Here is a 144,179-nt window from a genome sequence, read left to right on the forward strand (position 1 = left end):
ATGTGAAATATCAATAGGTTCTGGTCTTCAAATGAATAACTAAAAATGAAATTAGAATAAACCCAAACCAAATCCATTGCCTTCGAGTCAATTCTGACTCATAGCCACCCTACAGGACAGGGTAGAACTGCCCCACAGGGTTTCCAAGGAGCACCTGGTGGATTTGAACTGCCGACCTTTTGGTTAGCAGCTGTAGCACTTAACCATTATGCCACCAGGATTTCCAGAATTAGAGGGCTTTATCTCCTGCCCTCTCGGATCTTGTCTATTTGCCTATTCATACCATGTCTCTCTCACTCATAATATGTGAAGGGACAGAGAATGAGCATACAATAATGAATACCGTCTTTTTTTTTTTTTAACATTTCATCACTGTGCCAAGCAAATTACATGCATTATTCAGGCTCCACAACACCATAGATTTTATCCCCATTATACACGTGCGGAAACTAAACCTCAGTGAAGTTAAGAAACTTGCCAACATCTCTGCTAATAAATGGTGGATTCAGGATTCAATCTAGATATGTCTGATTCTTAAACTTATTGTTAACCAGTTGCACCTTTAAAATACTGAATTTCTCAGGCATTAACCAGGAAACTTTGAGGGTAAGCTGAGCCGTTCCCTTAGACTATTGATAAGTCAGAAGGCTGGATTAAAATATGGCTTAGTGGTTTGTTCAAGTGTCTATAGTCCCTTCTGATTCACAGTGTTCTTTGGCCGGAAGTGGACATGCACAGGGCTTTGTGGCTTCCAGAGAAGATGAGAGAGGTGGGCACCCCAAGGAAGCAGGCCGACTGTGGCCCTGGGAAGCATGCTGCCAAGTGAACACTAGGAGGTATTTCACCACTATTTACTTTGGTCACTGGAAGGGTCCAATAGTCTTGTTAGAAAGAAGACAGGTTACAGGTGGTCTTTCCCAGCTCCTCAGTATGCCTTTAGAAGGTCCGCTGTTCCTTTCTTTCTAATATTTCCCAGCACTTGGGAAGAATGCCTCCTCTCTGCCTTGACCACAAATTCACCTAATTAGAGAAACTGTTATGAAGGCCAAACTGGTGTATTAGGGGCCATCAAGTAGGCTCCGACTAACAGTGACCCTGCGTACAAACAAAACACTGCTCAGTCCAGCACCATCCCCACAGTCATTGCTATGTGTGACTCTACTGCTGCAGCCACTGTGTTATTTCATCTCGTTGACAGTCTTCCTCTTTGTCACTGACCCTGTACCAAGCACGATGTCCTTTTCCAGCGACTGATCCTTCCTGACAATTTGTCCAAAGTATGTTGGATAAAGTCTCACCATCCACTTTTTTTTTTTTGGTACTGTAGATGAAGGTTTACAGAACAAACTAGTTTCTCATCAAACAAGTTAGTACACACATGGTGGTATGACATTGGTTAACAACCCCATGATATGTCAACACTCTCCCTTCTCAACCCTGGCTTCCCTATTACCAGCTGTCCTCTTCTCTCCTGGCTTCCAGTCCCTCCCCCGGTGCAGGTGTGCTCCTTTAGTCTTGTTTCGTTCCATAGGCCTGTTCAATCTTTGGCTGAAGGGTGAACCTCAGGAGTGACCTCATTGCTGAGCTGAAAGGGTGTCCAGGGGCCATACTCTCAGGATTTCTCCAGTCTCTGTCAGGCCAAGAAGTCTTCACTATCCTCACTTCTAAGAAGCGTTCTGGCTGTACTTCTTCCAAGACAGATTTGTTCTAAAGAGGTGCTAAAGCTACAGAACAATGAAGATTACTGGAAGGCCTGTAGCCATTCCCTTGGGACCTAAAAGGGGGTACAAACAGAAAGGTGTGGCAGGGTGTCCATTCATCTTGTAAAATTTCTTTCATCCCAGGAGGAGCGCACTGGAGTGTCTCCTAGGCTCTTCCACTGGTTACCGGGAGTCTCAGTGTCCTGACCACTAAAATAGGGGAAGTACCACCTGCCTCATGGCTGCAGACAGAAAGCGCTCAGTCCATCAGGCAAACACTTAAGATGTCATTTCCCCCTCTCCCATGCTCTGGTGAACGTGCTGTGTGATGCTCAGCAACTTTCTTAACTTCCCTGTGCTTCCATTTCTCCCTTCAGATGAAGGGCCAAAATCAAGAACATTTTCGCAAATGAAAAGAGTCATCCACATACAAGGAACCACAAAAGGCTGTTCCTGGGTCCTGAGCCCAGGCCTGGCACGTATACAAAGAGCAAGTGAATAGAGCAGGAGGTTGCTCTCATCCTTTTCTAGCACACAGGTGTTTGAAACAATTTCCCTAGGCTTCCTGAGTTCTCCCAGCCCCCTCAATTGACCCTCCCTGGGTTCAAACTTCAGAATATCATCGACCTCTCTACTGCTGCGAGAGGCATGCACTCCCTCAGGAATGACGTTAGGCTCCCCAGGACATTCATTAGTTGGGGTTACAAGGGGGCCACAGGGCACGGGAATGGTAATTTCCTACATGGGACCCCAGTGACCCAGAGTGAGCTAGCTCAGCTGGTCTGAGCATGTGGCTAATGAGGGAAGGGTCATGGTTTCACTCCTGTGTGGGCCAATTAGCGTCATGTGGAAAAGCCACTCCTGGGGCATCAGGCAGCAGCTTTACATATGTGTGCCCCTAGTCACCAGGATGGCTCAGCGGAGCCACCATCACTATCATAAACCCAACCCAGCACCTACATCTGCTTCCTTATTATTACATAGCCCATTGCTCCCACAGCTTCAGGCATCCGTAGGCCCCGTCACGATTCTTCCCTTATCCTGAGCAGACCACTGCATACTTATTTATTCAATAGTTTTTTTAACTGACTCTCTCTTTTTTTTTTTTGGTACATGACTTTCTATTTGGTTTCCCAATGGTGAATTTACCCAAAGCAGTATTACCAGGTCAAGTCTTCTTTTTTATTGTGGTATCCATGTGACAAAACGTCTGACACCTCATCAATCTTCACACGTATAGTTTAGTGACATTAATTACGCTCATCATGTTGTTCAACGATAGCCCTGAACAGAACTTGACTGTCCCCTAAGCATTGCTGATTCACTGTTTAACTTACATTTAAAAGGAAACCATACATGACTACCATCAAGGGAAAACTGGGAAATTTGCCCTCCATTGAAAATACACATTAAAATAAACATACCACTATTGAAACTGAAAAGTGTGTCTTCATACCATCTGCAAACACCTCATGGGCCACAAGTAATCAGTGGACCATGTGTTAATAAGTGCTATATGTATATAATCTCTGCGTTATATAATATACGTACTTCTATAGTAAAATGTCAGCAAAAACAATATTATAAAACAATTGCTACAGTGGGAAGAGTTGGGGTCAGTGACTGGAGGGTTTCACATTTAGAGCAATGAAATTTATTAGTCTTGCAGGAATTTCAATACCAAAGGTCTTTCTAATAGCCATAAATTGTGTAGTTATAAAACCTAAACCCTGAACAAACCCAGGGTTTAATTTACATCTAAAAAAAAAAAAAAATTTTTTTTTTTTTTTTTTGGCTCTAGAGTTGCGGCACCACCATTAGCACGGCGCTTCTCTCACATCCTCGTCATTATCACCATCCTATGATAAACAAAGCCCCAAAGTGCAAAGCAGGTGTGTCCGCTGCTCAGCAGCTTTGTTTCCCTCATGAGGCAGTTCACCCTAATCTCCTTGGTTGGCCAGTTCCTTATGGAGATCAAGATACAACCAATAGTGGTGCTGACAATAAAAATGTATTCCCTAATTAATTGAGCGTGTTACATCCAATTCAGTGGTGAAAATGTGCACTAGAGGACAAATACACATGAAAAGACACACACACACACACACACACACAGGCCTCTCACGGTTGAGAGACAGCCCGGCCACTGCCATTATTGAGGTTCCCAATACACTAAAAAATGAAGAAATGTACTTTGACCTAAAGCACGGTTTAAGAAAAGATGAAAAAGAAAATGAAACGTCAAAGCAGAGTATTGTATAAAAAGCTGTGGAATATCTTAAAAATTCCAGCTGAATCAATGGACAGCTTTCAATCCTCTCCATGTATCTCTGGGTATGTAGCCTCATTTGGAGGTACAGCCACAAGTCTGGATGTGAGGTGCTTCATGAATGTGAGTCCAAAGGGTCCTCCCTGGCCCCATGCCCAGAGACGAGCCCTGCCCAGGAGCAATGGCTTACATATGGATATGGCTTCCTTCAGATACCCCATAAGCATGGGTGTAACGTTTTAGCGATTGGAAACACAAAGTTATCTGGGGTGTAGAAAGGTCAGAAGGTGAACAGCTTTCACTTTCCTCCTTGAGTCTCCCTTACCTAGGGATTCTCGTTGCAACCACTCCTGTTATTTCAGTGCTGCTTGGGTTTTCCCACTTTTATGGCTTTGTCATCATCCTTGGAAGCCACTACTTGGTAGCAGCCAGGCCATTTTATAAGTGCCGGAAGACTTACTTAGATCAGAAAGTCAAAATATTAAGAAGCGAGAAAGCAGTTATAGCTTTTCTTTCACTGCATGTAGACCTGATTCTCCTTGAACCACGATAACTACTTCCAATGACTGCACACACAGACACACAGACACACACACACACACACACACACAAGGTAAAGAGCGGTTAAAAGCCTTCGTGATGTTAACATCTACAAAGTTCTTATTGCACAATACTTGCCAAAATAGTAAGATTGTGTAATTGGAGAGTTTTGTGTATGTATTTATACAAAATAATATTTAATTAAAATATAAGAATATTGATTCCATTTGTACAGCTTTGTTCTAAGGCTGATGCACAGTTGTGATCTTTCCCTCTGAGTGCAGAAAGTGATCAGTTAATTTGGTAGTCTGGGTGAGCAATCTGGGTCTGGCGGTAAGGCCTCTTCTCTGCTGTTGCCAGGTCTAATTACGCCTAAGCTTAGCTCTCACCTGTCCTCCTCCCTTACCCTCCCACCCCCCACCCCCGGCCCCAGAGGTAATGTGAGCACATCTTTTGTTCCAGGAAAAGTATTTCAGCAGCAGCTGCCCTCCCCTGTGATGACTGTCATTTGTTTGATTTAGAACTGTTTTCACTTACTTTAAAAAAAATGTATGTGTGTGTGTGTGTATATATATAGACAGATAAATAGATATAGTTATGCATCGTGTAACATCCATGATACGTTCTGTGAAATAGGACTTTATGTGATTTGGTTGTTGTGCAAATGCTATATTATTTGCTGGGGCAAATAACCTCCCTCTGCAATTTACCGTACCATTATACACCCGGCAGCTTTGTATACAGGAGGCATGAGATACACGTGTTGCATGTGGGAAGCTGATGTGTTCACTGTCTGGTCATATCCTCTATGTCAGTTCCCAATTGGGATTTCTGAACTCTATTATAACCTTACGGGATCAGGAACATATACGCGGGCCAACGTTGCCCTAAAGGAAGTTACGTGGCACTTGACTCTGTGTGTATGTGTGTATACACATACATGTATGTATGTATGTATATATAACAAAACCAGTTGTCATCAAGTTGACTCCAACTCATGAAGACCCCATGTGTGCAGAGGGGGACTGCTCCATAGAGCTTCCAATGGCTGTAACCTTTCAGAAGTAGGTTGCCAGGCCTTTCTCCTAAGGCACCTCTGGGTGGATTCAAAACACCAAGCACTTAACCATTTGGCCCACCTTGTTGTGTGCCACAGGGTTGATTCTGACTCATAGTGACCCTACCTGACAGAGTAGAACTACCCCATACAGTTTCCTAGGCTACTGTAATTTTTACTGGAGATCGCCAGGTCTTTTCTCTCACAGAGTGGCTGGTGGTTCAAACCGCCAACCTTTCAGTTAGCAGCTGAGTGCTTAACCATTGCACCACCAAGGCTCCTTTGTCCCACCTAGGGACATACACACACACTCACACACACACATAGACATACACATTTATATTTTAATGTATTTTAATAGGAAGACCAAAGTTATGAATTAAGCCATGAGTGATATAGAGATTGCAACTCCAAAAAGGTTAAGAGAAACTGTTCCAAACCTTCACATGCCAGAGGGACAGCCCAGAAGGATTCTGAATGTTTCCTTCCAGCTCAGTCCTCAGATCTAACCCTCACTGATTATTCTTCATATTCAGACTCTCTGACACCGAATGAGTATACAAAACTCAGCACTTACTCTTCATTTTGAAAAATACTAGGCAAGGACCTAGCAGACCTATCTCAGGTCACAGAGAATCTTACCAGAAAGTAACATACTTGGGGACACAACCTACACAGAACTGCCCAAATGGTAAACCATAGCATCCTGAGTTATGTAATTCATGCCTAGGCTCTTGGGAACAGCTGGAAACTCTGGGCCAGACACCTTCAGCCACAAGCATCAACAGCTTCATCAGAGTCCCTCAAGGGTGGCTGAATGGAGCAAGGCCCATGGTCCTATGGACATCGAATATCCAGATGTTTAAGCCCCATGTTGATGAGCTGGGTGCAGCAGCTATGAAGTTGCTTCGCATCTAGAAGCCAGTGGTAGTGTATGCCACTGCCCGCTGTGGGCAACGGTACAGGGTAGCTACTGTTCCAGGTGCCCAAGATGCCAGGACTAAGACAGGGCCAGAGACATAGAGCCATTTTTCTTAGCCTCGAGACAGCCCTCACTCAGCCCATTTCCTAGAGTTCCTTCTTTTCTTCCTTAGAACCTCCTTAAAGAGAAACAGCCACCGGCTAGCCAGAATCGGCTGAAACAGGTCCTGGCCTCCTGGCATTCCAGATGACCTTTAGCTCGATAAATGCTTAATGCATGGTAAATTTTCCGCCCCTGGATGGAGAGCTGACGTGCTAATGAACAAAAATGACTAAGTTTCTCCTGCATTAGGAATTGAACTAGGGCCTTAGAAAATGTTTACTCCTTCTACAATGCTTTGCACCTGCGCGCGTGCCATTTTGTATTCCGAAACTGATCCTGCCTATATAAACCAGCCTCAACAAGCTGCCTGCAAGGCAGTCTTGGATGGCATGCAGCCTTATCTGTGCCCTTGCTTGGCCAACAAAAAAAGCGGCCTTTCATTCTCCCCAACTCAGTCTCTGTCTTTTTGGCCCTGGACGGAGTTGTGCCAAGCAGAACCTGGAGTTCCTGGCAACAGGACCAGCTACATAATTTGCAAGGCCCAGTGCAAAATGAAAATGCAGGGCCCCTTGTCCAAAAATTATTAAGAATTTCAAAACGGTGGCAGGAGAGCACTAAACCAAGCACGGGGCCCTGTGCAACTGCAGAGCAGGATGAAGGGGGAAGGGGTGAGGAAGGGACAGGAGAAGGTACTGGCAGGCACAGCACTAAACCTGTCTTCATACACCTTGGACTCTTTTCTCTGTTTATGACTCACATCACCTTTTAGCTGGCTTTGCTCAGTAACTAGCATGAGTGGTCTTCAGATTAAAGCACTATAATTATTTTGAAATACTTTATGTGAGAAATTTCTATTAGACTTGAAATCCATTCACAAAATCTAAAGGAATTTCAACATTGCAATTTTCAACGAAAGAGAAGGAAGAACTATTAGAGTCTTTAAATATGACTCAAATGTTGTTTTGGAATGGTCTCCAAAAATGTTTTAATATTTTATGTCACTTATAGTACGAACAGCTCTGGTGGCAAAGTGGTTAAGAGCTCAGGCTGCTAACCAAAATGTCAGCAGTTTGAATCCACCAGGTGCTCCCTGGAAACCCTATGGGGCAGTTCTACTCTGTCCTATAGGGTTGCTGTGAGTCAAAATTGAATCAATGGCACACAACAACAGTGTGAACAAAATTCATCGTTAGTGATGACTATCAAGAATTTGAAGAGATTGTCATTAAAAAATCTTGATCAGATTTTAAAAAGTCTTCATGAGAATTTGCTATTTCAAGCATAAAATCTGATATCAAAAAAAGTTTATAAAATCACATGCAAATTTCTCATTAAAAATTGAAAGGATTATTTTTTGGAGATTTTATACTAATTCAGTATTTAACATCTTCCCTAAATTTTGAATTTTATTTTCTTATATAATACAAAGGAGTAATGGAGGTTTTCACCGAGCCCCATATGTTGTTGTGTGCCGCCAAGTCAATTTTGTAATCTTCACACAAGTAGATTGCCAGGTCTTCTCTCCCACAGAGCCTCTTGGTAGGTTTGAACTGCTGACCTTTCCGTTAGCAGCCGAGCTTTTAACCACTATGCCACCAGGGCTCCTTAAGCCCCATAGAGATGCCCCCAATTCCCTCCAGTTTACTTCAGTGTGTACCTTAAAATAGTATCATTTTCTATGTGTACTATGGTGTGAAAAAACATGGAAGCAGTGATCTAGCCAGCAATTTTCTCAGGGATTCTGAGGATTACGAGGCAACTGCTCTGTTTTCTCCCTTTGGTGGTGGAAAAGGCTGTTGGGGTTTTTGACTTGGGAAATCAAGCCACGACTGAAACAATTCAACCATGGTGACAATAAATGGTACTTCATAGAACTGTTGAAATGATAACATGAGATACTACATATACTGTGCTCACAACAATGCCTGGCACATTGGAAACACTCAGTGAAGGCCAGTTACTATTACTTGGCTCCTTGGATGGCTAAGTTGGCAAATTCTGTTGATTCTGAATGCACAACGCCTTACCCTGTTCTTGCTCTTACTTTCCATTTCTCCTGTTCCACCATCATTTGGCATCTTATCACTGCTCTCCTGGACAATTACCTATTTTTGCTTTAGGCTGCAAAGAATAGACTACCTAACTAAAACTTACTATTTCATACATTAGGACATCCAAAGCCAGCAAGTTCCAGAATTGGTTCAGAGACTCAACAATATCAGGGTTCAGATTTACAGAGCGCGCTTAGCGTGTTAAATTTTTTTTTTTTAATGCTTTCCTCATGACTCAACATAGCTGCTATGGCTCCAAGCATCACCTCCACTCATGATGACATTCAAAGGCATGAAGGAAAGGCACATTCTCCTTGTGTATTTCTTTCTATCAGGGAAGAAAATCCTTCCAAAAAGCCACTTAGAATTCTTCTGAACATGTCCACCTTAAACCACATCACAGGTGAAGGGGAATGGGATTACTGTAATTGGTTTAGACTTTTCACCATTGATCCCCGGGTCTAGGCCTATAGTCCCTGAGCATAGTACAAGTCCTATACCCAAACCGCCAGAAAGGAGCAAGGGCTGTTGGGTAAACAACAAATAGTTTCTGCCAGTCCTTCCTACACACCACTGCCAGATTAATCAAGCATTTCCTGTTTGCACAAGAGTCTTCCCCAGCCTACTGGATAAAGTCCCAGTCCTTTCACCAGGAATTAAGTGTTGGGTCCCTAATTTACCACATGAGGTTAGATTTCCCCACCTAAATCCTCTTGGAACGTCCTATACACTTCCTTCACAACCCTTTACCACCTCTTTGTAATCATACATGAACGTGGAGAACTATGTAACTAGTTCTCCCACCCCCTCCAGAACGCATAAACTCCTTCAGGACCCTGTCTGTCTTGCTCACCATTACACCCAACACCTAGCACAGTACTTGGACGCAGTAGGTCTTCATAGAGATTTGTTAAATGGATGAGTGTATGTACCTGTCAGAGGGAGCAAGCAGCGATTCCAAAACTTAGATATTTAATTTGGCAAAAGCAGGTTTCTGTGTACCTATCAAAAGAGATTGAAAGAATTCGGCGCCTCAACATCACCACCATTTTGTTAAAGGACAGACTAATTGTCAAGCTCCGCGCGCACGTGGGACCGTTAGTAATTCCGTGGCCTTGCAAATTAAAACAGTGATGTACGATTTATAGCTTTAATAACATTCTGAAGGCTCTTAAATTTTAATCACTTGCAACATCCTTTTTAATATTCAATTACTTTATTAACTAATTAGGTCACTTGCTGAAAAAGCACATAAGGCTGGTGCTATTTTAATATCAGCTGAGCCTCACAAAATACCTTTGAAATGGTGTAAATGGTTTATTTATTTTAAACAGGTCATTAAGATGCTACAATTAATAAAGCAATTATGAAAAAAAAGGCCCGATTGTGATAGATGCGCAAGTACAATAGCAGCGTCCGATGGATTAGTCGTTTGTATATACATACATCAAGGGGCAAAACTTAAATGAAAACCCGCTGTAAAAAGTGCTTTCTTGAATAATTAATTTGTGCCATGACTGATAACCCTCTCACGGCAAACCTAACTTGAGGCTTGTTCATTATGCAAACCTGTAATGCGTCCTTTCGTTTCATCTAATGACACTCGGGATAGAAAATCCACTGCGAGCTACACTTGGTGTTCCTTGATGACTTACAACGGCCTTAATTTGTAGACAGAGCCGGGCACTTTACTACTTACCGGCGCGTACGAGTGAGGCAGCCTCCCAGAGGAGACTCAGAAGGCAACACAGAAAGGGTCAGCAGCATCCCTGCTGATTGATTTCTCAGCACCGCGTTACGGTCTTCAAAGCGAACAACGTGAACAAAGAGAACGGTGGCCATTCGGGTGGGGATTTTCCACGCCGTACTCTCAGCGGAGGCCGTGGACCGAGCACTCGCTCTGCAGTGCTCTGCCCACACACGGGGACGCTGGGCGAGGCCTGGGGTGGGGAGGGGCGCGGCTTTCAGGCCTCAGAGAAGAGTTTTATTTCTGGGATCAGAGTAAGATCTGAGGGAACGATTCCTTTTGCTGGGCTGGGAAAGAACACTGTCAAATCCTAGAGGCCAGGTAATTTTTCTGGCTACCGATAACATAAAATTATCATGTTCTGAGTGCTTATTGCTATTAGCTGCCATGAAGGCCAGCCTTCAACGCATGGTGACCCCGTGCACAACAGAACCAAACTCTGCCGGGTCCTGCGCCATCCCGACGATCAGCTCCAGATCGGATCATTTGTGCGCCTTAGGATTTTCATTATCTGGGTTTCAAAGTAGATTGCCAGGCCTTTCTTCCTAGCCTGTCTTAGTCTGGAAGCTCCACGGAAACCTGTTCAGCATCATAGCAACATGGAAACCTCCACCGACAGACAGGTGGTGGCTGCTGCTCCTGAGGGGCATCGGCTGGGAATTGAACCCAGGTTTCTCCATGGAAGGCGAGGATACTATCAATGAACCACCAATCCCCATGCCCCCAGCCTCATTTAGTGCTTATTGTATACTTAACTGAGCCCTGGTGGTGCAATGGCTAAGAGCTACGGCTGCTAACCAAAAGTTCAGCAGTTTGAATCCACCAGCTGATCCTTGGAAACCCTATGAAGCAGGCAGTCATGAAAGAGTTATTAACCATCTCATAATAGTTGTTTTTTTTTCAGAAAACTCTACTCTTGCTATATTTTTGTAACAACTCAAGCACTTCGCCATGATCGGTGGAATCCCCAGATTTCTTCTCTTCTCCTGACAGAAGGCTGAGGCACGGGCACACTAACTCTGAATCTTCCGGGTATAGGACCTTCCTGGTGTGGTAGTAGCCAGCCGTTGCCATTTTTTAGGGCTGTGTGCAGTATTTTTAGAACCACTCACAAAAATTACACAGACTGCACACATATCACAAGACTGAAGACCCTCCCCTCATTGTTCATACATATGTATGTGACTTCCTATAAAAGGAGTAAATCTGCCCTGGTGAAGGGAGCTGGCAGCCTTTGCTCACGGGACCCTGCCTGTCTCCCAGTTTGCAAACTGAATAAGTCTTTCTGTTCTTCCAACCCTGCATCTAGCTGACTTCAATTCGCTGGTCTGCTTGACAAGAACCCTATTAACTGATGGCTTCACCTATGGGGCAGTTTTACTCTGTCCTATAGGGTCACTGTTGGAAACCCTGGTGGCATAGTGGTTAAGTGCTACAGCTGCTAACCAAAAGGTCGGCAGTTCAAATTCACCAGGTACTCCTTGGAAACTCTATGGGGCAGTTCTACTCTGTCCTATAGGGTCACTATGAGTCAGAATCGACTCCACAGCAGTGGGTTTGGTTTTTTTGGTTTATAGGGTCACTATGAATTGGAATCGACTTGATGGCAATGAGTTTGGTTTGATTTGGTATACTTGATAGACATTGTGTTGGCTGTCTGTATGGTCTCTGAAAATCATTACAAATATTCGAATCTACCAAATAACTCACTTTCAGGTTCCTTCCAGTTTCAAATTCTGTAATTTTACCTGCTCTTACTTTTTTTCTAGGTCTTATATAGTCAGTCCAGTGGCAACTAGGAAAAAAAGCCTGGCGATCTGCTTCCGTAAAGATTACAGCCATGCAGACCCCAAATTCTCATAAAAAGACCAGACTTAATGGTCTGACCAAGACTAGAAGAGTCCCGGCGGTCATGGTCCCCAAACCTTCTGTTGGCCCAGGACAGGAACCATTCCTGAAGCCAACTCATCAGACGTGGACTGGACTGGACAATGGGTTGGAGAGAGATGCTTATGAGGACTGAGCTACTTGTATCAGGTGGACACTTGAGACTGTGTTGGCATCTCCTGTCTGGAGGGGAGATGGTAGGGTAGAGAGGGTTAGAAACTGGCAAAATGGTCACGAAAGGAGAGACTGGAAGGAGGGAGTGGGCTGACTCATTAGGGGAAGAGTAAATGGGAGTATCTAGTAAGGTGTATGTAAGTTTATATGTGAGAAACTGACTTGATTTGTAAACTTTCACTTAAAGCACAATAAAAAATTATTAAAAAAAGAAAAGATTACAGCCAAGATTACTGAGCTCTATGGAGTGACCCCTTGTGTTACAGAGTAGAACTGAGCCCTACTCTGTAACACATGGGGTCATTATGAGTGTGAATTGACTCAATGGCAATGGGCTTGCTTTTAGCTTTATATAGTTCAGGGTATTTGTTAGTTAACACTTATTTACTGAGTATCTTCTAGGACCAGGCACTATTTCAGGCACTGGGCGAATAAGACAGACAAGTTCCCTGTTCCCCGGGTGTTTATATTTTGTTGGAGGAGACAGACAATCCACAAGGAATCGAAACGTAAACAAGAACTTTCGAGAATACCAAGTGCCATGAAAAACATAAAATAGGACATAAAGCAAGGTCACTGGGGAGGCTCTTTGTGATTGAGTCATCAGGGAAGATCTGAGAAGGTGACATTCGCAAATGGACAGGAGAATCTTACACAACTTACAGTTGGCTCTTCCTATTGTTTCTGGTTTGTGTGCTTTTCAATTTAGCCTATTGCCGTTGAGTCGATTTCAACTCCAGCAACCCCATAGGTCAAAGCAGAACTGTCCCATAGGATTTCCGAGACTGTAACCTTTACAGAAGCAGACTGACACATCTCTCTCTCCTGCGGAGTGGTTGGTGAGTTTGAACCACCAAGCTTTTAGTTAGCAGCCAAGCTCTTAACCACTGTGCCACCAGGGCTCCTTCTTTTCAGGTTAGGGGAGGTAGATGGGAAGGCAGCTAAGGGAGAGAGACAAGGAGGCCAGGGTGGAGGAAGAGTGGTGGTAAAAGAAAGACTGAAGGAAAAGGTAGATGGCATTATTATGTTGCCATCACTACATTTCTTATTGTTACCGAACCCTAGAAGATGAGTCCTTGTCCGGTGTCCTCAGACTTGCCAATTATCTGGATACTAGTCTTTGAGAAAGTAACTGTATTGCAGTGCCCAGAACAAGGAGCCAGGAGGAAGTTCCTCAGATCTGACACCCTGAGCTACACGGAAGCAGGACTTATATGTTTTGGGTAACAAGATGGCTGCCACGCAGATATACTGGGTAGGGAAAATTCTAGAAGGCAGCCAGGAAACAGGAAGCGATGTGGTTCTTGTCAGACCTCTTGCTTCAGAATAGGGTCCTGGTGATAATTTTTCCTTCTAATTTGTTCCTTCTGTTGCTGCGTCCTCCGTTAAGGTCAATTAGCAGCCACAGCTGGCCCTTCTGTGCGTGCCCAGTGGGTCAAACCTGGCTTGGGCTAGTTTAAGGACTACTGGAAATTTACTGGTGTTCATAGGGTCAGGTTACATTATTATTTTAAAAGTGTAGGCTGGAACTTTTTTACAACCAGAGTACAATACAAACTTGTGTATTTTGTTGTTAGTATGTGCTCTGGTCGGTGGAAAACTTCAGGGAGCTGTTTCTCATTTCATACTTCTTCCTGCCACTGTCATGCTTTGCAAGTGGATACAGCTATGTTTTATGTGTTTCCAATCTGTTTTAGCACCTTTGTGATGTGTTGATGGAGCTTGAAAATATTCATAACTTTCTACCTTGTCCCATGGGTGCTAAGTTCTTTGGGAAGAGCAGCCTAGCCCAAACAATAAATTGGATATGAGTGCCGCTCAAATACTTGGAAAAAATATCATTTCATCCGGGTTCCGGAGGGAAAACCTCAAAAAGCGTTCCCCTAATCTCTGCTAATTGTGAACTAAGCAGCAACCAGGAAAGTGTGCCCCCTCCCTTCCTGGGCCCCTTATCTGGTGGGCTCCTGGGACTTTGTTTATACTCATGGGAACCAATACACCGTATACCCAAGTCCCAAAACAAAATTATCTCTCAGAGGCGCTCTCAGAACATTTTTTTCAAATTACACAAGAAAAGGTTAAAAAAAAAAAAAAAAAGACTCCCATATTAATAAAAAACTACTTTGGCAAATGACATTCCATCAGATTCAAATGAATAGCTCCTCTTTCCCTCATTGCCAACCCGAAATGAATCCTAATCATGAATGTAAGTGACGGGCTGCTAGTGAGACTCCAGTATTAACAGAGAGAAGAGCTTTAAGTGTTGCGGTGAACTTGGGCAAGAAAAAGTGAGGTCTGTAAATATTTTGGAGTCTTGTGCCGTAGTGGTTAAGTACTATGCCTGCTAACCCTAAGGTCGGCAGTTCAAATCCACCAGGTGCTCCTTGGAAACTCTTCAGGGGGCAGTTCTACTCTCTCCTATTGAGTAGCTATGAATCGGAATCAACTCAACAGCAACAGGTTTACTTTGGCTGCTAACCGAAAGGTCGGAGGTTTGAGCTCACCCAGACCCACCTTGGAAAGGGCGTGGTAATGTACTTCTGAAAAATCAGTGTTGGAAACTCTAGAGGCACAGTTCTGCTCTGACATACATGGGGTCACCATGAGTCAAAGCTGATCTGATGACAACTTGCTCGGTTTTTGTTTTCGTTTTTAAATCTTTAATATTCTTGAAAGAGGCTAGTAGTTCCTTTCAAAGCCTTCTGAAAAGTTTCTGTTTCTCATTCTTTTGGCTTTTTTTAAGTACCATAACAGTTAAAAATAAACTATTCCTCATCAAGTTTTTGTTTCATTTAATCACTAGCATTGTAATATTCTTATAATCTGTAAAATTTCATCACAAATGCCTATTTCTGCTACATTGAGCATTAAATAGGTCTTGTCTAAGAAAATTAACTACCATAAACCATTTTTATAGAAAAATAAATTCTGACTACTAAGCAAATTTTGGGACACACTCCACTAGTGGTCTGGGTCTTCTTTCCTTTTTAAAATTTGGAACTGGATCAAGACAGTCAGGTTAAAAGATCCCCAAAGAACTGTGAACCTCAGCCTGTGCTCTTTCAGATAGGAGGGTGACCCCTTTGACACACGTCTTTTACTTCAACGGTGGAATCCTCCTGGCCCTTGCTTCCCTCACTCAGTCCCCTCAGGTGTAGTGGATGAGAGAGCTCGAGAGTGCCCAGGGCAGACAGCCCTCACGTCCACCCAGGACTGCTGTCCTGCATTTTATCAATTCCTTTCTCACACCTGGTAGTAACCAAACCTTTTGGATTGAACATCCTATCAGTAAAAAAGTTTTTAGTGTATGTCATGGGTTGAGTTGTGTCCCCCCAAAGTATCTGTCAACTTAACTGGGCCATGAGTCCCAGTATTGTGTGATTGTCCACCACTGAATGTGATTTCCCTATGTGTTGTAAATCCTATCACTGTGATGAAATGCAGTGGATTAGTGGCAGTTATACTGATGAGATATACAAGATTAGGTTGTGTCTTAAGCCAGTCTCTTTCGAGATATAAAAGAGAGAAGTGAGCAGGGAGGCATGGGGACCTTATACCACCAAGAAAGCAACGGGAGCAGAGCGTGTCCTTTAGACCTGAGGTTCCTGCACTGAGATGCTTCCAGACCAAGGGAAGACTGATGACAAGGCCCTTCCTCCAGAGCTGACAGAGAGAGAAAGCCTTCCCCTGGAGCCAGCACCCTGAATTTGGACTTGCAGCCTACTAGACTGTGAGAGAATAAGCTTCTCTTTGTTAAAGCCATCCACTTGTGGTGTTTCTGTTACAGCAGCACTAGATGACTAAGACAGTGTACCAGCGCAAAATGTGTATATTTTATAAAATAGATGCCCGTACCACTGTCGATCTGTATGTTATTTATTGTTGCTAGTTGTTGTCGAGTCAGCCCCTACTCCTAGTGATCTTATGTATCATGGAAAGAAACCTTGCTCAGCCTGTGCCATCTTCGTGACCTTTGGCATGTTTGAATTCATTGCAGCTATCGTGCAGTGCATTTCAACCCAGGGGCTCATCTTCCAGCACTATACTGTATAATATTCTGTTGTGATCCAAAGGGTTTTCAATTTTTGGAAGTAGATCACCAGGCCTTTCTTCCTAGTCTGTGTTAGTCTGGAAGCTCTGCTCAAACCTGTCCACCATGAGTGACCCTGCTGATATTTGAAATACCAGTGGCACAGCTTCCAGGGTTGTAATAACACACAAGCTACCACAGTATGAGAAACTGACACAGCAGGGTGGTGGATATTATTAGTAAGACCAAAGACCCATTGCCATGGAGCCAATTCCAATTCATAGCAACTCTTCAGGGCAGAGTATGACAGCTCCATGGGGTTTCCAAGGCTGAAATCTTTAAAGAAGCAGACTGCCACATATTTCTCCCACGGAGCAGTTGGTGGGTTCGAACTGCCAACCTTTCAGTTAACAGCTAAGCACTTAACCATTGCTCCATCAGAACTCCTCATTATTAGTAGCGCGTAATTTTTTTCTATATTTTAGAGAAAATAAATACAAATAGACATTCCATTTTTGTCATGCACCAGCGAATCATCTGGTGTGACAGTGAGACAGCGTTAATTTTGCTGGTGGAACAAAAGAGCTGTTAAAAGATTACCATCTAGAAGTTGGGTAATCAAGAACCACACCCTGTTGACATGAGATAAGGTTGAAACAACCCGTGAATTATCATCTCCTTCTTATTTTCTAGTCCCTTCCCCCTTTACTATGGGGCCGTTCTACTCTGTCCTATAGGGTTGCTATGAGCTGGAATCGACTAGATGGCAGTGGGTGTTGGTTCCCCCTTTACAGGCTTCTGCATGTGCAGAAGAACAAAGTGTGACCTCTGTTTAACCTTCCTTAGCCCTCCGAAGATGGTGATGTAGTGCCAAAGTTCAGTGTGCTTGCACTATATCCGATAATAAGTGATGCCAAGGGCTGCCAAGAGGACTCCATCTTGAATATCGGTGGGTTCCATCTTGGATTCCAGATGCCCATGCAACCTAATTAACAGGCACCGCCCTTCTGAGAAGTACCAGCCCCTTGAAAGAAGCCCACTAAATATTCATCACTCTATTGTCTCCACCGAACCCATGTAAGCCCTAGCCTTGCTTCCCTTTTCAAGTCACTCTTTTGGAGAGGCTTAGATCCCTGCTGACTGCTTTTGCTTGACTCAAGCAAAATAAAGCTTGCTGAAGATAAAGTTTGTTTTTTGCATGTATTCTTACTCAGGCAAAGACAAGGACCCTTTGAGTCTGATTAGCGATTGGTAACACTAGGGCTTGTAGGAACCTACCTTTGAAGATCACTTGCTAGGAACAATTGAGGTAACCTGACCTAAATATGGTTTCTCACAGAAATCTGCTCCATGGCTAATGGGGAACAGATCTACTCTTAAGAGCACGCTGGGTATCTCTTGCATAAGAATATGGACAGAAGAAATGTTCAACAGAACAGCCTGGCCTGAGCCTCTCCTTTGACCTTCCCTGAAGCTTCTCCTGTGAACACAGGTCCAAGTCATTTCATACGCCAGCACTTCCCCAAATTAACCCTTCACATCACATCGCTATGTTTGCCATGTCAGAGTGCTGCTAGTATTGTTGTGTTAAAAATATTTTTCTTTAAATATCTCATGTTTACTTAATACATTTCAAAAGGAAGCTTTAATCACATCATAAACGGAATGCCAGTATCACTTGCCATGGATAGAAAGTGGTAAAAAATTTGTTTGTAATTATTAAATTTAAAAATAGTCATTTGTATGCTCCTCCAAAGCCCCAAACACACCAGAACTAGACGCAAACAAACAAAAAATACTAAAGCTCCACACTTTGGGGTATATTGCCTAAAGCTATTTAAAAACTAACAGTGTCTTTGCCAGATCTTCCTGCCATGGCATAATAGATTGAATTGTGTCCCCCAAAAATATGTGTCAACTTGGTTAGGCCATGTGTAGTTGCCCTCCATTTTGTGATTTTCCTATGTGTTATAAATCATAATCTCTGCCTGTGGTTAAAAGGATTACTCAGGTCATCTCCGTGATCCAAAAGGGAGTTTCCCTGGGTGCGGCCTGCACCACCATTTATCTCAGGAGGTTCAAAGGAAGCAAGCAGAGAGTTGGGGACCTCATGCCACCAAGAAAGCAGCACCAGCAGCACCGGGTCCCTGCACCTGAGAATCTCCTCAAGCAGGGGAAGATTGAGGACAAGGACCTTCCTCCAGAGCCGACAGAGAGAAAGCCTTCCCCTGGAGCCAATGCCATGAATTTGGACTTGTAACTACTAGACTGTGAAAAAAAAAAATTCTCTTTATTAAAGCCATCCACTTGTGATACTTCTGTTATGGCAGCACTAGATGACTAAGACAAATGGGTTTTGCTGGCTTCTATGTAGCAGATTAAGGGGCCCTGGTGGCAAAGAAGGAACCCCTGGTGGCACAGAGGTTAAGTGCTCACTGCTAACTGAAAGGTCTGCGGCCAGAACCCCCTAGCCATTCCACAGGAGAAAGATGTGGCAGTCTGCTTCCATAAAGATTACAGCCTTGGAAACCCTATGGGGCAGCTCTTCTCTGTCCTGTAAGGTTGCTGGGAGTCAGAATCGACTTGACAGGAATGGGTTTGGGTTTGGTTATTATTTTATTTTATTTTTTTGGTCGTGCAGAGGTTAAGCACTTGGGTGGCAACCGAAAGGTTAGTGGTTCAAACCCAGCAGCCCTCCTCAGGAGAAAGATATGGTAGTCTGCTTCCATAAGGATCACTGCCTTAGAAACCCTATGGGGCAGTTCAGCTCTGTCCTATAGGGTTACTATGAGTTGGAATCGACTTGATGGCACCTAACAGCACAACCTCATGTAGCAGATTACATCCTCAGCTCCTTTGCATGCTTTTCTTTTCCATTCCAGAGGCTGGAAATTTTACCAGGCACAGCACCCTCTGCCAGGATCCCAGGTTCTTTGCCAGGATTCCAGCTCTGGCCTCACTCTGCCGTCCACTGGCAGGCTAGGTGATGAAGGGCCCCAGTTCTCTCAATCACACCCTCATCTGTAAGAGTCTGAATTATTGAGAAGTTGAGGTATTACTCTCAGCCCTGTCAAATGTTGATGGTTCTCTTTCATTTCAGTAACATCAATGCTGTTTTGTGTTAAGAAAAAATTATCTCATTAGGTGTTTGTGGTGCTAAATATTTGAGAATTTACTTTTATATCATCTGGAAATATTTAGTCCAAGTTTTTCTTTGAGCTCTATCACCAAAACTATAGGACCTCAATTTTACCTTCTGGAAAATGAGGCTAACATACTGCCACATGCAGTCACCACAGTACCACAAACTGACAGACAGGTGGTAGGCCTGGCAATAGATAACAACAAAAGTTAACATAACATTATTATTACTATTATTGTTGTTGTAGTTTGTTCATCCAGAGAAAGAACTATCAGTGATTAGTGTCTTACCTTTACAGTTATCATTAATGTAACTGCCTGAGCTGGGGTAGGGGTGGGGGAGATCAATTCCTCTGGGGCTGCCCAGTCTTCATAGAGAAGAATGAGTATTTCAGCTGGCAGAACCTGAGTCCGGGTGAAGACCCGAGGGTCCTGGGGCAGTGTTGAGGGAGAGGAGAAGACACTGTGTGTGCCAGGAGTAGAGGAATAGGGGTTGGCACCTGTGAGTGGAAACAGGAGATTAAAAGTCTGGAAAGGTAGCCTGGGGTTAGAGGGACTTGATTAACTGGACTTCATTCAGACGGGAATGGGGAACCATGGATAGTTTTTGCGCAGGGGAGAGATGAACAAGACATATGATATGAAGGAGGGGCTGGAAATATGAAAATCAGGGGGTTTTTACAAAACTTTTTGTGAGAATTCTGAGCTCAAACTAGAGTGGTGGCAGAGAGAATAGAAAATATTAGTTGATTAAGGGCCATAATTATCCTGTATATTTTCTGAGTTGTTGTTAGATGCCGTTAAGTCGGTTCCAACTCACAGCAACCCTATGTAGCGCAGCGTGAAGCACTGCCGAATCCTGTGCCATCCTCACAGTCACTGCTGCGGTTGAGCCCACTGTAGCAGCCACTGTGTCAGTCCGTCGCGTTGGGGTTCTTCCTCTTTTTTTGCTGACCCTCTACCTTACCAAGCAGGATGTCTTTCTCCAGGAACTGGATCTTGTATACATTATTGTTCTTTTCCACTACAGAGAGTTACATGTTTCTATTTTTTCAAAAAAGTTTTGACCTGTTTCTTACCATTCAGTGAACTTAAAAATTCTTTTCAAGTATAAAATGTGGAATTCTGAAGATACAATTAGCAGAAATTTAATAATGAGTTAACAAACCGTAGCATTGATGGTCAAATACATAAAATGCAACTGTTACGGGAAGCTCATGGAAAAATTCTCAACTGACACCTGCCATGGTAAGATTTTTTCCTCCTCATGGGAAGAAATAGATAGGATGACCTGTTTGAGTCTTAATTTTAAAGTATTTTCTCAATTCTAATCCAAACCCACTGCTGTTGAGTTGATTCTGACTCAGCAGCCCTATAAGACAGAGTTGAACTGCCGATAGTGTTTCCAAGGAGCGGCTGGTGGATTTGTACTGCTGACCCTTTGGTTAGCAACCAAGCTCTTAACCACTGTACCACCAGGGCTCCAATTCTAATCCAGTCAGTGGCATTTTACAATTATTGGCATCCAGTGAGATGCAGTTGCCATTGCCTGTCTGTGTACAAACTTGGTCACGGCCATCCCTATTGCTGTCATGTTGGTTGAATTATACACAACTACAGTGGTGCTGCAATTTAGTTGAATTTTTACAGTGGTGCTGCAATTTAGTTGAATTGTCATTTAAACTATATTTGAAGTTACACTGTGAATCGGTAATTAAAATGAAAATTTACTGCATATACAGAGAACCACAAAAACAGAACAGAAATAAATTTGATGAAGTGAATATTTGTCTTTGAAGAAATGAAAACAGGAACACAATTCCTTGTTTTCCTGTAAAGTGCCACGCGAGTGATATACAGGGACTCAGAAAGTATCTTGTAGATGAAGCTGTTACCTACCTTCTTACTGAGATATTTGCAAAAGTGTTAGCAATTACATGCAAAACAAGGGAGTGCAAACATCAAATTTGGCCAGAGGGCGTCTGCAGTATGGGAGGAATTCCAGGAGCCGATGAGGACGCACACTTTTAAGAAATGCTTCATCATCAACCCTTTTGGTGACACAGAGTATAAAATTGTACTGAAAAAACACAGACATTGATGACATAGAATTGAAAAAGGTTTTCAGAAGTGAACTGTGGAGGTTTAGATATTCCTTAACCTATTGATTTCACTTATATTTTCCTTTCTGTATTTTATCGAGAGTGATATATAATAAAATATATATATATATATTCCTACATGGGTCTAAAAGGGCTCTTTCAATAAGTACAGCATAAAAATTCTAAGGGCTTAGAAAGCACTGCATCTGTTTAAATGACAGCATTTTTTTTTTTCCTTAGTTAATGGTACATAAAAAAAAATGGTGCGTCCCAAAATTGATGGCATTTTTGATTCGATAAAATTCAGTAGTTCTTAAGCAAGGAAAACCAAGTTGATAAATATCTTTCTAAGATAACCAGTTGCCATTGAGTCAGTTCTGACTCATGGCAACCCCATGTGTGTCAGGGTAGAACTGTGCACCATAGGATTTTCAATGGCCAGTTTTTCAGAAGTAGATCACCAGGCTTTTCTTCAGAGATGCCTCTGGGCAGACTCAAACCGCCATCCTTTCAGTTAGCAGCCAAGTATGTTAACCATTTACAACCTCCCAAGAGATAGGCTTCCTGTTTTTGGCCCACCAGAGAGAACATACAATGTCTACCTGTCTAAAAACTTTTGCTTAGGAACCTTCCTTGCTATATGGATTTTTCTGAAGAGTTGGAGGAGCCTGCTCTCCCCAAAAGCGGTATCAGGACTAAACATCATCCTGGGCCCACGAATGCCATGATGAGATAAGAGTAACAGGGATCAGTCCAACCCATCCCCTTGGGTCAAGTTCACTGAGGCAAGAGCTGGGCCTCTCCTCTGTTGTGCCTCCCAAGCCTGAGGGAGGTAGGCAGCTGTCAGGTCCAGGACTGTTGAGACAATTGAAGAGACTTTTCTTCTGACAGAGGGCAGAGAGCATTGTCAATGTTTAACAGGGAGCAGAGTGAGAGTGAAATCTTTGGGCCAGCTGCCTCATCTTGTCCTATAATTTTCATCTCATTATAATAAAAGAATTAAAGAACTGCGTTGCCCAAAGGGTGGAAGCATCTCTATCTTTGGCAGACTCTGCCACAGCCACACTTTTGTGAAGGCCATACGGTTTACTAGCCTACAAAACTCTGTACCCCAGTCTCACTCCTCATCTTTGCTTGGGTCAGCCTCATCCTCGACCTTCTTAGTTCACAGGATGAAGATGAAATAAATGAGCTTAATAAGCCTGTTGATATACAGTCTTACATGGCCATGCTCATCCTGATGTCTGGAACCATTAGCTCAGCGTCAGGGCTCTAAGGACAGAGCTAACAAGCCCAGAGTTCTACCTTTGATCCTGCTAATTTCTTTTCCCCCAATTCCAAAGTTTATTACAAAGTTACAATTATCAAGACTGTGTTGCACTGGCATAAGATTAGACATACTAATCAATGGCATACAACTGAGAGTTCAGAAACAAACTTTATCATTAATTGGTATTCAACAAGGTTATCAAGATATTTCAATGAGGAAACAGACATCATTTTAAAAAAGATATTTCAATGAGGAAAGAATAGTCTATGAAAAATATGCATATATATAATATTTTTACTTCATTCTAAATAGCCACAGCTACTTACCAATGGGATGGCTGTCCCTGTTGGGCACAGAACAACTTCACAAACTTTGGAATCAGATTGGACACTGATACCCCATTTTCTATTCTACATTGATTTTCCAATGGTACTTACTTTTTAAAAAGATAATTTCTCTTATTATTTTAGTTGTTGAAAATATACACCAGAAAACATGCACCAGTTCAACAATTGCTACATGGACAATTCAGGGACATTGAATATATTCTTCCAGTTGTGCAACCATTTTCACTCCCCTTTTCCAAATAGTTCCTTCCCATTAATATAGACTCACTGCCTCCTAAACGTGCTATCTAACCTTTCTAGTTGCTGTTGTCAATTTGATTCTGTGTAGGTAGTTCTTTAAAAGAGCACAATGCTCAAGGTGGACATTTTTTACTAGTTAGGCTAAACTATTGGGTTTAAATAAGACTTCAGGGGATATTTTGGGTTTAAGGTTAAAAGATTATCTCAGGGCAATAGTTTTGGGGGTTAATCCAGCCTCCAGAAAGTATGGAGTCCATGAGAATTTGAGCTTCTGTTTTTCATTTTATCCTTTTTTGATCAGGGTTGTTCTATACAATCTCTGATCAAAACAATCAGTAATAGTAGCTGGGTACCAACCAGTTCTTCTGGTCTGACAGTAAAGGAGGTATTAGCCATGCATTGCATATCCTCCTCCTATTCCTGGCTCTCTTTCCTCTGTCGCTCCAGGCAGAGACCTATTGTTTTACCTTGGATAGCTGCTTACAAGCTTTTAAGACCCCAGACGCTACGCAACAAAACTAAGAGGTGGAATCCAAAGCACAAACACGTTATTAGGCCAGTTAACTGGGATGTTCCATGAAGCCATGACCATATACCTCCATACTAAGAAACCAAATTCCGTGAGATGTTTGGTTGTATATAAACTGACTCAGAAGCTACTCTTTTTTTCTGTTGTTGTTGTAAATATATATTATACAACTTTTGCCAATTCAGCTTTTTACAGTAGTGTAACTGTCCTGGATTGAATTGTGACCCCCCAAATTATTTGTGAACGTGGGTAGGTCATGATTCCCAGTATTCCATGATAGTCTACCATTTGTCATCTGATGTGATTTCTCTCTGTATTGTAAATCCTATCACGATGATGTTAATGAGATGGATTAACAGCAGTTACATTGATGAGATCTATAAGATTAGACAGTATCTTACCAATCTCTTTTGAGATATAAAAGAGATAAGTGAGCAGAGGACAGGGGGACCTCATACCACCAAGAACGCAGCACCGGGAGCCAGGGCGTTTCCTTTGGACCTGAGGTTCCTGCATTGAGATACTCCCATGCCAAGGGAAGACTGATGACAAGGATCTTCCTCCAGAGCTGACAGACAAAGAAAGCCTTCCCCTGGAGCCAGTGCCCTGAATTCGGACTTCTAGCCTACTGGACTGTGAGAGAATAAACTTCTCTTTGTTAAAGTCATCCACTTGTGGTATTTCTGTTACAGCAGCACTAGATGACCAAGACAACAACTTTTTGAAATCAATTTCATTAATCAGTGCGCAACCATTAACCTTAATGTGAATTTTCCATCTCATAAACAGAAACTGAGTACTCCACAAGCAATAACTTCCCTCTTTCCACCTCCCTCCTGCCACTGGTAGCCACTAATAAACTTTGGTCTCTATACATTTGCCTGTTCTTATCATTTTATATAAGTGTATTTGTCCTTTTGTGATTGGCTTATTCCACTCAGTATAATGTCTTCAATATCCATCCATAGGGAAAGAGGCCCTGGATAAGTAAAGCATTACTGAAAAAGAATAAAGTAGGAGGCCTCACTCTACCTCATTTTAGAAACTATTATACCTCCACAGTAGTCAAAATAGCCTGGCACTTGTACAACAACAGATATATAGATCAATGGAATAGAATTGAGAATCTAGACATAAATCCATCCACATATGAGCAGCTGATATTTGACAAAGCCCCAAAGTCAGTTAAATGGGGAAAAGACAGTCTTTTTAACAAATGGTGCTGGCATAACTGGATATCCATCTGCAAAAAAATGAAACAAGACCAATACCTCACGCCATGGACGAAAACTAACTCAAAATAGATCAAAGACCTAAATATAAAATCTAAAATGATAAAGATCATGGAGGAAAAAATAGGGACAAAGCTAGGAGCCCTAATACATGGCATAAACAGTATACAAAACATTACTAACAATGCAGAGGAGAAACTAGACAACTGGGAGCTCCTAAAAATCAAACGCCTATGCTCAACCAAAGAATTTACCAAAAAAGTATAAATATTACCTACAGGCTGAGAAAAAGTTTTTAGGTATGACATTTCCGATCAACATCTGATCTCTAAAAATCTACATGATACTGGAAAAACTCAACTACAAAAGACAAATAACCCAATTAAAAAATGGGCAAAGGATATGAACAGACACTTCACTAAAGAAGACATTCAGGTAGCTAACAGATACATGAGGAAATGCTCAGGATCATTAGCCATTAGAGAAATCCAAATCAAACCTACAATGAGATTTCATCTCACTCCAACAATGCTGGCATTAATCCAAAACACACAAAATAATAAATTTTGGAGAGGTTGTGGAGAGACTGGAACTCTTATACACCGCTGGTGGGAATGTAAAATGGTACAACCACTTTGAAAATCGATTTGGCACTTCCTTAAAAAACTAGAAATAGAATTACCATACAATCTAGCAATACCACTCCTTGGAATATATCCTAGAGAAACAAGAGCCTTTACACGAACAGATATATGCACACCCATGTTCATTGCAGCACTGTTTACAATAGCAAAAAGATGGAAGCAACCAAGGTACCCATCAACGGATGAATGGATAAATAAATTATGGTATATTCACACAAAGGAATACTACACATCAACAAAGAACAACGATGAATCCGTGGAACATCTCATAACATGGAGGAATCTGGAAGGCATTATGCTGAGTGAAATTAGTCAGTTGCAAAAGGACAAATATTGTATGAGACCACTATTATAAGAACTCGAGCAATAGTTTAAACACAGAAGAAAATATTCTTTGATGGCTATGAGGGTGGGGAGGGAGGAAGGGAGAGGGGTATTCACTAATTACATAGTAGACAAGAACTATTTTAGGTGAAGGCAAGGACAACACACGTACAGGGGAGGTCAGCACAACCAAGACCAAAAGCAAAGCAGTTTCCTGAATATAACCAAACGCTTTGAAGGGCAGAGTAGCAGGGGTGGAGGTCTGGAGACCATGGTTTCAGGGGACATCTAGGTCAATTGGCATAACAAAATCTATTAAGAAAACATTCTGCGTCCCACTTTGGTGAGTGGTGTCTGGGATATTAATGCTAGCAAGCGGCCATCCAAGATGCATCAATTGGTCTCAACCCACCTGGAGCAAAGGGGAATGAAGAACACCAAAGACACAAGGTAATTATGAGCCCAAGAGCAGAAAGGGCCACATAAACCAGAGACTACATCAGCCTGAGACCAGAAGAACTAGATGGTGCCTGGCTATAACCAAAGACTGCCCTGACAGGGAACATAACAGAGAACCCCTGAAGTAGCAGGAGAGCAGTGGGATGCAGACCTCAAATTCTCATAAAAAGACCAGACTTAATGGTCTGACTGAGACTAGAAGGGCCCCTGTGGTCATCGTCTCCAGACCTTCTGTTAGCCCAAGAGGGGAACCATTTGCAAAGCCAACTCTTCAGACAGGGATTGGACTGGACTATGGGATAGAAAATGATATTGGTGAAGAGTGAGTTTTTTGGATCAAGTAGACACATGAGACTATGTGGGCAGCTCCTGTCTGGCAGGGAGATGAGAGGGCAGAGGGGGCCAGAAGCTGGCAGAATGGACACGAAAATAGAGAGTGGAGGGAAGGAGTGTGCTGTCTCATTAGGGGGAGAGCAATTAGGAGTATATAACAAGGTGTATATAAATTTTTGTATGAGAGACTGACTGGATTTGCAAACTTTCACTTAAAGCACAATAAAAGTTAAAAAAAAAAAAAGATCCATCCATGTAGTAGCATGTATCAGACAGGACTTTCTGTGTGAATGTATTTATGTACAACATCTTGTTCATTCATTAGTTGATGGGCATTTAGTTTTTTTCCACCTTTTGGCTATATTGAATAGTGCTGCAATGCACATTGGTATACATATGTTTGTGTCACTGCTTTCAAGCCCCTTGGGTATATTCCTAGCAGTGAAATTGCTGGGTCATATGATAGTTCTATTTTTAGTGTTTTGAAAAACTGCCACAATGTATTATACAATGGCTGTAAAATTTTGCATTCCTATTAGCAATGGGTAAGGGTTCCAATTTCCCTACGTTCTCATCAACATTTGTTATTTTCCATTTTGTTAAATCTTAGCCATCCTAGTGGGAGAAATAGTATCTCATTTTTTTTTAATTGTGTTTAGATGAAGGTTTACAGAGCAAGTTAGATTCTTAATAAACAATTAATACACATATTGTTTTGTGACATTGGTTGGCAACACCAGCACATGTCAACACTCTCCCTTCTTGACCTTGGGTTCCCCATTACCAGCTTTCCTGTCTCCTCTTGCCTTTTCGTCCTTGCCACTGGGTTGGTGTGCCCATTTAGTCTCGTTTTGTTTTGTCAGCCTATCTAATCTTTGGCTGAAGGGTGAACCTCAGGAGTGGCTTTAGTACTGAGTTAAAAGCGTGTCTGGGGGTCATCCTCTTAAGGTTTCTCCAGTCTCTGTCAGGCCAGTAAGTCTGGTCTTTCTTTCTGAGTTAGAATTTTGTTCTACATTTATCCCCAGCTCTGTCCGAGAACCTCTAATTCGATCCCTGTCAGAGCAGTCAGTGGTGGTAGCCGGGCACCATCTAGTTGTGCTAGACTCAGTCTGGTGCAGGCTGTGGTAGTTGTGGTCCATTAGTCCTTTGGACTAATCTTCCCCTTGAGTCTTTGGTTTTCTTCATTTTCCCTTGCTACAGGCGGGTTGTGATCCTACTAATTTCTTCATGGAGTGAGTCCCTGGGTGCTGGAAATGGTTAACAGGCTCGGCTGCTAACTGAAAGGTTAGTGGTTTGAGTCCACCCAGAGGCACCTTGCAAGAAAGTCCTGGAGATCTACTTCTGAAAAATCAACCACTGAAAACCCTATGGAGCACAGTTCTACTCTGACATACATGAGAATTGACTCAATGGCATTTGGGTTTTGTTTTTAATTTTAAAATTTTTCTTAATGTCATCCATTCATATCACAAGTTCTGTTAACCTTAGTCAGAGAAAAATGCCATGGTCCCAGATTATAATCCCAACCTAAACCAACCCTATTGCCCACCTCAAATGTTTTTGGAATGTGATGAAGTTAAAAAAAAAAAAGAATTAAAGCATCAAGGAAGTTGTCTTGCAAATATGTCACATGGCTGGATAACTGCATTGTTCTTTACAGCCTGAGTGTAACCTGTGCATTTGTGTATTTGCAAGTAGCTAAGCTGAACAGGTGTACAAAATACCTCACAATTTTATATGAAATTTTTTTTCCTAAGAAAGAACATTTAGCTTTTCATCATACTTGTATTGAAAATGACACAAGTTCTAGTGTCTAACACCAGAATTTCTTCAAATAAATGTCTCCCCACCCACCTAGGCTTAATGGAATATTATTGCATACCCAAATATATGATTTCTTACTAGATTGTTGTGTGAAATATTAGCATTTTTCCATAAACAATACAACATGTCCTTCCCTGCAAAACCACTACCTTCTGTCACTGAACCAATCCATCATTTTAAGTTTTGGCATTCAGCTTTCCATCTGAAATATGAGCATATTAGGTGGGGTGGTGGTAGCGGTAGTCATTTTTATATAGTTTTGGAAGGAAATAGATCTTATATCCCCACAACATGGTAATAACCTCTGTGAAGGAATTCAGGGTGAGGTTTTCTTTTATTTAACAAAGGAGTCGTTCACACAACCAAGAGCTGACATGTTTTCAAGTATGTATTCCATGCTCTGGGCTCTTTCAAAGACCAATGTAATTCTCAGTTTGTCATAAAACACCATATTTGTAACAAATTGCTTTCCTTTTGGGGGAAGTGGGCCTTCATTTCCATTTTTTATTTACTCCCATTTATTTTCCAGTCACAAAGTGAGAGAAAATTATCAAAATAAAAACAATAAAGTTTAAGGTCTCATTGAGCTCTCCCCTTGAAAAGACTAAGGAGGAAAAAGTGGAATCTCTTCAAGGGGCCTGTGTCAAGGTAAGGAGAAAAGAAATCCAAAATGAGCCAAATGAGATACAGAAGATAGTTGGGAGAACGCCTTAATTTCCTTGTCTTCCTCCTTGCCCTTAATATTCCCCACAAACATTGTTGCCAGTCCTTGATTGAGGACAGAGTGGTGGGTACATGTTGGATTGTGAGAGTGTAGACTCTTTCAGATAGGTCCAATCTCCCCGGACCTCAGGTATAATCTCAGATGAGACTTCTATGACTATGTCCCTCAAGGCGCCTCAACCAACAAGCTGTGGGGGGAAAAAAAACAATTCTGACTCATAGCTACCCTATAGCACAGAGTAGAACTGCCCCAAAGGGTTTCCAAGGAGTGGCTGGGGGACTTGAACTGCTGACACTTTGGTTAGCAGCCAAACACTTAACCCCTGAGCCACCAGGGCTCCATAAGCTGGGGAAGTGTGTTCTAGTCACACTACTGTTAAGTGAGTGCACCGCTTACTTGAGAGGCCCATTGAGAATGGTCTGGGCACCTGAATTCTGGGCTGCACAGGGAGCCAGGGGTGCCCTCTGAAAAAAAAATCATGTTCCCAAGTTACCCATAGATACACAGAGGTTTCATTCTAGGAATTTTCCAAGTCACTGGGAGTCCATCTTGCATCAATTTCATTGTGATATTCCCAACTTTTCCCATCTGTGGATGAGTCCTTTATTTTTAAAGAGCCTTGGCAAACACGCAGCTTAGTGGAACAAAATGGGAGACATTTTTGAAACACAGATGTTGTAAGCCTCACATCAGACATGCAGGAGAACGAAGCTGTACATCAGAATCGTGGCCACCAGTTTGGGAAGAGTGTTAGCAGAAGTGAACAGATACAAAGACACGAGTCGCTAACAGTTGATCGTTAACCTCCCAAACTCGATTCAATGTGACAGTGACACTTCACAGCACATTGCATCCAATCTCATTTGAAGCTGACAGAGATTGTTTCTGCTTTACATCTATTGGTTTATTAATGGTCTACAGCCTCTTAAGCAGATGCATATTCATTAGGTAGCCAGCTGTTAGGAGGTTCCCAGATGTCGAATGTAACTCTGTCTTGGAACATATTTTTTTTTTTCCTTATCATGAACAAAGTAATTGAGGCCTTATTAAAGAACCAGTTAATTACTAAAATGATACCTTATGGCATCCTTTTTATCATTCAAGCCTGAGAACTCTTGGGACATCTAAAAAATTTGGTGATGAGACAGTATTTAAGAGCCAATTCTTATATATTTACATATACAGACTGATCCTGGATGTGTAGTTACACACATTTCCACACTTCCATGTTGGAAGAATTAAAAGTATGTGAAAAGTTCTTAACAGGCGATAAATTTTTCAGCTGCAATATCCTTTTCTTGGTGCATCCAGGAATTGGGTCCAAAGAACAACACTGATAAAGTTAGTAAATTAATTAAAATTAAAGGTATAGTACTTTAACAGTATCTCTTTTATCTCATCTTATCACTTCCCTGTAAAAGATGGCTGGAAAAATGGTTCTTTGTGTAACATGCCTCAAACCTCATTCTGTATTTTCCATTAATGATGGTTTTTCTTCCCCCCCGTCAAAAGTAAGGAGGTTCAACTATTGGCAATGAAAGTAGGGTTTCAAAATGCCAGCTATTTCTCAAGGTCCTGTTAAAATCCTATTCTGAAGATGTCAATTCAAATATTCTCTTAAGAACACCTAAAGTCTAGAAATTCCATTTCTACATTTATTTGGTGGCCTGACATCTCAATCTCAAATGCAAGAATCACAGCAGCAAATAAAAAGTTGCCAAGAGCACACAGCCTTCAGAAAACATTGCAGGTTTCTGAAACTGGATTCCTTAACCAAGTGATCCAAAGCCATCCATCATTAGCCCGAGGATGACTCTTAATGTACCTTTTGATTCTTTGAGGAGTCTGCTCCCAAGCTGCTGGGTTTTTCTGCTTTGGAGATTTGGCAAATGTCTTATGCTGTTATATCACCATTTCTACAAAATAAACGAAAGGTTTACCCTTCAGAAGAGGTAAGTTTTTATTTGCTCTGTGGCTCATCTCCTGCTGGTGACCTTTAGAAAATGCAAATAGATTAGATTAAACGTTTCAGGGCTTACTTAAAACACATAGCAGTTAACAACCACTTCCTAGCTGTCTGCTGTGTGCACAGCGTCATGTGCTATCTGGGGACAATGAAGTCAGAGATCAGGGATATGTAAGAAAAAGGTGACAATTTCTCTCTATGGCACGTACCATCTTTAAGGTAAAAGGTCTGAAAGGTTAGAGCAGGCATGAGGGATAGTGGAATGAAACTGGATTTGGTTTCCAAAGACCTGTCCTAGGGGAACTGGCTTTGCAGACTCCCTTGCTCTCTCTCAGCCTCATCTTCCTCATCGGTAACAAGCCATTAATAATTGCCTTACTTCCTTAGATTAGAGCTATTGTGAGGATCAGGGAGGAAAACAAGTATGAATTCATTCTGTAAACAGTAATAGGCAAATGCATGTTACTATTTGAAAATCTCAACTTGCATTTATAAATGGCCCCTTAAAAAAAAGAAACTAAATCCATTGTCATCAAGTTGATTACGACTCACGGTGACTGTATGGGACAGAGTAGAAATGGCCCCTTAGATTAAAAAAAAAAAAAATCCCTATCTTTCAGATATAATTAACTATTAATGTATTTCGAGTTCAACAGGAATTATCAAACTATTGCCACACTGTTTTTCTCTTAAGTTTCTTAAAGTCCAAGTAAAGCAAGCCCTATGACAACCATGGCAATGAAAGCAGATGAGGCCTTCAGAATATGCCATCCCTGGTACTGGTAGTTCTCTCTGAAGAACTTTTGAGGAGTGAAGTAATTACTTATCAAAAATACAAAAAAAAAAAACACCCCCAAACCAAACCTGTTGCCATTGATTCCAACTCGTGGCGACACCATGTGTTACAGAGCAGAACTGCTCCATAGGGCTTTCTTGGCTGTAATCTTTACGCGGATTCCTGGTGGTGCAGTGGTTAAGAGCTTGGCTGCTAACCAAAAGATTGGCTGTTGGAATCCACCAGCTACTCCTTGGAAATCCTATGGGGCAGTTCTACTCTGTCCTACAGGGTCACTATGAGTCTGAATCGACTCAGCGGCAATGGGTTTGGTTTGAATCTTCACAGAAGCAGGTCACCAGACATTTCTTTTAAAATGGTGCCAGTAGGTGGGTTTGGACTGCCAACCTTTAGGTTAGTGGTCTAGTGCAAGCCATTTTCACAATACCCTAAACATCAGTTATTTCCATGTCCTTGACTATCTCTCCAATTCCACTTCTTTTCCATTGATCTCCAGCCACATCGATCAAACCTCCAACAATTTCGAAAACATCCTAAGTGTTCTCCACTTGGAGTCTCCACACGAGAATTTCTCTATGGCTGAATGATTCGTACTCTCCCTTAGCGTGGCTGGCTCCTTCTCATCATTCTTTAGATCTCTGCTTAAAAGTTCCTTTCTCAGAAGACTTTCTGGGGTCACCATATCCAAATGAGAACTTATATTCTTTATTGCAGCACCTCGATTTATCTCCTTCCTAACACACATGCACAGCCTTCCACGTGGTGACCTCATGGGTTTAAGTTCCTGTTGCAATCACCGAAGCATGTAATACAAGGTAAAGCACATAATACAAGGTACTGCAGGCAGCGGACACATAGTTAATGTGAATAAACACACTGAAGAAACTCTGGGTAGTGACTCTGGTTTTGTGACACCTTACCGTATTGCAATCTCATTTCCCAGATGGGAAGATTTGGGCTTTCTCTTGAGAATTGCCACGACTATTTTGGTATTGTTTTAATTTTTGATGCTTGGTAAGTAAAAAAAAATTATGAATATTGGAATCCAGTCTACCTGTATTTTAACAATAGTTTAATAAACATAGATTATAAATTACCAGACACCAAGGAGCACATCTTCAATGTTTCATAACAAAAATTAATTTCGTGCCTACTATATATGCTCTAGTTCCCAAAACGAAGCTCTTCTGAAATGAGAAGTAATTCTGCCTGGGATTTCCGTCCTCTTTCCACGGTAAAAACTCTGCCAAATGTACTTACTGAAGACAGACCCTGATGATCAGTTACTGGAAATGAGCTGACTTTTCATTCCAGGGACTCTGCATAACTTTTTCAAAGCTACTTTTGGCTATTTCGCTTCTTACTCTCCGGTTCTGCTTTTATAGTTAGAAGGAGGGAACTGTTTCATAGGTTATGAGACTTAAACAAGTCAATGTACAGAAGATGCCCAGCACAGAGCTTGGTACTACCATTCCCAGGAAATGGATGGAAACTACCAAATTATTCTCCAATCCCAGGGATCGAATTTAAATTTATCTAGGATTTTATAAGGAGCACTATGGCTGTGATGGAGCTCCTGCGTGACATAAATCATTAAATGCTCTATCTACTACTGGCGGAAAGGTTGGCCATTGGAACCCACCCAGGGTGCCTTGGGAGAGAGACCTGGCGATGTGCTTCCCAAAGGTCACAGCCTTGAAAACCTTAGGGAGTGCCATTCTACTCTGTAACACATGGAGTTGCCCCAAGTTGGCATTGACTGTATGGCAACTAACAACATAAATATGATGCACTATTTCTACAGCCATATCCTTCTGTGAAATTTTCACCACAGAACTCAAAGTATACAAAATGGCCAGGCTCCACTGCAATCAAGTCAGAGGCCTTCAAGCTTGGCCCATTTTACTCTCTCCTCTCAAAGGTTTACAACTCCCCCAAGTACTCAAGACTCAGTCTATCAGTCAAGTAAATATGCACTGTGTATCAGACATAACCTGGAAAACTAAGCAAAAACTATGGCATCATCTACTTTTTTGATATTATCCAGAGAGCAGTTTCACGTGACAGGTGTTTTGTCTATGCCTGAAGTGAAAGGCAAAACAAAATTCTTTGTTCCTCAAGCAGATCACCTCATAACTCAAGTAAGGGAAGCAAATGGATCCATGAGACACTAGGAAATAATCTTATCTGATAATTCCCTACCACAGCAGTTTGCAAAGTGTGATCTGAGGATCACTGGGGAGCCCCAAGAGCCTTTGTGGGACTTGCAAGATTCTCCCCTTTCCAACGATGTGCCACCGAGGCCGCATATTGTTCCATATACTTCCATCAAAACAATGTATCACAGCAGGCTGAATCCAGAGGCAGATAAGAAAATCCAACTGTATTCTATTAAGCCAGGTACTAAAGAGATTTGCAAAAAATGTAAAAAAAAAAACCAAAAATTGCTATTTTGGAAAATAGATTTTTTAAATAAAATTATAATTAACACGTGATGGGTTTGTTGTAAACCCTGGTGGCGTACTGGTTAGGGGCTACAGCTGCTTACCAAAAGGTCAGCGGTTCAAATCCACCAGGCACTTCTTGGAAATTCTATGGGGCAGTTCTACTCTGCCCTATCGGGTTGCTATGAATTCGAATTGACTTGATGGCAATGGTTTTTTCTTGCGAGGCGGCCGGCGGAGGGGGGGTTGTTATTTCAAAATTATTATCCTTGAAGTTCCTCAGTTTTTATCTCTAACAGTAAATATCCATAGATATAACGCACATAAACAAAAGCCTTTTGAGGTCCTCACTAATTTTTAAAGATGTAAAGGGGTCCTGAGGACAACCTGCTCCATGTGCCAACTCTGAACATGCTTATCTCATTACAAAATAGAAAAAAAGTATAGGCTTTTCATAGTCCATGACTTATTTTATAGGGTAACAAATGAAATCCATTTTGCCCATCCGGACTTTCAAATCCCTCCCAAATCCCTGGAAGCTGAGCATCTGACCTGGCCACCTGCTGATTCCCTCTCCCTGGGGTAAGCAAGCCCAGTCTAAAGGGGTGCCAGAAGCTACTCATTTTGTCTGTGAGAGAACAATTAGCAAAGCTGCCACTACTAAAGAAGGAAGACACACAAAATTAGGATCACAGTGAGTTAATAGTAAGGGGAAAAAAAAAATCCCCTTTCATGACTATTTTTTTCAAACTTTATATTTGATTGTTTATCTGGGTATTAGACAAGTAGCAAGATCTTAGTCAACCAAAATTCCAAGAAGTCAGTCAACAGGAAAGGTAAGCTTTCTGCTGCTTCAAAAAGCTGTGAATTAATGAGGGTTGTTTGTGTGCCAAGCCCTGTAGAGAGAGCTCACTTTAACAGTTGTCTCCGTCACATCCGCATTTATGTAGTTAAGTAGAAGTGAGTCAATACATTCACAAAACTCGCTCATTTACCACTTTTTTTTTTTAAAGGCAGAGTTAAATTCAGGCGGATAGTAAAATCCTCAATTAGAAACCGATTTACAACCTTGTCTCACACAAGCACAAACGTGCCAGTGCTGGTGGCTCTCATCATTTAATTATTCCAACGATACTGCAAGACTTTATTATGTTCATTTTAGAAAAAATGTCTGAGAGCCTAGAGAGGTCAGGTAAATTGATCAAGTTCACCCAGATAGTGAGTGAATGGTGGAAATGGAATCAGATCTGCCTGTTTCCCAGCCCATGCTCTTTCCACAATGTAATGCTGTTTCCTAGGACAGTTGAATCACAAAGTTGGTTTATTTTAGAACTCATTAACATATAGTATGCTCTGTGTTTACTACAAACTTATTTCCTATTATCTAGCTAGAAAACCACATCGTAACTGATATTCATAATAAGACAATGTAAAGTCCGGAATCAAAGGATTTAGGTTTAACTTACCTGCCAAGGAAGGAAAGATAGTGTTTCATAAATATTTAAGATATAAAGTACTAACCCTTCCTTCCAAATACAAGTCAACTTATTAATGACTATCCTAAGAAAAAAAAAAAAACCCCAAAAACCCAGTGCCGTCGATTTCAACTCATAGCGACCCTATAGGACAGGATAAAAAAAAAAGGTAGAACTGCCCAAAGAGTTTCCAAGGAGCGCCTGGCAGATTCGAACTGGCGACCCTTTGGTTAGCAGCCATAGGGTCGCCAGTTCGAATCCGCGACCCTATGGCTGCTAACCACTACACCACCACGGTTTCCAAAAAGCCATTGCCGGCAAGTCAATTCTGACTCATAAACCAACAGCATTACGGGTATCATTCAGGATTTTGAACTAAACAGGAAATATCCAACCAAAGTACCACAGAGTAACACCGTGTGCATTCATGGTTGAAGATGCTAGAGAAAGCAATCCAGAGGGGAATCAATGAGTCTGGGGTGGCTGTGTAGACTCTCTCACCATACGTAAACTGCTAGTACAGTCACTATTTCCCTTCCAAAATATCAGGCCAATGTGAGAAACAGATAACAAGCAGAGGAGCTCTGGGTGAAAAAGCAAAGGTTATAGGATGGGCTGAAGAGAGCCCAATCAATTACCAAAGAAACGGGAACGCTTTCTTGCCAACTCCAAATGTTTTCAGGATATTTGTGCCTTTCTTCTAAGAATCACTAACCCTTTCAGTGACAGGTCATTAAACTGGACGAACCCTTGGTGTGGCAATTCTTGTTTTTCTCTTTTACGGGCTCAGAAACAAACAATATCAATAAGAGAGCAAACTGTATGTTGAGGTTCAATAAAAACTGAGATGGGTCTCCCCTTGATTCCTCAGAGACACTAGCTAGGGAAGGCATGATACGGAAAACATTTTAGAAATGTATTTAAAAAAATTTTTTTTAAGCACAAAGGTACAGGAAAAAAAAAAAATTTTCACCTCCTCTAACAACCATACAGATTAGAAAAGGTGAGGATATACTTCTCAATTTAAAGAAAAAAAACAAAAAAAAATTCATTTAAAATTATGGGTTTTAAATACCAGGGAAGATATTGTATGCTGCCACCAGAGCTTGGCTTGATTGCTCTGAAGTAACAACACTTGAAAGCTTCTATTCTTTGAAACTAATTTAAACACATTGAATTGTTGAAAGATTAAAAACCGCAGTCAGCTAATTACACACTCTCTCATCACTTATTCAGCAAATGAATCACTTTTCATTACCACTTAGCTGAAGTACATGAATTTCTGCCTAATTAGAAATGTTGTAGATGGAACATTAGCAAGAATGGAGCAGGTCAAGATATCTTTGCTGCTTCATTTTTAATTCCTAACAGTAGAGTCGGATAGGAAAGAATAGAGGAGCCATTAAATTATTTTAAATTATTTATAAAAATTACTTTGCCCAAATTATAATTATTTTTTCCCCAAACGGTCTCAAATGTCTAACAGAATGAACAAAAAAGCAGTTCAACATCGATTTTAATGAACATTTTAATGTTATGAATAACAGAACATTATGAATACATGGAAACAAAGTTTTATCAATAAAAAAAATTTTCAACATAAAGCGGGGAGGTAATAATCCCATACCTATATTATAGTGTTTATTTTAAAAAATATCCCCAGCTTAAAGGTGAAACAGTTAATTTTGCATTCCAAACTCTAGAATCATGATTTTCATATGAGCATAATGCAGGGTTACAGCAGAAAAAAAAATAATAATTTTATTTTTAATTAAATCAATAAAATCTTTGACTGCTACAGGTCTCCTTTAGTAACTCCTCTCTATCGGAAGCATAGCTTGCTAACACGCCATACTATACACACTCAAAACCAAAACACAATGAATACTGTATAAAATTTAAAAACCAATATTGTTGAGCTCTAACATTTATATTTAACTTAAGTTTTTAATGGATTTTGATCCTTTCAATTTTTTCCAAAAAGACCCCCAAAAATATAAATAAATAATTTTCTTTTGTGACTTGCCGACTGTTAAGAGGTGGCTACAGGGATGAACACAGAAGGAAGCCTTGCCAAGTTAACTACTACAAACTGTAAATAATGACTGCTAAACACAAACAAAAACACTGGAGGTTTTTTTTGTTTTTTAAAGGAAACCATACAGCAGTCCTGAAGAGAGTATTTTCCCTAGTTCTGCAGAGAAGAATCATAGCAGAAGATGCGGGGAAAGCCCCATAGCTATCACCAATTGCTCAAGGAGGCTGTGTTAGAGTAAAAATTTGGGGAGTGTAACAGCAGTGTTGCTGGAACATTAGCAAAAGTATATACATTCCAGTTACTTCTGATTTAGCCATAATCACATATGTACGCTTTTTCTTTTTGGACAAAAATATATATATTTTATAAAAAACTGATCATCCAACTTTAATGATTTCATATATGGACTCAAGAGTGGTAGTAAAAGGAACAGACCCAATTACGACAAGGGGATTCAGGGACAGAAAAATCAAGCTCCTCGGGAAAAGTAAAGTACAAAATTAGAGATTCAAACACATTTTTTCAGTCCTATTCCAATCTTCCCACAAATTATGTTGTTAAAACAGGCTCTTCAATTTGTAAAGGCTTCCCATGGTCTCATTACACCACTTGTAGTCTTTCCTCACTGGGAAACAATGATTCTGCCCGCTTCAGCTGAAGTGCCCTGGACTGTCCATCTGAAAGACTAGATAGATGCTTCACTTTTATAAAACGGCTTTTTTGGTTCTTTATGTAGGCTTACTTTAATTAATTGATAAAAGAAAGGGGAGTTGATTAGCATTTTTCATCCAAACATCACCTATCTGCACAGCTAAAAATTCTTCATTCAATCTGCTGCTTTACAATCTCTTATTTGTTAAAGTTGGTGAAGTTTGCAAAGGCATCTTGCTTGGGCTGCACAGTTCCGGAAGTCATGGCTACGTTGGGCACGCCCATTCCCATTGTGCCTGACAGGCCCAGCCCAGGCGATGACATCCCTACGTTCATGTTCATGCCCATCAGGCTCTGGTTCATCATCGGAGGATTTCCAAGAGGGGCCATTCCCATGCTGCCAGTCATCATGTTGGGCATGCTCACAGGCATGGGTCCCCCCATCAAAGGGTTAGCTTGGGGCCGGACAGGAAGCATGTTCGATTGAGAACTGAGGTTCACGGCTCCAAAACTTTGGGTCATCACATTCATAGGCTGTTGCATATCTACCAGAAGAGAAGAGACAACAGAGCCTTACCATACTGCAGAAAAAAGTAACATAACCTTCCTGACCATCAATAGCTTCTGGCCCCAATAAAATGCCTTTATAGTGATTTTGTAAGAGAAATCAATTAATTTCCACTGATTACTTTTGAGAAATATTCAGTGGCGGTTGGCCCTGGAGGAAACCCTGGTGGAGTAGTGGTTAAGAGCTACAGCTGCTAACCAAAAGGTCAGCAATTTGAATCCACCAGGCACTCCTGCGAAACTCTATGGCGCAGTTCTACTCTGTCCTACAGGGTTGCTATGAGTCGGAATCAACTCAACAGCAATGGGTTTGTTTTTTTTTGGGGGGGGGGGTGCTGGGGGAAGATGTAGACACGATAAGAAAAAAAAAATTAGAATCAGAAGTACAAAGATTTATACAAAATCATGGAGTTATTTATAACAGCAAAAATCTGCAAACAATTTAAACAACCAACAACAGAGGGATTATATACTGATCTGATGGAATACTATGAAGACCTAAAACTCATTTTTTTCCCCTAAGAATATTCAATACAGGAAAAATGCTCAGAATATTGAATGAGACCTGCAAGAAACAAAATAATATAGACAGAATGATCCCAAGTATTAAAAATATGCTAAGAAGAAATGGGAAAAAGTATGTATTAATGGTGATTATCCTGGATTGTGGAATTGAGATCATTTCTGTTTGTCATATTTACCTATATTTAAAAGAAATTCTACAACAAACAGCTATTTTACATTAGTAATCGGGTTCCCAAACTCACAATACAATAAATGCTATTACGCCAAGAGCAGACAACAGTCATTTAATCTCCCAGAAGACATACCAACAGAGTATTATGTGAAAAGATCTTAAGTGACCACAGTTGACCTCACTACAGTTTATGTTAAGCATTTTTTTCTTCATGACTGGAATCAGTCCTGGTGTCAGGGCAAAGGATTACAAGTACACACAGAAATGAGATGTCACATGATAACTTACTCTGTTGTTGAATCATTGTATTGAGCGATGGCTGCTGGGGTTTGGAAGGCTGCATACCAGGTAGTAAGTTGTCTAGGCTGATGTTTACACTGGGGTCAGACCAAGTAGAGGGCATGGTTTTGCTGACTGATTTCTGGACCATATCTGTATTCTGATTATAGAGAGGATTAGGCTTCTGCAGCACTGTGCTAACATTTTGCAAAGGCTGGAAAATAGAAAAATGCTCTAAAAATTAAGCCTCTGTTCATATTATTGGTCAATGAACATTATCAAAAGGCAATTTAATAGGAATTCCAAATATATAATAGACTTTGCAATGAACTTCTGAACCCCAAAAGAACCACAAATGTTCCATGTTAATGTCACCAATACTCCGAATAACTAGCTTCCCGATGAGGTTCCTATTAAGTCCAAACCACGCTGGCAGGGGGAGGGACCCCAACATACCTATACTACCAATTATCCTCCCATCACCCATGTCAAGAAGCCACCACCCCTGGCAAATGTTATCCTTTGTTAGTAAATGTAACATGCTTTGTACCTCTGTATAATTTGGGTCATAATCATAACCCAAACATTGCAAAGGTACAAAGAATGCCCAGGGCAACTACCAACTTCAGGTTAGTACAGCTTTAAGGAAAAAAACAAGCGGGAATTTATTCTTACAAACGGAATTCAGGATTTCTCATGTTCTAAAAAAGGCAAAACCATCAAATAACAAATTATATCTTACATATCCTGATTGACATTACCCTGGCCTATGTACACATCTACTGCCTAAAGGGAGCAAAGCTAGCAGACCTTGATGTATACAGACCAATTCAGTCAGAAGAAGAAATTCAGGAGAAAGAAGCAGAAGGGCCTGGGGATAACTGAAAAGGACAGAAAAAGGGAAAATAGGAAGAATTGAAAATGTACCAATGCAAAGAATTACAACACAGTTGCATTTAGGACTGCAAAGAAAGTGGACTGTCTTGCTTAGGTCACATGAAAGAAACTCAAAGAATAAACTGTCTTGTTCATAGCGCAAAGTTCAATTTAATGTTATTGGTGTGGGGAACATGTCTTTTTTCTTAATGTTGGTCTAAATAGTCACCTTTCTGCTTCTTTCTTCTCTTCCTCCATCCTAACACCCAAAAGAGAAGAATCTATGCATTAAAATTAGTAATTAGCATCATACTCAATAGCTTGAGTCAAAAAGTAGCAAATTCCTGATACAATTCAGACATATATATTCCAATACTGCACTTGTCTGAATCTAAGCTACTATCAGCCTATGTAGATTTAACTATAAAAAACTGAATTAAAAACCTTCCATTTTAGTTGTTTTCCTTTACGAAAAAGGCAGAGCTGCAAGAGTAGCCTACGTAACATTTACATAACGTACAGCAGGCCCATAATACGGAAGAACATTCGCCACTGTAGAGAGTGATTTTCTACACTAACGATGATTGTCTACAACAAGCAAGTGAGGCTTCTTTAAGGACATGACCAGAGATTTTACTGAGTGAATGCTTGCCACAGGTGAAGCAGTGCCACCTCTGTGCAAGACACCATGCTTAGGTTTGCAGGGACTAGGATGGGTTGAGAAGGCCTTGCCCTCTAGTACCCAAATGACTGTACTAGGGGAAAGAATAAGGTAAACGGAATGTGAAAAATTGCTATCTATAGAAACAGCTTGCTTATTTTTCTGTTTAACGCAAACCTACCATTAGGTTAGTTAGAGTATCTCAAAGATCGTGAATCACAATTCCACGGGAGGTGGGCAGCTTACCTGTGATCTTGACATGGGCAAACCAAGCCCTACAGCATTAGTGCTCATCATAGAGAAATTCATACTCTGGGAAGATGTCATGGTTGCCTGGGATGAGCCCATAAGATCAAACAGGTCTGAAGAATTTGAGGCAGCGGGAGGTGGGCCTAAAGCTGGCTGTGAGCCACTGAAGAGTTCTACAGCTGGCTGGGAGGCACTGCCGAAGAGCTCGCCACTGGAAGCCACGGGGCCTGACGGGGCTTGGTTGAAGGCACTCCAGTCACCAAAGTCTCCATTCCCACTTGTTGCTGTTCCTGAGGAGGAAAAAGCCAAAAGGTAAGAGACTTTCTGAAGTGCACAGAATAAATATAACAATCTATGAGCTGAAACAAATTAGAGTTGATCTGTGTTCATCCAGATTAACATCTGCAGGTACCATCTCCATCTGGACATTATTCTTTCTCATGAATATTCCACGACTGTTCACAAGGTGGCAAAGAAAAAAAAACTCCCACACATAAAGTAAAATCCATCTCTTGGCAGGTCTGTAGGTGACACTCAGAAGTTATAGTCAAAACTTCCCTTTAACCAAATTTCCATATAAAATATGGTTACAGCTAAACAATTACGGTCCAGCCTACGACTCAGAAAAGCATGAAGGAAACAGCAGGATGGTTAAATTTTTGCTGGGAGCTCTGGAATTCTTGTACAAGGAGTCAGTAAAATCAGAGAACGCTCTGAACTCCTTTATTTCATTCATTATTTGGAAAGATTCAAAGAGAAATCAAATTATGATTTATACGTCTTCAAGTAATAAAAACCAAATTTCCTAAAATTAAATTTATAAAAAACAAAAACAAAAGAACCCAGAAAAGCATGGAAGGAAAAAAGCTAATAAAATTAAGAGTAGGCTTAGTAAGTTTCTGTAAGAACTCTTCACTCCTTTGGCCATGTTTCCATTGACAGCAGAGTGCTATGGCCAAGATATAACCTTACTACATTGCTTGCTTCAACTGGGACTGTTCAATCCATTCATTTAAATAAAAACAGGTATTGTTTAAAGAGAGGAACTCATAAATTTATAAACATACATATATATACATAACAAAATCAAACAAAACCCCATCACTACACTTCAAAGTGTAATTATAACACATTTAAGGTTGAATATTTTTTTTATACGTACTAACATAAAAATTGGTAATAGTTTTATTAACATAGTGGTTAAGGCATGGATTTTGTACCTTATTAGGTATGTGACCCTGGGCAAGTTACTTAACCACTCTGTCTCGTTTAAAAAAACAAAAACAAAAAACCCAGGTTATGAGGATTAAACAACAGATAGTAGGTGCCATTTAAGGTTTGCCGTTGCTACTTGGACTAGTTGTGAGAGTAGCGGTGAGAGCTCAGGCGCTACACGCCCCTGTGGGCACGCCCGGCGGAGTGTGAATCCCGCTGCCGTGGATGCTGCCTACACATGATATGAACTATTCGTAACACAGTGACTATAAAGAGATACATTTCAAAATTTTAACTAGGCCATACATGAATCTAAGTAAATAAACCTTTTTTTAAGAAAGAGACAAAGATGAATATGAATTAATGGAAGTGAAAAAGCAAAGATAAAAGAGCTACACACAAACTGTCATTTGAAAGAGAATTCTATGTATTTTCAAGTTAATTAACACCATCTCTTTGCACTCCATGTTCACTTACAATTTGGAAATACATTTTATCTAGTCTAAAAGGTAACCAACCACTGCAATACTATGTCTCATTATGCTAAATTTCAAAAGAGAATAAAATGTCTTTAAAACTATATTTTTTATTACCATATTAAAATGTAAGCACCCTCAAAAGAGAAAATAATTCATTTAGAAATCCCAAACTCTACCAACAATTTAATACAAGAACTGGGCTAATACTCATTACCTGAGGGTTTTACTAAAACATGCCTGATCTTCTTTACAAGACAGACTGCGTTAAGAGCTTTTCAATTAATTGTATATACTAAACCATTTAAACTCAATTTAAGTAAGGCTGCTGCATAAAGGTAAACCTAAGCTGATTTTCTGTTTGCTTGAGCTACAAAACAAGGTCTGAATGGAAGCTGGGGCAAAATGTTGCCCCATCTGAAAACTTTACCTGAGATGACTAATAATGGGTAAGTGAGACTTCTAGTGGGACATATATTGTTCAGAAATGACTGAGCATTGTTGCAATAGTTTCAGCCCCTTGTGTAATGGTGATCAGGTTATATTAACCACATGCACACAGATGAAGACATGTATCACTGAGGCAACATTAACGTATCTGAAATATGTGCATAGCAGGAAACTTTATATACATCAAAACTGAGAATTGCACAAGGAGGCTGTAAAATTAGGGCAATGTTTACTTTCACTCTGATTTACCTAAAGCAAGGCACTGACCCTTAGAAAGTACAATCACACTTCCAAAATGAAACAATTACTCAAAATTTCTGGGACATATTTAGAACTTACCCAAGTAGGCTACAAAATAAAAATCGTGAAAATACGCAACTTTTCTTTCTAACTCCTCAGCAATAGAATAGATAAGAGTAACTCAGTTAAATTGTATCGCTCTACCCTGTTTCATGTTTAAAATTTTTATATTTTTTTTATATCATCTCTCAAACTTCAGACTAGATTTTACAAAAAAACAAAACAAAACCCACAACACCCTCACAACCTAAAAAAAAAAAAAAAGACATACATACTTCTATAGGCATTATTTTATCCTTATAAAAAACCATGACAGGTAGCATTTTTCAATTTTAGAAAGTCAGAGGCTCGCACACTTTCCCAAAGTTAAACAGCTACCATAGATATGACAGAGATAAGATAAAAATATTAATTAAAAAAAGGAAAAAAAGACAACGCCTACATTTCAATTGTTAAATGTTTAAGCCCTATGTTCTGCTTGGATGTTGGTATTTCCTTATTTCTTTGCCTGAGGTTCAACTACTATTTTAGGATGTCAAAAGGAAGTTATTTTTCACAGAAATACTGTTAAGACATCTAAATTACAAACGAGCGAATTTTAGTAAGATATTCTACGCAATCCCAGTGTCCCAGAGTTGCAGCCATGAAAATCATATAAATTAAACTGTAATATTCTTGCTACTACGCTTTGATTATTTATACTTATTCATACCTGCTTCCCCCTTCTCAAAAAAAAAGCCAGCCATGGAAGAGTCACTTATGAATAAGTGTAATTGTCTCTAGGTATACCTCAGTAGTTTGCAAACAGATTAATTCCTGATGCAAATTTAAGAAATCAGCCCAATAAAATACTTTGTGAACAAATTCTTTAGGAATTATAAATACTATAAGGAGAAAAAAAGAAGCTGATTTAGGGGAAGAGAATCGTTTTGTTTAATAGTTTGATAGCCTTTTCACCTGCCCCTAGATTTCTGGCCAATCGAATTGTATCATACCTTGGGAAGGCAAACTGCCTGATGCAGCAGCTGAGCCAAAGTCAGCAAATCCTCCGAATAAATCAGCTGATCCTCCTAGAAATTGGGTATGAGGAAAATGTTAAGCTTTTGGAACCACACAACAACTGATAACAATTTCAGGAAGCCATTTTAGCACCCCTAAGTAAAAGACCCAATATTAGAGCCCCAGACCGAACATAAAAGCTGGTTTGCTGAGCTAGTTTTCAGGTTACCATGCCCCCCTTTTAAGCCACCACAAACTCTTGTGTTCCTTAGTCTTATTTCCAGTGAGAAAAATGACCTTGAATCTCTGGTTAAGGTTATTCCTTACTTGTATTTCATGAACATAAGGCAGGCGTACAGTTTATACTGCCAATTATGCTGTTATCAAAGTTGAGGTTCACACTGAATAAACTTAAAAATTCATGATTTCATACCGATATTAAAAAAAAAGTTTTTTAATTGAGAGTTGAGAAGAAAAGAGAAGAATGCCAACTAGTAAATTTAGAAGGAGTGATAAAATTTGAAAATCACCATTTTAAAAGAATCTTCAAAGGATATGAAAACCTGGGTAAAGCATTATTGGGGAATAAAATATTCACATAACCTCAAAATACCACCTGCAGATTACTAACTAATTACAAAGGGATAAAGCTACTTTTACAATGCAGAGATCTGACGGCTACCACCTTAAAAAAGCGATCACACTTAATACCAGTAAAAATCAGACAAAAATAGTATCACAAATGCGCCTTCTAATGTCAGGGACGAAAAAGGACGATACTACCCATGTAGAAATTCCTTCCAAAGACATTAACTCTGAATCTAACAAAGAATTAATCACACAAATATAAACTAAGGGACACTGCGCCAAAAAAACTCCCAGGACTCTACAGAAAATACCACTAGGATAAAAGATTTAAAAAAGGGCAGGGACTGACTGCTCCAGATTAAAGGAGCCTAAGGAGGCAGGACAAGTAAAAGAAGCGTGAGAACCCCGACTGGACCTTGGATTTTTAAAAAATGCTATGTTGAAATGACATAATTGAGACAATGCACGAAATTTGAATTTGGACTGTATACCAGACAATAATATTGTTTTACTGTTAATTTTCCCAAGAGTGATAATTATATATGAAAATGTTCTAAAAAGACATACGCTGAAAAATTTCAGGAGCAAACTGCCGTGATGTTTGCAACTTCCTCTCAAACGGTACAGACTAAGCAAATAACATACAAACACACACACACTAAAGAGAGACAAAATGGGGCACATTTTCTGTAAGTTTGAAATAAAAAGTTGAGAGGGAACTTGAATTGTTATATACAAAAATCAGTTTTACCAGGTATATGGAGAAGAAGCAATGCAATGATTTTGGTGGACTACTTTTTTCTATTGCTGACTCCATGAATGAGTAGAAACCTGTCTATTTTTAGTGCATGGAGGAAGAACAGCATTTTGCTACTCCTAGGCTGGCATTTTCAGAAAGGTGAGATCCAAATCATAAGTATGCGAATCAGTGTGTATGGCTAACATCATATCTTCATACAATTCTTATTTGTAAACAAAACTACTTTATAAAAATATTTATTTTTATGCAAAATTTGGCCAATAACATTATTTCACATTTCCGTACTCAGCTTCTCTTCAATTCAGCTATCAACTAAATGGCTGAAGGACCTAAAAACATAGTTTTCCTTATTTTTGTTTGTCCTCAAAGATTTCACCTCTTCAGAGTCACAATCTTAGAAGTCTAGAGCAGCAGTTCAATTATGGTGCTTTTAGTGTTACGTGAACATTATAGAGGTTACATCACAGCTGCTTAGCCTGCAGTGCTTAGATAGTAGCCAGGTGGGACCGAAACATCTGGGCTGCACTCAAACACCACCAGGGAAAACTCCCAACATCTGGTGTCATTTCTGAATTGTCTTATCACTGCAAGACATTCTGCCCCATCTGCTACACTCAACTGGGTTAATTAAACTAGAACCATCTCCCCTTCTTAATAAATGGCCAGCAGTAATAAAAGGAACAAACCAGTTTCTGATACATGTGTACTTGTATTTCTTACTGCACATTTACTGTATTCAACTATGAGCAGATATGACAAATTCTTCATTCCTTCATTTCATTACAAATGCAGATGTTTACATACATCATTCACTAGTGAACTTAGACCACCAAGGCCAAGATCCTCCATTTCCACCAACGCTACAGCTCATACACCTCTTTTTTTTTAATTCATCCAAAGGATAATATCACGGTGTTTTGCTTATCTTTTCCTTAAAGGTACATACAGATGAGCTATATTCTTAAACTATATAGATAAGCACAGATGTTAATAAAAACTATCAGGGAAACAAATGTTGAGAACAGTTGCTGCTTAATATTCCTGTTCGTATTCTGTAGTGTCAAGTTAAAAATACTGATTCAAGTATACTGTTGGGTAACAGAATGATAGCTAACCATTTATTATAACACTAAGGTGTTTGAAATCAAACATTATTTTAATGTGCATCATCCATGCTGTGAATAAACATCAGTATGTCATTTATTATGCCAAACAAAGGATTTTCAAATTTTATCCAGCCTGGGCTACAAAGAAAATTCATGTTGAGGGTAAAAGCACTGAATATTATAGATACAATTTCAAACTAGGTGAAACAGTTAATTTTTGCCTTATCCTGAATTTAACATTTCAGATAATTACCTACTTTGGTTATTCTGCTCCACCTTCTACCACCTAAACTAAAATTATACTATGTTTGTAATTTTTACTGCAAATAATTTAATTTAGGAAAAGTTTCTTTCTCCTGGGAGGAAGGACTATAGGTATGATGTTACTCATACCAGTGCCTTAAATATAACAGGAATGTTCTATACTTAAGCATTTCTCCAGATAACTGCTATCTAATGGAATTTAAATAGGAGTCTACCAAAAACTGCTGCATGTGAAAGACTGCTAAATTTTACAACACGAGCTAGTCTTCAAAAATCCCACATGAGCGCTGTCATTATAAATGAACCATTTCCATCTGTCTTTTCAGGGCAGCAAGGAGGTTATTTACAATCACCAGCTGGGAACATGTATTTTCCAAAACTATACCATGAACAGGAAAAATTCAGCTACACTAGACAATGCTTAAGTTACAAAATGGAATTTTTCTTCAACAAAGAATTTGATCTGGGTTACATTAAGAGAAATAAACTTTTGCATAAAAAGTTCTAATACAAAACTAAAAGGAATGAAAAAATCTGAAAAACGTATTTGCAAATACATATATGACAAACAGTTAATATTTATAATATACAAAGAGTTTTAAAAAATTATTAAGAAGGATATCTCCAATAGAAAAAAATGGAAAAAGGACATAGACAAATCAAAAGAAATACAAATAGCTCATAAAAATACAAAAAATGTACAAACTCAATTAGTAAGCAAATAAATGTAAAAAATAATAAAATACTATTTTCTCTTTACCAACTGGAAAATTTTGAAAGCAGCTATTTTGCTACTTTATAACTGGGAAAAATTGGGGCGGGGGTGAAGCACACACAAAACAAAACCTTAGTGTCCCCAAAATAAGGGACTGGTTAAATAAATTACAGTATGTCCATACAATGTAAGATTATAAAGCAAGGAAAATTTTTGTAAAAATACCAACTATCATACAAAGAAATGGTTATGAGATCTCAGGTGAAAAGCATTTACCACCACCCCCCCCCCCCGCCAAAAAAATCTTATCTGAAAGATTGGTCATGCAATAAATGCTTAAATAAATGTATTGACTCAATGTACAGAAAAATGTTTTTAAAAAATAGTACTGCCAAAGTCATTAATAGTTAACTTTACGACCAACAGCATTATCTCAAATTTTCATACTCAGTTTCTCTTCAACTATCAACTAAATGGCTGAAGGACCTACAAACATAGTTTTCCTTATTTTTGTTTGTCCTTAAAGATTTCGCCTCATCAGAGTCACAACCTTAGAAGTCTAGAACAGCAATTCAATCATTTGAATCATTCGTTTTCTACCAAATTTCTAAAATGAGCATGCATTACTTTGAATAATCCGTGAAAATGATAATCTGTTAAAAATTTTTTAGTTTTAGTAAACTTGCTTTTAAACTAGAGACAACCCCCCCCCCAATCCTAGGAGTTGATGCTGAGGATGTGACAAGGTGCGCATATTCAGGTAAATACCCTCACCTAGCTGTTTCTGAGCGCAAGGCAACAGCTTCAGATCTAAATGGAAGAAAATTCTGGCTTTTACAGACTTGAAATCGTCTTAAAATTCTTTTTAACTAAAAGAAAAAACAGAAATTCAAAACAGACTTAGGTCACGTAAGGTATTTCTGTTTGTACTGACTATGGTATATTCTCTCTTAAATATCACCTACTGCATTAGATATATTTTGTGTAATGGCATCTTAATCAACACCCAAATTCCTTAACTGCACAGGGACAAAGGAGATAAACTTGGGCTTCTTCTTAAAGAGAGGAAACATACTAAAAAGGAATCTGAATGAGTTTTGGCACTATTTCTAACTGGCTCATCCTAATAGTTTAAATTATTATTCATGTCTTAAAATGTTTACTTAGAAATATACTGTACATAAAAGCCACCAAAACATCGCTTGAACATAGATTTAAAAAGCACATTACCACAGTGGGACATTTACCATGACAGTCTCAAGTGAACCTTGACAGTCAGGTTTCACATGCATATTTTTAAACTTGGTAAAATATTCTACAATAATTTCACCACATATACTTTTGAAGACGCTAAGAAGGATGTAATAACATACACTAAAAGAAAAAAATTCCGAGCATTTTCTCAGAGGAGATATTTATCTGGCGTGTGGTACAGATGCTGTATCTGCTTAGCTTTACAGTTCATGCCCATATTACTTGCATGATGGTACTGTTATAAATATAGGCACATCTGGTAAATGGCACCCAAATGACATACCGACTGGCAATGTTAACATGGCAGTAGCTTCTTACAGTTTCTCATGTGTAGGTGCTAGAGATTTAGTATCCAATTTCCTTTCACTGCTGAATTCAATTTAAAATATATTATTAAAATAGAGATTCAATGTAACTAAATTTATGTATTGAAGGGGGGGTTCTGAGCAAAGTGGGTTTAACATACTGTTTCAAACAGGAGATAATACTTAAAAATGATTCTGATGTCAACCCACATTGCTTTTTAAAAAATATTACGATGAAATAAACTTTAAGGTAAGAAACCTTCCAGATTTCATTCAGACTTTGTCTCACTCTATTAATAGTAATTGCTACTTCTATTTAATTAGTGAATCTACTGTTTGCACTGGAGAAGGCAAACCACTCAAAGGTTTCTTGCCAAGCAAAGAAAGCATGTTGGTATTTAATAATTTTCTCTGTTCAAAGCAATCTTGTTATCACCAAGGAAAAAAGTTATAACCACTCATCTGACCTTCCTAGTTAATTCTTCTGATTGCTCCATTAAAACTTCCCACAGATGCATAAAAGGGGCTTTTTAATATTTTATGCCAAGAAGTCCAAAATAGTTCATATTCTGTGACACTATGTCTGTATTATATGACTACATGCTAACTACCAGGTAATACTACAGTTCAAATCTTAAACATACAAAAAGACAGCACATAAACGGTTAAATGACTAATGTAGTTGTTTGCAATCCGAGGCATGTCAGTCCAACGAAGTGTAAAGAATAATTTCAGGAATAATTATAATTATAGGAAAAAAGAAAAGGAAATTGAATCTCAGAAAGTAGGTCAAACCAGATGCCCTATGAGGCCCCCTCCCAGTCCAAGAACTTAGCTGGCAAGAAGGAGGAGAAAATAATAGGGTACTTTATATTGATTACATGTACTTAACTAGCAATGCAAAGTAATTTCTATCACAGACTTCCACTTAAATGCTAATGTAGAAGTTTAAAAAGAACGTAGCACTGAAAAAATATTACACACAACTAAGAATAATAAAAATATTTGCACATTAGTTATATCCCTAACTTGCTATGTTTTAATGTGAAACAAATTTTAAACAGGTCGGGGGAGACTGTCTTTAAATAGAAGCTTTATTTCTTGAGCTGTTTTGACTAGCAGCACAGTAGTCTTTCATGCTCTATAATCATTAAATAAAATGCTTAAATATCAATTTTCTTGATCATAATGTATCAGGAATTACTCAGATAAAATCTAGCAAACTGAACAAATCAACCCCCACTGATGAGAAAATCTTGGTGAACTGCTCCTCTGCTACCGCCCTGAGAAAATATGTCAGGTGGGTAGTTACACACTTCCAGAGAAGGCACCTTCCTGCCAAAGCACTCTTCATATTCTTAACTAGGTAACTATTTGTGACTCTTTGATTAATGATTACTTCCTCCACCTGACCCTTGCATGAGGGCAAGAACAGTGTTTTAATAAACTAAGCATTATACCCCAAGCACCAAGACAACTGTCTGGTTCAATAACTATTTGTTGAAAAAAGGAAAAAAACATTAAATGAACTCTAGGTATGTTTAATGTTGAGAACCAGATTAAGATTTAGGGAACGAGAGCAAAATGGGCCAAGCAGTATATTTTGCTTATGAAGAAAACAAAGAACCCCAAATACTCAGGAGTTTTAATTTACAGTAGTAGTACGCTTCATGTTTCTCCAAGTTAATTTAACAAAATTAAAAATGGGAACTATAACCCTCCAAAATCTTTGATCATGGAAAATTTCAGAAAGTATACTGTACTTTGAAATACCATTTACTACTGACAGGAAGCACTATATCAGATATGTTAAGTCATTAAATTGTAAATATTATAGTGATTTGAGAATACTATTATTACTGGCCAATATTTATTAACTACCACAGATAAGGTTTATTAACTACCACAGATAAGGTTTTGCTAGGTCTTAAGGTCAGAAAAACAGGGTATATTTATTTTAAGAGATAGTTGGGGGAAACGGACGCATGTATCAAAAGATACACAGTTAAGAACGTGATAGATAGTTTTAATGAGTGGTAAAGACCATAGGTGCGAAAGAAATTAGGAAGAGGGAAAGATTATTGAATTATCAAACATTTAAGCATCCTTCTCCCTTATTTTAGGCAAATTAACAATTTTTCCAAAGAATGCTCAAGACTCACTACCTTTACATTAAAAATATATCCAGTGCAAATAAATATTAATTTTCTTTTTTATTTGAAAAAAAATTTTTTTGATTCTGAAACCCAGGTTACTAAAAAGGAATAAGCTAATATGGAAGCTTACCTGTTGATTGGCTGGCACCATCAAACAGATCAACAAGGTCACCAGATGACTTGCTGCTAGGCACTGAAGTCTGAAAACAAAACACAGAACTAAAAAGCTTAGAAAAGAATGATTTTTTTTCTAAAAGCTTTCAACAGGAAAAAAACTAACATTTTAATCATCTCATCCATCTCTAATTCTTAACTTAGACACAAATACTTGTTAATTATCTTAATAAGGCTAGATTCAGTTTTCAGGAAATAGCAATGACCCTGAATCCTTATAGAGAAGCAGTATTATTTAAGTAATTGTATTTCCAGCACTGTAAAAGTTCTATTGTCCACACCCCTCTTTTTCCTAATTAATTTACTTTCTTACTACATTTCACTCTGGAAAACATACATTTCAGATTCTACTCAAATCTTAATACTATGTGTATCAGAATCATTTGTGAGACATTAAAAAATACATATGCCTCAATACGCCTCAATACCATCACAAATACTGAATCGTAATTGTCCAGGGTGGGCCCTTGGCCTGTATAGTCTTACAAAGCTCTACTGATAATTCCAATACATCACCAGGGTTGAAATCCACCAGATCAGAGGGCAAGATTCTATCCAGCTCTAAAATTCTCTTAACTTTAGCAACACTTATTGTTTGTACACTACACACATTAGCAGGATTTTATGTGGCATGGATACCTTGATTTCTAACCATTTCATACTTAGCTTCCGAACTAACTTGCAAGGCTTGCTTGGAGTTGTAACACTATTTCTGTCTTCTCCATAGCACTAAGCACACCCTGATGCATATGCCATGTATGTTCAATATAGACATACTAAATCAGAACTGAGTTGCTAGACAGTAGGGAGGCACTGTAAGTTCCTAAGCAGATTAACTGGATCTTTGAAGTTTAAAATACTATATTGTGGTTCAAAATGACCTTGGGATGGAAAGGGATCAGAAACAGTTGGTTCCTAACTTTTCTAGAACTTCAGCCTTCTAGACTTTCAAAAAAAATATAACAAAAAAGCTTATATTACAAATATAAAATATTTACGGTAGAATGCCCTATACTTGGTAAGTAGTAAAAGGTGATATTTAAAATTCTTCAAGATATGAGATGAAAGTGTCAATTTATTGTAAAAATAAAAAGGATTACACAGACTTGATGATTTTCTTCCTGTAATCTTAAATGAGTTTCCAATATAGCAACCATCATGTATTTGGTTTTATTAGTATGACTACCTACCACATCCTAACAGCCATCAGTAAGCTGGCTGTATTCACAGCAGAGGAAACTTAAGACCTCAGGGAAATGACAGAGCCCTTTCCCCCTTTAACTACAACCACAGTTGAGTTATAATTTTGAGGTTTTCATGAAAACTAAATGGAGCACAGCATATACACTGGTCTAGGAGATATGTGGCAAAAGCTGGTAGAGTACTTGTCCTTGTAACTAAGTAGGCCTAGCTTTATTTCTAAAGTCATCTACAATTTGCAAAATACATAAAAAGAAATCTCCTCCAGCTTTTAGCTACTTCTGATGATGTGAAGATAAAGTTGGATCAACACTAGTGGGGAAAAGCGACAAAAATGACAAAGGGGCAAATTCCTCTCTTTGGCAGATTTCTATTCAAAAGGCTAGCCTGTGGCCAGTTACCCAGTAGGTGGATTTCATTTCCATAGTAAATAAAAAACCAATTACAAAGGTATAAGAGGCAGCGCTTCTGTACTGAGCAGTAGTGATCACCAGGCAAAACAGCCTCCCTTAGCAGGCATCACTGCTATGTAAAATAAGATCATTTCTCCTCTTTTGTCATTTTTAAAAACTTCCAAATATCCCCGTGTTTTCCTTAGTGAATCAAGCTGTGCTTAATAACCAGTGGCGGTATCTAGAAGGAAGAGATGCCCTACATTCTGATTCACAACCTTTCCCAAATGAACCAAGAATGTCATTTCTACTTTCACAGAAAGTGCACAGAAAATCATTCAGCAATTGGACAGATCTCCTTCCCCAAAGAGGTTTCTTATTATTAATGACTCTGAGTAATACAAGCCAGATGATTTATAATTAATATGACTGCCCAGCACCGCATGAGCCTACTAATGCAGTAATTCTAAAAGTAGTTTAGAAGAATAAAGCCGTGTATGATGTGTAAACTCACGCCATTCCCACCTTAACTGAGGGCTGAGGTGTATGGGTTGAAGCATTCTGGTCTGGACCTGCTTTGTCCCCGGTGTAATGTGCTGCTGCTCCCAGATCAATGGTTTTGGAAGGATTTGCTGTGCGCTTGTGTCTGGTTGTGGTGGTCTCTGTTGCCTGTGTGATATGGATATGCTTTGTCGTCACAGTCTCCTCTTCATCTTTGAATTCACCTTTGGGGGATCTGCCTCTTCTTGCTTTCTTTTCCTCATCACTGTCGCTAAAAGATATTAAAAAATGAAGCAAAATAATAAGACTTGGGATTATCTTAAAATGGAGTCCTCAGTGATTTGAGCTAAAGAATTTCAAATGCAGTAACTCCAAAATTCTATACTTTGACTATTTGACAGGGATCAACAGAACGTTATCTAAGTTATCTGAATAATGATGAGTATGTACTGGGGAGGGGAAGTGGGAACCCAGAGATTTCCCTAGGTAAGTCTAAAACACTGCTACAAAAAAGTATTTACATAAATGTGTACAAATAAAAAAGGTCTGAAAATAACTCAAGTGCTTATCTATTACAGATTTAAAGGTTAATTTCAAACAAAGTAGCAGGATTATTATCATATCAGAATCAACTAATGGGACCCTCGTAGTTCAAATATCTGCATTTGAGGACCACCTTTTGGAAATGGATTGTGTGGAAATGGCTACAGTTCCATTTATATAGTGTAATTTTATGATCAATTCCCATGTACTAATGCACACACATAACAAAATATTACAATTTCAATGGATACCTTTTAAATAATATCCTGATTCAAATGATCAAAATGCAAAAATATGTAAGGTAACGCACTTCATAACAACTGTGATCTATTCTACTATATAGTGTCAAGAGATAAAGCTTTTATATAATGAGGAAATTAAAAAAAAAAACACCTGGTTATATTTGAAGTGTTTTTAAAATAATTTCCTCTCAGGCACATTTTCATTCAAAAATATTTTCTTTTTTTAATAGAGCAAAGAAAAAAACTGACTGAGTAAAAAAGTGGATTTTTCCCACACTGGGAATGAAAATGTCAGTACTACTTGGTTCTCCAGTAACAAGGCATTGGTTTTTTTTTCTGGTGCAAGTAGGAAAGAGGGAAGGAGAAAAAAAGGAAGAGAGGGAGGGAAGATAAAGCAAACTATTACCTGGAGTATGTGCCATTACCTATATCAATTTTAGAATAGGTAATTTGTAATGCTGAAATTTTATAATACTTATAACACTGAAATATTTCATTTATAAATAACCTGGAATAAAACGCTTAAAATTCTCCTTTAAACTACGACTATTATTACTAATACAATTTGAGACTAATCTAAAGCAATTTTCTACTAAATATAAGCCAATTTGGAACTTGTACAATCAAGGATAAAGAATGGCTTCCTACAAAGAGCAAAGGGGTTAAATGTGTTTTTCTATAGGGAACCAACAAGTTCTAATAAGTGTACAAAAGCCCCTGTCACTTACTAATAAGAAACCTCTTTGGGGGAAGAAACCTGTTCAACTGAGCCTGTGTGCTGTGGTCACTTGTGTGTTGTTGTCATGCAGGAAACTATGCCACCAGTACTTTAAATACCAACAGGGACACCCACGGTAGACAGGTTTCAGCAGTCTCCAGACTAAGAAAGACTAGGAAGAAGGACCAGATGATCTACTTCTACAAAACTGGCCAGCAAACTAAACCAAAAGCAAAGAAGTTTCCTGAATACAGCTGAACGCTTCAAAGGCCAGAGTAGCAGGGGCAGGGGTCTGGGGACCATGGTTTCAGAGGACATCTAGGTCAATTGGCATAACAAAATGTATTAAGAAAACATTTTGCATCCCATTTTGGTAAGTGGCATCTGGGGTCTTAAACGCTGGCAAGTGGTCATCTAAGATGCATCAATTTGTCTCAACCCGCCTGGAGCAAAGGAGAATGAAGAACACCAAAGACACAAGGTAATTATGAGCCCAAGAGACAGAAAGGGCCACATAAATCTTAAAATGTTTTTTCTTCAGCTTCAACTTGAACTTGCATATGAACAATTGATGGTCTTTCCATGGTCAGCCAGAGACTACAGCAGCCTGAGACCAGGAGGACTAGATGGTACCCGGCTACAACTGATGTTCCCTGGCAGGAAACACAATGGAGAATCCCTGATGGAACAGAACAGTGGGATGCAGACCTCAAAATCTCGTTAAAAAGACCAGACTTAATGGTCTAAGACTAGAAGGATCCTGGAGGTCATGTTCTCTGGACGGACATTCTGTTAGCCCAAGACTGGAACTATTCCCAAAGCCAACTCTTCAGACAGGGATTAGACTGGACTATAAGACAGAAAATGATACTGGTGAGCAGTGAGCTTCTTGGTTCAAGTAGACACATGAGACTATGTAGGCAGCTCCTGTCTAGAGGCAAGATGAGAAGGCAGAGGTGGACAGGAGTTGGCTGAATGGACACAGGGAATAAAGGGTGGAGAGGAGGAATGTGCTGTCTCATTGGGGGAGAACAACTAGGAGTACATAGCAAGATATATATAAATTTTTGTATGAGAGACTGACTTGATTTGTAAACTTTCACTTAAAGCACACTAAAAAAAAAAAAAAATGCCAGTGGAAACCTTAAACAGCCACAGAACATTGTCTGATATAGTGCCAGAAGATGAGCCACTTGGGTTGGAAGGCGCTCAAGACACAACTGGGGAAGAGCTGCCTCCTCAAAGTAGAGTTGACCTTAACGACATGGATGGAGTCAAGTTTTTGGAATCTGCATTTGCTGATGAGGCATGACTCAGAATGTGAAGAAACAGTTGTAAACATCCATTACTAACTGGAATGTGGGATGTACAAAGTATGAATTCAGGAAAATTGGAAGTCGTCAAAAATGAAATAACTCTTTAAGATCAATATCCTTGGCATTAGTGAGCTGAAATGGACTGATCCTGGCTAGCCATTTTGAATCAGACAATCATGTGCAGGGAATGACAAATTGTAAAGGAATGGTGTCACACTCATTGTCAAAAAGAACATTTCAAAATCTATCCTGAAGCAGAATGCTGTTAAAAAAAAAAAAAGTGCTGTTAGTGATAGGATAATATCCACATGTTTATAAGGAAGAACAGTTAATACGACCATTATCTAAATTTACACCTGAACCACCAATGCCAAAGATGAAGAAATTGAATATTTTTACCAACCTCTGCAGTCTGAAATTGATCAAACATGGAATCAAGGTGCATTGATAATTACTGGTGACTAGAATGTGAAAGTTGGAAATAAAGAAGGATCAGCAGCTGGAAAATATGACCTTGGTGACAGAAACGATGCCAGAGATTGCATGGTAGAATTTTACAAGACCAACAAATGAGGCACTGGAAATACCTTTTTCAACAACATAAATGGCGACTATACACATGGACCTCGCCAGATGGAATACACAGGAATCAAACTGACCACATCCGTGGAAAGAGACGATGGAGTAGCTTAATATCATCAGTCAGAACAGGGCCAGAGGCTGACTGGGAAAAGACCATCAATTGGTCTTAGGCAAGTTCAAGTTGAAGCTGAAGAAAATGAAAACAAGTCCACGAGGCTTAAGTATACCCTTAAGTATATCCCACCGGAACTTAGAGACCACCTTAAGTATAGATTTGACACACTGAACACTAATGACAGAAGACCAGATGAGTTGCGGGATGGCATCAACGACATCACACATGAAGAAAGCAAAAGGTCACTAAAAACACAAAAAAGAAAGGAAGAAAAGACGAAAATGGGTGTCAAAAGACACCCTGAAACTTGATCTTGAACCTAGAGTAGCTACAGCAAACAGAAGAAACGATGAAATTGAAAAGCCGAACAGAAGATTTCAAAGGGCAGCTCGAGAAGACAAAGTAAAATAATAAAACATGCAAAGACCCGGAATTAGAAAACCAAAAGGGAAGAACACGCCTGGCATTTCTCAAACTTAAAGAAGTGAAGAAAAAACTCATGCCTCAAGTTGCAATACTGAAGGAATCTAGGGGCAAAATACTGAATGACGCAGGAAGCATCAAAATAAGATGGAAGGAATATACAGAGTAACTGTGCCAAAAACAATTGGTCGACGTTCAACCATTTTAGGAAGAACCATATGATCAATAACTGATGGTACCGAAGGAAGAAGTCCAAGCTACACTGAAGGCACTGGCGTAAAACAAGGCTCCAGGAATCAACAGAACAACAACTGAGATGTTTCAAAAAATGGATGCAATGCTGGAAGTGCTTGTTTGGCTATGCCAAGAAATTTGGAAGACAGCTACCTGGCCAATCGACTGGAAGAGATCCATATACATGTCCATTCCAAAGAAAGGTGATCCAAGAAAGTGGGGGAAATTATCGAATGCTATCATTAATATCACACACAAGTTAAAATTTTGCTGACAATCATTCAAAAGTGGTTGCAGCCGTTCATTGACAGGGAACTAAGAGAAATTCAAGCCAATTCAGAAGAGGACGTGGAAAAAGGATTATCAATGCCGTTATCAGATGGATCTTGGCTGAAAGCAGAGAATACCAGAAAGATGTTGACTTGTGTTCTATAGACTGTACAAACGCATTCGACTGTGCGGATCATAACAAATTACGGATAACATTGCAAAGGGGGAATTTCAGAACACTTAATTGTACTCATGCAGAACCTGTTCACAGACCAAGAGGCAGTCATTCGAAAAGAATAAGGGAATAGTGTGGTTTAAAAGCAGGAAAGGTGTGCGTCACAGTTGTATCCTTTTACCATACTTAGTCAATCTGCACTTTGAGCAAATAATCCAAGAAACTGGACTACATGAAGAAGACTGGGGCATCAGGATTGAAGGAAGGCTCATTAACAACCTTTGATATGTAGATGACACAATCTTGCTTGCTGGAAGCAAAGAGGACTTGAAGCACTTACTGATGAAAATCAAAAACTACAGCCTTCAATATGGATTACACCTCAACATAAAGAAAAAATTCCACACAACTGGGCCATTAAGCATGATAAACTAAAATACTGACATTGTCAAGGATTTCATTTTGCATGGATCCACAATCAATGTCCATGGAAACAGCTGTCAAGAAATCAAACAACATATTGCATTGGGCAAATCTGCTGCAAAAAGACTGCTTTAAAGTGTTAAAATGCAAAGATGTCACTTTGAGGACTAAGGTGCACCTGACCCATGCCATGGTATTTTCAACTGCCTCATATGCATGCGGAAGTTGGACAATGAATAAACAAGACTGAAGAAGAATTGATGCCTTTGAATTATAGTGTTGAAGAATATTGAAAATACCATGGACTGCTAAAAGAACAAAAAAATCTGTCTTGGAAGAAGTACAGCCAGAATGCTCCTTGGGAGTGAGGACGGTTAGACTTCATCTCATGTAATTTGAACATGTTATCAGGAGGGAGTAGGCCTTAGAGAAGGTCATCATGCTTGGTAAAGTAGAGGATAAGTGAAAAAGAGGAAGACCCTTGACAAGATGGATTGACATACTGGCTGCTCAGACACAGCAATGATTCTGAGGATGGCACAGGACTGGGCAGTGTTTCACTCTGTTGTACACGGGCTCGCTAGGAGTTGGAACCAACTTGATGGCATCTAACAACAATAATTTTATTTCAGTGCAAGATAAATTTCTTTACAACTTGAGGGTACAATCTGCCTAACACACAATGAAATGGAAACTTCATATCTGATCAACGTTCAAGAATTCCTGAATGTAATAGGAACTACAAGTCCAAAATTCTGGTATCATGCCAGAAAGGTCACGTTCACCTTTGTCTAAAAATCTCTTTTCTTACAAACACCCCAAGATGTAAGTTTCTAGGTATGTCCTTTAGTTACTATGACAAATCACGTTTGCCACATTTTCACTCTTTTAAATCTTAATAATCTAATTAAAATTTAGGAACTACAAACTCCAGTAGATCCTGTTAGACACAACACAGAAAAAGAAGAAAATCAAGGAATGAAGGGTAGAGAGACAAAGTAAGGAAGGAAAACAGGAGGGAAGGGCAAAGAAGAAAGTAATAATACAAGAATGTACACAGATCTCTAACCAGGTTACACACCTGAGCCCCACACTTTTTTAGGAGGTAACCGTAGAATATCTGGCCCCTGTTTTCCAAACTAAACCAAAAGTTTATACAAAGGCCACAAGAACATCAGTGAAAGAAAAAAAACCAGAATATTTTAAGTAGGCAGCATTTCTCCAAGTTTAGTATTTATAATTACCATATGCATACTCTTTCAGTATAAAGGAGCTAGAAGAGTAATTGGAAAATAATATATTCAAAGTACTAACAATGAATTTGGGTTCTTCAAAGATCACACTCCAGAAATAGTCTTGAAAAACACAGGCATTCCCCGGATTTAACAAGTATGGAAACATACTGAAAAGACACTAGGCAAATACTGCAGAACATAAAGTTTCAAACTTTGTTTATATACTTCTTTTTCATTACCCCCATCACTAACTGTGTTACTTTAAGTAAGTCCTATTTGAATGAGTCTCAGGTTTTAGTTCTGAAAAGTAAGGGTAAAAGCCTTGCTCTATCCTATATAACAGAGATATTATCAGATGCAAATGATGAAAGTTTTGTAAAACTTGCTTTGCCAATTAAGTGCCAGGCATTCCCCTATAAAATGGCAGAAAAATTACGTATATTGTTAGGAACAAAAGGTGAACACAAAGTTTCCAGAAACTATAAAACTAAATGCAAATGCCATGCCCTCAGAAAATATAGTTTATAAAAATAAAGGTCTATGCTGGTGGTGTAGTGGTTAAGAGTTTGGCTGCTAACCAGAAAGTCAGCAGTTCAAATCTACCAGGCACTCCTTGGAAACCCTATGGGGCAGTTCTACTCTGTCCTATAGGGTCGCTAGGAATAAGAATCAAATGGACGGCAACGGGTCTGGTTTTTTTGGACACTCGATAACTATCTGGTCCAAAAGTCCATTTGAGTTTTTTTTCTTTTTTCTGGTACAAACTGGTACAGAATCATAATGAAATACCAGGGGGGGATTTAAATTTCACATCTTTTATGCTTCATTATCCCACAACAATACCTTAGGTCCCTGGATCATGTGATTCCCAAATGCAAAATAAGTTGTAAAAATTCTTACTTGAATGAAAATATATAAGAAACACAACCAACTTTAGAAAAAAACGGAAACATACAACCTGGAAAGCATGTCAGTACTAACTGCAAATAACGTTTGACGTGGCATTTTAAAAACAGCTACAAAAATTTAGCACCCTTTCCAAGAGACCCAGGAGACAAAGCGTTAATACCTGCATCTTTCTGGAGAGTCTTCTCTATCTTTCCTCCGGAACTTGCTGATGGTGTCATCAATTGTGCTTCCAATTTTATCACTCAGTTCACCTAATTTATCACTGAATGGAAAAGCACTCTTGTTTTTATCCCACTCCTCATCCCATTTTGATTTGGGCTCAGGATCATATCTTTCACCTATATAAAGTATTAAAAAGAGAAGCAACTCTAAAGACATTAAATTCAAAAGATATCTATAGTCCTTATTTCTGAAGCTTTTCCTCATAATAAAATAGTTTTCAAAGGAAAACAGAAAGCTCCCACAGTGCTGAATCAACACAATTACAGCAAGGCACAGCATGCAATGCCAGTCATTAAGTGGCAGGAATGCAGATTTAAAAGGTTTTGTTTATGAAAGCTTACATAACCTTAATGCATAGCAAGGCATATCAGGAAGTTCTTAAATGCTGTTCAAAGGAATAGTAGAAAACAGAAAAACTAACGCAAGGTATATAAGCAAAGGAGAAACAGAAATCTTTTTGTTTTTACGAAAGTCACTTAATTCATTATATTTCATCCCTGTCTCTTAATGGTTTTTCAATTATTGGAAAACGATATTAGATAGCAACAGACTCTTAAAAAGCACAAACTAAAGGAACCTCCATTCTGAATGCTTCATATCCCAATATGTTGAAAGGACTCAGTAATCGTCATTTGTTAGTATCAAACAAGAAAAATAACACAGTGGATTTCAAGCATGTGAAAATATTTTGTAATTACTGCAAAAAAAAAAAATTCTAATTAACAAAACTACACACTACAATCATGAAGTATGCACAAGCAGTTCAGAATAGTGATGACTAGTCTCTGGGGGGTGCAAATGGTTAATATACTTGGCTGCTAACTGAAAGACTGCAAGTTCAGGTCCACCCAGAGATGCCTTGGAAAAAAGGCCTGGCAATGTACGTCTGAAAAATCAGCTATCAAAAACTCTACAGAGCACAGTTCTACTCTGATACCTGTGAGGTAGCCATGATTTGAAGTTGAATTGACGGCAACTAGTAATGAGGTATTTAAACACCAAGTCCGAATATATGCTCAGAGTAGAAAACCCTAGGGAGTCTCTGAGTGACTATGGGAATGAAGGAAATAAAGCACGGAAATGAATAAATACCAAACCAAAATGGCCAGATTTGTCTTATTCCTTGCAATTATGTGCACTAAATGGAACCCTTCCATTTCCATGTCCAAATCCAACTTTATGGGCAAGAGTGGAAGATTCAGAGAAATCATGTGAGGTTAAAAAAAAACAAAGAAGATGAAGGCAGGCTGAGGAGAAAATGGAAGGAGCAATGAGGAACAATAAAATCGTCAAAAACTGAGTAACTGAGTTTTTGTAAACAAAGTCTGATGGTATGCATGCCCTCTGGAGATTTAACAAAACCATTTGGCTGAATTACCTAACAAACTGCAAGACTAAAATTTTTATGCAAGAGCTTGAGGATTTTAAATTTTGTTTATTAAATCTGAAAGTGACCACCAACTTAGAGAACATAGCAAAAAGTTTTCTAGACAAACTCTTTTAAAAAAAAAAAAAAAAAGGTGGCATTTAATAGTGTCTATGTTTTTTTATGTACATCTCAACAACAATTTAATGAGCAAATTTATAGGCAAAATGAAAGTAGATGAGAACCAAACTGACGAGCATGGTAGACACCATGCTAAATCAGTGCTAAGGATGTTAGACACTGGTGTTATCTACCTTCAAAGTTAAAAAAAAAAAAAAAAAACACAAAATAAAGTTGATTAGTTAAGTCTCTGAATACTATGAAACATTAAAAGTAATTTTGCAAAGAATGTGATGCAAACACACAGGATGTTCGACCACACCTTGAATGCAGATGCTGAAATTAGTTCATTGTGACTGAGTCTGAAAACTGAAACTCAATTTTCTAATTTTACCTGATGTAATTACGTATTGTGTTGGTAAAGAGAGAAATACAAGTGGAATGAGGTAGTAAGTTGCAAACAGCAATTTCTACATAAAAAGCACATTAAATTGTTACAGCTACTTTGAAAAAGCTAAAGAATAAAATAAATACTTAATCAAATAATCCAAAGCTTCCTGCTCTCCCGAACAAATAAAAACCTCCAAAACGTATTTATATTCTTCTTTATAAATACTCTTGTCTGATTTAAGAATTCACTTTAATGTGATGCTCAGACATTGAAAAAAAGATTTTTTCTGCAGTTAGAAATATCCTTAAACAGTTAATTAAGTGCAACGTTTTTTCTTTCGGGGCAGAAAGGCGGAGGAGCAAATGTGCAAAAATACTAAGTTATTGTGTAGGTAATCGTGAAATAACAAATCAAAGATGTTCTACACAGTTCCAATGAAGGAGTGAGAGGATCTCAGGACAATCTGTACTTACACAAAATGACTAAGAGGATTGCTAGAATTCTCCTTATACTGCGTTATCTGTTATAAGCACCAAGTGCCTTATTTTAAGGAAGCTATATTTTTTTTTTTTTTTTTTTTTTATTATATTAAAAATGAACATGAGAGATAAATGTCCTAGTTGCTCGTAAATGAGTTAGAACGTTAAACAAAGTGACAGGCCTAGAAGAAAAAAATGACAGTATCACCAGTCATCTTCTAGGCCAAATTAACATTTTATACACTACTTAAGAGAAGAGAGGCTGAGGCTGGACCGACTTTTTTTTTAAATAGTAACCCTAAGAGAGAAGGGTTATCTGTTTTACTCTGTATGTCAACTTAAAGTTTAAATTATAGTAGTTTAAATTACATTCTTGAACCCACAAAAGTAGACAGATTCCCAAAATCCACTTGACAGACACCAGGATGAGTACTGTATATATTCTAGGATTCTACGTATTGCTGAATGAAGGGCCTTTTGGTCTTTAGTATTTCAATGACTCCTACGATACATGCCCAGGTAGCTAGCTAACTCGATGCTTAGGTGCCAGTCTGTTTTTGATACTTACTGTATCTGAATCCACCAACGCTGTCTGAGGAAACCCCAACATACTTGTCTTTGTTCTTCTTTGCTTTTTTTCGCTCTTCACGAAGCCTGTCATCATCCTGGGCAAATTCAACCAATTCTTTTACCTTCTGTCGAATATTTATACCCTGATCCTTGCCATGCTCATCTGTGAGGATGGTACAGGAGAAACAAAACCTTAAGAATTTAAGACATATCAACCTCTTTCAAAAACAGATGCTAAAATTTCTACATTATAAGGAATTGATGTGTTTTTCAACAGTTTAAAAAATAATAAAGAGGTAAACTGTGCTTTTCAACTCTGCCATTTCCTCCTCAGCAAATTTTAAGTCTTGAAATGCAATTTTGGTTTATAAGACCCTTTATAAAAACCAACCAGACTAGCCAGAAGGGACTACTGGTAATGGTAATATGCAAGGTCAATTACAGATCCACTAAAAAAAATTACTGATGATGATCTTACGAAATGGATTCACAGTCGTGCTGTTTTCTTTTTCTATTGTATTTTAACTTAAAAAACACAACCAAATTTAACATTTTAATGATTGAAAAGCACCCACATGCCCTGATTTCACCAATACAAGTTTGGAAACACTAATTATTAGGACTCAGTATTGCTGAAAAACTGAATTTTTAAAGTGCTTTCAACTGGGATACGCTACAAAATGAAATGTGCTTCATTCTCTAGCCTCTTTCACATTCAAAACACACTCTGGCCTTGCTGCCTTGCACAGTAAATATTATTTGGTGGGAGGGAAAAAACAAACCCAGCTTCAAACAAATGTGTGTGTTTTGGAGCTCTAACCTTTTCTTCCCATATGATTAAAGCTATTCCTTTACGGACACCACAGGGGACCAGTCTCCAGTGCATATTTTAATATAAACCCGAACATTCATGTTGTGTTGGTTCTGTTATTAGCCAGTCTTTTCTGCAAGTTCTTGTCTTCACTAATTAATACTCTAGGGCCCCACGTCTTGGATTCTGCACTCGTCACACAACGAGCAACAGTCACATTCTAATTAGAGCAGAGAATCTTCTAAGCTGGTTCAGGTGACTGACAACTCCAACTACTGTTTTAATTTGCTTATAAGATTTTTCTATTGCTCACCTACAAAGTGGTAATTTTCCAGGGATCGCAAATCATAAATGTGTTCTCTGGCACTTGTAACAACACGCTCTGATCCATTCCTTATGAGGTAAGCTAGGAGCAGCAACGACTGTGAAAACACAAAGCACCAAATGATTTAATGAAAGAAATTCTGGTAGAGCTTTGTTAAGTGGTTAGAAAAAATTCCAACATTAGCAAATAAATAATTTTCGTGTGTGTGGGCGGGGGGGGTTTCTTAACCTTACACTAGGCTTTAAATACAGTCTAGAACTTATATTATCAATTTAAAGTTCTCTTACACCAAGCATAAAAAATAATTATGAACTATTCACCAGATACTTTGTGTCAAAAGATTTTTTAAAAAATCATAATTCTGATGTCCATAAACATTTGAATGACTGATGTAAATAAGCACTAAGCTTGAAGAAAACTGGCTCGGTTTTCACTTTTATCTGGGCACTATGGAACCATGAATTATTAGAAACACTGGTTTAAACAGAACATCAGCTGGTAGTTAAATGATTCCACAATATTTTCCCCGGTTAAAATTTAACCTTTGAAGTAGATGATGTACAGGCCTTTTGTTTCAAAAAGACACTGCAAACAAATAAGAGACAAAAACTCAACATTCAAGAAAATTTTGTTAAAAAGTGCACTTAGAATGACCGCTAATGAGTACGGGGTTTCTTTTTTTGGGTGATGGAAATGTTCTGGAATTGAGTAGTGGTGACTGCCGCACAACTGCCACTGTATTAACAACCACTAAACAGTACGCTTTAAAATTCTTAATGATAGTGAGACTAAATAAAAATGGAACTGAATTTTGCTGGGAACAAAGCTCACTTCAAGATGATTAAAGCCACTGCCATCGAGTCAATTCCAAATCATAGCGACCCTATAGCACAGAGCAGAACTGCCCCATAGGATTTCCAAGGTTGTAAATCATTACAAAAGCAAAGGGCCACATTCTTTTCCAGTGGAGCAGCTGGTGGGTTCGATCTTTTGGTTCGCAGTCGAGAGCTTAACCACTGCACCACCACCAGGGCTCCTTTAAAGATGACTAAATGTATGAAAATTTGAGTTATGCTGGTGAAATTGAGGGGCACAAAACCTCATCCTACGGGGTTTATTCTTTTAAAAAGAAGTTTACTTAAGGTTTTTTTAAAAACTCATTTTAAAAAGGAAATTCAGTGATTTTAACTATTTGATCACACCTACTGTACAAACTAAGAGAATGACAGTGAGTATTTTTCAGAAATAAAGAAACGAAACAAAAAAAATCAAGGAATTACAAATATAGATTTTTTTTAATCCTGACAGTCAGAAACATTACTTTCAAAGTTTCAAATATGAATGCTATATACCATTTTGGAAAGCACAGAAAAACTTAACCTGAATCACAAGAAAATATGGTGGAGGTGGAAGAAGAGATGACTATCTTGCTTTAGAATTGTGCATCATATAATTAAGAGAAGAGAACAAAATAAAAGGAATCTGATAGAGTAAATATTTGAAAATCTTAAATGTCAGAATTTAAATCTAGTATGTTTTAGAATCTCTAATTATTATATTTTAAATTATATGTTAAACATTTTTTGGTTCAGAATAGTGTGATAATACTAAGTTATGAATTAGGCAGGTTTTTAAGTAGAGATGACAAACCACTTTAGACTGTGGTTTTCATAACTGTTCATACACTAAACATCCATACTATTATAGATTTGTTATTTTTGATATGCACAACTACACAGTGTAAAAAATTTTAACAAAATACTCAACATTTAGAAGTATTATGGATATTAATTAAAAAAAATTTCACATTGAGAATAAAATAGTTTATAATGACTGTAAAACAGAACACAAATAGCAAATCTACTTCTTTTACCTGTTCTAGGATTTAATATCTTTCAAAATAATTTGCGTATGTACACCTTCAGTTGCAAATATTTGTTTTCAAAGCATCTGTTAAATAATAAAAATAGATTTATGTCCATACCTTATAAACTCTTCTCCAATTCTTTTTGTTGTCTTTTAACATTCGTGACCAAAGCATGTTCATAAGTTCTGGAAATTGTTCATACATAAATGTAGCCCTGAAAAAAAGAGTTAAATTTCCTTAAGAGTTTGCAATATATTAATTTTAACAGTAGATGGCAGGCTTGTTTTAAGTTACTGTCTTTTCCCAAACAGCTTAAAAAAAAATCAGTAACCTAATTTCAAAAAATTTAGATACACTTCCTTAAAAATGTTCTTCCTATACTTTGTATAATACCTAGCACATTTCTAAGCCCCGATAACTGATAACATGCTTTATAATAAGCCCTACACTCACAGGAACAGTGGTCCAGATGTTCATCAGGAAAAATTTTTTTAATTTTACTTCTTGTTATTTTAAATGCATTTGTCAGAATTTTACATAGTAAGCTATAGTGTCTAGACATCACTGGAAAACAAGTATTTTATTTTTTTTAGCTACTTTTTAAAGAGAACGGACCCTGCATGAAACTTTTCACATTATTATCTGATTATGCAAAATTATATTTGGAAACTAAACAGTTTAAAATCAAAAGCAAATTTCATATTTCTGTGTAAAGATACCTGGATTCTTTCTGCACTGCTGAGTCAAATTATCACTTACTTGGCAATCTCTCCCATGAGCTGCCCAGAAGGTCCCCAAGGATCATCATTCGTTGCTTCTCGAACCTTAGATTCAATCTCTGAATAATTCATAACCACATTGGTGCTGCAGAGAAAAAAGTGCACGCACATACACACAAAGATTAGCATCAAAACTCAGAAACACATGAAAACTTCATAATGAAACTACTGTGTGTGTCCTAATGAGATACCTTTACAGGGTGGGAATGAAAACATCTTTTGTGCACAAGCTACCCTGAGGATACTATATAACACATTTAACTTACCTTTCAAAAGATTTTACTATTCCATTAGCCTTCAAGAATACAGATGAGAGATTACATTAGAGCTGGCAAAGGTCCAGCAAAAAAAATGGCTTTGGGTCAAATTGAAAAGGAAAGTGAACTTGGTAGAGTCTATTAAAAAGTAAGCTGTCAGTTTCCTAGCCAGACCTGGTTTACATGCAGACTTAGTGAAATTCTGTAAATAAATCAGCAAAATTCTAACAGCCAAACATTATCATCACATTAAAAAACAAAACAGAAGAAAAGCAATAACAAATCAAAGATAATATTCTCTAAAGATGAACATTTAAATGCAATTCCTTAGTCTTTTTTTCCCCCCACCTATATTACACACATTTTCCCAAATCATTAGATAGTCACAGTAACCTTCACTTTATTGGCTATCTAATATTCCACCAAGAGACCATATGATCGTGTATTTAAAATTCCCTTAAGATACCAACAGTGGTCAAGAACATGGGCTCTAGGAGTCAGAAAGACCTGACTCCAATCACTTTGTGACCTTTGGCAAAATCATTTTCATTTCTTAATCTCAGCTTCTTCAAACATAAAATGGGAATAAATAAGATTATCTACCTCAAAATGTTTTTACACCATATCAAATGGTACCTATTAGTACAGTGTCTGACATACAGGAAGTGCTCACTCAGTGTTAGCTATTATTATTATTAAAGATAATAATCCCCTATTAGAATTTTAAAAGATTAAATAATATTTTATAAGAAATAATTAACTTTGAAAAGAATACCTTAAAATTAAAACATGAAATGGCAGTTTGCTTGTTAAAAAAAAAAAAAAGGTAGAGTTTGGTTGTTAAAACAATTCCGCAAGCTTACAAGAATTTAAGAATTCAAAGTCATTCTGAGAAAGAATAACAAAATCCAGGGAAAATGTCACATACTATAGTAGTACTCATTTGATGTCTAAAGTTCTAATTATTATTGAACAATTGTTATATAACAGATGCCTGTGAATATGCTAATTCAAATCTTCCACTTATGCCTTAGAAATGGCAAAAAATTAGAATTTGGTAACTACTACTTACATATACCCTTAACTTCTGTCATAGGGTTTTTTGGTCATCAAAAAGTTTTATTTTATTTTCTTTTTAAGTAATAAGGTTTGGTTGAAACTGGCACTCAAATTTCTTTCTCAAATATAAAGAAATATAAATTCCAAATGTATTACAAATGCTTCAATTTACCTTTAAGGAAGATACTAATAAACAGTTTGGGTTTAAATTTTAAAAGAACCATTGTGTACACAGATGTGACTTGCCAAATTACTGAATAAATCTTGCTTCTACACTTATATTCAGAACACTATTCTAACTAAAGAAAATGAAATCTTTTTATGCTATTTCAAATATTGGAGAAAGTTGCCTCCTAAAATATCAACTCGTTTAATAAATATAAATTATTTCCCTGGAACTAATGTAAACCCAAAGTCTCCAGTGCTTCCTTCAAATTATAAGACAATCGAGGAATGAATTTTCACTCAGTAAACAGTCCACTGACAATAATTTTGTGCATAAATATAGAAAAAAATATTTTTTTCCTAATTTTGTCAACAATGAAACCAAAACAAAATCAACGTGGCCAATGACAGATTTGCAATTAAGATGCCACAAAATGATGGATTTCAGAATGCTTTTGTTTCTCCTAGTGGCTGAAGAATGTGTGGCTTCCTCAGCTCTGAAGTGTCAAAATGCAGCTGTGGGAATGAACAATAGCAATTAGAATTATAATTCACCCAAGCATTGCATTACCGAGAATGCACTTGAAATCGGTTTGCATTGTTTAATTTGTTGGAGAACACGAAGAAAGGAGTTAATCTCTAGTCCATGGATATGAAATATTTTTACTAGAGCCTTCATACATGCTGTAGCTTTCAAAACACTACTTTCCTTGTTCAAGCTACAAAGGCCCATGAGTCAAATGAGAAAGGTCCTGTTTCTATAACCCTTCACGAGATTCTTCATTGAAGGCTTGTGTTTGAGTGCTGTACGTTTAGAGAGAAAGATGGCAGAGAGCCAATAATTTAAGAAACTCTTTTTTTGGTTAAAAAACAATGGGAACTAGGTGAAATGATAATTACCATTAGTACATATAATACAGTTATAAAATGTATCCACAGAAGGATACGGCAACTATACTAACAAAAATTAACAGATCACTTCCATGAAGAGAATCAGGCTCTATTTTAAAGCCATTTTCCAGTAAAAGTGTTGCTATCAGAAAATGCAAAGAACTCTCTCAAGATGAGATCTGATGGCATAAAAAAAATTCTCAAAGTATTTTTAAGCTGCACGTAATTCAGAAACAAATGTAAACTAAAACTAAAACAGACCAAAAAAACACTGTACAGTTTTGGCCTTATTCCAGGTCATTTAAAAATAGCTATTTCTAAAAAGGTAAAAATGGCATTTTGATTCTTCCTTTCCCATGTTTCCTATTACCCTCATTCCATGTCCTACCCATAATTCCAGTGACCTTTTTAAAAAAGGAAAACAAACAAAAAAAAAAAAAAAGGGAAAAATCTATGCCCAAATGTGAGAAGATAAAACATCTAGTTTAATTCCCAAAACATCCTGTGATTGACATAACTGCTTTGAGACAGGATATCTCAGGCACTAGAGGGTGCTCTCTCATCAGTTTTTTTTTAAACAGATACAAAATGTAGACAAAGGTCTAGGATCTGTTCTGCAAAGAAAATTATAGGAAAATAGAAACAGTTTCATGCCATTTGGACTAAGGAGTCCAACAAGGGACTTCTGGATTTCCATCAAACCTAAAATGAAGTTCCTGACTTGAAAAGTTTTAAATTATCTCTTTGCAGTCAGTTTTTAAGGAAAAGGACAGAGCAATCACTATTAGGACATTATATTAAACAATGAAAGTCTTTGCATGATGTATGTTTTTCTATTTACATTTTGTTTCATGTAACTACAGTATTTAAAAAGGCAACCAAGAAAACTCTGATAACACTGAAAATTCTTTCTGTATACTATTTTAAACCAGCTTGGCAGTGATACCAAAAGAAAACTCTGGATGTGTAAAAATTTCTAAGGACTGTTAACATTTCTGTTATTCACCATCAATAATTACCTTCAATCTCCAAGTTTTTGCCTATATCTAACTTCCTCATACTTATATAGACAGGAAGATGTAATAACGGAGGAAAAAAGTAAAAGAAGAAAACGACATTTAAGAAATGCTGCTAAGTTTTTGGAGGTTTTTGACATTTTATTACTAGCACTGAAAATTATCTATAATTTTGGAAACAACCTAACAGTCACCAGAAAGCTCTTCACATGTGTTCTAGGTTTACTCAGTATGTTTAACTTTCTCTTTGCTTTAAGACAAAGCAGTAGTTCTTGAAATTGGGTGACCAGAAAAATAAGCTTCTCTGCCCTGATAAAAGACTGATAATGATTTAAGACCACACTGCTTAAATATAATGGTAACTACTGAAGTACTGGGGAGTTTAGCAGTACAACTGATAATACCAATAAACTCTAATAATAAAACAAAAAGAAAGGAAGGAAGGAAATGACCAAAGAGTAAAGAAAATGAATTGCTCATGATTTAAAGATTTCACCTTAAAGCAATTCTGAGCCACAGCTTTCTAAAAACATAGAATCTACAAAAGAAATCATTATTATTTATATTTGAAAACTGTTCTACTGCTTCCACGGTGCTTTTACAGTTTCACATTTGCTCCTCACAACATCCCAGCAATAGATAAGATTAAGAAATTCTCCAGTGAGAGTACAGCCCAACACTCCTCACTCACTGATCTTTAACGCCAACTGCTGCATGTTACTAACCTTACGGTCTACACACATGCTGTAGCCAGTGTTCAATTAGTCAAGGGTCAATTATTCAATTTGTAATTATTAATGTCCACTGTAGAACTTCTCTTTATTCCTCATTTTTTTGCTGATTTCCTCACTGCTGGTGAAACATCAAGTTATTTGACTTGTTAAGAATTTGGGTTGTTTTAGACAGAACTGGATGAAAGTAAAAGCTAGAACAGTGCTTTTACTTATAGATAGATGGTCAATGCTTCTTCTAATCTGTAATAAGAACTATCAGCACAATGACGGAGGGAAAAAACTTATATAACCCTGAATACTGGCATTTTTTCCTGTCAAAAACTCAAGAATATGCTTTGCTAATAAAAAACTATACAGAGACCAAGAAGAAAGATAAAGTACAATTCAGTCCTAAATGCTAACAAAGAAATAAAGGGACTGAAACAGACTGAAACCGTAAGAAACATTTTGCCTCTTTTCTTTTTTAAAACTGAGTGAAATGTTTCTATGTTTTTATACGGTTTCTTTTCACTTTAAGCTTACTGTGAAGACTTCACTCACAAGATCAGTAAAATATTTAACAGTATTTTCTTTTAGACCTTTTTAATGTAAGTTTTGTCACATGCATGCACACGTAACACTCATAAACAGAAAGAGAGGCAGCAAGAGACAAAGTAACGATTTAAGGTAGTGGTTTTAAAATAACGGCATTTCTTCATTAAACTTTTCTGTATTTTCCAATTTTGTCATGAACATTATACTGAAACCAAGGGAAAAACGTTAAATGCCATTAGAAACACAAATCAAGTACTATGTCATCATTAGCTACATTTTTAACTTTTTATAGGCAAACAAACATCACAGTAGACCATATGAGTATTATTTGCATTTCCAATGTCTGACCAGGCTAATAAGCACAATAACTAAAAATGTGTGTGTGTATTGTTGCTGTCAGTTGTCACTGAGTTGATACCAACTCACAGTGACCCCGTATGTGCAGAGTAGAACTACTCTGTCCAGTTTTCAAGGCTTTGACTTTTTTGGAAGCAGATTGCCAGACCTGATTTCCGAGGTACATCTGGGTAGGTTTGAATCGTCAACCTTTCTGTTAGTTGGTAGCCCATCGTTCTAACCATTTGCACCACACAGGGACCACACACACATAAATATGTACACCAATTCTTATGTGTGTAACACCACAGGGAATATTTTAACTACTAATATTGGAACTCACATGATTTTTTAAAAACGCCTTAGGGAGAATGATTCCTACCATCAAAATCTATGCTTAAAACTCATCTCTTGTCCCAATGCCACAAAGATTTCTGTAAAGATATTTTTATGATGAAGGTGAAACTATTACGCTCAATCTTTAAACAAAAAAATTTTAAAACCATAAAATAAACACTCAAGAAGAAAGTTTCCTCAGGTAATAAGTCACTTTAAGTCACGAAACTTTATTCTTTACATTATGGAAACAGTTTTAGAAATACTTGCTCTAAAAGCTTGATAATGGACCATGTGATATATTCATTTTCCATCAAGGGATGGCCTTTACCACACTACCTGTATTTGCAAGCTGAACATCTTCTAGGTTTGACAGTCATATTTTCAAACCAAGTTACTTCTTATTTCAGTCCTGTGAAATATTAAATTTACGATCAACAAAAAGGTCTAGCACTCCCAAATTAAAAAAAAAGACATAATTTTCATTGTTATCAGAAAATCTAAGGCTCTACAGGCTTGGTGTGGGGAGGTGGAAAAACTGATTAGTCTACTTGGCTGGATATTTACCACCTATCCAAAAAAAAACCCAAAACCTTTCTTGATCTGATAATGAAACACAAACCAGTGGGAAAATGTTTAAACACAAGTAACAATGTAGTTTAGTGAAAGAGTTAATGTTGCTAGAGCAAGTGCTATTATCATATTGGATTATATAGTGTCTTTTTCTATCAGTAGGAATCAACTCGAAGGCAATGGGTTTAGTTTTGGAATATAAAACGGCTGCGATGCTAAGATAAAGAATAAAACTACAGTATTCCCTCCATACTGTAAAAAGAAAACAAGTATAATAATATTGACCAGCATAGAAGAAACAAATATAATAACCCTAACCCTGGGCACTTTCTCTCTAGTGCTATCACCACCAGCAGCAGAACCCTCTAAAAAACAAACAAAAAGAGTGAGGAGAGAAGGAAAATATTATAGCAGCAACTCCTCAGTGGAGATGTTAAATAAATTCACTCAGGATCACACAACTTAAGTAAGTGGCAACAGACGTTCAAATTATGTTAGGTTTTCCAATTCCCAAGCCTAATTTCTATCATGCCGTGATGCCCTAAAATTAGACTATTAGTAATATTATCTGGCTAAAATGAAAAAGCCAGTAGTACCTACCAGTTAATATATCAGATGACATCATATGCAACATCAAAAATTAAAAAATTAAATCCTGAATTAATGTTAAAGACATCTCAGTTACAGAAACTGCATTTTCTTTGGTTTTAGTAAATATTTGTATTTAATATTTACTAAAACCAAAGAAAATTGAATCGAAAGGGGGAAAGGCAGTGTACTTGTCCCCCCATCCCCTCAAACATACATATTCTTAAAAGCGAGGAAAAGAAAATACGTTTCAACAGGGAAAAACTGAAATTAGAGATAGCTAAAATCTGAGGCTCTCTTAGCCACACTCTGCAGTAACAGATCTCAGAAAGAGCAACCTGGTTACTTAAAAAATGTATACCCTATTTCAAACCAATGGCAGCATATGCATGTGGGTGTGCATATTATTTATGACTTCAACTATAACATGGAGAACAATGCTGGATTATGCGCCTTCTGTTTTCCTCTTTACACGAGAGAAGATTAAAATGTTAAATACTAAAACATGAAACTTCCTGCTTTTTAAAATAACCAGCAAGAATCTGTACATAAATATTATGCCTCATCCTTTAGCTATCTCAGTCAAAAAAAATTAAGATCGAATAAATAAAACAGTAGCTTACTGCCAGGTTTTATAGGGGGAGGGGGGTGAGTACTTTTTAAAAGTTTCTACTTTTAGAATAATTTTGGGTGCCTAAATTTTTTTTTTTTTTTAAATATGGTGCCAACAGAAAAACTGCCCCCAAGTGCAGCTCAGGATGCCTATCTGACATTAAAACCACACACAAAAAAATTGTATTAATGTTCGCAAATACCACTTCCAGTTGTTCCCTCCTTACAAGATGCAGGATAATAGAAAAGACCCTCTATGTGATCTAACTGTTTTTGCAATTCTAATTGTTTTAAGTGATAAGCAAATTAAGGACTATATTCTTGCCTAAGCCAAAAACTGTTCTCACTCCAATTCTACTACCCAGTTCTTTGTTTCATTCTGAGGCTGGCCTTCAATTTCAGTAATAGTTCATCTACCACTCTTAGTACTGAACTATAGAATTTTCATTGATCTTGATGTTTTACTGAACACTGCTGACTGATACGGCTCATTGTTCTTATAATCCAACTCTGATTTTTATATTGCATTTGTACTATTTACAGATAAACTGGAAAGAGAAATTCTATAAAATTATTAATATATAAAAGTATTTTTCAAGGTTTTTTCTTGGGGTAGGGGATGGGGCCGGGGGAAGGGACCAAATGAAACACTGAATACTACAGCTGGAAAAAATAAAGCTGTAAGAGCAAATTCAAATCCCTAGCATTCCTGGAAGATTAGCTGAAGGCATTTGCGTATCTCCTAAACTATGACACTGAAAATATACAGAACTCCAGACAATCTCCCAGAATAGATGAAGAATTAAAGAAATCCTATGTAGATTTCCATAAGACAGGTTAAACCAATATTAAGATTCATCAAAGTTTTATTTCTCAGGTAAGAAATTTTTGCATGGTAGAATACTTCCCATAATTTTTTTTTTTTACTGATTTCATATAGATTTGACTGTGCCATCAATCTGAGCCATCACTAAACTCGATGCCTCCCTCTTTAAGTATATATAAAGTTTCTATTTTTTGTCTGCTCATCATTTTCTCAGACCCTGCCACACTCACCAGCAGCACTAGAGGTTGGCTTTCTTTGAGCTGTTTTTCACAAAGAAATAAGTTGTTACCACAGTCCCAGAGCTGGAGAACAAAGCTTAGCTGCAAGGTGGATGCCAGTCACTGGTTTGGCTAAGTGGCTTGTTCCCATACAAGCAAGTCCAATTTGGATCATAATAAAATTATACATTATTGTCTATTACAAACCTGCTGGATCAGTACTAAAAAGTCAAACCTATAAGCAGAAAAATCAGTCAAGAATCTGCTGCAGTTTAGAAAGGAAATGGCTAGATGGTAGGAACTTTGACCTGTAACTGACATCCGATTTGCACCATATTCTCCTCTTCTAATCTCTAAAAATACCTACTGCGGATTATCACTATTTCAAATAAAATCTTTACCTGAACATTTCAAGCTTAAAAACCAGCATTCTCAATTCCCAAAATTTCACATTGTAAATTTCAAGAAATACCTGGTCCCTGGCTTATAGAATTTTACCTAACATTCCATGAAAAGTTCTGATGTTGATTCATATCAGTTGGGATGGAGCAAACCAAGCCAGGCCACCATCTAAAACTTCTCAGATTCCTAATAACTGATAGGATGTCTGTCATCTAAATATAAAGTTGTCCCAAAATACAATTAGCAGAAGTAATAAAACTTATCATAATTCTTTTTCCACGGAAACCACAGAAAACCATTATTTTAGGATTTATGCAGAATTCAGTGTCAGAAAAAGTTACGTAACTGAATAATCATTAAAGTAAATGCTCCAAATTTAGTTTCAAATGGCAAAATGACAATGTACTAGATTAGGATGTGAACATAAATTGATAACTGAAAAGATAAACATTTATAGAAACAGCAATTAAAATATCTCATTTTATAGAAAAAGTCATTAAATCTTTATAGTCCAACAGTTTTTTGGGAGGCACTGGCAACCATACGGTCAGCCCTCCGTATTTGTAGTTCTGCGGATAGAAAATATTCGAAAGAAAAAAAGTTCCCAAAAGGAAAACTTGAATTTGCTGCATGCCGAGTACTATGCTGAATCCAAGCAGATGCAATGATGTGTAGGCATACCCTGCTGTAGCCTCCCGCCATCTCACAGGTCCTCAGTCTCTCTCCAGCACTAGCTGTTTGGGCCTTGTTTTCCTCACGTCTCATTTGTTCGCTACTTGTGTTGTGCACCCTTTGTTTCTGTGGAAAAAAAAGTCTCCTAAAAAACAATGAAGTGGTCAAAGCAATCCCTTGCAGGCTGTGTGAGGGGGTTGAGAGCGAGAGGAAGAAGGAGTTTAAGGCTAGTAACCAATAGCTGGCGAGCTGTATAAAGTGCTTTGACCTCAAGAACTTCAAGATCACTGAAGAACTGGCATCAGCTGATGCCCGGGCAGCATCGGCGTTAAAGAGCTCAAGAAATTCATAGAACAGAAAAAGTCTTCGATTGTGACGAAACAATTATTTACATAGTATTTATACTGTATTAGGTATTATACATAATCTAGAGACGATTTATAGGAGTATGTGCATAGGGGAAACCCTGGTGACATAGTGGTTAAGTGCTATGGCTGCTAACCAAAAGGTCAGCAGTTCATATCTGCCAGGCGCTCCTTGGAAACTCTATGGGGCAGTTCTACTCTGTCCTATAGGGTCGCTATGAGTTGGAATTGACTCCACAGCACTGGGTTTGGTTTGGTTTTTTTGGTATGTGCATATGTTACATGCAAATACTACGCTATTTTATGTAAGGGGCTTGCGCATCCCGGATTTTGTCTCTGTGGGGGGTCCTGGGATCAATCCCCCGTGGATACTGAAAGACAACTGTAATTATTTTAATGCTTCAAAAAATATGGGAATTGACCCAAAACAAACAAAAATACTTAAAACCAGGATGGTACTGAGATTTCTGCCCCTCAAGATTTGTTATTTAATCCTGCTTTCCAAAAAGTACTAACTTTTGATTGCCATTAAGTGCGACTTAAACTGGCAACTTTTCAAGAAAATAGTTTAGTAATTTATGTAACAGATGTACTAGGAAAACTACATGAATGAGATAAGCCAAGAAAAACATCCTGATGTCCATAACTAAATTATGACCTGTGGGAGGAAGAAACTATAAAACTACTTCCCTTTCCTTACAACTTCAGTGGTTAGCAATATCAAATAAAATAGCCCATTTGATAGCAGCCCTTTTTCAGACATTACAATAGGCCCTGACTCCAGGAACTGTTCCAAAGCACAAGGCTAAACTAAAGGAGAAGGCTCACATTTACATATTCTCATAGTCTGCTTCATCTTTTATGCCTTTTCTGTGTAAAAGCAATATAATATGTATATTAGTTGATCAATAATTTATTAGAGATTATTAGGGCTTGAATCTTGTTTCTGACATACACTATGATACTTGGAGAAATTAACCACTCTGCCTCAGTTTCCCCACATGAAATATACTTCCTACATATTGGTACTATTGAGAGTAAATGATATATGTGTAAAGCATTTAGCACAAACCATTAGTTTTCAGTTACTATTTTTAGGTTGAAGATATTCTTTATATGGCACTTTCTGAGTAGGCAGGCTTATTATACTTATTTTTACATACTTAATATACTCACAGAAACCCTGGTGGTGTAGTGGTTAAGAGCTACGGCTACTAATCTAAAGGTTGGTAGTTCAAATCCACCATGTGCTCCTTGGAAACTCTAAGGGGCAGCTCTATTCTGTCCTATAGGGTCGCTGTGAGTCAGAATTGACTCGACGGCAAAGGGTTTGGTTTTTTAATACACTTACATTTCATTCATTATTGCAGAACTTTACCATCATGGTAACTAGCATCCTACATGACCCACAGTGGAGACATTAAAATTAAGATGTCAGAGAGAGAACTTTATTCTACAGAAAGGTAGAAATGACTCTACTTAATATGCCCAAGAGCAGGAAATGAGCATCACCAGAGACAGGACAAGAAGTATCTATTAACACAGGCCCACCACAGAAGAACTGCTATCATATGCTACAGTTACTTTGAAGTTTACTGTCCTTAATAATCTGGTGCACACAAATTGTCAGGTAGGGTTTTATTTTACACCAAGTAGCAATTTCTCCTTGAGTGGTAATCTGACATCATCTGGTGAAATAAATAAAAAGTCCCTAACTTTTTTGGATTCGTTAAACTAACTCATTCATACCAACTTCTGGAGTCACACTTCCCAAAGCAAATTATAAAAAAAAAAAAAAAAGACTCTTAAAACTACTATAAGGGAAATTATCTAGCATGAGGTATGTATTCACAACTTAAAAATATTCAACGTAGCAGAATTCTGAACTTTCAAAATGCCAAAAGGGTCATATAATTCACTTCATGAGGTGTCTGGCTGAACAAAGCATTTTAGAAGACCCATGCTATACCATTTCCTCTGCAGGGACACAAATCATTATACTAAGAAACGTCTGTGGAGGTTCACTGGGTCTTGATGGTTTATACAGAAGCCCTTTACTCCCTCTCTAGCACAGGTGCTGTGACTATGATCTGGGTAGCAGGTGACAGCCCTATGAGAAAGCTGCCCTAACACAGGCAGCCCCATGACACTAAGGAGCACTAATTTCCAGAAAGGCAGTAAAACAGGCAGAAGACGCCACTACTAGAAAATTCTACATTTAAAGCCAAAGAAAAAGAGCTCTCACAACACAAAATTGTATGAACACTGTGACAACTACATCATCCCCTACTCCCCTGGTTTAGCAGTCTGTGTGTTATATGGGTGCCCTGTCTATACAGACAGAAGGTGAAAAGACAGCTTTGGAAGGAGGGCCAGAAGGTTAAGGGTATCAAGCTGCTCTCTCTCATGGCTATCGGCAGAACGCTGCTGCTTCACCAGGAGACTACTCCCTAGGAATGTCTGCCCCAACTGAAAACTATTTTCTATTTCCAACTGATACTTTTTTCCATGTATCTTTGTAGCTTTCAAGATTTGTATTTTATTTTCTTCTGAAACAGTTAAAAAAAAAAAATACTCCACTGGGAAATAACAATAGGTGCTGTATGAGAAAAGGGTTCCATGGTGAGGGTTGGGAAATGTTAGGCTGAGCAAAAAGGCAACTTTATAATTGCAACACTTCACAGAGATTTTACTACTTTATGTGCACTGTGAATCTCAAAGAGGGGATTACACTACATATTTTAAAAAATTCTGGGACAACACACTTTTTTTTCTTGGAGCATCTTACCCTGTATGTGTCCCAAGAAACCCACTTTTGTATATGCTGTTCTAAAAAAAAAATTTTTTTTAAACCTCCAAAAATATCATCAGTTTACCACATTTTACGCAAATAACGTGTGAGAGTTTTTTGCAAACTGCGCAGCCCCCAGCACGCTAGTTTTCCTAGGTGCTATGCGTGTTGTATGTGTGGGTGTGTTATTTGTGAAAAACGTGGTATACTTTTAATTTTACCATTCTTGTTTTTAGCACCTGTTATTTCTTATTTTTTACCTCTTGGGTAGGTTTTCCTTTAATCTCTGATTTTTGTTTTTAGCCTTATCTTGCTGGCTGTCTTTCAGCCTTTATCTTGTTTTAAATCTCATCCATTTTTATCATTAAAAAAAAAAAAAAACAACTCTTTGATCGGCCTTTGCTATTGATCTTATTTTTCTATCTTATTTTAAAGCTCATCTGTTCTACTGTTTTTGTACCCTTTTTTACATTGGGTTTTTAACAACTTTTAAGCTTTACTCCAATCTATTCAAATTTGTCTATAATTACTTTTAGCTTTAAGGTCTAATTTCTTAATTATTGTTTAATAGCTTTGTGTTAAACATCTTTCTTTTTTCACCTCGAACGTGCTTTATGATATTTTTATAATGCATAGCTGAACAAACAGAGAAAACAGGGCAAGAGCTCAGGAAACAAACTAAAAAGAGATGGATGGCCTCTCCCCATGGCCCCCTACTCTCTAGCAGACTAGCAGCTGCTTTCTGCACCCCCTCCTGCAGAGGTAACATTTTTCACAAGGGCCAATTAAATATGCATATGAGATACTAAAAAAGAAATTAGCTTATCAAGTCCCAAGGGTGAAAAATGATTATCTTTACAAATAATTAGAGCTGCTTTTACAATGAAATGTTAGCTTCTATGTATTATTTGAGAACATGAAGAGCTTCATTATTTTTCATGCTGAAAAATTATCTTAGGGTATGTATCACAAAGCTGGGAAGCCTGCACACAGTCCTTGGATGTTGAGTCATCTTTGGGGGTTTTTTCCCTCAGTGCTTACTTTCCATTAGTTCCCAAAACCTCTTAATTCTCCATTAAAAATGCAGGAACTCACCTTTGTTGTTAAGTGCTGTCGAGTCAGCTCCAACTCAGGGTGACCCCATGTATTAAAAAAACCAAACCCACTGCCGTCGAGTCAACTCCTACTCATAAAAAAACAGAGAATTGCCCCATAGAGTTTTCAAGGAGCGCCTGGTGGATCTGAACTGCCCGCCTCTTGGTTAGCAGTCATAGCACTTAACCACTACACCACCAAGGTTTCCAACGTATAGCAGAACAAAATGTTGCCTGGTCCTGCGCCATCCTCACGATCACTGGCATGTTTGGGTCTACTAGCTGCTTCCACCACTTTGTCAATCCACCTAACTGAGGGTTCCTCTTCCACCAGCCCTCCATCCTACCAAACATCATGTCCCTTCTTCAGCAACTGGCTCTCCACCCCATGACGTGTCCAAAGTAATTGAGCTGGACAATATTCTATGGTCCATAGAGTTTTCACTGGCTAATTTTCTGAAGTAGCTCACTAGGCTTTTCTTCCTAGCCTGTATTATTAGTCTAAACTAAAAAAAACTCACTGCTGTCGAGTTGATTCCCACTCACAGCAACCCTATAAGGAGGAGGAGAACTGCTCCATAGATTTTTCAAGGAGCACCTGGTAGATATGAACTGCCAACCTTTTGGATAGCAGCTATGGCACTTAACCACTATGCCACCATGGTCTGGACTCCTACAAAAGCCATTTAACAATCTCTCCATTTCTGGTCTACTTTTCATTCATCCAACAAACCACGATCCGTCGCCACCGAGTCAATTCCGGCTCATAGTGACCGTACAGGACAGAGTAAAACTGCCCCATACGGTTTCCAAGGAGCACCTGGTGGATATGAACTGCCGACCTTCTAGTTAGCAGCCAAACTCTTAACCACTATGCCGCCAGGGTTTCCTTTGCCATGTAAGTCTACCACAAATTCATCAAAACCTTCCCCCAGGCATTTACCTCCTCCTGTATCAATGGACAATAACATCCAGGGTTACTTCTCTCTCCTTCGCCCATTCAGCATCCAATCCATTGCCTGACTTTTTCAACTCTATTTCCTAAGTATCTCTCAAATATGTCAGTCTACTTCTCCCTACCCACGATGCCAATATCTTAAGTCCAGGGTCACCACCATTTCTTGCCTGGAATTATTCCCAACAGCCTTATAATGGGTCTATTTCCAATCTATCTCTCACCAAGAAAGATGCAAAGTTAGCTTTTGCTGAAATACAGTCTTATTTAACTGAGCCCCTATTTTCCATCCGGTAAAAGCTTCTTTACTGCCTTCAAGATAAAGTCCAAATTTCTTAACATAAAAGGTCATGTGAGATACAAATTTATTTCTTCAGCTCCTTCTCTATGCCATTCTCGCTTCCAGCCTCTGCACAGCTATTCCCTATTTCTAAGTCCTTTGCCCACCCACCCCTGTCCCCCACAAGCTAATTTCACCCTATCAACAGGTTTTAGCTTAGATGCCACTTTCTCTGAGAAATTTTCCTTTAACTCCCCAAAATTGTTTGTGGTCTGCCTATATGCTCTTCATAGCACTGTGTGCTTTCCTCTCTCTTGAGCTAAAACTAAAACCAGTGTACCGTAACAGGCATTTCTGTTTGTCTGTCTCCCCCTCTAGAAGAAAAAACACCTAGAGGAAATGAAATGCCTTACTCACTTAAAAATACCCAGTGTTTCACACATGCATGGTAAAAGCATCTTTCATATTCAGTAATCATTTCTTGAGTAACTGAACAAAGGAACTAAAATTCTTAAATAGTTTCTGTCCCCTGACTGAAAAAGTCCCAACTGAACTGGCAATCAAGGACCTGCATCATCTGGCCAAAACCTACCTGTCCAGCCTTTTCTCCTACTACTTCTGTTTCATTTTCTTTATGGGGCAATTATGCTGCATTACTTGCTGAAATTTAAACACACCTTCTTCTTTCTCACCTCAGTGACTCTGTTCATTCCTGGAATACCCACCTTTCCTTTCAGTTATAATCCTAGTTTTTAACAAAGATGTAAAAATGAAGCTTTCCTGATTCTTTCCAACCCATAATCTTTCATTCCTATGATCAAATCCATTATTAGATTTATAATTCTTATACATTATATTCTCTGCCTTGTACAATGGCTACATGTGAATTTCTCTTACTTAATACGTTGCAAGTTTTTACAAAGCAAGTATTATCTCATGCATTTCTGTTTCCCTCTCACGCCTAACAACGAATGCCTCACATAAAATGGGCACTTAATAACTGACTAGTGAATACATAAATGAAATCTATGTCTCTTGGGATTAGAGAGGATGGTGGAAGAGAAAAAAGGAAGCTGAGACCAAGGTATGAATAGAGAGGATTAAAATAAACACTCCCATCCAACTGGCACACATAACGAGATAATAAACACTGCCCACACAAAAACTTAAGGGGGGGAGGGGAAAGCTATCATGGAATGATATTTTAATCCCAGGTCTTGTAGGGGCATGGCCAGAAAGCTACTAATTTGCTGTTTTTTTTTTTTGCATAACTAGAGAGCCATCTCATGACCAGCCTGTATATCCTCTAAAATTAACTCAGTGATTCTTAGTAAAGACTTAAAAACGACAACAACTTGGAACAAGACCTCGACGTTTCACAGAAACATCTGAAGAACTAAATAGGAAAGTTAGGTTAAAAAAAAAAAAAAAACCTTCAAGAACTTTAAACCTCCTCTTGCCTCTACCCCTTGTCGCCACGGATTTGGGATCTACTGTGGATTTTACTTACATGTTGTTGATAGGTGCCATCAAGTTGATTTCTGACTCATAGTGACCCCTATGACAGAACAGAACTGCCCTATAAGACAGACCAGACTTGCTGGCCTGACAGAGACTAGAAAAACCTTAAAAGTATTGCCCCCCCGGACATCCTTTCAACTCAGTAATGAAGTCACTCCTGAGGTTCACCCTTCAGCCAAAGATTGGACAGACCCATAAAACAAAACAAGACTAAAGAGCATTACTAGCCCAGGTACAAGGACTAGAAGGCAGGAGGGAACAGGAAAGCTGGTGGTAAGGAATCCAAGGTTGAGAAGGAAGAATGTTGACATGTCGTGGGATTTTTAACCACTGTCATAAAACAGTATGTGTACTAACTCTTTAATGAGAAACTAGTTTGTTCTGTAAACCTTCACCTAAAGTACAATTTAAAAAAAAAGAGAGATCCCCTGTAGGGTTTTCTTGGCTGTATCTTTATGGAAGCAGATCGCCAGGTCTTTCTTCCCTGGAGCTGCTGGGTGGGTTCAAACCACCAGTCTTGCAGTTGGGCTAGTTTCTCCCAATTTAAGTCAAAAGGATTTCATATTCCAAATGATTTATGTTTTTGGTTTGGAGGTAAAGTAACTGTAAGTTGACACTTTAAGCTATATACATCCTAAGCTTATCTACAGAGAAATTAATCTCAAAGCTTACTTCTACAAATTTCATGAACATAGGTATTCTACATTCCTGTTGCCTGAACAGACAAGTGCAACCATCCAGCATTCTATTTAAAGCCATCTTACCATAATTAAGAGAGCCTCTTAAATTACGCAGTAATCAACTGCTAGTATAAACACTTCAAAAGCCAAACAGAAGTATGTGGTTTACAGGTAGAAGGCTAGAACAGGAAATACCACTAGAAGAATACACTCCTTGACAGCATTTTATTGATGTAAGAATAATTATCTACTGTATGTACACTTACACAGCATATGCTTTGATTTCTATCTGTTCATACTTAACTGATTTAAGGAAAGCAAATTACGCTGCTGGAAGTGGGAAAAGCAGGTAGGGAACAGGAATGCAGCATTCATCACAAATCTTATTCTCTTCAAATTTAAAAATATAAAAAGAAAATCTTAAACTTTAATTATACAAAAGAAAAATACGACACCGCACTCTCCCAAATGAGGTTCAGAGCCCTCTGTTTGATGCTATGACTGTAGGTGATCCTGCATGCTAAGAAGTTCTAGCAACAGCTTAATTATGACAAAAATCCACATTATATTACAATGCACACACAGCTGGATAATTCATGAAGATTATTAAAAAAAAGTTGCTAAAATTTACAGCTGACATAATTTTATCCTTTCATGCAATCTCTTTACTTAATTCTTTCCTAAGAGCAACATAAGTGGACTGCATTCAAAATGCTCAAGTAACAATGACCTAGTGAACTCAGTTCCTTGCATTTGTACAAGAAAGACCAATTTAAAAGATAAAAACAAACCTGGATTCTTAGAGCCAATTAGAAGCTTATAGTTCATCTAATCCCAAACCCTTGTAAAACTAAAGCCTAGAAAGGGAAAATAAGGATACATGGCTAGATGCTGACATAATCAGAACTAGCTTTTTGGCTTCTGAACACTCAAAGCATGGTTTCCCCACAAGATATTTTCTGAGTAATTACAGATACCCCGATCCTTAATATTCTGTGCACAGATGTGTAACCCAACATGTCTGGTAAGCATAATCCAATTTAACACGGGCAATTTAAAAGATAATTAATACACCCAGTTAAAGAAATTCAATATATACCTTTAGGGGTTTACTTGGATATTTATAAATTATTTGAATAAAATGTATATGCAAAACATTTGAAATTATAAGCTATACCATAAAGCTTTGTATCTTATGATCAAGGTCCTCAAAATACAGCCTGAGGACCCTTGGGGGTCTGAGACCCTTTCAGCGGGTCCTTTTTACAGGGGTAACTTTTAAGGTTAAAACTACCTTTGTGATAATACTAAAATGTTTGCCTTTTTACAGTGTTGATATCTGCACTGATAGTGCAATATCAACGGTGAGTAAAACTGGTGGCACCTTAGCAGAAAATCAAGACAGCAGGACTAAACAATACTAGTAGTTATCGTATTCTTTTTTTTACCATCATGCAGTTTTTTTCTCAATGTAGTTTCACTTAAGACTATTTATTTTTTATTTATTGTCCGTTAAGTGAAAGTTTACCAATCAAGTCAGTCTCTCATACAAGAACTTATACATACCTTGGTATGTAACCCTAGTTGCTCTCCCCCTAATAAGACAGCACACTCCTCCTCTCCACCCCGCATTCCCCATGACCATTCAGCCAGCTCCTGTCCCCCTCTGCCTTCTCATCTCGCCTCCAGACAGGAGCTGCCCACACAGTCTCATGTATCTACTTGAAGCTCACTTCTCACCAGTATCATTTTCTCTCTTATAGTCCAGTCCAATCCCTGTCTCAAGAGTTGGCTTCTGGAATGGTTCCAGTCTTGGGTTAACAGAGAGTGCAAGGACCTCCGGGGTCCCTCTAGTCTCAGTCAGACCATTAAGTCTGGTCTTTTTACTAGAATTTGAGATCCACATCTCACTGTTCTGCTCCATCAGGGATTCTCTGTTGTGTTCCCTGTCAGGGCAGTCATCGGTGGTAGCCGGGCACCATCTGGTTCTTCTGGACTTAAGACTGTCTTTAATGAAGCAGGAAAAATTATAAATTTTATAAAATATCTACCCTTGAGTACATGTCTTTTTAATATTCTGTATGACAAAATGAAAAATAACACCAAAATACTTCTGCTACATATTAAACTACGATAGTTGTGTCAAAAAGCACTTGTGTTCTTGTTTGAGTTGTAAGCTGAACTAGCCACCTTTTTCAAAAAACACTTTTTTACTTAAAAGAACTGGCAAACTATGGTTATGTGGACTTAAAAACTTGTACCTCCCACTGTGAGCTTGCTAGATTCCCAATATTTATACTTTTCTGATGAAATAAATGCTGATATGAGCAAATTTGATTTTTCGATATTATATAATGAAATGTGTCAAGATCTGGAACAGCTATATAATTCAATGCACCAGTACTTTCCAATGCATGACGTTACAAAATCAGGCAAAGGTAAAAGACCAATTCACAGTACAAGACAAATCAATGGATTTTAACGCAACAGAGTATAAAAAGTTCACTGATATGTTGTCTGATTCCACACTGCAACTAGCTCAAGAAGACATCACTTACCAAGTTTGGTGCATTACAAAAGAATATCCATAATTATCTCAAAACACTACGACAAGCTTCTCTTTTCCTACTCCAGGTCTTTGAGAAGCTGACTTTTCTTCCATATTATTTCAAACAAAAGAACATGTAGCAATAGATCAAATGCAGAAGCATATATGAGAATCGGCTGTATTCTACTCGTAAGACAAGAAAGAGGTTTGTAAAAAACGTAAAACATCGCCACTCTTCTCTGTAAAGATTCTTTGTTTTGGAAAATAGTTTTCTTTCCATAAAAATGTGTGACTTAAGTTAACACGTAATGGATTTATAATTTTTGAACTCATGAGTATTAAAAATTTTGTTTTAATTCTTAAAGCAGTAAAATATCAATAGTTAAAATCCACATAAATACAGCTCTTTGGGGTACTCAATTTTTAAGAGCTTTATTTACACTTTACAGGGCCCTGTGACCAAAGTTTGAGAACCTCTTGTCTTATGGTATAAACTGGTATAGCTATTTCCATTTTAACTAAAATTAAAAAGAAAACTGAAGAGAAATATTTAAAATTTTACATAAAGTCAGAAAAGAAGTATTAGCTCACAGCCTAGTTTTTCAATAGCATGCTTAAGCTCAGGGAGCCATGCTGTTTTCTAAGCTTGCTTTCTAAACACTTTAGTGCTCATAGGTATAACAGAGCGGTAGGAAAACTCCCAAAACGCAGGTCGCAAAAGTGATGTTATTATATACAATTCTCACTTCACTTATTTCAGCTTTGAGCAACATCATTTTTACACATATTTACTGCGGGAGAAAAACACACCTAAACAAAACCACTCAATCAAGTTCTCAAATAATCCCATACATTTAGTAATTGAAATTCTGATAAAAAACAATGCATGCTGCATTTCATTCAATTATTTAAAAGAATTCTAGAATTTACCACAAGGACCTAAACCATCTCTATTTTGAAATCTGTTTTAAAATGTGCCTTACCATTAAAAGCAATCAAAATCAAGGGTTCTTGAAGGAATACTGATTCCAGGGTTGAAACAGTGAAAAAAAGGGGATGAATCTGAAATGTCTCATGCCAGAAAGTGAGAGTGCTCAAAAAAAAAAAAAAAAAGACCCAGTCACCATCAAGCCATCAAGTTGATCCTGACTCACAGCCCTGTATGTGTCAGAGCAGAACTAGGCTCCATAAGTTGTTTGATGGCTGATTTCTTGAAAGTAGATTGCAAGGCCTTTCTTCTGAGGCAACTCTTGGTGGACTCAAACCTCCAACCTTTGTTAGCAGCCAAGCACACATGTCAAAAGGACACAGGCCAGCTTGAAGGGGCTCCCACTAGCCAAATCTGTGACAATTTGAATATCAAAATAAATAAGGATAGTAATGGGCTGCAACCCACTGAATAAAAATCTACAAGTCCATATTGATAAAAAATAGGAGGAGGGAGAGAGGGAAGGCGGGCTCTTTCAGTAAACTGATAAATATGGAGAAAGCAGTGGAGTGCGGGGCAGGGGGGGATCACCACTTTGCAACTATCACAGTAAAGATGGCTCAAGCAAGAATTACCAATAGATGCTAAATCGGGGGAGGGGGCAGCTTGATGAGGAGAGGTCTCAGAGTGTCCCCCCACAGATTATTTATTAGTTGCAGTGAGAAAAAAACAGCACTAATACATTGGAGGAACCAGATAACACCCTGACTAAAACAAACAAAAAACCCCTTGCCATCTGTTGATTCCGAAGCATAGAGACCCTACAGGACAGAGTAGAACTGCCCCATAGGGTTTCAAGGCTGTAATCTTCACAGAAGCAGACTGCCACATCTTTCTCCTGCAACGCAGCCGGTGGGTTCAAACCAGTGACTTTTCAGTAAGCAGCTGAGCGCTTAACCAGGGCTCCTTAACACGCTAACTAGCTGATCAAAATTAAAATCACCAATGAGGGAACATACGGGAATTGTGGTCCTCCTGAAAAAGGCACAGTATCACTTAATGTAGTATTCCATCTTGGAATACGAATCTGAGGAAACATGAGGTAAACTCAAAAACATTCTATAAAATGACTGGTTTCTGGACTTTAAAAATGCCAATGTCATGAACGGCAAAGAAAAGTTAAGGAACTGTTCAGTACGGGAGACTAAACTGTCATGACAATTAATGCAATACATGATTCGGCACAAACTCCTGTAGTGAGATAGGCCCACTGACAAAACTGGAATAGGCATTGTTTCAATGTTAAATGTCCCCCCAATCTGATAACTGTAGCTGTAAGGGAAAAACCCTCCTTCTTAGGAAATGCACAGCGAAGCATTAAGAGGTAAAATGGACCTACTTTCAAATGGATCAGAAAATACACGCACAGACAAAGTCAGAGAGCAAAGGGAAAAAAGAACATGACAAACAAATATTGCAAAACTTTAAATACTGGTGGATCTGGATAAAGGGTATACAGCAGTTTTCTTGGCTATTCTTAAAATTTCCATTAAAAAAATTGCAGAACATTTTGAATGCACTAAATGTCATCGAACTGTACACTTCAAAATGGTTAATCCTATATTTTGCCTCAATAAAGAAATTTTCTTTTAATTTGCCTCAATAAGTAACACATACCATTTGGAACAAAGTCAAGCCTCAAGAAAAGGTTTAGATGGGAAAATAATCTGCTCTGAAAACTTTCACCTAATGCATTAAAAAAAATCCTCAGCATATTTCCTTATAGTATTACTTTTCCTGTACATTAAATCACACCTTTTTAAAAAAAATCACACCATTTAAAAAAAAAAAAAAGAGATTGGTTGGTTTATTTCCATTCATACTGAGCTGTCATCTCGTAATTCTACATTATGGAGAACACTTACTTCAGTGTCACTTAGGCAATAACTGGCTCTCTCAAGTACAACCATTCTCCCATTAAGGCATTAAAGAGTTAAGATGTAGAGTGAACATTACACTTTTAGATACAGAGCACATTAGCTCTAATGTAAAGAAGAGTTTTTCAGAGTTAAAATATACGAAATTTAGGCTTACATGACTTTTATAATTAACATCATTTTTATTTTACTTTTGTTAGTGTAAAAGGAACAATCCACAGCATGCTGTTAATTATGCAAATCATATTCTTTTGGGAGGGTCCCCCATCCCTCTCAATCCATGTCAGTCAGTCTTAGTATATATATGAGTAAAAACCCTTAAGAGGTTAAACCAATAACTGACCCAAACACCTTCATAAAACTTGAGATTTGCAAAGCTCTTTCGATAGTTCTAGTTACAAAGTTTTCATGTGGCACAGTAACTATTACCATATCTAATGACAAAAGTTTATAAAAGTTAGCAGTGTTTTATGTAGATAAATGGTAATAGAATATTTATGGCTCTAAATAAATAGGACAGCATTCCCCACTTGCTAGAGAAACTTTTCACCAAATACTTAGCATAAAATATTTATTTAAAACTTGCTTTGCGTACACCAGTCATTACAAATTCAACTGTTTATTCCATGGTACACATTATCGATTCAAGCACAAGTTCCTCAAATGCAAGGATAATAAATTTGAAAATGCAATGGATAATAAATCTGAAAAGCCTAAGCTCCCAAGATCCATATATGCTTTCCAAGTATAGAAATATTATTCCCGTCCAATAACCAAAACACTCCTACTCTGTACTTAAAGCAGCTTCAGACACGTTGGTTTGTGTTTAAGTCTTACTAGAATATTCTTTCCTATTCCTGATAGTTACTGAAGTCCACTTGTACAGGTTATTTGCTTTTTAATCAATTAATTTTTTAAAAAAGGACAATGTGATGTTTTTCTTGCCAAGTGGTATCATATGTTAAACTGGTTTCACCAGCAGATCAAATATCCAAAGTATTAAAAAAGAGTACAAGTTTTATTTGTTATAGATCCCAATTATACATTTTACAGACATGATAAAATAGCCACTACAATAATTTAATAGTAAAAATGTTATTGTTAAAGAGTTTTAAAAGTTTATAAAAATACACCTGCCTACTTTTTTATTCCTATTAATTAGAACTAACCTAAGAAATAACAGTCTTGTTCATTTATAACTTTTAACTTTGAGTTACAATTCTTAGAGATGTCTCACAATGAGAAAACTGAGAAACAAAATTAAGTGAATAAGAATTTATTGCGAACACAATGGTAAATGTTTTCACATGTATTAGCTCACCTGAACTGCTTTAACAGTTCTGGAAGGTAGGCCTTATCGCCATTTTACACAGTAGGAAGGAGATGATGTCTTTGACTTGTGATACCTCCCTATTATCCCCTTCCCTGGCAATTTAAAAATTGAAATCAAAAGAAATATGATCAACTTTGGTATACTCATGCCAGTTATATTTTTAAATAGGTGGTACCCAAGACACTTGATTTTCAAGGTAATTTTAATATATCATCTTATTCCTTTAAGACAAAAATCTGAAAGAAAAGTACTGAAATTAACTAACCATAAAAACAACAACAACAACAACAAAAAAGCAGAAAACTTCCTAAGAGAAAAAGAAAATGACACATCCTACCCCGGGACACTATAAAATTTACATCTTTGTAGACGTAAATGTTTGATATTTTACAGTTTGATTACATCACTTACAGATTTTTTTTTTACTTCTATTCGACTGAATTTAGATGCAATATCAAGTATCAAACATTAACAAAAATACTGAAAGTCCAGTAATTCTAAATAAAACATAAAAAATTCTCATCAACAGAACATAAGAAGTCCTGTACCTCGACAAAGATAAGGTTTGTAAAACCATTTTTTTGTGAACTCTACTTAATATTTTGCTTAAATTCAGTTCTATTTTTCATTTTTCAACTGTAATTAAACTTAGATATGTTACAAAATGCCAAAACTAGAAACTCAATTTTTCTGACATAAAGGAAACTTTCCAGAACCTTACTATTGAAGATACAATTTAGAAAATCTTTGTATTTTTCCTCTAGCTCTCAAAAAACAAAACAAACCAAAAAACCCTACATTTTAATCTTATTTGGATTATTTGATGGGGGGGGGAGGACCCCTTTCTTTTGCATCAGAATAACCTCTTGTTAGTGAGCCTACATCTTTCAACCTGTTCCAGACTCTTTATCCCATGCTTGATACTTACCCTCACTCACCTTCCTCTCAGCAAATACAAATTTTTTGAAGACCTGAATTCATATCTTTCCTGAGATTTTTTGTACAGCTTTAACTGTTCTTTCCAGTCTCTGAATTTCTACGGTATTTACATTCTATACCCCGAATGCACATAATCACATCGCCTTGTACCATGCTCTATTTCTCATGTGCTTCTTATCAACAGAAGCACTAGCTGCCCACTGGAAGCCTAAGGTCTGTTGAGCGTCTTGCAGTACTCTGCAGGGCTTCCGGCAGGTGCTGAATAAGCACTCACTGAAGGACTCCTACATGGTACGGCCAAGATTAACAAGGATATCAGTAACGTATTTTGAACTATTGTATAACATTCAAATATTTACAACTTATGCCAAAAATATAGTACTTAGGTAGATACATAATGGAATAAGAAAAATTATTCCTAAATGATCCATTTTTCACATAAGAAAAATTGGAAAGTTATGCACAAATAACACAGGTGAACTTGGCATAGCACTATAGGCATAGCAAACTGATCACAATATAAAGACCAAAGGATTACGTGAAGCTTATTAAAGTTGTAGAATTTGTTTAGAGAGGGCCACTGATTGTGAATTTGATGTTGTTAGCTGCTGCTGAGTAGATTCCAACTTATGGTGACCCCATATGAGCAGAGTAGATCTGCTCTATAGGGTTTTCAAGGCTGTGACCTCTCAGAAGCAGACTTCCAGGCCTGTCTTCCAAGGTGACTCTGGGTGGGTTTGAACCACCAACTTTTCAGCTAGTAGTCAAGTCCCTAAACACTGAGCAACCTAGGGATCACTCTGACATTGATATACGGGTAGTCCCTGATTTATGACATATTTGAGTTACTACGGACCAGATTTATGACTGTTTTTTAAATTTTTGTATATCTTATCGTTAGTAATATGTACTACGTACAGTGCTGCAATGTGTAATCTGCTGATGTTATCAACCTCAGATGTTCACTCGCAGATGTTTAATGCTGTGATTTACTTATCAAAACACTGCCATATAACAGGCTATGGCCTGGTCTGCAATCAAGTCTGTGTCGGTGTAGGGAGTCATAATGGATAGAAAGTTGGGCAATGTTCAACTTAACGACTTAAGACAAATGAACTATGCATGCGCCCAACAGCCGTCAGGACTCCAACTTCATCATTACAACACTGACACCAACATACAAAAATTGGATTTATAAAGAATACTGTAATAAAAGGCAAAAAAAAAAAAAAAAGCTATTTGACTTATGTCAGAACTGATTTATGATGGAGTCATTGGACTGGAAGGGAACCGTACCATAAGTGGGGGACCACCTGTATATAAACAAACAAAAAAAAACGCATCGCTATCGAGTCAATTCCAACTATGTTTAATATAATCAGCTCATGAATATCACATTTTTAGGGTTAATTACAGTGAGCACCTTCATAACAAGAACTAAGATTTTCTTTTTCACCTACGAAAATATCTGTTTGCTTCCCTGTCAATGAGGGGCATCCAGCTTAGACAGTATTCAAGGTACTGTAAGAGACCAAAAATATTCGCATGTCAGATGTAGACAGGGAGAAAAGAGAAACAGTTTCACTGAATTTAGTTTAGAAACTTAGGTACTGTAAACTTTTTTGAAGTAATTTTTAACTTGATAAGGTATGCACTAGTAATTCACCTTTATGATAGTGAAATGATGACAAAAGATTTATTTGCCTCATAAGCATGGGAAAGCTGGACAACGAATAAGGACGACTGAAGAACAACTGACCCCTCTGAACTGTGGTGTTAGTGGAGAATACTGAATATACCATGGACTGCCAAAGTAAAACCAGAACGCTCCTCAGAAACAAGGATGGTGAGACTATGTCTCAGACACTATGGCCATGTTATCGGGAAGCATCAGCCCCTGGAGAAGGACATCATGCCTGGTAAAGTAAAGGGTCAGCAAAAAAGAGGAAGACCCTCAACGAGATGGATTGACACAGTAGCTCCAACAATGGGCTCGAGCATAGCAACAACCATGAGGATGGCGCAGGATTGGGCAGTGTTTTGTTCTGTTGTGTACAGGGTCACTATGAGTCGGAACCAACTCGATGGCACCTAACAACAATAATAGTGAAGTACTACAAGACAATAAAGAAAAAATTGTCTAGAATTAGCAAAAAAAACTATTAAATATCACATATGCTCTAAAAGCAGATCATATAGATTTAAATGTAGACTTACTTTCTAGATACGTTACCTTGGTCAAGTTCCTAACCTTCTCATTCCTCAGTTTCCTCATCAATAAATTAAGAATATTAATAGTGCTCTCATCACTGTTCTTTAGTTACATGCTAAATGCTCAGTAACTACTAGCTTTTATTATTAGAAATATCTAGACTTAAAGTATTTCCTCTGTAAAAAATATCAACTTACCAAATTTAACATATTCACCCAAAAATGTTTATTGAGCATCTACTGTGTGCTACACACTGTTCTAGGACCTACAACAGTACACCAAGCAATGTCCCTGCCCTAAAGAAATTCACATCCCAGAGGCTGCAGACAAATACATGTAAAAGGAAATCAATCAGGTGGGCACGCAGGCAGATGGGAAAAAGATCAATGTATGTGCATGCATTCTATTTTCTAACAGGAGACCAGTTGAACAGAACACAGCAAGAGAGCAAGAGACAGTGGTAGGAGATGAAGTCAGAGGGGGCAGCACAGAGCCAGATCAGGTGGAGGCTTGTAAGCAGTGAGCTGAGAGGGCACTGGAGGCTTTAGAGCAAAACCTAACATTTTAAAAGAATCACTCTCGCTGCACAGTTGAAGTAGATTATGGGGTTGAAAATTCTATTTGTCTTCATAAGAAATGAGCCACACTTCCAGAGCCCATTCAGTACCAAATTTGTAACTACAAGCCAAATATATCAAACTAAGGACATTATTTAACCATAGTGGTTTAACTGCAAATAGAAATACAGAATTTTATCCATACAACCTTAAGTCACATTTTAAAAATGGGAACTAAAGAATATGGGAAAAGTAAGTAGGAAAAAAACGAAGTATGTTTATTTGCACGGTTCTGTAACGATATTCTGAAAATGCACTGAAACAAAATGTAAACAAAAACACAGTGAGTTGAATTTTTAACACATGACTTTTTTCTTCTATAAAAATATAAGGCTATCTGGATGATAATTCTTTAGTGAAACATTTTAAAAGCATGTATGCACATTTACAACGTAATTCTGAGTTTGTTTGAGTTATAAAAAAAATTTATTTGGATCATCCAGAACTTACTCTTCTAAAAATCTGGAAGCTAAACAAAATTCACGTTATCAAAGGAAGATATTCTAAAATAACTGGCTAACCAGACTTTTCTAACAGCTATAAATTGGATCCCGCATGGGAATATGTCATGTTCCCTTACCTGTATATAATTTTTAGGCTAAATGGAATCCTGGTAAGCCAAAACAATTTCTTGCCAGTTTGGGGGAATGGAAAGCCTTTTATGCACTGGGCCTTTTACATACTGCTCATCTGCTGCCTGAGACTATAAATTTGATATTAGACATTTTAGAGGATTTTTCTTCTTGAAACTCTTCAGTTCCTTGAAGGACAAACTGTCAACTTCAATTTACTTTCACAAAATAAATCTTTTTACATTTTAGAAGAAACGTTTTACATTAGCAGTATCTTTAAAATCTTGAGAAAATACAAAACAAGTTAAACAAAATATTACAAGGATTGGCAGATGGAAACTGCAATATGTCTTTCCAAACACTTTATTTCACAACATGTCTTTCCAAAGAGTATTTCTGTAATATGCTTTAAAATATTAGAGAAAAGGCAGTTATGACTTGGTAAAAATAACACAAAGCACACATCACAGATATTTAAATGAGCTTTCTAAGATACCTTTTCAGCTGAAGTTGCAGGAATGAGTGCCCACTGGAAAACGATTCATGGATTAAGATATTCTTACATGCTTGCAAATAATTTAGTCACCTTCTCTCAAATACTGCATTTCTTTGATTTTTCTAGATGTTATAAATTATTTTATGTGTAATAGTAATAGCAATAAATGTTTTAAGAGTTTATCGTATGTCAGGTACTCTGTGTTTTACATGCATTTAATCCTTAAAATAACCCTGTGAAATAAATATTACCTTCATTTTACAGAAAATAAAATTTAGAGATACTGCTCTAATGTTTATTTAAGACGACTCAGCTTCTCAGTAGTGATCTAGAATTTGGATGCAGTTCTGAGCTATGAAGCGCTGACTGCTTCCCAGATTTAGTATCACCTGGGAACCCTGGGGAAGCCCCGGTGGTGTAGTGGTTATGTGCTACGGCTACTAACCAAAAGGTCAGCAGTTGGAATCCACCAGACGCTCCTTGGAAACTCCACGGGAGTTCTACTCTGTCCTGCAGGGTTGCTCTAAGTTGGAATCGACTCGATGGCAATGGGTTTGGTTTTTTTGAGGGGCTGGTGGTGTCTATGTATAGTGGGGGAGCGTGCTTGGCTAGCAAATGACTAGAAAACACACACAGGCGGCCAAACACACATAATTACACTAGACAAGAAAAGTACATATGAAGTGACACTTAAAAAAAACAATGGATAAAGAGTTAAATATGTTGTCTCAGAAGGTAAAGTAATTGTGTAGCTAAGACTGAAAGGATTTAGCTCTCTGTACACAAGAGCCATCTAAAAAACCCCAAACTCACTGCCATCGAGTCGATTACGACTCATAGTGACCCTATAGGACAGAGTAGAACTGCCCATACGGTTTCCAACGAGTGCCTGGTGGATTGGAACTGCTGACCTTTTGGTTAGCAGCCTTAGGTCTTAAGTGCTAGGCCACCAGGGTTTCCATACAAGAGCCATCAATAAGTATTAAAAAATGCACTTGAATCTATGGAGTAGTCTTGTTCCCCAAAAGTGGAACTTGAATTTGCTCAAGTGACTAGATCTAATTACTAATTTATAGGAAATACAGAGGATAGAGGAACATTTAAATAACATCGTGGGTATGCGTTTAGCAAAATCCAGACTGAGGGAAATGCTACAGGAAAAATAACCCAGTTCCTTCAATAAATAAACTGCCAGTGGGGGCGGGGGGGGGGCGGTGAATAGAGAGTATACATACAGATTAAGAGAATTAAGAGCTATACCCACAAGTCAGTAACATCAAAAAGGAATTACAAAGCAATTAAGAAATGTGAATACTGACTGAACATTTGATGATATTAAGGCATCTTTTTTTTTCCTTTAAGGTGTGATAATGGTATCCTGGTCATGGTAAGAAAAAAGATGACTCCTTACATTTAAAAGACTGATATATTTATAGATGAAACGATAAGGTGCCTGGGTTTTGCATTAAAATAATATGGAGTGAGAGTAGTGGCTGGAGAGTACAGATGAAGCAAGAGTGGTCATAAGTTGATAATTGTTGCAGCTGGGTAATGCGTACATAGGAGTTCATTATAGTAGTCCCTCTATTTTTGATATATTTGAAATTTTCCATAATAAAAGCTAAAAAATTAAATTCCAGGTAGCTAACGGATCTAACTATGAAAGATAAAATAATACTGCTTCCAGAAGACTAAAGTTATTAAATTGCCTATATTCTTTCTTTTTTTCTTAAAGGACGTATTAAACATTAGAAATAAAAAGGTAAACAATACAAAAGTGCAGAAAAAGAGTTAGAAGATTCAAATGAACAGCCACACTGTTAAAAACCAGAGTACTGGTAAGCAGCACTTAAAAAAGGCCAAGTACTTTTAGTGGACAAATCAGCAAAAAGATGAAAAAACTACTTGCAAGCTAACACTAAAGGGCACAGGAAAACTTAAGAGGCACGAAGTGCTTTTTTTTTTTTTTTAAATAATTTTTATTGTGCTTTAAGTTTACAAATCAAGTCAGTCTCTCACACAAAAACCCACATACACCTTGCTACACACTCCCAATTACTCTCCGACAGTGGAAATCCTGGTGGCAGAGTGGTTAAGTGCTACGGCTGCCAACCAAAGGGTCGGCAGTTCCAATCCGCCAGGCACTCCTTGGAAACTCTATGGGGTGGTTCTACCCTGTCCTATAGGGTCGCTATGAGTCGGAATTGACTCGACAGGACTGGGTTTGGTTTTTGGTTTGGTTAATGTGACAGCTTGCTCTTTCCCTCCACTCTCTCTTTTCGTGCCCATTTCACCAGCTTGTAACCCCCTCCACTCTCTCATCTCGCCTCCAGGCAGGAGATACCAACATAGTCTCAAGCATCCCCCTGATCCAAGAAGCTCACTCCTCACCTGCATCCCTCTCCAACCCACTGTCCAGCCCAATCCAAGTCTGAAGAGTTGGCTTTGGGAATGGTTCCTGTCCTGGGCCAACAGAAGGTTTGGGGGCCATTACCACTGGGGTCCTTCTAGTCTCAGTCAGACCATTAAGTCTGGTCTTTTTACGAGAATTTGGGGTCTGCATCCCTCTGCTTTCCTGCTCCCTCAGGGGTTCTCTGTTGTGTACCCTGTCAGGGCAGTCATCGGCTGTAGTCAGGCACCATCTAGTTCTTCTGGTCTCAGGATGATGTAGTCACTGGTTCATGTGGCCCTTTCTGTCTCTGGCACCAAGTGCTTTTTAAAAGCACCTTGAGAGCAGTGATAAACAGACTAAATGACAGAAAATTACCCCTAAGAAATGATGACAGAAGATAAATTTAACTCATCTTTCTTTGGAATTAAATGCTTTATATCTACGTGTGTCCAGTTACTAGAAGCGAGGAAAGGAACTCATTGTCTCAGCAGTAACAATCATCGACAGCTGGTTCAGAGAACGGCTGATACAGGAAGACTAGAAATGTGACTTGATTACCTTTGCTTTCAAGTTCTAGGAAGCACACTGAACAGACAGTTACTGGTAAGATAGGGAAAATAAGGAGGAAAAAACACCTAAGGACTGAAAAAAAAGCAAAACCATTAATAAATTCAAGTGTGGCCTTATTACATATTTGCAGGGGCAAGTTTCTTGGAGGCAGATTTTACACTTTTCAAATTCAGAGAATACAGCACTAAACCAATAAATAATGTATTATCTGCTGAAATAATTGGATGACCCATGTAAAAGCAAAAGGTTCTTCTCTGAGGTCAGCTGGACTAGAAGTTTTTATAGCTTTATTACATCCTCTAATCATTTAGGAATAAAAAACTAGCAAATAAACACCAACAAAAATCAGCATATGGGGAAAAATGCAAACTATGTTTAAGAGAACAACTTAGTGTGGGCTACCTATAGCAACGGCCTTAAGACCTTGGCCCGAGCTGTCTGAATCACCAGAAGAAAAAGAACGAGGGCCACTTATTAATATCACCTCCAATGAAAGAGAAAGGATAACTGAACAATAAGTAGTTATGGTCTGCTGTGCCAACACCACTACATCTCCCAGACTTGGAGGACAGATGATTTAACAGAACTCAAGCAACTTTCAAGTTTATACCATCTGTGCCAAAAACCAAAACCAAACCCGCAGCCATCGAGTCGATTTCGCCTCACAGCGACCCTCCAGGCCAGAACAGAACTGCCCCATAGGGTTTCCAAGGAGCGGCTGGTGGATTCAAACTGCCGACGTTCTGGTTAGTAGCCGAGCTCTTAACCACTGCAACAGCAGGGTGCCACACCACCTATTTTGTCATTCTATGCCATCCATTGAATGATGAAATACAAAAGTATCTCATTTTATTACAGCCTCAAATGGGGGGGTGTGGGTCATAGGATGACCGTGGTCATTTATCCCCATTTGGTGCGAGTGGTGCCACATCCTTTCCCGTCACAGCTTCCTCTTCTGCCACTCACCTAGAAATGGAAGGAAATGACACTCCAAGCTCCAGATGGCCTATGGTTTTATCTGCTTTCCCTAAGTTCCACAAATGTTCTGCAAAACAGATCCATTTCACACCACCAGGAGGTGCAATAATTGTGGAAAATTACCCTCTTGCCCCCAGAAAATTCTTCAAGGTCTCAAAGCCAATATTTTAAACATGTCATTATACTTAAGAACTACAATCAATGTCACAGAACAATTTGTGTATTAATTGTTGAATGGGAATCTAATTTGATGTGTAAACTTTCACCTAACACACAATAAGATACTTAAAAACAAAACAAAAAACCTGCCTCCATACTGGATCTGACAGTAGCTCCTCCAGGGAACACATTTTAGAACAGTATAATTTTCCTTCTGAAGTAAAAATCACTGGGTAGGATATACGTTAAAAGTCCTAGTTTTCCGGAGTCATGGGTTGCACTTACCTATTGCAAAAAGCATTTAAACATAACATTTGATTATCACATCAATTTTTTTTTAATTTCTCTTTTCAGCCTAAATTATCTCTGGAGGATAACAATTTTCCAAAATTTATCTGCTACTGTGAAATACTAGTTCCAATTTATTTCTTCTTGATGGACACTCACTTCTCCAAATAACCACAAAGTTGAAAAAAGTCTTATTCCAGCCCAATCCCTTTACTTTACAGATGAGGAACCTAAGGTATGGAGACTCATGTGATTCTGCCTCAAATCACACATAGCTGCGTCTGAGGCAGTGTCAGAATTTGAACCCAGGTCTCCAAGTTCCCTAACCAGTGCCTTTTCTATCCCATAAACCTCAGTCTATTAACCCAAGCCCCCAGAGGAGTCCTCAGTCAATTCGGTGTTCCCTCATCTGCAAGTTCCCTCCTCTTCTTATACCCTTGACAATCAGAGCAACCATTCTATGGATCTGCTTCCCCTCCATCATGGCATTTTAAGGTGCACAGTCTAACTGGACACAACGCCACAGGTACATGGTTCTGTAGGATGCTTACATTTTTTTGGAAAAATTTCTTCTCTTCCTGCCAGTGAAAGATGAAAATTAAATCCTGAGTATTCACCAGTAATATAACCTCATGTTCTAATCTTAATATCATATGTCAGACACCCACAAAAGCTTTGGTGGCAACATTCTTATATGTTCTTGAATAAGGTGGTTCAAGTCTCCATTCTAAATTGAGCAGTAAAAAAGAAGATAGAAGCTATTTTTCAACATTGGCTCTTTCATTAAATGACCTGGTAACTATTTATATGGCAAATTTAACCTAAAACCCTTGAAAATTAATAGCATAAGGTAATAAAGGCAAATGAGTATGAAAGAACAACAGCAGGAATACTGCCTTGAATTCTGTCTCCTAAAAAATGTACAGCCCCTTTAAATTTCTGGATATTATAAAATTAGGCCTTTAAGATAACAAGGTGTTTCTTACTGGTTTTCTTCTGCTGTCCCCTGCCTTAGAACGGAAGCGGTAGTTTGTAGAGATTCCTTTTGGACTTCTAAAAACTACTTAAGTTGATATCCTAGTCTTCACAGAATATATTAAAAAACAACCAACGAACCAAGATCTAGAAAAAGCCATTATTTTATCGTATCTTTGGTAAGTAAAAGCAAAGAGTAAATAAAAAGCAAAATAAGTCCAAAATAAGTATCTGAGGCCTTAACGGTCAAACGAGTAGTTGAGAAAGAAAAATGATTAAAGCAAATCACTTTTCAAACAGAATCTCTCTCTTAAGGAAGTTTACCTAACTCTTAATGACAGAACATCTGTTTTGGTTATCAAAAATGTAACGACCTAAACATATGCAATCTATGCCCTTACTCCTTAATCCTCACAACAACATTTTAAGGTAGGTATTTCTCATATTCATCCTGTACCTGAGGAAACTGGGACACTGTGAAGCGAAGGAATTTGTCCAAGGTTGAACCCAGCATGAACCCAGTTTTGTAGGTTTCGAAAGCTGTAGGCACTATATGGCCTCCTTGGTAGCATAGAAAATTTGGAAATAAGGTAAAATTTTAGGTTTTGTCTGATGCATTATTCAAGCCACCGTGAATCATTTTGTTTTCTGTTATCATGAAAAGCTCAAGTTTGCCACCTATCCTTCCGGAATTTAGGCTGGGTGAGTGGCACAAATGAACTGTTTTCTCTCTACTCTTATCACATAATCAGTCACTAAAACCCATAAGGAAGGGGAGTAGCTAAATTCTTTAAAATTTATTTCCTGCTGCCACTGTTATACCTGATCTTCTCAATTCAAGCGTTATTAACCCTAACACTTGAATTGAGTAGATGTAACACTGCACTAAGACACTAAAGTTATCATTTACATCTTTTAAGGAAATAAACTGTGCATTAGTCATTATACCTGTCAGAGAAGTTAAAAAAAAGACCAACAGGATATAAATCTGGGTTGTTTTCTTCTTTAAGAGAAATTCCTTAATGATTCCTTATTTTAAACCAAATGGAATAAGTGGCCCACCAAAAGTGAAGTATAATAGAAAAGGAAACAGAGGAAAAGAATCACAAGAAGTTATCTGGTGACCCACTTTCACTACTGTTAAAATAGCAAAGGATGATTCTCCTCTGAGTAACTTCAGGCGGACCTCAAAGGCCACTTGTTACACCTACCACCCACTCCAGCAATTCCAGGTTCATTAGGAATGAAAAGAAACCCAGCAAGATAAAGGACATACTCCAACCAGGCCTGAAGTCTCCCCACCACATCCTGAGGGCTAGAGGTCCAGAGCAAAGCTTCCCCAACCCCCAAGCCTCCCAGGTTGTCCAGGAGGCAAAGCCCACAGACTGGGGCCAAAACAAGTCCCCGGGCCGGGGCAGTGACCCAGCTCTAGACAACCCTGCCCGCGCTGGGGGTGGGGGCAGGGGAACTGGTAGGTGGTGGCAAGAGCAAGGAGCCCTGGATAGGAGAAAAACAGGCTAAGTGGATATTTTGAAACGAGCCAGGGTCCCTTCCCAGCCTCGCCGATCAGGACGAGGCCCGGGGCCGGGGAGAGAGCTGGCCGCCGCCATGATGGGGCTGCCCGAACCGGGGGGCGTAACGCGAGAGGCCCCACACGCAGGGCCAGCGTCCCTCTCCCTGCCTCCCCGCCCGCGCGTGGGCCACGGCCACAACTGTCCCCCGATACTCACGCTTTGTCCACCAGCTCCCGCACCTTCCACATGTTCAACATCTTGCCCCGCGCAAGCTCGGCCGCCGCCTGCCTCTCCTGCTCCCCAGAGACCCCGGAGCACTTCCGTGCTGGGGCAGGTCCAGGTCGGGGTCGCCGCCGCCGCCCGCCGCCTCAAACTCCCCCAGTCGGCTCCTTCCCTTGCCACAGCCTCGGCGCCGCCAGTGACACGTCGGGACTCGGCGGCAGAGGCGCTGCGTGGAGCGGAAGCGCCCGACTTTCCGTCCGCTGAGCGCGGAGCACGTCGGAACTTGTAGTTTTCTGTGCCCACAGAACGGGCCCGTTGCAGTTGAAAGAAGATCTGGGGTACTAAGGTTGAGACGATTTCTCTTCTACTCCCTTTCTCCCCACTCAGGCAATCAGAAATCCTTGGAATGAAGGAAAAAGCAGAGTTGGCCGACGACTTATCTTCTTTGTATGCGTTCAACAGGTATTTATTGGACGTCTTTTCAGAGTCCGCTCTATTGCAGGTACGAGGGATGCAGCAGAGGACAAAGCAGAAAATCCTTACCTTCGTGGAGCTTAGATTCTAGACGGGGAGATAGCTAAAAAAAAAAAGAACGAGTATATATTAATAAAAAAAAAGTTGCCATCGAGTTAATTCATACTCATAGGAACCATACAGTACAGAGTAGAACTGCCTCATAGGGTTTTCAAGGAGCGGCTGGTGAATTCGAACTGCTAACCTTTAGGTTAGCAGTGAGCTCTTAACCACTTTGCCGCCAGGGCTCCAAGTATATATTACCAAACCAACAAACCAAACCCAGTGCCGTCGAGTCGATTCCGACTCATAGCGACCCTATAGGACAGAGTAGAACTGCCCCCATAGAGTTTCCAAGGAGCGCTTGGCGGATTTGAACTGCTGACTCTTTGATTAGCAGTCGTAGCACTTAACCGCTAGCCACCAGGGTTTCCAAGGTATATGTTAGAAAGTGTTAAATGCCATAAGAGAAAATAAAGCAAGGAATAACTCCTTCTTACAATTCTGGAACACCTGCAACGATAGCGGAAATAACATAGAAGACTTATTATACCATGTGCCAGGCACTTCGCTAAGCTCTTTACACAGATGATCTCATTTAATCTGCACAATTTATTTTGTGCCATACACAGACCTCTGCTTTTTCCAGATTAGTTTGTTTAATCTCACTCTTCAAAAAGAAAAGGAAAGGAAAGCTTTGAAAGTTTGCACAAAGGCATACAGTTTGTTAAAAGATAAAGCTGGGGATCAAACCCAGGTGGCTGAGCCAGAGCCTCGGCTTCTGATTCCTCTGCATGTCAACCAACATGCTATAAGCTGGTGTCAGAGTTGAATTTTTCACATCTACCATGTGTTACAAGAAGGCAGCCATGGCAACTTTCCCTACAGAAAGATGGCTTTTCATATTACAACAGAACACACCAACACTAAGGACTACCGGTGTTTGAAGATATCCCTTGAAAATTAGTGATCATCTCACCTGAGCCAGGGTTCTGGCAATCCCTTGTGTAAGATGTACAGAGCAGTCCTCTGTGGAACAGGAGCCAGTTTAGACAAAATGACCCACAAAACACTGGGATGCCGTATCATAATCCCTCTTAACAAATCCACCTGGACACAGAAGACAGAGGAGCAGCTCAGAGAAAGGACAAGCAGAAAAATCTCTCAGATACAACTTCCCTTGGGCCTTTTGGCAGAGGAAAACTCTAGTAAGCTGAGAGGTTCCTTGCTTCCAAGGAAAGGCAAATGACTCCCCAAGTAGGTGAGTGGGTAGGATGAGTCACACCCCTCACTTGGAGGAAAGCTCAGATTGAGGAGATGAGAGGAAATCTGGATCCCAGTCCTAGTTCTGCCCCTTACGAGCCACTTGACTTTGGGAAAAATACTTAATGTCTCTTGGTGACTAAATGTCCTCATTTGTGAAGCAAGGATAACAGTCTTTGCCCTTCCACCTTACAGATAATGGGTATAAAAAAACCCATTGCCGTTGAGCCGATTCTGACTCATAGAGAGCCTATAGAATAGAGTAGAACTGCCCCATAGAGGTTCCAAGGAGAGCCTGGTGGATTCAAACCGCTGACCATTTGGTTAGCAGCCTTAGGACTTAACCACTATGCCACCTTACAGATACAGGTGTAGCGAGGATCAAATGAGATAATGGGTTAGTTAGTGTAAGATAGCAGTTCTCAAAATGTGGGCCCAGTGTCAGCAACATCAGCAGCCCCTGAGACCTCGTTAGAAATGCAAATTCTTGGGGCCCTGCCCCAGACCTACTGAATCAGAAACTCTGGGGGTGGAGCACAGCAGTCTCTGCTAAACAAGTCCTCCTGGTGATTCGCATGCACATTCAAGTTTCAGAACCACTGGTGTAGGATCATGCTTTTCAAATGTAAAGTATTACTATGTTATGAGTAATGACTATAAAGAAGTATGATTGGCATATGTGTCCTTTAATAGATGCATTGCTGTATTTGGTTACTAATATCCAAATATACTTAGCTCTCTGGCCCTCAGTTTCCTTTCCAACTGCAAATTGAAGAGGTTTTCTAAAATCTCTTCTACTCTAATTCCGTGATACAGTGGGTTTATACTTAGGTAGCCACTGGATGTCCTTGTTAGATACTTTACTATAAAGCTCAGAAACTCAGCTCATTCTCCATGGGAAATGGCTATAGAAAGACAACACTGTATATATGACACACCCAAGAACTTGGCAGGTTTATGTTCTTAAAGTGTAATTATGCACACATAATCCTTTAAATGTTTTGTTGCAATGGTGTCATCACTTCATTTCTCACTTATCCATCTTTGTCAATGTTTATGTTAATGGTGCAAGTGACTTTAAAGCCTGTTTGGTCCAACTGCCTAAATTTTATAGTTCTTTTCATTCTATAAATATTTATGGCACACCAACCTGCCAGGAGTGGGGAACTCAGTATAAGACAGAGAAGGCCCTGGCTTTCTTAGAGCTTAAATGTTGTTGGAGAAAATAGATAATAACCAGGGACATGTGTGATAATTGCAGAGAGTAAGAAATTAAAAATAGAATAAGCTAATGCAATAAAGAATGATGTTAGAGGAGGTTAACATTACAGAATACTTGTAACTTCTTTGAGGACATAATATTTAAACTGAAGCTTGAATGATAAAAGGAAACTAGCCATAAAAAGATCTCCAAGAAAAGCGTTCTTGGTGGAGTGAATAGATAAAGGATCTGATTCACAAAGGAGAAGTGAAATTGATTGTGTCTAGTATTGGAGCTGAGTCCCTGAGTATGCAAACAGTTAAGTGCTTGGCTTCTAATCAAGAGGTTGTTGATTTGGGGCCCTGGTGGTGCAGTGGTTAAGAGCTACGGCTAAAACCAAAACCAAACCCGTTGCTATCGACTCCACCTCATAGTGACCCTGTAGGACACAGTAGAGCTGCCCTATAGAGTTTCCAAGGAGCACCTGGTGGATTTGAACTGCCAGCCTTTTGGTTAGTAGCTCTAGCACTGAACCACTGCACCACCAGGGTTTCCAACTAACCAAAATGGTCAGCAGTTCAAATCCACCAGCTGCTCCTTGGAAACCCTTTGGGACAGTTTTACTCTGTCCTATTGTGTCACTAGGAGTCAGAATTGACTCCATGGCAATGGGTTTGGTTTTTTTGGTTTAAAGGTGCCTTGGAACAAAAGGCTATGGAGCACAGTTCTACACTGACACACATGGGGTCGCCATGAGTTGGAATCAACTCGATGGCTTTTTTTTTTTAAGTCATGGAGGTAGGAGTCCCTGGGTGGTTCAAAGTGTTAATTGTGCTCAGCTCCTAACTCAAAGGTTGCTGGTTCAAGTTCACCCAGAGGTACCTCTGAAGAAAGGCCTAGAGATGTGCTTCTAAAAAATCAGCCACTGAAACCCTGTGGAGCACAGTTACAATCTGACGCACATGGAGTTGCTGTGAGTTGAAATTGACTTCAACAGCAACATGTATCGTCATGGAGCTAGATAACAAAAATCCCAAATCAAGAACACAGAACCCATGGTCCTCCAGGTCAAGCTATCTTTTTTGTGTTACATCCACTTAATTACTAGAGGCAGTTCTGAAAGAGGTTTCAATAAGACTTTGGGGTTAAGGCCCAAGAGAAGCAAGTTGAAAGAATTGCCAGGCAGAAAAGTAAAACAGTAGAAATCAGGACAAAGCCTATCTCAGAGCTTTGTCAGCATAGTAGTGCTTAGGTAGACATAATGGAGTTAGAGAGGAGGGTAGGGAGGGGCGGGTAAAGATAAACAGAGATAGGTAGAGAATTGGGGCTTTCAAATAAGAAGTTTGTGTTTCCTGCTGAAACAACTTCTAGCTGAAGTTCAAAGAATGGAATATAGTCAGTAGAGATAAGAAAGAGAAACTCTTTTGCATATTTAAGACCTCAGTAAGTTAACTTTCAAACCAGTGGGTCCAGGGTACAGCTGCAGATTGAGCCTGGTACAAAAATAACCACCTGGCCCCCACCCAGGCTCACAGCAGTTCACAATCAACCTCACCAGTGTTCAACAGAGAGTACAATGTCATTGTCTACTCTGCTGATTCCTATACCAAGTCTGGGTGTGTCCACACTTATTACAAAGTTGTCACCTGCAGTGTTTTAGAGTCAGTCTGTGCCATCCAGAATGTAACATCAAACCCATTGCTGTTGAGTTGATCCCGACTCATAGAGACCCTAGAGGACAGAGTAGAACTTCTCCCTAGGGTTTCCAAGGAGCAGCTGGTGGATTCAAACTGCTGACCTTTTGATTAGCAGCCAAATGCTTAACCACTGGGCCACTAGGGCTCCGGATGTAACCCATACACACACACGTAATCCTGCCTGTTCACCTTTGGTTCCAGAGAGCCCAGAATGGTTGCAGAGGAACCAGACAAGGAGAGCTTGTTAAAAAGTGGTCTCCAGAGACAAACCATTCGTGTGTCAACAAAGTGTTCCATTTTTACCTTTTATCCTGCAATTTTTGGGAGAAGTTTCCGTAGTAACTTCTTTGTGGCAATTTAAGTAGGTCCATAGTAGAAGAATAAACAGGAAAATGTCTCACCCACCCTTCTTCAGGAAAATGTGTATTTTTCACTAAAATGAACTGACTCTTATAGTAAGGCCAAACCAGCATGTTTCAAAAGAAAAACATACTTAGCTGTGTTATTTATATGTGAGGAGCAGTAGGAGGCAGTGGACGCTGACTGCTAACCTCATGTTGACTCCATGGTGTTTCCTTTGGAGTTTAATTTGTGGTATTCAGGTGTGGTGGCTTTGGGAAGGTACCTCCCAGATCTCCCTTCAAGAGAACCAGCAATGAGGAGTATGATTGGCTGACAGCCTCCAGCAGCCACTCTTCTGGGGTCCAAACTCTCCCTGGACCACTCTCAGCCAACAACTGAGCAAGCTGTGGTCAAGCTGACCATTTCTGCCCAATGCAGAACTCCAATCATTTCCTTGGGCTCCCCATTGGCCTTGCCCAGGTTTCCTCAGAGTTTCCCTGCAATCTGAGATCTTCCTATTAAACTCTCCTTCCTTCCCTCTCTCCCTTGACAAGTGTCAGAAATTTATTATGGTCTGAGACTTTTCCCACCTACTCTTACTCCTTCGCTTCATCCTTCATAGATGTTTCCACCAATGTATCTCTCATACTTTTAATTCCATATTAACTTCTGCTTCCAAGAGGACCCAAACTGACACAACAGGCAAATGTTTGCACCTTGGTTTCAGTACCTGGACCTTTGAGTCTTGTTTCTAATCAAGCCTGACTGCTCCTGTCTAGAAGTCAGGATACTTAGTTTCCAATCATATCAAGAGGGTTGCCATAGAAAGCCATGCAGATTATTCATTGTGCAACTCCAGGGGCACCATTTACTTGGGCTACCATGCACATTCAGACAATTAACCACAGAGAGAAAGTATGGGGTAGCAGAATATAGAATCTGTGGTCAGGCAAACCTGCACCCACTTTCTGCATCTGCTATTTAGGAGCTTGATCATTCTGGATTAAGTTAATTAAACCAGCGTAGCGCAATGGTTATAAACTGGGACCCTAGAGTCCGATTGCCTGGGTTTGGATCCTAGTTTTGCTATTACTTGCTATGTGACCTTGGGCAAATTACTTGACATCTCTCTGCCTCAGTTTGCGTAACGGTTAAGAGCTACGCCTGCTAACCAAAAGGTCGGCAGTTCAAATCCACCAAACGCTCCTCGGAAACCATATGGGGCAGATCTACTCTGTTCTGTAGGGTTGCTGTGAGTCAGAATGGACTTGACAGCAACTAGTTTGGTTTGGTTTTTAAATTGGGATACAGAAACTCACCTTATAGGATTTTTTGGAGGATTAAAAGAGGTAGTGCTTAAAAAGGACTTACAATAGTACCTAGCACAAGTAAACACTCAGTAGCCATTGGCAATACTACTAGTAGTGCCAATAATAATAATTGTTGTAATCTGTAAAATTTAACCAATATTCAACAAGTATTTGGTAAGCATCTATTATTTTCCAGGCACTGTGCAAAGTGCTGGATATACAGCTGTAGATAAAACAGACATAGTAAATAAGTAAACAGACATTGTAAACATACCAAAACCCCATTGCCATGGAATCGATTCCGACTCATAGCGACCCTATAGGACAGAGTTGAATTGCCCCACCAAGTTTCCAAGGAGCGCCTGGTGGATTTGAACTTTGACGTAGTAAGCTCAAAATGATATTCTGAGGAGCAAATGAAATAATTTACATAACTCACTTCACGTTGAGTCCTGCATGTATTAAATACTAACTAAAATCTACCTCATTATTATCATCAAATTCATTAACTTTTCGGGATCTCAGCTTATTTTCTTGTAAACTGAGGGGTTGGGTTCTCAGAATATCCTAAACCTAGCCGTGCATCAGAAATTCCTAGACATCTTTAAAAACTGCAGATTCCTGGCCCTAACCCTTGAATTCCTGAGTCAGTATATGTATTATTCCCTACACTTTCGATTGCAAGTGACAGAAATATTATTAAAACTAGCTTAAGTGAAATAAGGGAATTTATTAACTGTGGAGACTGAGGAGATCGAAGATAGTATTTACCTCAGAACTTAGCAAATATTGTTAGAGCTCTCTCTCCCATTTTCATTCTCCTTTATTGGAGACAGATTTCTCCTAGTGGCGGGGCATAGGGCTACCACCTCGTGAGGAAGAAGCACCATTTTCTCAATTTACCATCCATACTTTTGACTTCCGTTCTCTCAGTCTAATACCACAAGGAATGACTTTGATTGGCCCAGTTTGGGTCATGTACCTATCTTTGGGCCAATCACATCTCAGGAGGAGCTGTAGAATTGGTAGAACCTAGTTTTTAGTTTTTTTAGTATCACAGAGTCCTGGTGGCATAGTGGTTAAGAGCTTGGCTGCTAACCAAAGGCTGGCAGTTTGAATCAACCACCCACTCCTTGGAAACCCTATGGGGCAGTTCTACTCTGCCCTACAGGGTCGGAATCAACTGGATGGCAATGGACTTAGTAGAATCCCATGGAGTGGGGAAAGAAGAGTTTTCTGAAGAAAACGATGCCTTGGCAAAAGCGACTTTAAGGTGGGGTCTATTGTTCGTTGTTGTCGAGTTGATTCCTACTCATGGCAACCCTACGTGTTACAGAGTAGAACTGCTCCAAGGGGTATTCTATTCTTGGCTATAATTGAAGCAGATACCGGACCTTTTTCTATGGTGCCATTGGGTGGGTTTGAACTGCCAATCTTTAGGTTAGTAATTGAGCACAAACCATTTGCATCATGTAGGGACCTTAAGGTGGGGTTTAGGAGTCTGTATTAAAGCAAACTTAAGTGATTTTTCCAGGGATTGGGATGTTCTGGGACATAAGGTCCTTTTTTCTGACACTGGATTTTTTAAAAAGGCCTGAATTTCACAGAAATAGCTGGGCTGGGGAGTGCAAAAGTGAAAAGAATACCACGGAGAATAACAGAAAAGAAAAAGAAAGAAGGAGTGAAGTGGTCTGAGGCTGCTGGGAGCCGCCAGCATTGTGCAGCAGGTAAGCTGATAGAGGGCATGCCCTTGCTAACTCTCTGTTTTGCTTACAGTTGGGCTCTTCTTGGCAGAAATTCAGTTGCTTTCAGGGCTGTCAGCAGGGCTCAAGTGGGCCAATTCAGAAAGCCTGGTGGGTGCATGTTCACAGTCCTTCTGCAAGAATGTGCAGTCGCTGGCAGGAGGAGAGAGGGGGACAGGAGCGCTATAGGAATCATTTCCCTGCATCTCTTGACACCTTCCCTCCTTCTGTCTCCTGACCGCAGATGAGCCCAGAGTGGACGCTGCTGCTAATGTCCAGGCCTCTGAAGACGCTATTCACAGGAAGCCAAGGGGCCATCAGTGAAGCAATAGGCAGCTTGTGACTGTGGGAATTGATCCTGATGACTTGAGTTGAACTCCTGGTGAATGGGGTGAATGTCAGAAAGCTGTCTGGCTTCAGAGGCAGTCTTTCAGATAAATCCAAGTGTTGCATTAAGGTCCTTATTTTTCTGGAATTCACACTTAGTCTCTACCAATCCAGGAATTCTATCAGTTCACCCAATGAATTGGACTTTGGAGTAAGAGCTCACTGCAACAAAGTTCAAAAGCATCTGATTGACAGAACTGCTGCTCTTTAATAAACAGCGAATATCACTGAAGACTCAGGGGTCAATCAGCCCAAGGCATTCCCTCCTAATAAGAAAAAGTCAACACTTAGCACCTACAATGTGCGGTGAGATTAAATAGATGACTAAAAGCTCATCCAGACCCCAAGGAGCTTATATTCTAATATGGAAGATATACATATAAGCAAACAAAAACCTCAACAAGATATTTAAGGAGGAAGTGTGCAGGTGGTTTAAAAGCACTGGCTATGGTATCAGCAGGACCTTGGTCCACACCCAGGCTCCAGCACATAGTAGCTGTGAGACCTTGACTAAATTACTTGCCTTCTTAAGCCTCAGCTCCCTCTTTGGAAAAATGGGGCCAATAAGAGTCCCTGTCTCAAAGGGTTATTGTGAGAAGTAAATGAGGTACCATATGTTAGATATCTAACACAGTGCCTGGCATGTAACAAAAAAAAAACAAGGGATCATTAAATATGACCTATTATCATGGCTAAACTGTTAGTACCCAGAGATCACAGAAGAATGTGGGAGAGGGTGTTAAAGCAGGTTCATTAAGCCTTTCAATAAAAATGAATTTGTACACTTACCCCTTGCCAAGAATTGTATTGTGAAAAACAGACACGATTCCTATTCTCATGAAGTTTGTAGTCTGATGGAGGATATAGACATTAAATAACTCCACAATAAATCTATCATTGCATTCATGAAAGAGGATATTCAAATGGCCACCAAACACATGAAAAGATGCTCAGCATCATTAGCCACCAGAGAGATGCAAATCAAAATCGCAGTAAGATACCATTTAACTCCACTAGGATGGCTAAGATTAAAAACAACAACAAAAACAGAAAATAACAAATGTTGACAAGGATATGGGGAAATTGGAACCCTTAACTATTGTTGGTAGGAATGCAAACTGGCACATCCATTGTGGAAAACAGTGTGGTGGTCCTCAAAAAACTAAAAGTAGAACTACCATATGATCCAGCAATTTCACTCCTACGTGTATACTCAAAAGACTTGAAAGCAGAGACTCAAACAGAAACTTGCACACCAATATTTATTGCAGCACTGTTCACAATAGCCGAAAGGTGGAAACAACCTAAATGCTCATCAACAGATGAATGGCTAAACAAAACGTGTTACATACCTACAATGGAATACTACTTAGGCAGTAGGAGAAGTGAAGTCTTGATAAATGCTACAATATGAATGGAGCTGGAAGACATTATGATGAATGAAATAAGTCAATCACAAAAGGACAAATATTGTATGACCTCACTTATGTAAAATACAAGAAAAGGCAAAAGTACAGAGAACAAAGTTTATTAGTGGTTACCAGAAGGGGGAAAAGGGGGGTTAACAGTGATCGAAATATCACATTGATTAAGGGTAGTGTTGTACAGCCAGTTATTGTAATTGCTGTCAATTAGTAAAAAGTTGAACTGGCAGAAGTTATGTGATAGACGTATTTATAACAGTGACCAAAAAAAAAAAAAAAAAATTAGCTGCTGAGGCTCCTTATGTGCAACCAAAAACCTCATGGCATTTGGTTTCATTCTTGGTTTGGAGGTTTAGAGTCATGGTGACCTCATAGTTAATTAGTTTAATAATATTTTTAATGCTCTGTTCTACCTCTTAGTCTGATGTGTAGTGCTTGGGGTCTTAAGAGCTTGCAAGTGGTCATCCAAGGCACAACAATTGGTCTCTATTTGCCTGGAGCAACAGAGGAAGAGGAAGAGTCAGAAACAGGAGCAGGATATGGAATGTCTGGCTAATTGCCTCCATGAACAACTGCCACCTTTGCCATGAGACCAGAAGAACTGGATAGTGCCAAGCCACCATTACTGAACATTTTGATCAAAGATTCCATAGAAGAATCCTGATCAAAAGGGGGAAAATGTAGGGTAGAATTTCAAATTCTCTTGTACTCTAGATTTCTGGAGCCATGAAGGTTGGATGAACCCTTGAAACTATTGCCCTGAGGCAATCTTTAAACCTTAAACCAAAAATATCCCCTGAAGTCTTCTTAAAGCCAAACAGTAGTTGGCTAAACTAGTAAAAAATGTCTGCCTTGAATATTACGCTCGTTTAAGAACTATCTATATAGGATCAAACTGGCAAACAGCAACTCGACAGATAGATGGGGTGGTGAATTTATGTTAATAGGGACGGGACGACTCAGAAAAGGAGGGTAAAAACGGTTACACAACTTGAAAATGTGATCATTGTCACTAAATGGTACATGTGGAAACTGTTGAATTGGTGTATGTTTTGCTGTGTATATTTTATTTGTTTAAAAATAACTAAAATTATATTTAAAAAATGCCATTGCAAACTAAGATGAATGCTATGGAAGAAAAGAACAGGGTGTTGTGAGAAAATTTAACAGTGGTATTTCATTTAGATTGGGTAGAGGGGAGGGCTAGAAAAGGCCTCTGTGGCAAACTGACACTTAAGGTGAGGGCAGAAGGATCATTATGAATTAACCAGGTGAAGAGAGAGGGAGGAGGATCATTCCAGAGAGATAGAACAGCCTATGTCAAGGCTGAGTTAGGATGGAGCTCAGCATGTTTCAGGGCCTGAAGGAGCCTAGACACCATCAAGAAAATGAAAGACCACCCACAGAATTACAGAAAATACTTGCAAATCAAGTATCTGATAAGTGACTTTTATCCATAAATATAAAGAACTCTTTCAACTCAATAATAAAAAGACAAATAACTCAAAAAATGCCTGCTCAATTCATTCTCTACCCTTCTCTCCCTTGGGTTTGTGCCCTCCTGACCTCTGTGGACTGTGTTACCTACATTTTCATGCCTTCTAGTTTCCAGTTGGGTTCAGCCAGTTTTGCGAGGTAGGGGGTTATACTGTATCAGGGGAGGAGAGAGACTGTGGTATTTCTTCCTGCCTCCTCCGTGGCAGTAGCCCAGTTCCTGTGTGGATACAGCTGCTGTCAGGTGGCTCTCTTCCATGGCTTCAGCTCTCAGTTTCTTCCGTTGTCTTTTCAGGCCTTGACGTGGCAATGTTTGCACCCTTATGCTAACCCCTGGATGCCTCCCAAAACGTTGGTGGTTCCCTGACTCTGCCCACCAAACCAAAAACCAAACCTGTTGCCATCGAGTCAATTCTGACTCGTAGCAACCCTATAGGACAGAGTAGAACTGCCCCATAGGACTTCCAAGGAGCAGCTGGTGCATTTGAACTGCTGACATTTGGGTTAGCAGCTGAACTCTTTTTTTTTTTTTTTTTTAATTAACTTTTATTAAGCTTCAAGTGAACGTTTACAAATCCAATCAGTCTGTCACATATAAGTTTACATACATCTCACTCCCTACTCCCACTTGCTCTCCCCCTCTTGAGTCAGCCCTTTCAGTCTCTCCTTTTGTGACAATTTTGCCGGCTTCCCTCTCTCTCTATCTTCCCATCCCCCCTCCAGACAAGAGTTGCCAACACAATCTCAAGTATCCACCTGATATAATTAGCTCACTCTTCATCAGCGTCTCTCTCCCACCCGCTGACCAGTCCCTTTCATGTCTGATGAGTTGTCTTCGGGGATAGTTCCCGTCCTGCGCCAACAGAAGGTCTGGGGACCATGGCCGCCGGGATTCCTCTAGTCTCAGTCAGACCATTAAGTTTGGTCTTTTTATGAGAATTTGGGGTCTGTATCCCACTGATCTCCTGCTCCCTCAGGGGTCCTCTGCTGTGCTCCCTCTCAGGGCAGTCATCGATTGTGGCCGGGCACCAACTAGTTCTTCTGGTCTCAGGATGATGTAGGTCTCTGGTTCATGTGGCCCTTTCTGTCTCTTGGGCTCTTAGTTGTCATGTGGCCTTGGTGTTCTTCATTTTCCTTTGCTCCAGGTGGGTTGAGACCAATTGCTGCATCTTAGATGGCCGCTTGTTAGCATTTAAGACCCCAGACGCCACATTTCAAAGTGGGATGCAGAATGATTTCATAATAGAATTATTTTGCCAATTGACTTAGAAGTCCCCGCAAACCATGTTCCCCAGACCCCCGCACTTGCTCCGCTGACCTTTGAAGCATTCATTTTATCCCGGAAACTTCTTTGCTTTTGGTCCAGTCCAATTGAGCTGACCTTCCAAGTATTGAGTGTTGTCTTTCCGTTCACCTAAAGCAGTTCTTATCTATTGATTAATCAATAAAAAAAACCCTCTCCCACCCTCCCTCCCTCCCGCCCTCGTAACCACAAAAGTATGTGTTCTTCTCAGGTTTACTATTTCTCAAGATCTTATAATAGTGGTCTTATACAATATTTGTCCTTTTGCCTCTGACTAATTTCGCTCAGCATAATGCCTTCCAGGTTCCTCCATGTTATGAAATGTTTCAGAGATTCGTCACTGTTCTTTATCGATGCGTAGTATTCCATTGTGTGAATATACCACAATTTATTTAACCATTCATCCGTTGATGGACACCTTGGTTGCTTCCAACTTTTTGCTATTGTAAACAGAGCTGCAATAAACATGGGTGTGCATATATCTGTTTGTGTGAAGGCTCTTGTATCTCTAGGGTATATTCCGAGGAGTGGGATTTCTGGGTTGTATGGTAGTTCTATTTCTAACTGTTTAAGATAACGCCAGATAGATTTCCAAAGTGGTTGTACCATTTTACATTCCCACCAGCAGTGTATAAGAGTTCCAATCTCTCCGCAGCCTCTCCAACATTTATTATTTTGTGTTTTTTGGATTAATGCCAGCCTTGCTGGTGTGAGATGGAATCTCATCGTAGTTTTAATTTGCATTTCTCTAATGGCTAATGATCGAGAGCATTTTCTCATGTATCTGTTGGCTGCCTGAATATCTTCTTTAGTGAAATGTGTGTTCATATCCTTTGCCCACTTTTTGATTGGGTGGTTTGTCTTTTTGTGGTTGAGTTTTGACAGAATCATGTAGATTTTAGAGATCAGGCGCTGGTCGGAGATGTCATAAGCGGCTGAACTCTTAACCACTGTGCCAGCAGGACCCTGCCCACAGTGCTGCAAATTGTCCCTTAGTGACAATCTCTTCAACTAAACCCTCTGAGTGTGCCAGTATTTTCTTCTGGTACCCTGAGTCACAACCTGGAGGGACTTGTATGTCAAGATAAAGACATGGCTTTTTGGATTTTAAGTGCAATAAGAAGCTACATGCATGCTATAGTCACTTCCTTGTCACTTCATCTTCCTTATCACTTCATCTTCTTCTAGTTACAGCCCCATTTATCTGCTCACCTTAACAGAAAGCTGTCTTTTTCACAAACTTGCTCCCGTTCATTACTTCCCATTCATTTCTTAAGCCACAGTTGGCCGCTTCTTCCTTCTCAAAACTTGCTGCTTTCTTAGCCTTCATAACCCCACAGTCTTCTGATTCTTCTTACATTTCAGATTCCTTGGAAAACTTTTGTTCCTCTACATGGCTTTTAGATGTTGGGGGTGGGGGAGGGGTGGGTTTCTAGGGCTCCCTTCTCTTCTGTCTCCGTATTCACTCTCTGAGTCATATTATTCAGTTCCTGGTTTAAAGTGTCATCTACATGCTGATAATTCCCAAATTTATATTTTGTCCAGCTGTCTCCTGTGAGCTCCACTCTGCAATCCTTTAGTGTTTCTTCTCCCTCAGGCCCCAAGTCTAGTCCTTCAGCAAACCTACTCATTTCTAATTCCTAACCATATTTAATTCCATCCACTTTTCTCCCTCTTCACTGACAAACCACAATCATCTGTCACCTAAATTACTACAAATGCCTCCTAATTGGTCCCCCCAATGTTTTTTAGAATCATAAATTGGACCCTGTTAACTACCTGTGCAAAATACTTCAAATCCAAACTTGGTCTAATGCATGTCCATGCCTGGTCCAGTCAGCTGTGGCCAGGGGGAAAGAGTGCTACCCTGACCCTCCTCTGGGTTCAGACTCAAAGCCAGTTCTCAGAAAAAGGGATGGTGGTGGGCAATGGCACACTAAAATCTGTCAACAGTACGGCAGTACGTTTTTCTTTTACATCCCATTTATGTTCCAGCCAATCCTTCCTAAGACTAGGGCTTCACGTATTGGCTGGATTTTTGCAGCATCTTGGACTTTCAGTTTAGATTTGGGGGTTACCAAGGTTTGGTGCACGATTTGTTTACAAACCTCCCTGAGGTGGGGTTAGTTCTGCTACTCTTGATATGTCAATTTGACAGTTTCAGGATGTACACTTTTAACACTAAGTCTCTATTTTGGTGACACCTTGCTACAGAACGCAAGGTCATGAGTTTGGTTTTGTTTTCTTTGCAAGTGGTTTTCAACTGGTGGAATCTGCTTTTCCTTTGTACCAGCAGTTTCCTTGACTTAGGTCTTGGGTCTTGTGGCTTCTGGTGGGTGGTATCTAAACCTAGTTCCTGTTGAGCAGGTTTTGAGCTAGTATTTCCCCATCTTTGGTCGTTCACACTGAAAACTGGTGGGTCTGACCTCACCTGCCTGTGAGGCCTAACATCTGACTGACGGAAAAACCCATCAAAAGGGGAGGGAGTGGGAAAAAAACAAAGAAAGAGTTATTATTATTTCAAATATAGCTTTATTTTCTTTCTTTAAAATTAAAAAAAAAATATTAGCTTTTTTTTAAATTGTGCTTTAGGTGAAAGTTTACAGCTCAAGTTAATTTCTTGTACAAAAATTCATACGCATATTGTTATGTGACACTAGTTGCAATTGCTATAATGTGACAATTTTTTAGTTATAAAAGTAATATATACTTATACATCCTCATATATCTACTCTTTGAACCAGCAATTCAATTTCTAGATATTTATCCAAGAGACATGAAAATTTATGTTCAGAAAAGGACTTGTGCGAGAATGTTCATAGCAGCTTTCGTCACAATAGCCCCAAACTGGAAGTAATCTAAATGTCTATCAACAGAAAATAGAAAAACAAATTATAGTACATCATTACAATGGAATACTACTCAATGTTAAAGGAATGAACCACTCATATATGCAACAACACAGATGAACCTCACAGACATAATAATAAGCAAAAGAAGCTAGACACAGAAAATGACAAATCTTATGATTCCATGTATATGAAATTCCAGAACGTGCAAAACTAATCTAAGGTGAAAACATTAGAGCCAGGGTTGCCTGGGATTGGAGAAGGGATGGGAATGGGAGGATTAGAAATAAAATTAATATACATTCACTTTAACAAAAGAAACAGTCAAAAATGCATACAGAAAAAGTTAATCCTCTCCAATTTTTTGTTGTTCCCCTATGATAATCCTGATAAAAGCTCAATGTGTATTTTTTCATACTCTCACCATGCTTCCATGCTTATACACATATAAACAAATACATATACATATATATATATATATATATATATATATATATATATATATATAAGCAAATCAATGGAAACCCTGGTGGTGTAGTGATTAAGTGCTATGGCTGCCAACCAAAAGGTCAGCAGTTCAAATTCACCAGGTGCCCCTTGGAAACTCTATGGGGCAGTTCTACTCTGTCGTATAGGGTTGCTATGAGTCGGCATCGACTCGATGGCAGTGGGTTTGGTTTTTTGGTTTAAGCAAATAAATAGTCTATAAAGAAGAACATCATGCTTGGTAGCGTAGAGGTTCAGCAAAAAAGAGAAAGACTGTCAAAGAGATGGATTGACACGGTGACTGCCACAATGGGCTCAAGCATAACAACTGTGAGGATGGCGCAGGACAAGCCAGTGTTTCCTTCTGATGTACATAGGGTCTCCGTGAGTCAGAACTTACTTGATAGCACCTAACAGCACAACAACAAAAAAATATAACTATTTAATAATATATCACATATATCCCTCCAGGACAATATAAGATGTGATTCATTCTTGTGAATAATTCCTTAATATGAACATACCATAATTCTCCTATTGATGGATGGTCAGGTTATTTTACCCTTTTTGTTTTTGCTACTGTAAACAATAAAATAGACCTTTGTGCATACAGATTCCCAGAAGTGGGTACAGGGAAGGGTATGTTCATTTTTGTTTTTTTGAATGGGGTATTAGCAGATTGTATACCAAAGAAGATATAGCAGTTTTCATTCCCACCAAGCAACATACAGTAAAATCAGCGAAAGTCAGAATCAGTGTAGGGTAGAAACCTGTCAGAAAAGGAGAACTCAAGTATTTTCCACTAATAGAGAGCAATAGAAAAGTGGTAATACTGTGCCCTGTCAAAGATGGAAAACTTGTGAGACCTGGAAAAACAAGGCTGTCCTGTCAAGTTCCAGCTCTCACAGGTTTCACTGTCACATTCTCACCAGCATGACAATTTATTGCTGTTTTGAATTTTTGCCATTAGGTGGATGAAAATATCTTGCCTTAATTCCAAACTTCTATTTGAATAAAATCTATGCTTTCATACTTGTTGTAAAAGGCCTTTTGTACATCTTTCTCATTTTTCGATCCTTTTTCCTTTCAGTCAGTATGGCTCAGACCCCTCCAAGTTGTACCCTCAGGTGGGCTGGGAGATGGATGGCAGGCCCTGGCAGGGAAAGAGCTACTCCAAGTTTGGTTGTTTTTCTTCAACTTCACACATGAGCTTAATAGAAAGAATGCATGAGCAGTACACCCAAAGATATGAAAGCAGTTTCAAGCCCTAGCTCTGTGAACGATGGCAAAACCAAAAAACCAAACCTGTGGCCGTTGAGTTGATTCCGAATCACAGTGATCATACAGGACAGAGTAGAACTGCCCCATGGCTTTCAAACTGCCAACCTTTTGGTTATAGCAGCTATAGCTCTTTACCACTGTACCACCAGGACTCCAGACCATGGACTATGGCAGAGGGACCTAAACAAGAGTGACTTGTACCTAAAAGTGGACTCCTCAGCTGAGTTTACCACCACTTGGCTTCCTCTCGCATTGTTTCCACCAGCCACTTTGCTGCAAATGTTAGCTGGCTTAGGCAATTAGTCTGAAAGGGTTTCCCCAATCACCCTGTCTGAAGATGGTTTTCTTTGTCATTCCCCATTACAACAGTCTGCTTATTTTCATCACGGTGCCAATAAGAATCTGTGATTGGTTTATCTATCTATTGCCTTAGGCCAGGTTGCCGCGGGAAATAGAACTTAAAAGGGTCTAGTTGAAAAGAATAAGAATAAGTAAGGTCAGGGCTAAGGGTAAGTGTACTAACAAGGGATCTTGAGACATCCAGGATCCTACCAGCAGTGCAAAGCCCTTACCACGGTCTCAGTTCTCTATGCTGCATAACAAACCACCTCAAAACTTAAGGCAGTAACCAGTTGCCTTTGAGTTGACTCCAGCTCATGGTGATCCCGTGTGTGTCACCGTAGAACTGTGTTCCATAGTGTTTTCAATGGCTGATTTTTGGGAACTAGATCCCCAGGCCTTTCTTCCAAAGCACCTCTGGGTAGACTTCAAACTCCAGCCTTTCAAATACCAGTTGAGTGCATTAATTGTTTGTACTGCCCAGGGACTTCAATGTCAGTAATAATGACTAGAGTTATTACTGGTCCCTTGTTTACATCAAGACATTTTGTCCATTCCCCCTCGGACACTTTGATTTCAGAGCTCATTCTAGGATCTCAGACTTATATATAGGCACTTTTTATTGTGCTCTAGATGAAGGTTTACAGACCAAATTATTCTCTCATTAGATAATTTATAGACATATTTTTTTGTGACATTGGTTGCCAACCTAATGACGTGTCAACACTCTCCCGTTTTCAACTTTGGGTTCCCTATTACCAGCTTTCCTGTCCCCTCCTGTCTTCTCGTCCTTGCCCCTGGGCTGATGTGCCCATTAAGTCTCGTTTTGTTTTATGGGCCTGTCTAGTCTTTGACTGAAGGATGAACCTCAGGAGTGACTTCAGTACTGAGCTAAAAGTGTGTGTGGGAGGTATCCTCTCAGGGTTTCTACAATCTCTGTCAGACCAGTAAGTCTGGTCTTTTTTTGTGAGTTAGAATTTTGTTCTACATTTTTCTCCAGCTCTGTCTGAGACCCTCTGTTGTGATCCCTGTCAGAGCAGTTGGTGGTGGTGGTCAGGCACCATCTAGATGTGCTGGACTCAAACTTATATTCTTGATGAATGTAACACTGAACCCACTAAGGTACTAAAAGGGCACTCCGAGAATGATTATATAAGGAAATGTGGGTAAATAAGTTTGCAAATCTTCCTCATTTATAAAATGAGGATAATAAGAGTATTTACAGATGGGGTAGATATGGGAGTTAAATGAGTTTAAGAAGATGCTTATAGACGTATATGTTAGGGGGAATAACTTTGAAATGCTTCATACATATAAGGAAAGCAAACTTCAATACTTTGGCAAGAGTTGGACTAAGATGTCAGAAAGCAAGCTTTGCTCTGTGATAAATTAGCTGGGCGACCTTGCCCAATTACTTAAACCCTCCGTGTCTCAATTTCCTGGTCTATTGAATGTAGGTAATGATGCCAAGTCTAACAACCTTTCTGAGTTATTGTGAGATTGAAACAATATAGTAAGTATAAAAGTGCTTTGGCAAACATAACGTGTTATTCTGGGAAATGTTAACAATTCATAGAGAATTGCCTGCTTTCATTCTAAAAATTGCCCTTGAATGTTTGTAGTACCTGATTTGTACCCCTGCTTGGGATGAGCCCCAAGTAATGTTTGGCACTATAAACAATTAACATGCTATTTCTCACCACCTAGCTGAGTAAGGGCCAGGACCTCAGCTCAAAGAAAGTAGTCATACAGTGTTTAATAACAACCAGGCCGTCAGGGAACTCTCGATAAATATTTCTGGTGCTGTGGTAGAATGTGACCAAAGAATATCGACCACAGTATTTTACTGATTGCTCAGAGGAAGGGAGCTGGAAGGCCTAAACCTTCATACCCTCACCCAGCCCACCTCCTGTCTCCAGGCAGTTATGCGGAGGAAGGTGGCTTGTCAAGAGAACCCAATTTGAGGGGAGAGGGACAATGAACGGAATAAACTAATCATTTTAATCCAAAGTACTAATTTGCAAATTATGAGTACTTAGGGATGTTTCTTTAAATCCCTGAGTGGTGCAAATGATCAAGTGGCTCACTGCTAACAAAAATTTTGGCAGTTTGAATACCCAGATACACCTTGGAAGAAAGACTTGGTGGTCTACTTTCTAAAGGTCACGGCCTTGGAAATCCTATGGAATGCAGTTTTACTCTGTAACACATGTGGTTGCCATGAGTCAGAACTGACACGAGGACAACTGTTTTTTTGTTTTCTCTACATTCGTGTAGGTTGGTTTAGACTCAGCTGCCTCTGATAATTAATTTTAGTCTTTGGTAGACACAAGTATGATTCAACAGTTATCCAGAGGCTGTGATAGAATAAAAAAGATAGAATAAAGATCTTTAACTGCCATGTACCATGTCAGACAGACATAAAAGGGAATCAGTTACTTGGAGTACCAATAGCCCCCTCACCTCCTCAACAACTTTCTCAGTGTTTTTGTAGTTTAAGTTGTACTTTGAGATTTTTCACCTCTGGGGAACACAGACTACCTATAGGGGGAAGAGGAATGGCCCTGGGGCAAGAACGAGCCTTATGAGGAAGGGTGAAATTTTCCAGAGGGTGGTAGAGAAGAGGGAGGTGCTTTCATAGGGAGAATGAGAACAAAAGGAACAGGAAACAAAGATAGGATCTGGAGGCTTCTAGGAAGAGAGTACCCTTTATGAAAGGTTTAGCCTCTTAGGTAATTTTCCCTGTTACCATCAAAAGTTATACTTAGTATATAGTTTTAAATTATTTTCCTCATAACCTGTAATTGCCTTTTGTTTTTTTCAACCCTTTAGTAAAGTGTGATATACAGCTACCGTCCAGCTGTGCCTCAGTTTCCTTATTTGTAAAATGGAAATAATACCAAGTCATAGGTTTGTTAAGAGGATTAAACGAATTAAAAAAAAAAATTTTTTTTTTTGAATTAGCACATGTTAAATGTGCTAATCAACGCAAGTTAAGTTAGGACACTCTCCGTGCCTGACACATAAAAGTGGCCAATGTAGGTTAACCACTGTTACTGTTATTACTACAACACCCTCTCCACCTCTTCCTCTTCGAGGTCCCTCAGATATTGAGAGAGGCCAGGGACACTTCCATTGTTGAGGCCTCCAGTATATTAAAAAGTAAGGAAATTACAAAATAAGGTTGCAAAATACTGTGGCTTGCTTTAAATATTTATGTATAACAAATTAATACTTGGCAACACACACATTAAAAGAAGTACAAACTATAAAACTGTGCTGTTCACAGGGTAATTACACCTTATACAGATTGTGTACTACAGACCCTGCAGCCCAGGGATAGGATATAATCCTAAAGCTGAAAGATGAACATCAACCTCTTCCAGTCCTGTTAGCCTTCCTATCTTTACACATAACCTCATTTGAAAATAATTTAAAGGCAAATTTTAGTCCTTTCATAAATGTGAGGTCAGACCAAAGACCCTGGACCCTTTTGTATCCCTCTATGGGGTGCGGAAACCCTGGTGTCATAGTGGTTAAGTACTATGGCTGCTATCCAGGAGGTCAGCGGTTCAAATCCTCTAGGCGCTCTTTGGAAACTCTGTGGAGCAGTTCTACTTTGTCCTATAGGGTCACTATGAGTTGGAATCCACTCAAAGGCAACGGGTTTGGTTGTTTTTTTTTTTTTTAACCCCGATAAAGTCAGTTCGAATCCACCAGCCCTTCCTTGGAAACCCTATAGGGTAGTTCTACCCTCTCCTATAGGGTCGCTGTGAGTCGGAATCAACTCCACGGCAGTGGGTTTGGTTTGGGTTTGGAACCTCAATCTGGGAGTCCCTGGGCGGTACAAATAGTTAACATGGTCAGCTGCTAACTGAAAGGTTGGAGAGTGGTGTCCACTTCGAGGCACTTTGAAAGAAAGTCCTGGCCATCTACTTCTGAAAAGCCAGCCATTGAAAACCATATACAGTTCAACTCTGACACACATGAGGTGGCCATAAGTACAGGTACTGGTATCCCCAATCCCTAGGGCTTGAGATAGATTCATGGGGGAAGTAAGGTGTACCTCAGCACCCCATCTCTCTTTGCAAAGGGAGGAGTGGTGAAAGGAGAAGCAGCACGAAGGAGCGGTGTCAAGGATGATTCTGGAAAGGAGAAATCATTAATGCCTCCTCCACGCCAACTCTTCCCTAACATTCATGAGGGAGGTGACCATCTGGGAGAGAAATGCTGACATTCTAGTTGAGTGATTCATGGTTCTGTAGCATCATGGGCAAGCCAAGCTTTAGAATTCCTGGGCTGAAACTTTCATTTTAATCTATTTTGATAAAAGTCTTTCTAAAATGGCGTCTACTTCCCCACCGTATTAAAAAGAGCATAGTGAAAAAAAAAAAAAAAAAACAGAACCATCAACATATTTTCCAAATGGAAAAGATTGAAGTTATTTTATTTGAGATACCACTCACATGCGACTCAGGCCTGTGAAGTTTCATTTTGTCTTGGAGGGGTAGCTGGAAACTCGTAGCAGAAGATAAAGCATGAACATATTTTTCTGCACGATCTCTGTTTCCCTCACATTTTCCTGTTGGTGTCGTAACTCAGTATATGTCGTTCCAGAGATAAGGAGGGTCTGGTGTTTATGATGATAAATGGCAGCCTGCAGAAGAAATGTACCTGCAAGCTCTCTTATTGGATAAAGACCATTTTTAACCGCTTTTTTTCCTTTTTTAAATAAAGAGCACTAATAGACGGTGTCTTGGTCAACTAGTGCTGCTCTAACAGAAATACCACAAGTAGGTGGCTTTAACAAAGAGAAATTTATCTCATCACAGTAAAGTAGGCTCAGAGTCTATATTTAGGGCATCAGCTCCAGGGGAAGGTTTCTCTCTCTGTTGGCCTTCTCATCCATCATCCCTGGACTAGAATCTTCTCTTCGCAGGGACCTCAGGTCCAAAGGACGCGCGCTGCTGACAACACTGCTTTCTTGGTAGTTTGAGGTCCCCATGTCTCTCTGCTTACTTCTCTCTTTATTTCTCAAGAGATCGCCTGAGGACACAATTAAGTCTTGTAGATTGAGTGCTGCCTCACTAATACAACTGCAGCCCATCCTCCCTCCTTAACATCATACAGGCAGGATTTACAACATACAGGAAAATCACACAATATGGGGAATCACGGCCCAGCCAAAGTGATACACACATTTTTGGGGGGACATAATTCAATCCATGGAAACCCTGGTGGTGTAGCGGTTAAGTGCTACAGCTGCTAACCGAAGGGTCGGCTGTTTGAATCCACCAGGTGCTCCTTGGAAACTCCGTGGGGCAGTTCTACTCTGTCCTATAGGGTCACTATGAGTCAGAATCGACTCAACAGCACTGGGTTTGGTTTGGTTTTGGTAATTCAATCCGTGACAGAAGGCAAAGCAAGGTAAGTCTTAAAATAAGTTTCCTAAAAAGCAAATGAAAAAATTAAGAGAGCCAAAGGTTTATTTCCAGATTGAGGCCACTCTCTTTTGACTTAAGACTTAAGGTTACTGCCTTATGTAATTTGGACCCCAGAGGCAGCATGGGGCAAGGCAAAGTGTGTAAAAGTTGTAGGCCAAAGTACCCTGTGCTGGCCCGTCTCCGGTCTTTACCTCCTTGTGGTTTTATGCATCTCTGGGGCTTGGTTTCCCTATTGCTCCAGGAATGTCGTAAAGATAAAATGCGGTAAAGATTTGTGACTATAAATATAGAAAGATAGTGTTGCCTAGCACCTGCCCTGGAATCTAGCTGGTGCCCTATAAACGGTAGCTACATTGGTCTTCCCTATTCTTGTATCAGTACTTTTGTTCTAACTTAATGCAATGAATGGCAAGACCACTCTTTCCTTCTTCTTTCTCACCCCCCTCCTTTTCTTTCTTTTTCTTCATCTTTCTTTCCCTCCTTCGTTCCCTCTCTTCTCTCTCTCTGCCTCATTCTTCCCTTTTTCCCTTCCTCTTTCTTCCCTCCTTCCCTTTGTAAACGTTTTATTATAGAAAACTTCAAACAAACAAAATAGAGAGAATGGTATAATAAATCATTATCTCATTTGTTAATGCATCCTTTGCTCAGATATAATCATTAACTCATCGCCGTTCTTATTTCATCTGTACTCCCTCTGCCTCCTTCCCCACCAGGTTATTTTGAAGTAAATCCCTAACATCATATCATCCATTTGAACTTATTTCAGTATATATCTGTAAAAGACAAAGGGTGTTTTAAAAAACAGAACCACAAAGTCATTATCACATCTAAAAATTACAGTAATTCCTTAGTATCATAAAAAATGTCAGAAACAGTCAATGTTCGTATTCCCTAATTGTCTCATAAATATGTCTTTGAAAATTTTTTGTTTTAATTTGGACTCATTCAAGACCCACACATGGCATTTAGTTCATATATTGCTTCAGTGTCTTGTAATCCATGCATTTCTTTTCCCCTTTCTTTGTTCTTGCAATTTATTTGTTGCAGAAACAGGTCAATTGTCTGGAAGGGTTTTCCAAATTCTGAAGTTTGCTGATTGCATTCCCATGGTATTTTGTAACATATTTCTCTGTCCGATACGCTCCTTGTAAACTAATATTTAGATCTGGAGGCTTGATATGATTCAGATTCAATTTTTTGACAAAAATATTTCCTGAGTGGTGTTGGGAACTTCCATCAGGAGGCACACAACTTCCATCAAGAGTTGTCTCTATGGTAATATTATGGCCAAGGACAATTATTGCCTACATATATTATTTTATTCAGGGTCTGCAAAACGGTCACGTTCCATCGTTTCTTCTTTATTCCTTTTAACTGGAATTCTTTTATATATAGATTTTTTTTTTTTTTCCTCAAAACTACTTGGCTACTCTGAGAACAAGGATAAATGCTTGACCCTCTTATTTAACAATATGCAGAATGAGTTGGTTCTCTACAGCTTTCATAAGTGATCACTTTTTAAAAAATTAAATTCATAGAGCTTAATACATTTGACCTGTTTCAACCAATTATAGTTATTATTCTTTTTGACATTCAAATCATCCCAACTTTGGCCAGTGGGAGCCTTTCCACCCCGGCTCTTGAGTTCCACTGACACAACACCAGCCTTTGTTAATTGCTCCACCCTGGCTCTTGAGTTCCACTGACACAACACCAGCCTTTGTTAATTGCTACTTTGATTTTTATCATGACAAGATATCCAAGCTCGTCTTTTATATTTTCTGTCCCATCATAAAGTCAGTCAAAGGAAATGATATTCAGAGGCCATGATCTGGATATCAGCAGTGCTCGTTACTACTGGGTTTATTGTTTTTTAAGGACTTTTCAGTAGACAGAGCTTGGAAATACTTGTTATAAAGAGAAAAAGTTAAAACAAAAAAAATTATTATACTGTATGGTATTACTTAACTTTTTTGATTTTCGTATTTTTATTTCTTTTCTACTATTCTGAAAATCCTGGTTCCCAGCACATTAATGGAGTCCTGGTGGCACAGTGGTTAACATGTTATATATGTTTGGTGGTTGTTCTTGCTACATAATTAAATATAGCATAGCATTTACGAATACTTTCTTTCCCTTGTGTACAACTTAGTGACATCAGTTACACTAGTCAAGCTGTGCAAACTTCATCTACACTTGGTGCTACCTTTCCCATCACTGTAAACAAAAAGTGGCTATTACCTAGAGAATGATTTCCCCTTTTTCCCTCTCCACCCATAACCACCAATGAACGTTGGTCTCTGTATATATACCTATTCTTGTCATTTTGTAAAACTGAAAAATGGTATAATATTTGCCCTTTTGTGTTTGACTTATTTCACTCAGTGTGGTGTCCTCCAGGCTCATCCAGGTTGCAAGATGTTTTGGGAACTCATTTCTTCTTTATGGGTGCGTAGTATTCCATGGTATGTATGTACCATATTTTGTTTATCTATTCATCCGTTGGTGGGCATGTAGGTTGTTTCTGTCTTTTGCTCTTGTGAATAGTGCTGCAATGAATACAGGTGTGCATATGTCTGTTCACGTCTCTTCTATTAGATCCCTAGGATATATACCTGGGAATGGAATTGCTGAGTCATAAGGTAGTTTTATGTTTAATTTTTTCAGTAATTGCCATATTCTTTTCCACAGTGGTTATACCATTTTACATTCCCTCTGGAGCAAATAAAGGTTCCATTCTCCCTACATCTTTGCCAACACTTGTTTTCTGTTTTTTGGATCAATGCCATTTTAGCAGGGGTCTTCACAGCATTTTTACAGTTCTAGAGAACCCCATTTTGGACACGTACTAATGTTTACTCAGCCAGGCTCTTATTGATAAACATTTAGGTTGTTTCCAGTCTTTTGTTATTCCAAATAATGCCAATTCATACCCTTGTGAACTCAACTTGTCATATTTTTTCCAGGCATATATTTGGGATAAACACTTGGAAGTGGGATTTCTGGGTCAAAGAGAAAATGAGAATGAAAACTTCTCAGATATTGCCAATTTTCCTTTGCAGGGAATGTACCATTTTGCCTGCCCACCATTAATAAATGCAAGGATCTGTTTCCCCAGATTCTTATCACAGATTATGATGTCAATCTTTTGGATTTTTTGCCAGTCTGAGAAGCGGTATCTCGGTGCTGTTTTAATTCCCATTTGTCTCATTATGAACAAGATTGAACATCTTTTTTCATGTTTAGGAGTCACTTGCACTTCTTTTTTCATGAACTATGTTCATATTTCTTGCCGGTTTTTATAGAGGTTTAGTCATTTTCTCTCTATATTAGCTCTTCATATATTAATGATAAACTGTGGTTCATCAAACCACCAAGGGCTCCTCACTTTTCATGATCTCACTGGTACCTTCCAGGTGCCTGGGGCTCCTCTGTTTAGTCCTCAGGCTTTAGTTATTCCACTCTACTGTGTACTTCCTGAAACTGTGTCTATGTTGAGGAACAAGTGGTGGGAGGACAGTGGGAGAAAAAAAGCAGCAGGTGCTTTCCCCACCTTAGGACCACAGACACACCTGTGTGCCCCTGCTGCTGCCCCCATGGGATTACCTGGGAGCTGGTGTGTGAAAGAAAAGAGAAAAGAGAAAACCCAACAGATTTTTCCCATTCTGTTTTTGCATCGAAGTTCCCCTTCCCTCTGCTGAAGCCGGAGGGTTTTTCCTGGAGTTCTTTTTTCCTGTGCCCAGTGCCCAACTCTGGACATCAGGTTACCTTTTATCCAGGTAAGAGGCTCTGGGTGGTGCAAATGGTTAAGCACTTGACTGCTAACTGAAAGCGTTGGTGGTTCGAGCCCATCCAGAGGCACCTTGGAAGAAAGGTCTGGCGATCTTCTTCTGAAAGGCCACAACTTAAAAAACCCCATGAAATAGAGTTCTACTCTGTACACATTAGGTCACTATCAGTCAGAATCAACTGGTTAGGTTTTAATCAAGGTCAGGGGATATTAGAAAAAAAAAAAAGGGAAGTTCACAGCTGGTTTGGTGGTACTTAAATTCTGGCCTTCTTCTTCAATCTGCCTTCCACTATTTAAATTTAGTATGTTTAAGCAAATAATCTGAGAAGCTGGACTACGTGAAGAAGAACGGGGCATCAGGATTGGAAGAAGGCTCATTAAGAACCTGCGTTATGCAGATGACACAACATTGCCTGCTGAAAGTGAAGAGGGCTTGAAACACCTATGAAGATCAGAGACCACAGCCTTCAGTATGGATTACACCTCAACATAAAGAAAACAAAAATCTGCACAACTGGACCAATAAGCAACATCTTGATAAGCGGAGAAAAGATCAAAGTTGTCAAGGATTTTATAATACATTTAGTGGAACAGACAGGATGGGACCACCAGCACTTTGTTAGTAGATAAAATGGAATGCCTACTTACCTGGAACTGAAACCTCTGCCTCAGGGGTTTGGACTTATTTTCCTCCCTACTTGAAATTCTTCTCATCTAGATCATGATGGACCAACTCCAACTCATAGTTCAGCTTTTGCTTCAAATGTCACTTCCTCAGAGAGGCTTTCCCTGACTACCCTCTCCCAATCCCAGTGGCCTCTCCTAATCCCAGACACCCTTTGCTACAAGGCTCTGTTAAACTGTCTTCATAACATTTATCACTACTTGAACCCATCTTGTTTATATGTTTACTCTTTTCTTGCCTGGGTCCCTCCTCTCGATGAAGACAAGAACCTACCTGCTAGTTACTCACATACAGTTAGAACATTGGCTTATAGAAATTGCTCAAAAAATAGGTGTTGAGTAAAAGATGTAAGGGATTAAGCAACATTTGGGTAAAACAGTATTTGTTGGCTGATGGTCTGAGGGGTGTAATATCATTGCAAAGGCTACAGACATGGGGCAGTGAAGGACGGTGGTGCCCTTCACAAAGACAGTACAACTTGAGGAGTCTCCACTCGGCATATGAATAGAATCAAGACTGTGGCCCTGGTCCTGGCTTTGTCACTAACTTACTTGGTGATTCTGGAAATGTTGTTTCATCTTTCTGACCCTTAATTTTCTCAACTGAGAAATTTTTGTTGTTAGGTGCTGTTGGCTCGGTTCCGACTCGTAGTAACCCAGTGTGCAACAGAAGGAAATACCGCCTGCACCATCGTCATAATCATTGCTGTGTTTGAACTCATTGTTGCAGCCACTGGATCAATCCATCTTGGGTCTTCCTCTTTTTCGCTGACCCTCTACTTTACCAAGCACTATGTCCTTCTCAAGGGACTGGTCCTTCCTGATAACATACCCAAATTGTGTGAGATGAAGTCTCACCATCCTCCCTTCTAAAGAGCATCCTGGCTTTACTTCTTCCAAGACAGGCTTCTTTGTCCTTCTGGCAGTCCGTGGTGTATTCAATATTCTTTACCAACATCGTAATTCAAAGGTATCCATTCTTCTTCAGTCTTTCTTATTCATTGTCTAGCCTTTGCATGCATATGAGGCGATTAAAAATACCATGGTTTTGGTCAGGAGCACCTTAGTCTTCAAGATGACATCTTTGCTTTTTTAATGCTTTAAAGAGGTCTTTTGCAGCAGATTTGCCCAACGCAATGTGTCATTTGACTTCTTTTGCTTTTCTTTTTTATTGTGCCTTAAATGAAAATTTACAGAGCAAATTAGTCTCTCATTAAACAATTAATAAACATATTGTTTTGTGGCATTGGTTGCAACCCTGCTATGTTAGCACTCTTTCCTTCTTGACCTTGGATTCCCCGTTTTCACTCAGCTTTCCTATCCCCTCATGCCTTATTATCCCTGCTTCTGGGCTGGTATGCCCATTTAGTCTTGCATTACATGGTTGAACTACATGTGTTATTGTTTGTATTATAGGTCTGTCTAATCTTTGGCTGAGGGTAAACCTTAGGAGGGACTCTCTGGTTTTCTCCAGTCTCTGTCAGGCCAGTAAGTCAAGTCTTTTTTTTGTGAGTTAGAATTTTGTTCTACATTTCTCTCCAGCTCTTTCTGGGACCCTATATTGTGATCCCTGTCAGAGCATTTGGTGGCAGTAGCTGAGCACCATCTAGTTGCCCTGGACTCTGCGTAGTTTGATTTCTTGATGCTGCTTCCATGGGTGTTGATTTTGGATCCAGGTAAAATGAAACCCTTGACAACTTAATATTTTCTGTTTATCGTGATGTTGCTTATTGATCCAGTTGTGAGGATTTTTGTTTTCTTTGTGTTAAGATGTAAGGCTGTGGTTTTTGATCTTCCTCAGTAAGTGCTTCAAGTCCTCTACATTTTCAGCAAGTAAGATTGTATCGTCTGCATATCGCAAGCTGTTAATGAGTCTTTCTCCAATCCTGATGCCATGTTCTTCTTCATATAGTCCAGCTTCTCAGATTATTTGCTCAGCATACAGATTGAATAAGTACGGTGAAAGGATACAACCCTGACCACCACCTTTCCTGATTTTAAACCATGCAGTATCCCATTGTTCTATTTGAAATACTAGAGTGAGATTCGTTGAGCACTAAAGTCCTTCCAGCTTTAGCATCTTAGGATTCTTAAATTATTAAGTCAACAATAGGCCTGTTGTTAAAGTTCAGATACACAATCGAAAAGGATCAGCTATATGACAAGAACCTGCCTATGCAATACAAAACCTTTCTTCAGCAAGAGAGTAAATGAGATAATTATGGCAAAAGAGGTCTCCTTTGGTACTGGCACTTAAAGGACGTGCTTGCTCCCTGGAATATAAATCTATTTTAACAATTATTTTTTCTTCTCTAGTGTCATGTTAACATCTACCCAGAATATAAGGTCTCAGTTCTGTACTATAACATCATTATGAATTTTGGGAACTCTTGAGTGTTTCATTTTCCGGGTTATCCACACACAGCACACACAGAGAAAGATGGAATTACCTGAAACTTTTGGCATTACTAACCTGTCTCTTCCCTACAAAGTTTTACCCCAGAGCTGACCTTCTGGTGAGGTCTGAATTTATGGAGTTCCATCTCCCCTTCCCACTGTAATAAGTGTGAATACAATAATTTTATTATTTTTACTTGCCGCAGACAACGTGGGTCCCCCCCATTTGGCCTTAAATATTTTAGTTTCCTTCAGGTTTCTCAGGAGATTGGGTTTGGGAGGCCTCCAGAGGTAGCTCAAAACGAAAAATGCTAAGGCCTCAGAAGTCTTCACCAGGAATGCGGTGGTATGTAAATAAATCGCTCTATTATTTTTACTATTTATATTACTTTCTACTGTTGGTATATGAATGATTTTCAAGTTATATACCGTGATAAAATGAATAGTCCTTTCAGAGAAGACAGGAAAGAGAACTTATTTTCTTCCTTTCTCTAGTTTCCCTTGCATTTTCATCTGTTTACTGAACCTTAATATTCAATCATTCATAAAGCGTTTGCTATGTTCTAGGTACTGTCTAGCCCATGAGGATGAATCTGTGTTCAAGAAGAGCTTTGATTTGCCTTCATAAATATTTTGACTTTTTACTGATACTGAGTTCTTCCATAACTGCATCTCTGAACCTTTGACAATATAGTGCTGGTGGTTTCCTTAATAGACAGTGGTAGATAAGATATTCTCTTAGTTTCCTAGTGTTGCCATAACACAAATACCACAACTGGGTGAGTTCAAAGAACAGAAATATAAATTCTCATAGTTCAGGATGCTACAAGTCCAAATCAGGGCCTTAGCTCTAGGGGAAAGTTCTTTTTTTCTTAGCTGCTGGCAATTCTTGGCATTCTTGGGTTTGTAGATACGTCAGCCTTTGTCTTCACATGGTGTCTTCCCCCGTGTGTGTTTCTATGTCTATTCTGCTCTTTTTTACAAGACACTTCTTAGAAGGGATGAGGTTTAGGATCCACCCCCCCAACTCTGGTATGAACTCATTAACACGACAAAAGAAAACCCCTATTTCCAAATATAGTCATATTCACAGACACAAGGGTTAATACCTCAACATAACTTTTTGGGAGACACAATTCAATCCATAGCACATATTATTAACTACTCTACAGATCCACCACCTGTCTGTCAGATTGTATTGTGGTGGCTTGTGCATTGCTATAATGCTGGAAGCTATGACAACAGTATTTCAAACATTTGCAGGTCACCCAGACTGAGACAGACTGTCTTAGTTATCTAGTGCTGCTATAACAGAAATATCACAAGTGGACAGCTTGAACAAAGAGAAATTTATTCTCTCATAGTCTAGGAGGATGGAAGTCCATATTCAGGGTGCTGGCTCCGGGGGAAGACTTTCTCCCTCTGTTGGTTCTGGAGAAAGGTCCTTGTCATCAATCTTCCCCTGGTCTTGGAGCTTCTCACTGCAGGGATCTGAGGTCCAAAGGACACGTTCTGCTCATGGCATTACTTTCTTGGTGGTAGAAAGTCCCCCTGTTTTTCTGCTCATTTCTTTCTTTTATATCTCAAAAGAGACTGACTCAAGATACAGTCTAATCTTGTAGATTGAGTCCTGCCTCATTAACATAACTGCCTCTAATCCTGCCTCATTAACACCACAGAGGTAGGATTTACAACACATAGGAAAATCACATTAGATAACAAAATGGTGGACAATCACACAATACTGAGAATCATGGCCTAGCCAAGTTGACACACATTTTTTACAGGACACAATTCAATCCATAACACAGACTAAGAAGAAGGGCCTGGCAATCTACTTCTGAAAATTAGCAAATGGAGATCTTATGAATAGAAACAGAACATTGTCCAGTGTAGTCTGGAAGATGAGCCTGAAGTTTCAAAGTCACTACACAATAGCCAAAACAATGGACTCAAACATACTAACTATCATGAAGATGGTGCAGGACCCGGCAATGTTTGATTCTGTTATACATAAGGTTGCTATGAGTTGGGGCAAATTCAATAGCAACTAATCACAACAACTCCTCAGATGAATCAACCAAAAGCACAGAGAAGTCAAGTGGTTTACCTGAGCTGGAAAGTAGCTAAGGTGGAACATAGTTCCTTAGCTCCCCATTCTGAAGTCTCATTTATATACCATCCTGAAATAAATCTTCTCCAAGATCTCTTCTTGCTCTTTTAGTAAGTGGGTTTGAGGTCCGTATTTGTTGAATTAAATGGTGATCATTTTTTTATCCATTATTCCAAAGTGTCACGGTGAAACACTAGACTTACACTCTTGCTAGAAATAAAAACAGAGTTTTACTGGAGCATAAAAATTTCATGGAATCAAGTAATGAAAATACATCAAACTGAAACATTTGGGACAAAGCAAAGGCAGTGCTCAGAGGTCAATTTATAGCAATAACTGCACACATCAAAAAAGAAGAATGGGCCAAAATCAAAACGTTAGCCCTACAACTCGAAAAAAATGGAAAGAGAACAGCAAAAGGAGCCCACAGACAACAGAAGAAAGGAAACAATAAAGCTTAGAGCAGAAATAAATGAAACAGAAAACAGAAAAACCACAGAAAGATTCAGCAGGATCAAAAGTTGCTTCTTTGAAAAGATCAACAAAATCAATAAACCACTGGCCAAACTGACAAAAGAAAACCAGGAAAGAAAACAAATAATCCAAATAAGGAATGAGATGGGGGACATTAAAACAGACCCAACTGAACTAAAAAGGATCACAACAGAATATTATGAAAGATTGTACTTCAACAAATTTGAGAACCTAGAAGAAATGGATAAATTTCTAGAAACACACTACTTACCTAAACTAACACAAACTGAGATCGAAAATCTGAATAGATCCATAGTAAGAAAAGAGACCGAACAGAAAATGAAAAAACTCCCAACAACAACAACAAAAAATGCACTGGCCCAAATGGCTTCACTGGAGAATTCTACTGAACATTCAGAGAAGTGCTTACACCAGTACTACTCAAACTGTTTCAGAGCATAGAAAAGGAAGGAATGATACTGAATTCATTCTCTGAAGCCAGCATAACCCTGATACCAAAGCCAGGCAAAGACAGCACACACACACACACAAAAAAAGACCAATGTCTCTCATGACTACAGATGCAAAAATTCTCAACAAAATTCTAACCAATAGAATTCAGCATCATACAAAAAAAAAAAAATACAGCACAACCAAGTGGGATTCTCACCAGATATGCAAAGGCAGTTCAACATTAGGAAATCAATCAGTGTAATCCACCACATAAATAAAAAAACGAAAAAACCAAGCCCAGTGCCGTCAAGTCGATTCTGTCTCATAGCGACCCTATAGGACAGAGTAGAATTGCCCCATAGAGTTTTCAAGGAGCACCTGGTGGATTTGAACTGCCGACCCACCACATAAATAGAACAACAAAAAAAAAAATCACATGAGCATCTTAATCTATGCAGAAAAGGCATTCAACAAAGTCCAACACCCATTCCTGATCAAAAAACTCTAACTAAAATAGAAACAAAAGGGAAATTCCTCAAAATAACAAAGGGCATCTACACAAAACCAACAGCCATGGTCATTCTCAACAGAGAGGCTGAAAGCATTCCCCCTGTGGATGGGAATTAGACAATGATACCTTTTATCACAACTCCTATTTAGCATTGTGTGGAAGTCTTAGCTAGAGCAATCAGGTGAGAAAAAGAAATAAAACGGATCCAAAGTGGAAAGAAGTGAAAGTATCCCTATTCACAGATGATAGAGAACCTCAAAGATTCCACAAGAATACCACTGGAACTAACAGAAAGATTCAGCAGAGCAGCAGAATAAAAAATCAACGTACAAAAACCAATTGGATTTACGTACACCAACAAAGAGAATTTCAAAAAGGAAATGAGGAAAATAATATCATTTATAATAAACCCAGTGCTGTCGAGTCGATTCCGACTCACAGCGAAATAGCCCCTAAAAAAATAAATTACTTAAGAATAAATCTAACCAAAAAAAAAAAAAAAAACCACTGCCATCGAGTTGATTCTGACTCATAGCAACCCTATAGGACAGAGTAGAACTGCCCGATAGAGTTTCCAAAGAGCGCCTGGTGGGTTCAAACTGCCGAGCTCTTGGTTAGCAGCCATAGCACTTAACCACTACACCACCAGGGTTTCCAAATCTAACCAGGGATGTAAAAAACCTATACAAAGAAAACTACAAAACACTTGCAAAAAACCAAATGAGACCTTCATAAATTGAAATACAAAAAAAAAAAAACCATGTTCCTGGATAGGAAGAGTCAACATTATGAAAATGTCAATTCTACTCAAAGATTTACAGATATGATGCAATCCCAATTCAAATACCAACAGCACTCTTTAATGATATGGAAAAACTAATCACCAACTTTATATGGAAAGGAAAGAGGCCCTGGATAAGCAAAGCATTACTGAAGAAAAAAAAAAAAAGCAGGACTCACACTACCTGATCTCAGAACCTACTATATAGCCACAGTAGTCAAAACAGCCTAAATAAAAAAATAATAATAATTCTTTATTATTTAGTCAAAACAGCCTGGTACTAGTACAATGACAGAAACATAGACCAATGGAACAGAATCAAGAATCCAGATGTAAAGCCATCTACTTATGGTCACCTGATTTTTAACAAAGGACCAAATTCCATTAAATGGGAAAAAAACAGTCTTTTTAACAAATGGTGCTGGCAAAATCATGTGTGTCCATCTGTAAAAAAAAAAGCAGAATCCATACCCCACTCCATACACAAAAACTAATCAAAATGGGTTGAAGACCTAAATGTAAACCCTAAAATGATAAAGATCATGGAAGAAAAAATAGGGACGATGCTAGAGGCCCTAACATATGGTATAAGTAGAATACGAACTATAATTAACAATGCGTAAAATACCAGAAAATAAACTAGATAACTGGAAGTTCGTAAAAATTAAACATTCATGCTCATCAAAAGAGTAAAAAGAGACTCTAGGGACTAGGAAAAAGTTTGGCTATAACATATCCAACAAGGGTCTAATCTATAAAATCTACAAAATACTTCAACAGTTCAACAACAAAAAGACAAATAATCAAATTAAAAAAACGGGCTAAGATTATGACCACACACTTCACCAAAGAAGGCATTCAGGCGGCTAGTAGGCACCTGAACAAATGCTCACAATCATTAACCATCAGATAAATGAAAATCAAAACTACAAAGAGACCATCTCACCCCGACATTAGTGGCACTAACGAAAAAACAGAAAATAACAAAGAGGTTGCAGGGAGATTGGAATTCCTCTACACTGCTGGTGAGAATGTAAAATGGTACAACCCCTACAGAAAATGATATGGTGCCTCCTTAAAAAGCTAGAAATAGAAATACCATATGATCTAGTGATCCCGCTCTTAGGAATATATCCCCGAGAACTAAGAGCCACCTCAGGAACAGACACATACACACTCCTGTTCATTGTAGCATTATTCGCAATAGGAAAAAGATAAAAAACAATCTAAATACCCATCAACAGATGAATGGATAAACAAATTATGGTACATAAAAAAAAAATAGTTTCAGTGAAATACTACACATGATAAAGAACAATGATGAATCCACACAACATCTCACATCACCGAAAAATCTGAAGGTCATTATACTGGGTGAAATAAGTCAATCACAAAAGGACAAATATTGTGTGAGACCACTATTATAAAAAACTCAAGAAAAGGTTTACACACAGAAAAAAAAATTTTTTTTTTTTCACAGTTAAAAGTGAGGGGATGGGTGGGGAGGAAAAATCACTAACTAGATAGTGGACAAGTGTTAACTTTGGTGAAGGGAAAGACAGCACACAGTATAGGGAAGTCAGCACAACTTGACCAAGGCAAAGTCACAGAAGACACATTCAAACAGCTTGAGGGACTGAGTTACTGGGGCTGAGGGCTAGGGACCACAGCCTTGGGAGACATCTAGATCAACAGGCATAACGTAGTTCATAAAGAAAATTTTCTTCACCTTTCTTTGATCAGTAGTATCTGGGGTCTTAAAAGTTTGGGAGCAGTCATCTAAGATACATCTATTGGTCCTAACCCGTCTGGAGCAAAAGACAATAAAGAAAACCGAAGACACAAGGAACATATTTGTCCAAAAGACTAATGAACCACAACCTCCACCAGCATGATCCCAGAAGAGCTAGATGGTACACGGTTGCCACCACTGACCTCTCTGACAGGGATTACAACAGACGGTCCTGGACAGAGCAGGAGAAAAATGTAGAACAAACTTCAAATTCACAAAAAGAAGACTAGACTTACTGATCTGACAGAGACTGGAGGAACCCCCAAGAGTATGGCCCCCAGATACCCTTCTAACTCAGAACTGAGGCCACTCCAGAAGTCCACCTTTCAGCCAAAAATTAGACAGGTCTATAAAACAAACAATAACACATATGAGGAAATTTCTTATTAGTTTAGTAAAGTACACAAGAGCAAATGGGCAACACTTGCCAAAAACCAAAGATGAGAAGGTAGAAAGGGACAAGAAAACTGGACAAATGGACACAGGGAACCCAGGTGTAAAGGGAAAGTGGGAAACTGCTGACACATAGAGGGGATTGTAACCAACGTCACAAAACAATTTGTGTATACATTTTTGAATGAGAAACTAATTTGCACTGTAAAATTTCACCTAAAGCACAATTAAAAAAAAAAAAAGAACTGTGCAAAATGAAAACAGAGCTTTAAAATTTCGAAAATGCTGTTCTACAAACTAAGGACACGTGTCCTGCAACTTTCATCAAGGATGTGGCTACACAATCTTTTGTTAAAGAGGTTAAGCCTGTGACTGATGGATCTAACCAACTACCATAGCAGAAAACCCATCAGCTTAGACTGAAGGGGACAGAGAAAGAACAAAAACAAAGTAAGCTGTCTGCCTCTTGGAATTCTACAGACAGGAAACAGGCCAAAGGAGCTACACCTGTTGTTCTCCAAGAAAAGAAAATGACCACCCCTGGAGCAGCTTGGAGATCAGCAAAACTGGTGGAAGGCGCAGGGAAGTAGGACTTTCTAGGTTTCAAAAGATGTGGCAACAGTCTCCTGGATCTCAAAGGGTCAGGCTCAGCCTCCTGGGTTTCAAAGAGTCAAATTTTCACCAACTTGGCTCCAGAGTGTGGGGTTGCTGATAAGGTGTTCTGGGGGATGGGACCACTGCCCGAAGCTGAGGGGCAGAATTGCCATGCCCAAGGGGCAGAAGAACGAGGCCTGCCGGTGGCGAGGGGTAGAGTTGCCACTCAGATGGACTAGGAGGATGGGGCCACCTAAAGCCAAGGGAGCAGAGGGCCTGAAAGGTGGAGCTGAAGCCCAGGGCTGAAGGGCTTCCACCCAGAATCCAGAAAGCAGGGCCAATATTCAGAATCTGGAGGGTGGGGCCATTGCCCAGATGGTCTTTGAGGAGAATTATTTTCAAGCCTTGTGAGCCAATGTTATTTGTTCTGCTGGCTTTTGGATTTGCTTGGTGCCCTTTATCCCTGCTTTCACTCTAATTTCTCCCATTTGTAATGGAAATGTCTACCTTGTGCCTGTTCCACCATTGTACTTTGGAAACCAATAACTTAATCTAAATTTCAGAGGTTCACAGATCAGAGGAATTTTGCCCCAGGATGGAATACCCCCAAAGTCTTGCCCATATTTGATTTAGATGATTCAGAAGGTGAGATTTTGGACTTGGAGTTGATTTAAGACTTTCGGAACAAAGTGATGGGGTAGATGTGTTTTGCATGTGGCAAGGACATGAATTTTGGGGGACAAAGTGTGGAGCATTATGGATTGAATTAGGGTCCCCCCCGCAAAAAAAAATACGTGTTTTAAATCCTAACTTCTATGCCTGTGGCTATAATCTCATCTGGGAATGGCTTGTCTTTGTTACGTTAAGGAGGCAGGATTAGTGTAGGGTGTATCATGAGTCAATCTTTTTTGAGATATAAAAGAGATTAAACAAGCAAGTGAGTGATCAGAGATGGAGTAAGTTAGATGCCAAGACACATGGAGACCTCCAAAGAACCAGGAATTAAGGAGACAAGGACCTTCCTCCAGAACCGACACAGAAAGGAAACCTTCCCTTAGAGCTTGCACCCTGAATTTGGACTTTTAACCTCCTAAATTGTGAGAAAATGTATTTGTTTGTTAAAGCCACCCACTTGTGGTATTTCTGTTATAGTAGCACTAGACTCGACGGCACTGGGTTGTTTTTTAGATAATTTTTTTAAGGCAGTGACCAATGTCACTGAACAACTTGTGTAAAATTGTTGAATAGAAACCTAAACTGCTGTGTAAACCTTCATCGAAAACACAAGAAAATATTAATGGTATACACAAACACCCAGGCAAGATGCTGTAGTGTGTTCCAAATTGCAAGGAGAGAGAGCGCTTTTTATTGAGTGAAGCAAACAAAGAGCTGTAAGCAAAGAGCTGTAGGGGTTAGGGGGCTGGGGATGGGGGAGGGGGTGGGGAGGGTATTAATGGAAAAAAGTTACAAGGGGTTTGTTAAACTACAATCTTAACCATGTAACATCAGTAAACCTACTCGTTAACATCCTGGGATAACAAGACATCCTGTCAGGAAAGATTTAGTTAATTTTTTGTAATAGTTGTGTGATTGTCTTTTCCTTCTTATCTGTCTTAGCTTATGCATCTACCTTAGTTACAGATTTATAAGGAGTCAGCAGAAACGGAGCAAAGGTCTTGGTGAGTGATTTAGGATAAAGTCAAATTTAAAATGTTCTGATATAAGAGACTCGAAGTAGAAAATTAGGGGCTAGAGGGCTAAATCTTGATTACACATTATGAGACAATAGCAGGGGCTCATCTTTACCTAACATTACCAATTCTATTTTCTAACCTCCTGGGAAATGTTGACCAAGAAATTTCTCTAGGGTAAGCTGTACAAACGTTCTTGACAAACATCTTTTAATAATCAACTCCTCCTAGGGACCCTTGCTTCTTTTATGTTATAAACAACTAAACTTTTACAAGAAGATATATTGTTTTGTCAGAAGAGTAGATGTGAAGATTTGAGGCCTAGCCATAGCTTAATTGAAAATGGAGCTTTTAATTTTTGTTTTGGAGCAAGTATCTAGTTATGCCAAAGTGCCTCAGTTTTAAGGTTTGCTTACTCAAAAGCCACAGGAATTCTTTTAGATAAAATTTGGAAATTCATTTAATATCATTGGTGGTGCAAGTCAGCAAGTATTTATTGAGTATCTAATATGTAATGGAATGCACTAAG

The 144,179-nt window shown here is 38.9% G+C and overlaps 1 protein-coding gene across 3 annotated transcripts; it reads right to left on the reverse strand.

Annotated features, from left to right (window-relative positions):
• Positions 1 to 38,728: 38,728 nt before the first annotated feature.
• Positions 38,729 to 105,133, reverse strand: CLINT1 (clathrin interactor 1). Of its 3 annotated transcripts, none has more exons than XM_049874219.1 (12): positions 104,897 to 105,133; positions 69,298 to 69,402; positions 68,656 to 68,752; positions 66,660 to 66,768; positions 65,534 to 65,698; positions 62,548 to 62,725; positions 55,227 to 55,473; positions 53,066 to 53,135; positions 45,784 to 45,858; positions 42,345 to 42,637; positions 40,571 to 40,775; positions 38,729 to 39,563 (listed from the first exon to the last, which is right to left on the reverse strand). In XM_049874219.1, the coding sequence occupies exons 1-12, from the start codon at positions 104,935 to 104,937 to the stop codon at positions 39,217 to 39,219; spliced, it is 1,932 nt and encodes a 643-aa protein (XP_049730176.1). In that variant the 5' UTR covers positions 104,938 to 105,133; the 3' UTR covers positions 38,729 to 39,216. The 3 variants fall into 3 exon arrangements, with proteins under 3 accessions (XP_049730176.1, XP_049730177.1, XP_049730178.1); XM_049874220.1 differs by having other exon boundaries at positions 40,571 to 40,721; positions 104,897 to 105,132; XM_049874221.1 differs by lacking the exon at positions 45,784 to 45,858.
• Positions 105,134 to 144,179: the final 39,046 nt, after the last annotated feature.

The sequence above is a fragment of the Elephas maximus genome, chromosome 2 (assembly GCF_024166365.1).
Source record: "Elephas maximus indicus isolate mEleMax1 chromosome 2, mEleMax1 primary haplotype, whole genome shotgun sequence".
In the NCBI taxonomy this organism is placed as follows: domain Eukaryota; kingdom Metazoa; phylum Chordata; class Mammalia; order Proboscidea; family Elephantidae; genus Elephas; species Elephas maximus.

Bases quoted from the DNA above. Each gene is read 5' to 3' on its own strand.
- CLINT1 (XM_049874219.1), bottom strand. From the start codon at position 104,937: ATGTTGAACATGTGGAAGGTGCGGGAGCTGGTGGACAAAGC. The intron at 68,753-69,297 runs GTAAGTGATAAT...TCTTTTTTTCAG, and splicing joins CTCATGGGAGAGATTGCCAA to GGCTACATTTATGTATGAAC. The intron at 42,638-45,783 runs GTATGATACAAT...TTTCCTCCTCAG, and splicing joins AGGCAGTTTGCCTTCCCAAG to GAACAGCAACAAGTGGGAAT.